At 41.2% G+C, this 107,910-nt stretch overlaps 2 protein-coding genes across 2 annotated transcripts; one reads left to right on the top strand and one right to left on the bottom strand.

Annotated features, from left to right (window-relative positions):
- Positions 1-3,798: 3,798 nt before the first annotated feature.
- LOC134494648 (leucine-rich repeat-containing protein 52-like) lies at positions 3,799-8,176 on the bottom strand. The gene is made up of 2 exons (XM_063299897.1): positions 7,362-8,176; positions 3,799-4,055 (listed from the first exon to the last, which is right to left on the bottom strand). Exons 1-2 carry the CDS (start codon positions 7,999-8,001, stop codon positions 3,799-3,801), a joined length of 897 nt encoding a protein of 298 aa, XP_063155967.1. The 5' UTR covers positions 8,002-8,176.
- Positions 8,177-11,031: 2,855 nt separating this feature from the next.
- On the top strand, positions 11,032-99,035 carry ADCY10 (adenylate cyclase 10). The gene is made up of 33 exons (XM_063299895.1): positions 11,032-11,179; positions 11,668-11,772; positions 22,024-22,134; positions 23,694-23,837; positions 24,259-24,464; positions 34,436-34,532; positions 35,221-35,309; positions 46,856-47,047; positions 47,379-47,500; positions 50,379-50,455; positions 51,957-52,146; positions 53,730-53,785; positions 55,495-55,648; positions 60,095-60,287; positions 60,601-60,687; positions 61,934-62,217; positions 63,377-63,513; positions 65,600-65,719; positions 74,795-75,070; positions 75,562-75,918; positions 77,387-77,457; positions 78,809-78,868; positions 81,339-81,614; positions 83,823-83,930; positions 84,667-84,842; positions 86,791-86,950; positions 88,896-89,100; positions 89,184-89,280; positions 92,687-92,802; positions 94,638-94,755; positions 95,497-95,692; positions 98,195-98,383; positions 98,795-99,035. The coding sequence occupies exons 1-33, from the start codon at positions 11,032-11,034 to the stop codon at positions 98,981-98,983; spliced, it is 5,106 nt and encodes a 1,701-aa protein (XP_063155965.1). The 3' UTR covers positions 98,984-99,035.
- The last annotated feature ends 8,875 nt before the right edge of the window (positions 99,036-107,910 follow it).

Below are 107,910 nucleotides of genomic sequence, written 5' to 3'. Positions count from 1 at the left end.
TTTGAAATGAAAGCTTATAACTTGAAAATTGTGAGAGTGATGTAGATCCCCCCTCCTCCAATTATGTACCTTGAAAAATATTTAGAAGTTACCCAGTATGGGAGGGAAAATCATGAATGAAAAATTTGAATGATTCTCTGAACACTGAGAGATTCTTTCAAGACAAAGTTGAAAGATTTCAGTTTTCAAGTGAACTTAAAGTAGAAAACGTATCTTTTTTTGTTTGTGTATAGATTAGACACTATGGAAGCCTTGATTTGAGATTTAAAAAATGGTGTATTCCTGGATAACTAGTAATACACCATAGCAAAAAGGGTTCATCAAGCAGACAAGCTTTCAGAACCTCAGCAGAAATGTTTTCAATTTTATTCTGGCATACAGACGCACATATACAGTATCTTCTCTACCTAGAACTGATCTTGCACATATATGAGTTTTACAAAAAACAAACAAACAAACCACAGCAATAAAACTCTGCTTGAGTTTTCTTTTTCTTTCCCCATCTATAATTTACTTCAATAAAAAGAACAAAGGCCCTCACTCACAAAACTTTATTTCTTGCTCTAGACACTGCACTCTTTTGTTTGTTTGTTTTACAAAACATTGCCCATTCGTTCTAGTGAACTTTACCTGCATTAAAATGGGCCTTTCGTCCATTTTATGCTGATTAGTTTTATGTTGTTCTGGAAATTTTGTGCATGTGCATAAAAAATGTAAGAGCACAATTCTGGGAGATGTTCTTATGTTCCTTTTATAAATGATCTAGCAGCTTAAAAAAAAGGTTGCAGTCCCCATGATATATGACTGGGATTTTTTACACCTCTCTAATCAGTACCACATTTGGATCTTTGGTGGCAACTGCTACCTACTTCACACAAAACAAATTTGACAGTACTGGAATGGAAAGTTTAAATTTTATTTTAAAAAAACTCTTAAGTGAAGGTTATATTGGTATGTTAAAATCCTTGTCAGCTTATAATACACAATCACTGCTATGTGGTATTTAACAGAAAGTGGTGATACCTGCATCTTATTCCTGAGAAGGCAAAACTGACAAGGTTACCTAAAAATCAAAGTCCTTTATTAAGACTCTGCCAAAACCATATTGACCACAGGGTTATTAAAATAATTGCTTGTTTCAGCTATTATTGGCAAGCCTCTGAAACAAATATGTGAGACTAACTGCCCGAACCACTGTGTTGGCCAGGGGTTTTGTCTGGGCTATGATAACAGATCTCCTATTGGGGGGATTTCCTTCCTTGCTTCTTTACCACCACCCCCTCCCCCAAGAAAGAAAGTGAAATTGCTTTCTCTTTGGTGGGCATGACTTTTGAGGAATGGTGAAAAAAAACCCCAACAACTGTTTTACAGTACTTCCTGTCACTTGGGCTAAAAGGGAAAGTTAGACAAGTACGTCTATCATTTCAACCAAGAGTAAAAAAAAAAAGACAGAAAAACAGTGTTCCGCTACTGAACTTATACAAAGCAAACAAAATACTAAGGCCCAGTGTTGGCTGGCAGGCAGGTAGCAAAGATAGTGAATGAATTATAGCTGTTTCATGTTGCACCAAATATGGTAGCAGTCTCAGAGGAAGCATGCTTGGAATACGGAGTAAGTTCTCATTCTAATTGTACTCCAAACTATCTGTAAGGAGTATTGGACAGGAATCTGCCTTTGTGCCAGATAGCTAAGATATCTACTCCAAAGTTAGACTTGGATACTGTAGGCCTATACTATAAGAATGAGGCTGCTGGTTCTCCTTAATGTCTTGATATTTATCTCCTTAATTTCTTGATATTTATCTTAGTAGAGAAAGATAAGTGAGCAGGAGCTATGTATCCCAGGTATTCTGGCACGGCCTTTGGGCCAGGCTCCAAAACACTGGTGCTGTCCCTGCAGATTCATCAGTGGCACAATGAATATTGGCATTCATCCTCCGCCAACACGGAAGCCTCTTTGGGACCCTCTCAGCTGACACTGAAGCCTCTCTGGCCAACTCGGGTGCCAAGCAGTGGGGGAGATACCCCCCAGCCGGCAGGCCCTGCGCTCCTTCAGAGTCAGGGCCTCGTGAGCAAGTGGTAAACCTCTGACTCTTCAAGCAAGCCCGGTACCTCCTTATGAGCAAGAAAAGCTTCAGTTGTGTGTACTCAGTAGAGAAAGGATTTTAACTGCATAGGGACGGCCTGTTGCTGCTAGAAGCAACTTCAGCATTCTGCTTCATGCTCCACATTTCTTGTTCCTGATTCCTGTGTTCTCAACTTCAGTGTGTTCCTGACCAGGTCTCTGGCTTTTCCCTAGGGCTTTCAAGACATTGTGTATTTTTGGATTACGGATTATGTGATGTGGCTTTACATCTCTTCCTCACCCACTAGTCAGCCTGTTGCGCACATGCACATTCCTGCTTCCTCCTCCAAACTCCACTCCTGTTTTTATGCCTCATCTGTGTTGGAGGTCCTGGCAAATCCAGCATGCCTCATTAGTATGTGCAGTATAGGTAAAGAACAGAAGAAACAAGGAACTTCATTTTCCATCAAAGATGGATGTAACTGGACCAAAGAATAAAGTCAGTAAGACTCCTTTTACTTTTACTTTGAACCTACTCTGTCTAAGCATGTGATTCTTAATGCTTGGGAGGGCTAAGCGTGTAAGATCACTAACCTGTATTTCTCTGACACGCTCATTGAAGCTATTTAAGATAGTACTCTTTTTCTGTGCACATTTTCCTCTGCTGTGTTAAGCTCTGATCCATTAGGTGGTCCTAGCTGGCCACTAAATGGCTTCAATCTGCTCTCACCTGCCTACTTTGCTTGCACCCCAGCATGTGCTTGATCCCTAGCACCTCCACAAGCCTTGTACACAATCGGACACACTGCATCTATAACTTGGCAGCCTGCTGCACAGGCATTTTCACCCCCCACCCCACTCCACCCCCTGCTGAGCCCAGGACACAGAATATTCTTTTGCTTCCCACATGAATGAGGAACCAAAATAGCCACTCCAGGATGACCAAAAGCAATGTAGATGGTCCAGAGCTGCTGCTCCAGAGCCACCCAAATTCTCCACAGGCTCTAGAAGGGAGCTGTGCTTTCAGTTGCAAAGAGACTGGGCCCTCTGACTCTGAGAGGCCTGTAGCATAGGAGCCCCTCTTACCTTGCTGTATGCTACTGTAGGTCAGTGCAGTTTGTTTCCATTACAGTAACTGCTTTTTGTCAATTGAAATTGACTCAAGGAATCTGTGATGAAACACAAAATGCTGGAAAAAGGGGTGGGTGGGGTCAACTGTTTTCAACTTACTACTCTTAGTGCCAGCACTGAAAGAATTTGATCCATCTGTTCCTTTCCATTCCGGAATTGTATTTTCATGGGCGAGGCCTGAGTGATTGCTTTCACTTATTCCCACCAAAGTCTCTGTTCAGAGGCAAACTTTTTATAACAAATCACAGAAAGAAGTGGAGGTTTTCTTGACTTGCCCTCTGTTCTGTTGACTTGTACATTTTCTCAGGACTATTTTCATGTTTGGAAGACATGTGCACACCCCAACACGCTGGAGTTGCTTTTTGATTCTCCAGCGCCATACTCTCCACTTGGCCATACCATACTCTCTTGATACCCCACTATCCCATTCCCTACCTCAGGGTGGCATTTTTGCATACTCTGTTAATAATGAAAGGAAATGAAACCTCTTCCTTGAACGGATTAAAACTTCAGCTAAATAATTTTGCAGTGAAACAAAGGGACTAAAATGCTGGTGCATCTACATTAGGGGTTGACACTTGGAAGAGCTCCAAAGCAGCAAGTTAAATCATTCTGTACTCTTCATTCTCTGGTTCATCATATGTCTTCATGACAGGATGGTAATATATCACTGTGCCAAACCCAACGAGCCACACCAGTAGAGTTCCTCCAATAAAGACGCAGAAGGTTAATAGACTCATGTGTACAAAGTCTTCCAGTTCTATGTGCAGAAGGCACAGATGGTGGAGCTTCGGTTCTATGCTGATGAGAGAAAGACCCTGCATTTTTTCTGGTTTGCTGCAGGTAGCATTCTCAATGTCTGCAGACAGAAAACATAAAGTGAGAGCAATTACAGTCTGCATTTTAAACAGTTGCTGGCATGCCTACAACTAGATTTCTGTTTAACAAGCCAAGGCAAGGAACACATGGGTGAATAATTCTGCAGAGAGGACTAAGGAGTCTCTATCTAATACTAAATCTGGCTCTTCTCTAATTTTGCCAGACATTCATGCTCCAGCATAGAGTCCAGAATGCACAAAGTATGATAAATTACCTATTTTGACTATCCATTTTTTTTTACTCCAAATGACAACGTATCCTTTACTGGTCTGACCAAATTCATGTTACAAGAAATTGGATTTGTTATGTCCAATGGATATTCTGTGGAGGCTGTTTCTAATGGAAACTACCTTCAGTCAGAATTTATGAAAGGCAAACTATATTTAGTTTCTTAAAATCATTATTTCCTGACCATGTCTTATAATTTAAGTTGGATCAAAAACTCAGTAATTACTCATCAGATGAGTGATCCAAAGAAGATTATTCCAGAACCATTGGCATGTTACTCGTTTCAGTTTCCATCAAAAATGGAGAAAGCTCTCTGATGTTCTGCCTACTTAGGGGTTAATGCCATTTTTAAAACCACAGTTGAATGTCCTATGGAATCCGCCCTAACTTCCTAGTAGAGTAAATCTAATTCTTAGTTTTCAGCAATTTTTGGTGACTGAAGCTTTTATAATGAGGAAATAACAGACTACATGCATTATTTAGAGTTTGATGCAAATTAAAAGAATAAGACTTGTAGAGGTGGTCGTAGCATGGTAGTATGCCAACTTACAACAGAGTAAGAACAGAAGTAACTGTTTTATAGGCTGTATTATTCACATTTCTTTCTTGAAATCAGATACTTTTTGACGGAATTTACACCCTATTCTAAGTTAAGACTTTTAAACTACAATTTGTTAAGCAAGTGGCTCACACATCATATTAAGCCAAACTTCTCAAACTACATTGTGATGTGTTCTGACATGCAAGCTCAGCTTCTGTGTTATAATTCTTTTTTGAGGTAGTATTTCCTACATATAATAGAAGAGCTTTTGATAAATAAACATATATATTAGGCAACAAAGGAAAGCTGCAACAAAATGCTCAGTGTGGAATGTACCTATTTTAATACTGCAGCTTTGGTGTTATTGTGTTCCATTTCAGCACCAAAGGTTTCCAGTTCTCAGGGGTTTGGAAAGGAAGGAAAACTTTGTCCAGAGTTATCCCTATTTCTGTAAAATTTGGATGAATTTGATAAAACTTCCCCCTTGCTTCCTAGGAGTTCCACTTTGGCTGTATAAACACCATGATTCAGCTTGCATTTTAGTTTCAAATGTTTATGAAAAAATGGGTGGTAGTAAATATTAAGATTTTGACTGAGGATTTTTTATATGCACATACACCCGAAATATTTTCTCTGAGCACTCAGAGAATATTAGCTTCATGTGGACAAAATAAAAGTACAAATTTATATAATCATAAAATCTGTTGTCACAATATGAAAAAACATTTTTCTATAAAATAATTCCCATCTATATTCTTACAGAATTAATCAGTTTAGTGATCTATGCCATTTCCATGTTTCATTGTTTCATCCCAAGTTAGGGAATTGTCTTCTTTTGAGTAATAGTTATACGATAAGCCTTCTAATATATGCTTAATAATTTCATCCTTCTTGTACACAAGATCCTTAATGTAACAGTAATAAATTGCTAATTCTCTTGGCAAGTCAAGCCTTTTCATGGCTTTTATTTCTTTTAAGACCACTATGCAGTATGTTCTAATTCTTGCAACAGACTACAGGTAGTCCTTGTTTAGCAACCACAATTGGGACCAGCAGCTCGTTTGTTAAGAAAAGCAGTTGCTAAGTGAAACCTCAACTTCAGCTTTCCTTTGCTTTACAGGCCTGTGAAGGTCATAAACACAAGGATTGGCCATAAAGTTACTTTTTCATCACCATCATAACTGCAAACTCTATGCAATTGTTGGATCTCAGGTCTGTCTATACTTCTGATCTCTGTTTTAAAAACTTTTTTTTCTTTCAATCTGCTGAGACTATTTCAATTCTTAACACACACACACACACACACACACACACACACAAATCCCAAGTTTTAAAATCCCTAGATAATTCATTTTACTGATTCAAACATCCTGCATTAATAGCCACAAACATACAGCTGTGATTAATAGAGTGTCATGCTCTATTAATCCAGGGTTACTTCAGCTTGGCCAGTAATTCAGCAAGCTCAAACTGATGCACAGAATACTTATTAAAAATTTGCCAATTGCAAACGCTCTCCTGAGAAACCCTTCAAGATTGGGGATAAAGTCTATCTCTCTACAAAATTCCTCCGCTCACCTCAACCATCCCAAAAATTTGGACCAAAATTTATAGGACCTTTTCCTGTCATGAAAATCATTAATCTTGCCACTGTTCGATTACAACTTCCACATAATTTAAAGAGACTTCACCCTGTTTTTCATTGTAGCCTACTATAGATTACTATAAACAAATAAAGATATCACTGTGGGTCCACAATGGTAAATTTCAGCTGGGTACAGGGATATGACAAAATGCAATTCCAAGTAGGACTAGGCCAAAGAGTTAATTGGCCAGAATATTTCAGTGATGTCTTTCAATGAAAGCTAAAGAGTAGAAATTGTTCCTTGACTTAATATACAGTATAGATAATTTTGAAATGTTCCGACTCCACACTTATTTTGAATTGATATTTCCCTCCAACTGAAGGAATGGGGCAAATTCAAATTGAAAGTGATTGTAGGGAAATATCTAAATTAACAATGTTAATTGTTGTTGGTTGTTTTTTCTTCAGTTGCTATATATGTTATTTATGTTTTTGTAATATTTTTTCTAACTTATTTTTAAAATATTATTAGCCACCCAGAGTGTCATGTATTTGAGATGTGTGGCCATATAAATGGAATATTTATATATATTTTATTTGTATTTATATATATTTATATATACTTTATTTATATAAAGTAACAACAAATATATATTTGTTGTTACTTTATCTGCTGCATTTATATATATAGTCTTTCTCCCCATGCTCAAAGGCAACTCATGCAGTAGCTTACAACTTAGTACACATTACAGTGGCAATTGATGAATCATCTGAGGAGCATGTATAAAACATTCATGCAAGTTTTCTGTGTAGGGACACGGAGGGACTCAAGGAAGTGTGATTAGGTCTGTGGATTTGGCGCCAGTTGAAGCATCCACATTCCAATGAACACTGGGAATAAAAGAGATATTCATCATGAAATCTGGTCTCACCTGGGGACTTAATACCACTCTTCTTTAGCCATTTGAGGAATAATACGAATCTGCAGTCACAAGTCCAGGGGTTACCCTTTAGTCCCAAAATAGGAAGTCTGTACAGATTATAAAACACTTCAGCACCGAGGTAACCCAAGCCACAGTCACTCACATCTATATATCTCAGGAGGGTGTTCTTTTCAAAGGCCCATTCCCTAACCTCCACCATTGTTGGATTACCAGAAAGATTCAGGAGCAGCAGCTTTTTCAGTTGTGAAAAAGTGAAGGGTGTTATGCGGGAGAGCCTGTTGAAGCTGAGATCCAAATATGTCAATTTGTTTAATGCTGGAAAACTGAAATCCAAGTCCATTGTTAACAGATTGTGGCTGCAGTCTAGGTGGATTAGTTCATTGAGATAACTCATGGTTAATAGTGGTAAATTGGTGAGATTGTTCTGAGCCAGAATTAATTTTCTGGAAGTCAGTGGAATTGTGGTTGGAATATTGTCTAAATTCTTTCCTGTGCAGTTCACTTCCCACTTGTTACAGGTACATTGGTTTGGACAACTCAGGACTTCTTCTATCCATTTTATTCCAAGCGCAAGAGTCATCCACAAGACTGTGGAACTATGAAAAGAGGGCAGAATGAAATACCCCATTCTGTCTATTTCTCTTCTTCAGCTTCATCAGAAGAGGACTTGCCTTTTTGAAACTTCAAATGTAGAAGAGAATGTTAGTTTACCAGTTCCTGTTAGAAGAGCTCCAGGTCATCTCAGCTGTTACTGTTACCTTTATGACATCACCTCTTTGGCCCATATGTCTGGAATTATGATGGTGATGTACAAGCAGACCTGCCTATGTCAGTTGTCTTAATAATTATTCATTTCTTTTTTTACTATTTATACATATTCCAATATTTTATACTCTTGTAACAATAATTATATTATTACATAGAACAGTAATATTTACACAAGATAGTTTTACTGCTTTGCATATGAAATGTATACACTAGATGATGCTTTAGCAGTCATATATGTGCATTTACATTTATGTCCATGTTGACCAAGATTCTCAAGACTATATTTTCTAGAAAACTAAGTTTTGTAGAAAACCTTCAAGGAGTAGCTGAGCCAGAACAATTCAAGATCTAGATGGAATCAGGAATAATTCCTAGTTGTTTACCTGTTTGTTTTCCTCCAGTTCAATGTATATCTTTCCAGGTGTCCTAGTTATAGCAATAATTGAATTTTTGGAAGAAGTCTAATACAGTATTGTAATACTAAGTTAATTGTTCATGTTTGATTATCTTGGTTGAAGATCATAACTGAAGAAAGAAAGCAGGTTATTGATATAACAACTAACATAAGAATTCTTATTTGAAATCCCATGGACTGACATAATCTTTTCTACTGGATATTCTAGTGTGCAACATGAAGTGTCAGGACTGTTGGAAGTTTTGGCAAATCCAGCATGCCTCATTAACATGTAAAGTAAGTTGCCCCACAATGCAACTCTGAGGAAGCTGTTTGTTGCTACTCCCACTTCCTCTTTCTCTCTTTCCCCCTTCTCCATCCAGGGGGAGGCAGCATGGATGCTGCTCTCTTCATCGGGGCCATGTGCTTGGGCCTTGATGAGGGATTCTGCCCCTTTCTTTCACACACCTCTTGGCAGCCGTAGGGCTGAGAGTTTAGGGCAAAACTAAGTATTTAGAAAGGAAAGAAGAACAAAGGAATTTCATCTTTTCCACCAAGATGGATGTAACAGAACAACAAAGAATAAAGTCAGTAAGATTCTGTTTTCTTGTTAACCTAATGTGTCTAAACATGTGATTCTTTATGCTTGGGAGGACTGAATGTGTAAGAGCAATAACCTGTGTTTCTCTGGGATGCTTACTGAAGCTATCTAAGATAATTTTCTTTTTCTGTGCCGGGTTCTAAGCTGTGTTATAAGCTCTGCTCCATTTCAGTGGTTCTAGCAGGCCGCTGAATTGGCTTCAAGGACATCTTTCCCCACTGAAGAACTTTGAATCCAAAGCCCTGCAGTTACAGATAATGTGTCAGTCTCTTCCTCCATCTCCAGATCGCTGCTCTCTTTGTGAATAGAGAAAGTTGGCTCTCCTTTCTGCAGCAAAGACATTGGCTATGAAGGAGAAACCATATTTCCTCCCCTCCCAATATCTCTGTATTTTTTCTGTGCCTAGTTACCACTTTTGGATTCCTGCATTTATGGAGCTCTCTGGAGCTGAAGAGAACAATGTAATTTCTCCTCCTTCATGACTTGCCTGTGGGTAGAGGACAAGCCCTCTCCTTCTGCGTGCAAGGGCAAATGGGATGTTCAGGCTAAAGAGGAGGAGGCCCTGACCCTTCCCTCTCCGTAACCAAATGCTCTGAGGAGGAGATTTCAAGGAAGAAATCCCCATGACTCCTTTTTCAAGTATGGGCTTCAGACATAAGTTCATTCTTCAAAATCCATATCCTATGGCAGGAAAATTAATGGGGAGAAAGTGCATAATATTTAATACATATACGGGGTAGTTACGTTATTACTAATATTATTCTATCCTTGCCTTTAAAAGGTCATTTGATGCACTATTAAAGATACAAGGCTATTTTTGGTTGCTTTGTATATTTAAATGAATTCTGTTATTTGCTTTGCTTGATTATAATCCATTCATATACCATACATTTATTGATTGAAAGATAATCTTGGGAATTGAAAATGGTGACTCCCCATAACCACTTTAGCATGGTGCAACTGATTTTGGTGTCGGTGAAGGTCCTACCTCCTAGTCCCATTGCACCAAGAGGAAAGGGAGCTGCTGCTGGTGCTCCAGAAGGAGGTCTCCCTGTGTAGAGAGTAAGGAAGATGACCTTGGCATAGATATGCAGGAACCGTTATCTAGGCAACAGGGGCTATAGCATTTACTGAGTGCAGAAAAATGAATGTATTCATTGGCTGGTCATATATGATTATTTAAAGCACGAATATCAATGATTTCAGCATGAAAAGTTGCATAAAAACCAGGTTAAATTGTTAGTACATTATATAAAATTCTGTCTAGACTAGAACTTTTTGAAATGTATATCAAAATGTCTTTAAAAGAAGTTTTTAGAGATAACATTTCCTTATATAAATTTTTATATAATTTTATTTATGCGTGGAGGCAAAGCAAATCTGGTATTTCACACTCCAGTAATTATATTTTGCTATACCTAACAATATACTGTATAAAATGTAAAGATCAATTGTCTGTTAATCTTGTTTATATTCTGAATTATAGAGTTACATAGATTTGTAGAACTCAAGAGGGTAAATAAGAAAGCAGTAAATCAGCTGGATATTGTTGTGTATAAGAGAAAAGTTTGCAGGGTGCTGTCCAAAGGATTCAGCTGTTTTCAAAGAGCATCAATTGGTAGTTAGATCCCATATCTGGAATCTGTAGCTAAGAGAATTCACTGGTGGAAAGGATATGCTTTAGCCTAGCAACAGTTGATAGGTGAACTATAACCCAGCTACTGTAATTGGAGGAGAAGCTGCTGTCAGTTCATTATGACACATAACCTGACAATGGAGATGTTATCTAAGTATACAGAAGAATCCTCGCAGTACTGGGGCACCACACCAGAAGATCTAGTGCCTCTATAGCAGCTGAGTGGGCCTCCAAGTTGTGCTACAAATCAGAAATAATAATGCCTAATGAGAAGAATCAGATTGAGATTTCAGTCCTTGGTAAATTAGCTGCTCATGTCCCTGATATCATTGTGTATGGAGATTTCTCTCAGGAAGTGCCTTTCATCGAAAGCTTTGATGGTGTTCTGCTCTTTGTGGACATATCAGGTAAGCAAGGGAGATCGGGGTGCCACTGAGGGAAGGGGACAGATTTCAGAAACATTTTTTTAAAAAAATAGAAACTTAAGATATTAAATGAGCAGAAATAGTGCAATACCTTTGCTGCTTATCCTGAAAATAAAGCAAGATTTTAAAAAATCCATATAAACACACAGTAAACCTCAAGGGAATTACTGATTTTTCAAAATGTACACCTATTTAGCTATTACTTTCCCTTTCCTGGGCAAAAAAAGCCTTACTTTGAGGATATAGTAATGCACAGTGCAGAAAACAATACAAGTCAATTGCCATCAAGGAAAGATTCTATGGAGATTTTCCTTTGTCCACTGAAACCTATAGCTGCTTGTTTCTCTTCTCCAAGCCAAGACTTCCTTACAAAAGTCTAATGAGTCAGCTCCTGCCTGTCTTTCCTTCTTTCAGCTCTAATCCACAGTCTCAAACTGTTATACTGACAGCAGTTGCTTATGATTTTCAAGGTTTCACAGCTCTGACAGAAAAGTTTAGCATGAATACCAGCTTGGATCATGGTGCTGATGAATTAACACAGACCCTTAATCACTACGTGGGTGACATTGTTGAGGGTGAGTTTAGAACTATGTATGATTTAACCTTGAAGAATATGTATCTTAGAGTCTAACAGAGTATTTTCAAACCATCATTGTTTGAAAACAGGTCTTTACTTTCTAGGAGAGAAAACAAAACTGTGCATAGAGAACATGGGTATGAAACAGGTGCACAGTTGTTACTTCTTTGCTGTAGATTTTCAGAGATGCCAAATTCTCCCACCAATCATATTGCAGGATCTTATTGTTGGAGGAATGTCTCAATTAGTTATGCCACTGAATATTTATTAGACACAGCTGTGTGTTTTACTATGTGGGCAGGAGATTCAGAGTTTCAAATGCAATGAATACACTAATGAAGTAAAAGCAAAAAGGATTAATTAAGCAAAGCACTGCAAAGCAATAACATAAGCTCCAAAGTATAATACAGACTGGGAATACCCACAGACAAGGCAGTGAAAACACACACGGCAACATTCAATGAAGAAATGTAAATAGTAGATAAAATCTCACATTCCTATGGTAGCTGGGATCCCCTTATCCTTGTCAAAGGCAGCTAAGAATATTCCAGCTAGCATAAGGCACCCTCCCTGGGCATGCCTCTTCTTACATCAGTTTCTGAAAACCTGTACAATACTCTATTGCAATTACTCATCCTTCTAATTGTGTACATTTATTGTTTAGATTTCTTGCCTAGTAATTGTTAAATGTTTACATGAGATAGTACCAGCTCATCTATCATGTCCTCATTACCTGGCTAGCCTTGGCAAAACACTTTTAAAAGACACAAGCCTCTTGAGTTCAACTATATGAGAAAATGACCAGTTAAAGTGTTGGGGTAGCAAAGAGCAGAGTCCTGTGAACTTTTGAGAAGGCTAAAGCCTCACCTGGCTATACTCTGCACAAGCATGCAGAAGAGAAGACATTTACACAGAAAAACACAGAGAAAAATGGCCTGCACCACTTAAACTTCCTCACATTTGCAGGGTTTTTTTTTTTACACATTTAGAGTTGGCTTCCACAATAGCATTAAGGATGACATTTCTGATATCCTGTTGCAACCCTTGTGCCTCTTCCCAAACTGAAAAGATGTGGCTTGCAAAAGATCGGAAACCAACCTGTGACTTCTGTGTACTTGTTTTAGGAAGAGCCAATTTCAGTTTGGCTGCAACTCCCTTTTGGCACACTGAATATTTTCTGGTAAGACTTGAAAATGAGTAGGGCAGAAGGAAAGTATCTCCAATTTATTATGCACGCAAAGGATATTTGTGATATTACTCTTTGCATTGGGAATAGCCAAAAATGGCAGGATCAACTGGATAAATCCCAACCAGAAACTTAGGGTAACCTGCTAAACCTAACCCGTAACCTGCTAAACCTAACCCAGAGTCTCCCATATTAGTGAAATGACAGCAGCTCCCCTTATCTATAGCCAGCACAGATGCCTGACAGCTTATTCCGGCCTGTGTCATCCTGGATTCCTTTGTGGCTCTTCCATCTTTTTTCAGACCTCAGAGGTCTGGCTTATTTCATAAAGGCTGAGCATAATATATCCCAACTACTCTTTTCAGTCTTTATGACAGATTGAGCATTTGATTTAAATCAGCTTTATCACATCATTGTAATGTAGCAGTATCTAAAAATTAATGGCAGTGCTGTACCTCCCTTTCACCTTTTTTAAACAGGGAAATATAGAATATTAATACCATAATACAAAAGTGTTTTTTGTGTTAAGAGTATTACTGTCCTTTATCATGGTACCATTAATTATGTGAACTTTTAGAAATGATGGATGGGGCTATTGTTTCCATCTTCATTCAGAAAGAAGTCCCTCTGAGTTCAATGGAATGAGCTCCATTGAATCATGGAATGGCAGCCTATAAACACCTCCCATGAGCTGAAAGGGGGCTTTGGGGTTTTTAAAAAATGTTTTTTAACGTTGTGGTTCTAAGGTAGCCCTTTCATTTTAGCCATAAAATAACCTAGTAATAATTAAATTTATAAAATAAACTGGATCATAAAATGGCACTGTGATGGAATGTGAGGGTGACCTTGGAGGACAGAGGGAGGAGATGCTGCTGGGGGAACGATCAGATAAAAGGAAAGGGAGTCTGAGAGAAGGTGGTGGTCTAAAGAAGAAAGTTGGGAAAGACCCGCCCTGACCACTCAAGTGATAAGTAGGGAGGGCGGGAGATTTGTGCTTTCAGACTTGCAAGATTGTTGTCAGCCCTTCCAGGTAAACCAGACAGGAAACGTGACTAGATGAACTAATTCTACTGTATTGTAAGGCTACCTTAACTGAATCTTTCAAGTCTGAAAGTACAAACCTCCCTCCCTCCCTATTTATCGCTTGAGTGGTCAGGGCAGTTCTTTCCTAAGTTTCCTCTTTAGACCGCCACTGTCATGAGTAAGGATGGCAAGCAGGGGGCTCCCATCCAGGCTGTAAAGCACATGCGTAGTACTGAGGAATTAAGCAGCCATTCAAAGAGACACAGATCAGGCCCGCCTTAGCCTTTGGGGTTTATATGTCTGGGTTTTTCCCACGCTTATTTAGTTTGTTAGGATTCTGTTTATGTAGCAGTAATAAACATTAGAGAACTACTCGTCTCAGCGTGTGTCTCACTGTTAGGACATCAATCCTAACAAACTCCTACTCCCATCGAAAGAGGGAGGAACAAAGAAATTAAAGGAGAGACATTTGGAAAATGTCTTCAGAAAACCAAGAAATTCGGCTCGCCATCCAACAATTGGCAGCAGCCCTGCAACAACACCAACAACAGGTAGATCTACAGGTCAACACATTACAAGCTGCCATGCTACAGCAGTTACAACAACCAGCTCTGATTAACCCACAACCAGTGCCAGCAGCAGCAGCTCTGCTAGTAGTCTTGAGATCCCAGGGCAGTCTACCAGAGAAGTTTGGAGGAGAAGCAGGACGGTTGAGAACCTTTCTCACACAGTGTACAATGTTTTTCGACAGCAGACCGGCAGAGTTCCCCACAGACAGAACCAGAGTCACCTTCATTCTAAGTCTGCTAAAGGGACCAGCAGCCAAATGGGCTATTCCCAAGGTGGAGAACAACGACCCGATTCTCAACGACTACCAGAACTTTTTGGCAGAGTTCCGAGCACACTTTGACGACCCAATCAGAGAGGTCACTGCCAGCCGGGAAATTCGGAAGCTCAAGCAAGGTAACAAGAGGGTGGGAATCTACATTGCTGATTTCAAGTTATTAGCAGGAGATCTGGACTGGAATGAGTGTGCATTAAAAGACCAATTCAAACGGGCTGGATGAAGAAATTAAGAGTGAATTAGTGCGCCAGGGAACACCAGCTACCCTAGAAGCTTTATATCAGTTGTCTGTGGTCATAGATGCCAGGCTAGAAGAGCTCAGACAGATGCAGCCGGGGAGAGGCAGGGGCCTCAGGACGCTTCCAGGATTTCCAGCTCTCTCCGTAGCATCTCCTCACTCAGGACCAGAGGAGCCAATGCAGATCAGGGCGAGCAGGAGGCTTATTTCCGAGGCTGAGAGGCAGGGAAGGAGAGAGAGAGCCCTCTGTTTCTACTGCGGAGCCCAGGGGCACATGGTGAGAGCTTGCCCAGTGAGAAGCCAAGCAAATTCCGTAAGAGCCCCAGGGCAAGCAGCAGAACCAAGAGCCACCTCCGCCTCTACTTCCAACCAGGGAAACTCCGTCGGTCTCCCTCCACAGAGCTCAGCAGGGAGACCATCAATCAATTAAGAAGGGCTCATTCCGAGGATTCCAGGCAATCCTTTTACTACTTACCAGTAATAATGCGCATCAACCCAGAGCACCAGGTGAAGCTAGAGGCCCTCGTGGATTCCGGAGCTTCAACCAATTTTATTGATGTGCAGACCGTACAAGACTTCAACATCCCGACCATAGAATTGCCATGTCCCATAGAAGTGGAGACCATTGACGGCCAGCCCCTCAAGGCAGGGCTGATTAGAAGGCTCACAGAACCGGTGCAACTGACAACGGGAGACCACGCTGAGTGGATCCAGCTTTATGTTACTGCATCGCTTAATGTGCCTGTAATCCTAGGCACACCTTGGCTGAGGATCCACAACCCGTTGCTGAACTGGACTATGGGAGCAATCTCCTTCCCAGCTAAGGAATGACAGCACCACAAGATTCAAGCCACTCTCCGCTCTCCAGCAACCAACGCAGTCATGGAAGCAGGGGGGGGGTCCAGTTGCCAGCCAAGTATGCAGATTTCGCAGACGTTTTCAGCGAACAAGAGGCCACAGCACTACCCCCCCATAGGGACTGTGATTGCACCATTGAGTTGATACCAGGAGCCAGGATTCCAGCAAGGAAACAATATCCCATGTCCCCCAAGGAACTAGCCACCTTAAAGGATTACTTGGATTCTAATCTCCAAAAGGGGTTCATCCGATCATCTACTTCCCCAGTGTCTGCTCCTACCTTCTTCGTACCAAAGAAGCCTGACCTGTTGGCACCTGCAAACCAGGAGACACCCATGAGAGTGGTCCACAATTTCAGTTTTTTAAATAAACTCACAATAAAAGAAAATTATCCCATGCTGTTAATATCTGACCTGCTGGATCGCTTACAGAAAGCATGCATTTTTACCAGGTTGGATCTCAGGAATGCGTACAATCTGATCCGGATGAAAGAGGGGCACGAATATCTGACTGCCTTCGACACCAGGTTTGGTAAATTTGAGTACCTTGTTTTGCCCTTTGGCTTGTCTAATGCAGGAGCCATATTTTCCAGATTTATGAATCAAATTTTCTCTGATTTACTAGATAAGTATCTGGTCATTTATCTAGATGACATATTAATTTTCTCTGAGGATGCTACAACTCATGTAACCCATGTACATAATGTCTTACAAAGACTGAGAGAGAACAAGCTATTTGCCAAGCTAGAGAAGTGTGCCTTCGATTTAACTGAAGTACATTTCCTGGGCTATAAAGTATCAACAGAAGGCATATCCATGGATCCTTCTAAGGTCCAGGCAATTCTCTCTTGGCAACCTCCCCGAAATGTTAAAGATGTACAAAGATTTCTAGGATTCTCCAATTTCTGTAGGCGGTTCATAAAGAATTTTAGTGACAGGGCTAGACCCCTCACACAGCTTTTGAAGAAAGGATCAAAATTCATTTGTGGAGAGAGAGAGCAAGCAGCCTTCCAAGAATTGAAGCAACTCTTTGCATCCCAGCCGCTGTTAAAATACCCTGATCCCACAAAGCAATTCATAATGCATTCAGATGCTTCCGATATTGCCATTGGGGCGGTGTTATTGCAATATACAAGCAAAACCAAGAATACATTGCTTCCGTGTGCCTTTTTTTCACGCATGCTCTCACCAGCAGAGAGAAACTATGATGTTTTTAACAAGGAGTTGCTGGCAATTAAAGCAGCATTCCAAGAGTGGAGGCACTGGCTAGAAGGTGCAGCCTTTCCTGTGAAAGTCTGCACCGATCACAAGAATTTACAGCTTCTACAAAACACCAGATCCCTCACCCCACGCCAAATCAGATGGAGCCAGTTTTTCTCCTGTTTCAATTTTGTTATTTCTTATGTGCCCGGGGCGCAAAACTGCTTGGCAGATGCCCTGTCTCGATCCTTTCAGGCAACCCCCGCCACTCACCAGGAGGTACAGGCTACTATATTACAACCTCACAACTTTGATCAGTGTATGAGGGGGAACCAGACAGAGATTTTAGCAGCAGGCAGACAAGCAGAGGACCTATTTACAAGAGTCAGAGCTCAGCAGCAACAGGACCCATATGCCAGGGCCAGGATGGATGACCTCCAGAGGGACCCGCAAGACACTGCCCCCCCATTCAATGTGGAGGCAGGAATCCTCTGGCATAGTGGGCGATTATATATTCCCCCTTCATTGAGGGAAGAAGTACTGAGACTTTGCCATGACCATCAAACGGCAGGCCACGGAGGTGTTTTCAAAACTCTCCATAGAGCTTTGAGAGACTACTGGTGGCCTAAGATGACTGCAGACATAAAGGGTTACGTTGCTTCTTGTCACACCTGCAGATGAGCCAAGCCTCTCCCAGGGAAGCCCACAGGACTCTTGCAACCCCTACCACCCCCAGTAGGCCTTGGGATACAATCTCCATGGATTTCATCACTGATTTACCCCCGGCCCAGGGGCTGACTTCCATACTAGTGGTAGTGGACCTTTTCACAAAAATGGCGCATTTTATTCCTTGCAAGGGCTTACCATCTGCACAAGCCACAGTGCAGTTGTTCATGGACCATGTTTTTAGGTATAGAGGCATGGTGAATCACTTGGTGAGTGACAGAGGTCCACAGTTCACTTCCAGGTTCTGGAGGGCCCTTTTCCAGTCATTAGGGGTCCAGATCTACCTGTCATCATCGCATCATCCTGCTAGTAACAGGCAAGCCGAGAAAATTAACCAATGGTTACAGCAGTATCTCAGGTGTTACACCACTTATCAGCAAGACAATTGGCCAGCCCTGCTCTCCATGGCAGAATTTACTTATAACAACTCTGTGCAATCCTCGACCAAGATGTCCCCTTTCCAGGCACTCTACGGGGTTAACCCTCGGGTGTTGCCCACCTCCTCCCAGCAGGGAGCTGTTCCAGCTGTGGCTGATTTTCTTAAAGAGCAACAAGCTGGACAGGAGTTGTTAAAGGAGCAGCTGAACAGGGCAAAGAGTGCTTACAAGAGAGCTGCAGATGCTCACAGACAAGAGGGGCCAGCGATTGCAGTAGGAGACAGAGTGTGGCTCTCTACCAGGTTTTTGAACTCTACCAGACCCTCCAAGAAATTGGACTCTAAGTTTGTGGGCCCTTTCACTGTGGTACAGCAGATAAATCCAGTGGCTTATCGCTTAAAGCTGCCAGCATCCATGAAAATCCATCCAGTCTTTCACAGAGTCTTGCTAGCCAAGGACCCTCCCCCAAGTGCCTTACGATCACAACTGTCCCCCCCACCTCCAGTAATTGTGGAGGGGGAGGAGGAATATGAAGTCGAGGAAATTCTGGACTCTAGGAGGAGGGGAAGGGGCATCCAATATTTCATACACTGGAAAGGGTATCCTGAGGAAGAGCGCACGTGGGAGAATGCCAGAGATGTACATGCTCCAGCACTGGTTCATTGATTCCATCAGCTTTTCCCTCACAAACCCAAGCCTCGCACTCTACCAGAGATTCCTCACTTGGATGAGCAGGCAGAGGAATTCGTAAGTTTGCACCTTCCACCCCCGCCTGAAGCCTTGACTCCAGTTACAGAGGAGGGGGGGGCCCACAGCCCTCCACCTCAGGTGTGCATTTCCCAGGGGAGAGGGGGGATGACTCTTCTAATTATCTAGCTATTTTCCAGCAGCGGCCACCTGGGCCAGAAGTGTTATCAGACCTGGAGAGCAGCACTGATTCGTCCTTGGAGGAGTTTTCCTTTGAAGACTTTCCATCGTTGCCCAGTTCCCATGGGAGCTTGGAAGGAGACGTAGACTCTTATCAAGTCTCTGGAAGGGAGGGGGCTGAAATGGAATGTGAATCTGGAGGGGAGGGTGATGTCATGAGTAAGGATGGCGAGCAGGGGGCTCCCATCCAGGCTGTAAAGTGCATGCGTAGTACTGAGGAATTAAGCAGCCATTCAAAGAGACACAGATCAGGCCCGCCTTAGCCTTTGGGGTTTATATGTCTGGGTTTTTCCCACGCTTATTCAGTTTGTTAGGATTCTGTTTATGTAGCAGTAATAAACATTAGAGAACTACTCCTCATCTCAGCGTGTGTCTCACTGTTAGGACAGCTACCCTCTCTTGGACTCCCTTTCTTTTTATCTAATCGTTCCCCAGGCAGCATCTCCTCCCTCTGTCCTCCAAGGTTGCCCTCACATTCCATCACAGGCACTCAGCTTGAGTGTCATAATGAATGCGTACTACATTTGAACTGTTTCTGCCCGCATTGGTAGTTTCATGCCCACTTGGGGATTAACATGGTAGGGATATGAAGCTGAGCACCTCTTGGTTGTGTGGCAATTCAATGGCCATTTTGCTTGTATGACAAAACAATGACTGGGTAATACCAGGACATTCTCTGGAAGCAGCTAATTAGAAGAACCATTCTTCTCATAGTTTTTTTCTTTGTCATGCAGTGCAAGATCTTTTCTAAATCTTCTTTTTCTTTTATGTGTAGAGGTACTGGTGTTTGGAGGCGATGTCTTGAAATTTGCAGGTATGAATTATGAAAAATAAAATTGGAGTGACTTTATTATCTTTACACATCGAACGACCAAATTATTATTTTTTCCTTTTATCGTGTTGGTATAAATCTTGATACATTATTTCAATACAATGGGCTAAATTACTTGATGTTGAAAACTCCATTATATTGGTACATACCTACAGTATGTATCTGTGTGTGGTATCTCTGTGTCTGTATACATGTTAACAGAAGGAAAAATAGATGAACAAAACAAGTTCAACAAATTTAAAACACTAAAAGTAAAAAAGAGAAAAGGCAAAAAAAAGAATAAAAAGTTGAAGTAAGAAAAAAACGATTTAAGTTTCTGACTTCCCCTTTTTATACATCTGCTAATTTGCAATATTTATAAGCATTTAGGCCCCCTTAAAAGCTAAACTGTTGGTGATTATATTTACCATGCTGCATGATATATTGTATGTATGGGAACCATTCTTGCTTAAATTTAGTTAAAATTCTATTGTGTGTTAGTTTTGCCATTGCTCTGTATTCTCCAGGTTTAAGTTCCCAATCAGTTATTGTCAGAATTGTGTCTTTCTTCTAATATTGAGTAAAATTTATTCTTGCTGGTATAAGTGTATTTCTCATTAAATTATGATGTTTCTTATTGATTTTTTTCTGAGATTATTCCTAGTAAGAAAAGTTGTGGTTTCATTTGAAATTTAAACCGCCCAGAGTCCCTCCTTGTGGGGGGAGATGGGCGGTGATAAAAATTTGATAAATAAATGAATAAATAAATAAATAAATTCCAAAATTTTCTGCTCTGTACTATGTATGTCTTTCCAGTATTTTGGGGTTTTTTTGGGTGTTTGGTGCTTTGTGAGTGTGTGTGTGTGTGTTTAATCTCTGTGTGCATATGTTTTGAATGAGGAGCTGATGTTTCCTTTTTTATTTCTTAGGTGAATTAAAAAGAATTTCCAAACAAAATTGCGTAGTTTGAGAAAATCAAGTATACTGTACCAAGTTTTAGATGAATAGAGCCATGCATAAGAGCACTCTTTTACCATTTGGATGTTTCCTCCCAAATTGGATGTGCTTACCCTCTTACGTATTTTTGTGGATAACTGTTATGAAAATTACGTATTGCAGACATTTCCCCCTTGCTTAAAAGAATTCTTAATATTTGAAAAGGCAGGTGCAAATGGTTTTATAAAAACAAAGTTCTGACATATTTGGAGTTATCCACTTTTTATCTCTTTTGTTCTTGTCTATTTGGGAGTTTGGTAGTTTGCTTTTGTAATTTATATCAAAATGGCCCAAATTTTAGAGATAAGATCTGCAAAATTTCAGGAAGGGTGCAGATGCTATGGACTTATGATAAATAATAAAAGTTAGTGTTCCTCATTTTCTGCTCAGTTGTTACTAAAGTAACAGACAGTGGGTAGGATGAGAGTGGGTGACAGATGGCATCTAGTAGAAATAGTTTAGTTTAGTTTAGTTTAGTTTAGTTTAGTTTAGTTTAGTTTAGTTTAGTTTAGTTTCCAAACAAATACTCAATCTACTGTTTTCCAAGTAGGGCAGCTGTTTATCAAGAACTCCCAATTATTTAACAGAGTTGCATACACATCCCTCAGCCCCTTTTGGAATGGAACTCTCAAAAGACCTTCTTGATCTTATTACAGGTAGTCCTTGGTTAACAACCACTCATTCAGGGACTGTTAGAGGATATGATGGTGCTGAATGAGTGGTACTTATGACCGGTCCTTGAAGTTCTAGCTGTCCCAGCACCCTCTCAGTCACATGATTGCAATCTGGGTGCTTGGCAACTGGATTGCACTTAGAATGGTTGCAGCATCCCGCGGTCATGTGATTGCTGTTTGTGAGCTTCCCTGCCAGCTTCCCACAAACAAAGTCAATGGGGAATCTAGCAAGGAAGGTTGCAAGTTGCTCAGGTAAGTCTCCCGCACCCTGCGGCAGCCACCCCAAGCCCTGCCATGCTTGCACCATGCAACCCCAGCCTCTTGCACACCCTGCAGCCCCACTGTGCTTGTGCCGTGCTGGCCTCTCACACACTCTCCTGCAACCTGCAGCAGCTACCCCAAGCCCCACCACTCTCATGCCTTGCTGTACCAGCCTCTCGTGCACCCTCATGCACCCTCATGCACCTGGCACCAGCCACTCATCTGCCTGGCAGCCTGCTTGTGAGCTGCCTGGGACTTGCAACTTCCTGCCAGCTTCCCCACTGACTTTGCTTGGAAGCTGGCAGGAAATTGCATGGAGGTCCTTGCTTAATGACCTGCAAGCCTCACTTAATGATGGCAATAGAGAGTGCTGGGATTGCCATCACTAAGCAATGTGGTCACGTGATGTTGTGCTTTATGACCTCATTGCTTAGCGATAGAAATTCCAGTCCCAATTGCCATTGTTAACCAAGAACTACCTGTAGTACTTTTGACATGTTGGTAAATGGTAATTTTGCCAAGTTGATTGTTGGAAATAGGAGGTAGGTTGGTGCCATATTGGTAAATATAGATTGAGGGAGCCATTGGGAATGCCCCCCTTGAATCAGTACAGACAGATCTTTTTCAACAAGTTGGATAGCATCTGGCTTAGTATGCTTCCATCTTTCTAAAGCTGGAGGATAGAAACTCTATGTTAGAGATATGGCCTGAATTGTCTAAGATAATATTGTATTTTCACTAAAAACAGTATTTTAAAAAATGCTTATGATATTGCTGCAATTGCAAATGTCATCTTCATAACTTGCAAGGGTCTCTGCATCTTTGCACTGCATTTCTCAGTCCAGAATTATCTTGGATTCCCAGCTAATTGGCACAGTGTATTTTCTGTGGCAATCCTGATCCAGCAGAAGGGTACCACTTTTTTAAATTAAAAAATGGTATATTATATTGGTGCTTCAAACAATGGCAATTATTTTATTAAATAACGACATTGGTTATTGATATAAATCAGTGTTTTTCAAACTTGGCAACTTTAAGATATGTGGACTTCAACTCCCAGAATTCCCTAGTCAGCATGCTGGCTGGGGAATTCTGGGAGCTGAAGTTCACACATCTTAAAGTTGCCAAGTTTGAAAAATGCTGATCAAAATTAACTTAAACAATCAGCTTTTCTAATTTAAATAACATATTGACAGATAAAAAGAATACGAACACAATCATGAAAGTTAAAATATGAAGTTTTAAAAAAATAAAACATTGAAATCACAATAATGTGAAGCAAAGCATTAGTAAAGCTTTACTAAGTTAAGCTCAGACACAATTCAGTAGTATATAACTTCCCAATGTGTAGGCAGAATCCAGTTAATAGTTTTTTAGCAGTGCCAGTGATGGTTCTACTTCCCCCCTCCCTATGATTTTTCCATGTGGGGAGGGAGATTTCCCAACTTGGTTGTACTACTGATATCCAGTCCTATGAAAGGTAGACTAGGAATCATCAATATTTAAATGTCTTTTAAAGTTAAATATTCAGAGACATCACAGTAGAACTTCAGCACATTATTATCCATGGCTTTCCCTCTTGCCTATTATATGATTTATCAGTTCAAAAATGGAAACTCACAGTGGATATTGGTGGTGTCAAAGAATAGCAATGAAGAATATACACCACAATATAGAAGATAATTGTGTTATTCCAGGAACAAGTAGTCATGCATGGATGCTCCTTTTTATAATCCTGCAAAACAGCTGAAATATAATCTTGAAAATACAAGCTCAATGACTTGTTCTCTTATTTCCAGGTGATGCACTGTTGGCACTCTGGAAGGTGGAGCGTTGCCATTTAAATGACATTATCACTCTGGCATTGAAGTGTAGCTTCAGCATCCAACAAGAATATGGTGTTCGTGATACTGAAGTGGGACTTGAGCTACGAGTAAAGATAGGTACCACCCCCTCACTCTAGAACAAAGTATGGAGCCTATTTCTTATAGAAAGGCTATAATATAACGTGGGTTAACTTCATCTCGTGCTGAGAGAAACAGAGGTAAAAGGAAAGCAAATGGTGGCTGTAGCCAATAAGTAATCTCTATTAAATTAATATTCCTCTTTGACAAAACTTAGGGTCAGAGGTAAAAAGTAATGGAACTATAATTTAAAAAATGAAGCAAAGTTCAGCCAAAGAACCCATTATCTTTTATCAGCAGAGATAAAAGTTCATTGGTAATTAAAGTATTTCTGGATACATATAGACTGGGAGTTTATTTCACCTCCAAGCAATTATCTCACTTGCAGCTCCCCCCCACCAATTTTATTTCAGGATGCTATGATTAGGTTCCCTGATAAAGAAGTTGCATCTTTTCTCAGGACTCTCTGCAGGTCACATCTCAAAAGTTATCATTGGTGACAACAGGCGACAGCACTTTGTGGTCATTGGCCGGGCAGTGGATGAAGTACGATTGGCCCAAAACTTAGCCAAAGCAAGTGAAATTATCCTGTCCCCCAACTGCTGGGAACTCTGTGACCGGAACTTAATTGAGGTAGAGAGAATTAAAAATGAACGAGCTGTCAAGGTTGGTACCTTCTTGTGTAAGAGTCGACTCTGCTTTCTGTGACATTGTTTTGTTTCTAAAGGAACGTGGTAGATTTTAAACACTGATAATGACATGATAGTCTTCACCTAAAGGGTTGGAGCAAGATCTGTTCATCTGCATCAGCACGTTTGTGTTATTTTTCAAGGGTTATTTTTCAAGAGACAGATAAATTTCTTTTCCCTCTCTCTTTTTAAGACCAAAACCCAAAGTGTGCCCTACTTTGAGTAACCTTGCACCCTTGTCTTTCTTTTCTAAACAAATGCTCAGCAGGAATGATGGTAACTTAGGACACTGTTGCAGGCTTTGTATGGTAAATAAAGGCTACTACATTCAAACCTGAATGCATTATAAAACTGAACTGCTTTTTCAAGGAACTGTGCTGGCCTGAACCAGGATCCGCACCCTTAAAGCTGTATATGCTATATGTATCTATGTGTATACAGGCAAAATTCACACTAAGCGCAATGTTTTTCTTTAACTATGGTTTATTGGAAAGGCACACACTGTAATTGCAAACTGGCCAGATTCACACTTTAAGCTGAACTAAAACCAAGATTATGATTTAGTGCACTGTGTGAACCAAGCCACTGATATATACAACTTGTCTTCTTGCATAAGAGAGCCAAATCATTTCTTATACAAAATGCAGTAAAGAAAAAAGCTGCAGTGTGTAAATTTAGTCAAGATAAAAATTCTTTTGTAATCAAGCTATACAGGTAGTCCTCGAGTTACAACCATTCGTTCAGCGCTGTTGTAACTTTGGGTTGCAGAGTCCCGTGGTCATGTGATCACCATTTGTGACCTTCCCTGCCAGCTCTCCACAAGCAAAGTCAATGGGGAAGCCGGCAGGGGAGGTCGCAAGTCGCTTGGGTAAGTCTCCTCCCCCTCCCTGGCCTTTCTGTGCTTGCACCATGCCCTCCTTCCCCCTTTACTTGCCTGCACCCCGTGTTCTCTTTCCCCATCTCCCTGTGCTCACACACATACTTGCACGCACTCCGCACCCTCTTTCTGCAGCCTCCCTGCACTCACATGCACAGCAACACCCCACTCCTCCAACTTATGCAGCCTGCACTGGGTCCCCCAGGGCCTTCCCCACCCCCCTGTGGCACCCCCATTCTCCTCACCAGGGACTCCCTCCGCTTCCCGCTTAATGACCTGTGCTTGTTGGGTTACAACAACAACCGGGACTTCCAGGATTGCCATCACTAACTGATGTGTTCCCAACTAATCCCAACTGATTGTTGTACGCTGTCCAGAGTCGCTTTTGGTGAGATCGCAGCTATATAAATTTGCTTAATAAATACGTACATAAATAAATAAACTGCAGTTGTAACTCGAGGACTACATACATGTAGTACATATTAATACACTATAAAATCCTTTCTTTAATAATTATTAGCAGAGAATGGACTGACCAGTGACTCTACCCAAACCACCCCAATTGAAGAGGATGTTAGCAGTGGGGTTAGGGGAGAATTCTGCTATCAGTAGCGGGGAGCTTTTACAATGGCTGTGTTAAGCTGATGCAAGGATGGATTCTGATGCCGATTATGGTTATTTTTGTTTTAAAGTGACTATTGATGGTTTTATACCTGTGTGTGTTTGTGTGTGTGTATATACCATCAATGATCACTTTAAAAATTACAAAAACCTTGCCAAGAAAACTGCAGGGACTAGTCCAGGCAGTCACCAGGAGTCAACATCGACTTGAAGGCACCTGCATTTTTCTTGGCAAGGTTTTTCAGAAGTGGTTTGCCCTTGCCTCCTTCCTAAGGCTGAGAGAGAGTGGCTGGCCCAAGGTCACCCGGATGGCTCCACGCCTAAGGCAGGACTAGGACTCACAATGTCCTGGTTTCTAGCTTGCTCAAACTAGCTCTCATGTTGGTTTTTAGCTTGTTTTTATTGCATTGTTGTTTTTTTATTTACTGTGAGCTGCCCAGAATCTCTCAGGTGAGATGGGCAGCCATACAAATCGAATAATAAATAAATAAATATCAGCATCATTGCCAGTATAAATAGATCCTGATTAGGATACTGACTTGTCCCTCCACACATACAGAAAACAATATACAGAGTTCTATGGATTTCATGTGTTACATACGCAAGCAAGCTGCTCCCAAGGTTCAGCTTATAATTAGGGACACACACAAATAACTTCCAACCAAACACTGAGGCACAACATGTTCTTTGAAATACATGGAGACCCAGTGAATTTCAAGTAACACCAAAACTTTACTGGTTACAAGGTACATTTGCTCTTTCTCACATGCACACACATACACGCTCATCCACACTTACCCGTGTCCTCCCAACTAGGCTGCCAGGCACTAGCTAGAGGGACGGAAGCCAAGCTGCCAAGTCTGGATCCAAAGACGACTCAAGGAGTGGGCGGGCTCTGGGACCCCTTTTATCCCCCAAAGTCCTTGCTTTGTTGATGGGATTGGGGTGGGGGTTTCCATTTGTTCAGGCCCTTTGATCTCCTTGGATGTCTTTGTACAGTTCAGGTGACATTTATTTTTTCCCTTTATGACTTGCCTCCTTCTTGTCTACCCCTGAAGGGATCATTTAGACAAGATTCCTCTCTGCTTACGTGCTTGCTTTGTTATGCAGTTTCAGCCTAATCTTTGAGATTAGGCTGAAACTGCATAACAGTTATTGGCAAAACTTATCTTTGAAGAATTCTTGAGAATGGTTCCCAGCTAGAAGAGTATATAACAACTTATATGCCCCAACATCTTAGAAGAGTTTTTCCTAGAGCTCGATTAGAACTAGATTCTGTGGTAAGATATAGGAGGTTTCATGGAGTTCCATCTGAAGAAAGACTGTGTATCTGTGGTGCGCCAGTGTTGAAGACACTGCACATATTCTTTTTGATTGCAAGCTGTATTCTGCAGAAAGGACTGCTCACTTAGATTCTTATTTAAAAACCAAAAAATACTGGGGCACCCAGGAGAAACTGTCTTACTTTTTGCAAGGAACAAACCTGCATATCACTAGTAAGACTGCACTCTTTATATCAAAGGCCATTTTTGAAGAGGACAGACTATATAGATCAGATTGGGGTTAACTGTAGGAGTGATGATTTATTATGAATTATTGTAAACTGCCTGGAGTCCCTCTTTTGGGGAGATGGGTGGTGATGAAATTTGATAAATAAACAGAAATAAATAAATATGTTCTATTGTTTTCTTTGTATTTACTTGCATACTTGTATTGGTTTCATACTTTTGATATGGTCAAATAACTAAATAAAGTTTCTGTTCTAATGAGAATGGTTGATGTACTGGATGATTGGAAGAGGCCTTCAAAAAGGAAACAGAACTATAGATTAATCATTCTGACATTAGTACCAGGGAATATTTTAGAGCAGTTCATAAAACTGTTTTGTCATATTAATTTGATTTTGTTTTTTGACTGAAGAGGTTCCTTAGTGGATTGTGGGCATAAAATAGCGACTTCAGTAAAGTAATTGACATTGCATCAAATGCCATGTGATATTCTGCTTAAGTACTGTACATGCATATATACCCAGCATGCTATTCCCTTTCACATGAGCAACACTACAGTATGCAAAATGAAGTTATTGCAAAGTTATGTAAGAGAAATTGGAGGCAGGAAACTAGAGAAAATAAAAAGAAATATAGCAAAATCTAGTGTATACCACCACATACCTCTTCAGACTGGTTTGTCCTTGCAAACCATCCTTGCTTCTACCTTATTCATTCTTTGGTGTTATTTTGTTCTTTAAACCTCTCAGATCTCCCTTTCTGAAGATCTCACCATTCACAACTTCCTTGGTTACCTCCCTTTAAATTCATCTACTCTTTCTTCATGTGTTTGTTTGTGATTCGATCCTCATTCATTCTCTCTATATGACCAAACCAATTTAATGTACTTCTTTTGTAGTAATCACTCACTTCTGTATTCAATCCACATTCCAGGACCCATTTGTTCTTGATCCTATGTACTCCTTGTACCACACACACTGCTTAAGTAACATATTCTCCTTGCCTTTACTTACTTACTTACTCCTAACATATGCAATTCCTTCCATATTTGACAAATATTTACTCTTCACAACAGACAATATAACGCCCACTACTTTTCTGCCAGCATTTGCAAATATTAAAATTTCTCTATTCATTTTTCCATTTTTAGTAATTTTTAACATACACAAATTAATCTATTCGCTCATTTTTTGTCTTTTATGTATAGTTTGCAATCATTCACTCTATTTTTCTGTCTAACACAACTACTTTGTACTTTAATATATCAAATGTATTAAATATACCTTGATTTATCATACAGCCTATCTAACTTTCACTGCAAATCATTTGGGCTCTAAGGAACAACATGGCATCATCTGCATAAAATAGTACAAGTATATTTATGTCCCCAACTCATTTCTAGTATCACCACTAGCATTCCTTTTTCATTTATCCATAAATATAGTAAATAACCAATTATATACATCTTGTCTTACTCCCTGTGATATTTAGTTCTTCCACAGTTAGAGCAGTACCATCTGATATTACTTCTAGCCATTACAAGAACAAGGGACAGATGGAAACTGGGCCTCCTGCCCAAAAGAGACACTGAACTGTCTGTTATGTAGGACAGCTTAGAGAAAGGTGCAAAAAGGCTATAAATAAACTTTGCTCCTCAAACAGTGTAGTCACTGGAATTCTTTTCTTATGACCTTTCTTTTTTATTGAACTGTCTTTAATAAAAACCACTTATCAAAGGTGTAGCGGGGAGCAGCTGGCCCTTCAAAGAACAAACCAGCCTTATGTACCCAGAGGGAGTCACCTGACCCCTGAGAAGCAATAAAGAAAAGAAGAGGTATGATGTAATGGTATGTGGGAATGACCTTGGGAGACAGGAGGAAGAGCCACAGCCTAGGCAACTGTCATGCAAAAGGTATCTCAGCCCACAGAAACAGAAGGGGTGTGGGAAGTGCCCCAGAAGGGACCCTCCCTGGTTTTCTGGAAAGTAAAAGTAAAGGAGGGGAGAAATATTTTGAAACTTGCAAAAGTGATGTCAGCCCTTCAAGGTAATCCAGACAAGAAGCACAAACCATGGGTTCTAACACTACAGTTATTGTGAGGTTACAATAACAGAATCTTGCAAGTCTGAAAGTAGAAAGAGAAACCGCAATCATATAGACCAATTTCCTTATTGATTGTATAAGTTTTTTACTGCTATATTAGCTTAGACTGAAGAAATGTGTTTCAGACATTATACACACTGACCAAACTGGTTTCACTTCAAAGGACAACTGTAGGTTTATAATCAATATAATAGAACGTATAAATAAAAAGAAGAAATCTGCACTAATCTTAGATGCAGAAAAAGCCTTTGATGATTTGCAGTGGCAATTCATGCTAGCAGAAGTGAATAAAATGAATCCCTTGAATTCTTGAAAAGAATTTCAAGCTTGCGTTAAAAGTATATACCAATGGGAAAAAACAAAGATTATGGCCAATGGAGCACTTTCTGGAGATTTTCAAATCAGTAAAGGAACAAGGCAAGGATGTCCACTCTCTCCTTTACTATTTTTCATTCTGTTAGCAATACTGGAATTAAAAATCCAAGGTGATAACAGGTCTCAAAATCTGTGGAGAGGAATATAAGCATAAGATTTAAGCAGATTATGTAGTATTAACTATTACAGAACCAAAAAAGTCAATTTGCATTTTTAATGCAAGAAGGAGTTAATTTTCTGCAAGAGGAATCTGGCTGTCACATAGCCCACTCAGTGAAATATCTTGGTTTGCACCTGACAAACAATCAAGAAACATATCAAAATAATTATACTAAATTATAGCAAGAGATTAAAAAAGATCTTGATATGTGGCAGAGCTAAAGCTATTTTGATTAGAATCATTTGCAATCATGAAAATGAATGTATTACCCAAGATAAATACAATCTTAAGCTGAATTATTTGTTATTAAAAATCTCTATCATACTGTTGCATAGTGTATATGAGTGTGTGTGTGCGTGTGTGTGTATGAATATGGATGTGTTTTTGTACCTGTTAATAAAAGAAAAATGAGCAAAACAGATTTAGCAATTTTGAAACACTAAAAAATTGATGTATGCTCTTCATTCATTTTTTCATTTCATTATATATTCATATATAATTTTGAAGAAACATCTAATAATTATAATGCTTGTAATATTAATATCCAAAACTATAATTAATATCTTCAGCAAAGGATCATTACCTTGTCGTGGTGCTGGAGCTTGAGCACCTCAATGATGCCATGAGCTAAACCGTGAAGGGCCACCCAAGACGGGAAGGTCATGACAGAGAGGTCAGACTAAATGCGATCCCTGGGGAAGGTAATGGCAACCCACCCCAGTATTCTTGCCATGAAAACTAAATGGATCAGTACAACCAGAGATATGTCGGTATACCATCGGAAGATGAGACCCCCAGGTCGGAAGATGGTCAAAATGCTACTGGGGAGGAACGGAGGATGAGTTCAACTAGCCCCAGACGTGATGACGCAGCTAGCTCAAAGCCGAAAGGACGGCTAGTGGCCGACGGTGCTGGTGGTGAACGGCGAATCCGATGTTCTAAGGATCAACACACCATTGGAACCTGGAATGTAAGATCTATGAGCCAGGGCAAATTGGATGTGGTTATTGGTGAGATGTCAAGATTAAAGATAGACATTTTGGGCGTCAGTGAACTGAAATGGACTGGAATGGGCCACTTCACATCAAATGACCACCAGATCTACTACTGAGGACAAGAGGACCACAGAAGAAATGGAGTAGCCTTCATAATTAATAGTAAAGTGGCTAAAGCAGTGCTTGGATACAATCCAAAAAATGACAGAATGATCTCAATTCGAATTCAGGGGAAGCCATCTAACATCACAGTGATCCAAATATATGCCCCAACCACAGATGCTGAAGAAGCTGAAGTAGAGTGGTTCTATGAGGATCTGCAGCACCTACTGGACAGCACGCCTAAAAGAGATGTTATTTTCATCACAGGAGACTGGAATGCTAAGGTGGGCAGTCAAATGACACCTGGAATTACAGGCAAGCATGGCCTGGGAGAACAAAACGAAGCAGGACATAGGCTGATAGAATTTTGCCAAGACAACTCGCTCTGCATAACAAACACTCTCTTTCAACAACCTAAGAGACGGCTTTATACGTGGACTTCACCAGATGGACGACACCGAAATCAGATTGACTACATCCTTTGCAGCCAAAGGTGGCGGACTTCTATACAGTCGGTAAAGACAAGACCTGGAGCTGACTGTAGTTCAGATCACGAACTTCTTCTAGCACAATTTAGGATCAGACTAAAGAGATTAGGGAAGACCCACAGATCAGCTAGATATGAGCTCACTAATATTCCTAAGGAATATGCAGTGGAGGTGAAGAATCGATTTAAGGGACTTAGTAGATAGGGTCCCGGAAGAACTCTGGACAGAAGTTCGCAACATTGTTCAGGAGGCGGCAACAAAATACATCCCAAAGAAAGAGAAAACCAAGAAGGCAAAATGGCTGTCTGCTGAGACACTAGAAGTAGCCCAAGAAAGAAGGAAAACAAAAGGCAACAGTGATAGGGGGAGATATGCCCAATTAAATGCAAAATTCCAGAGGTTAGCCAGAAGAGATAAGGAATTATTTTTAAACAAGCAATGCGCGGAAGTGGAAGAAGGCAATAGAATAGGAAGGACAAGAGACCTCTTCCAGAAAATTAGAAACATTGGAGGTAAATTCCAGGCCAAAATGGGTATGATCAAAAACAAAGATGGCAAGGACCTAACAGAAGAAGAAGAGATCAAGAAAAGGTGGCAAGAATATACAGAAGACCTGTATAGGAAGGATAACAATATCGGGGATAGCTTTGACGGTGTGGTCAGTGAGCTAGAGCCAGACATCCTGAAGATTGAGGTTGAGTGGGCCTTAAGAAGCATTGCTAATAAGAAGGCAGCAGAAGATGATGGCATCCCAGTTGAACTGTTCAAAATCTTACAAGATGATGCTGTCAAGGTAATGCATGCTATATGCCAGCAAATTTGGAAAACACAAGAATGGCCATCAGATTGGAAAAAATCAACTTATATCCCCATACCAAAAAAGGGAAACGCTAAAGAATGTTCAAACTATTGAAAAGTGGCACTCATTTCACATGCCAGTAAGGTAATGCTCAAGATCCCGCAAGGTAGACTTCAGCAGTTCATGGAGCGAGAATTGCCAGATGTACAAGCTGGGTTTAGAAAAGGCAAAGGAACTAGAGACCAAATTGCCAATATCCGCTGGATAATGGAAAAAGCCAGGGAGTTTCAGAAAAACATCTATTTCTGTTTTATTGACTATTCTAAAGCCTTTGACTGTGTGGACCATAACAAATTGTAGCAAGTTCTTAGTGGTATGGGGATACCAAGTCATCTTGTATGCCTCCTGAAGAATCTGTATAACGACCAAGTAGCAACAGTAAGAACAGACCATGGAACAACGGACTGGTTTAAGATTGGGAAAGGAGTACGGCAGGGCTGTATACTCTCACCCTACCTATTCAACTTGTATGCAGAACACATCATGCGACAAGCTGGGCTTGAGGAATCCAAGGCTGGAGTTAAAATCGCTGGAAGAAACATTAACAATCTCAGATATGCAGATGATACCACTTTGATGGCTGAAAGCGAAGAGGAACTGAGGAGCCTTATGATGAAGGTGAAAGAAGAAAGTGCAAAAGCTGGCTTGCAGCTAAACCTCAAAAAAACCAGGATTATGGCAACCAGCTTGATTGATAACTGGCAAATAGAGGGAGAAAATGTAGAAGCAGTGAAAGACTTTGTATTTCTAGGTGCAAAGATTACTGCAGATGCTGACTGCAGTCAGGAAATCAGAAGACGCTTAATCCTTGGGAGAAGAGCAATGACAAATCTTGATAAAATAGTTAAGAGCAGAGACATCACACTGACAACAAAGGCCCGCATAGTTAAAGCAATGGTGTTCCCCGTAGTAACATATGGCTGCGAGAGCTGGACCATAAGGAAGGCTGAGAGAAGGAATATCGATGCTTTTGAACTGTGGTGTTGGAGGAAAATTCTGAGAGTGCCTTGGACTGCAAGAAGATCAAACCAGTCCATCCTCCAGGAAATAAAGCCAGACTGCTCACTTGAGGGAACGATATTAAAGGCAAAACTGAAATACTTTGGCCACATCATGAGAAGACAGGACACCCTGGAGAAGATGCTGATGCTGGGGAGAGTGGAAGGCAAAAGGAAGAGGGGCCGACCAAGGGCAAGATGGATGGATGATATTCTAGAGGTGACGGACTCGTCCCTGGGGGAGCTGGGGGTGTTGATGACCGACAGGAAGCTCTGGCGTGGGCTGGTCCATGAAGTCACGAAGAGTCGGAAGCGACTAAACGAATAAACAACAACATAATATTGATAGAATATCCACTTTCCCCCCCCCTCTGATCTACATTTAATACTCTAAGGCACCTACATAATAGAATATTAAGAATCTATATTATATAAATATCATTGTGTTGAAATAACATATTGTACTCAAACTGAGAAGATGGAGCAATATATGGTTTATATGGCTAGATTTAATAATATGTTAAAGAATTGAGCTAGTTTTATATTAATATTTTATGGATATATTTTTAGTTTCCACAAATGTTACTCAGTTATTCATTATTCTATATATTATTTTCTGATTTTATTAGCACTGTTATATTTTTGGTTGTGTTTTATTATATCCTCTGGTTGTTACACTTACTAATATATATATATATATTAAAAAAATCATTCCTGTGTTTAAGCGGCTGATAAAGGAATTGGTACTATAATTTGCATCATACAACATATTCTTGCTTTTCTCATGTTGGAAAAATGATTGACAGTGGCTATAGATAGCAGACAAAACATTGTTGAATAGCTATAATTTTATATAACTCCAGGTTAGATACATCCGGAACGTCCCTGCCTGTAATTCCGATGAGTTCTTTGACAGATGTGCACAGTACCTGCGTCAAAATCACATTTGTGAGAATTTTGGTGAGTTCTTCAGGTATATTGAGATTTAGAGTGACTGCTCAGCTCAAGCATTACTATTACATTGACTTTGGCCTTATAACCTAACTGAAACAGCATCTCATTCTTCAGTAATCACAACGATGCAGGAAAATTTCATTCTAAACGTCATCAGAGATTTTAGATTTTAGATTGCCTTGCCCAAAAATAAAGTATAACAACATTTTCTTTATGTCAAGAAAGATTCTATCTGACTGTGAGAGTTGCATTTGGCAGTAGAATGCTGCTCCCATTTCCCAATCACAGCTATCCAACTATAAAAATAACCAGGAACTTGTTTTACTTGTTTTTGGAATACATGGAAGGGGAAGGGGAAAAAGAACCAGCTACCCACACTTCAGAACTGCCCTGGTTACTACCGCAAGGTTCGTATATTCAACTGAAAGCATGAGAAAATTCACAACTCCTTTCAGACCAGAAATGGTCAGTCAGCAAATGGTGGCTCTGCTGCCACTTACACACACACACACACACACACACACACACATGAATGCGCTATCCCAGAGTCACTTCCCTGCCCCTCTTTGTGCATTAGCAGAACAGCATAGAACATGCACAAATTCCACATAGGATTATAAATACACCAATATTTTGTGTTATCCAAGCAGACTTCACTCATTGTCTCATTTTTTTTATCATCCTTCCTTGCCAGAGATTTTGAGAGCAGCCTCTGTGTTGGCTCCAGATGAGGCACTTGAAAAACGCTTGCGGAAATATGTGATGAGGAATATCCTGAGGAAGGTACTTCAGCAAATGCTCAGTTACCAGCAGTTTCATATGAATGTTAATGCAACACTTTCCACAGAGGAAATGCTGCTGTAGGATCCTATTACCATTCTGCATGATTTTTGAAAAATACAAATTTAATGTTTCCTTGTTATGAGAAGTTGACCATTTTCACCAGATAGTCTGAAAAAGAAAATGGGGAAGGGAGATAAGGATTTCATGCTTACAGTTTCCTTGCAGACCTTCTTCATCAATATTCCTGGAAGTGTTAAAGCTGAGCCCATATCCCAGTCTTCCCAAAGTCATATTCTTTTTTTTTTCAGAATGTCCAAAAAGGCTTTTGCTAAATAGAATCTGGTTCAGAGATGTAGGAGGCTTCTAGTTTTAGTCTCATGGAACTCATAGTGGTTAAGGCAACGGGCTAGAAACCAGGAGACTGAGAGTTCTAGTCCTGCCATAGGCATGAAAGCCAGCTGGGTGACCTTGGGCCAGTCACTCTCCCTCAGCCTGACCCACCTCACAGGATTGCTGTTGTGGGGAAAATAAGGAGTATGAGGTATGTTTGCCGCCTTGAGTTATGTATAAAGGCAGAATAGAAAATAAAATAAAATTTAAAAAAATACCTACTGGATGGCCTTAGAAAAAGAGTAGATGCTGACTGCTGCCGCTCCAAGCCTCCCAGCTCTACTGAGTTTTGGGGCTTCCCTTGGGCTTGACTACCAGCCCCCCGCCCTACTATTGATAGGGCTGAGGCTGGGGAGAGTAGTTTTCTGGCCCTAATATCAGCAGTCTCCCAGCCTGATATTTAAATACCTTGGGCCGCTGTCCCTGGATGGAGCGGTGAGCTGTGGTGTGCCTCGGAAGGTCCCGGTGGGTCCGGCAGGTTCGGCGGTGGGTCCTGTGACTTGGTGGGCTGGAGCTGGGCTGGAGCCAGGCGGGGCGACAGGCTGGACAGGCTGGAGCTGGGTGACATGACAGTCCCGACGGTGTGGAGGTGTGGCCTGGGTGTCTCCCTGGTTCCTGGTTCCCGGTGGTTTGGAGGGGCTCGGTGGAGGCTCGGTGGATGCCAATACAGCGGAGGAGGCTTGGGGTTGCAGTGGCTTTGCGGCTTTGTGGCAAGGAGCGGCAGGCTGGTGCTTTCTCTGGGCCTTGGCCCCCAGCAGCGAGGCTGGGCCCTGGCAGCGAGGCAGTGAGTCTTCGGCTCCGGCAACAAGGCAGCGAGGCTGGTAGAGTGGTGGGCTGGCAGAGCAATGAGCCCTTGGTGAGGTGGCTAGGCCCTGGCAGAGCGGTGGATCCCAGAACAGCGGATCCCAGTGCAGCGGATCTCGGCATAGTGGAGGGACCGATTTTGACTGACTTTGGACTGAGTGGTACGGTTGACGACAGGGGGTGATGAGCTCCTTGGACCTTAGACCCCAGTGCCAGAACCTCCCTGGATGAAGATCTTGGTGGGGAGGCGACAGGTGGGAAGTAGTCCAGAGTGTGGGCGTGGGTCACCCCCCAACCTGCCCAGAGATTGCAGGCAGTTAAGAGGGTCCCTCCAGTGTGTGTGTGGTACTCCCCTCCAAGTGTGAGAGACGTGGGGGGAGTCCAGAGGTGTGTGGTTGTGTGTGGGAGTGCTTACCCCTGTGTGAGAGATGGAGGGGGGCAGGAATGGATGGGTACCTCCCCATCGACCAGTGAGAGAGGCTGAAGGGGGGCACAGGGAGAATGTGAGGAGCATTGGCTAGGCTGCCGCAGCGCCGAGAGCGTGAGCTGGTGTGCTGTGCAGCTGGCCACTGCCTGGCCATTGATTGAGTTTTGGGGATGTACGACTGGAGGAGGAGACCCTTATTTCCATCCAGGGTTTCTGGAGGTCTGGGAGTGTAGGCAATTGACGCTGTAATTTCACACTCGCTGAACATCTACTTTTAGGCATGTTGAAATCAGATTGCAGCTCTCATGTCACTCTACCACCTCGAACACACACACACCTGAGTTGGGGGGAAATTGAGAGAGAGAGGGAAAAAAGGCAAATTCTCACTCTTTTTTTCAGGCCTGGTCAGGGGAGAAGCCTTTGTTCCCACCTCTCTCTCTCTCTCTCTCTCTCTCTCTCTCACTCACAGACACACACACACACAGACACCTCCCTGAGTTGGGGAGCGAATAAGGGAAAAAAAAAAACCCAGGCAAATTCTCGCTTTCTTTGCTGGCTGGAACTCGCTGGCTTATCAGGAGGGTTGCCAATGACCAAAATATGACCCAAATATGACGTTTGTTACAAAATGAAGCAGAAATATGACTAACACCTTTAAAAAGTCAAAATATGACTTTTCAGGCAAAAGAAAAAGCATCTGTCATGCGCTGCCTACCTCTGAATAACATTCAGACACTGGTTCGCGGATCAGGCTCTGGTTTATTTGCAGGGCAGGTACAGCGTTGGTAGAAAAAAGCTGAGAGTGACAGGAGCGCGCCGGTGCGGGGTTTAAATACCCCGCGCCGGTCAGCGCCCCCTCGCTCACGGTCACGTCACCCCCCTTTGTCCAATACGTTGCCCTGCCGGTGGGTGAGGGTTTCCGGGATCGCCCATCATCAGGTTTCCCATTCCTCTGCTGATTGCTTTCAGCTGGGCGATCCCCATTGTATTGCCGCTGATGGCTTGGGTGTGCTCCGTGATCCGTTTAGCTATTGTTTGTTGGCCGTTAGTCGTTGTGGGTTGATGGCTACTTATCTTGTACCCCTTCACCTATTTCCTTGCCATTGTCATGTGTGCCATTGCGCTGATGACTTTAGCTCAACGGCACTCATGACATACTGCCCCCTTTTCGAATAGTGTTCCCCCCCGGTTTTCTGGGTTTTCCCCGTGGAGCTGTCAAAACGCCACATTTTTTTTTTTTTTCAAAGTTCCCGCCGGAGTAGTTGTCGCCCCTCCCTTTGCTCCTCCCTCTACCACGTGCCTTCCCAGGGTGTGTCCATGGTGCGCATGCTCGGGTCCTGACCTGGCGTGCGCATGCTCCAGCCACACCCTGTTTGTTTGGCTCAGTTCGGCGAGGAGAGAGGCGTGGCTGGTCGGGTGCTTCTCAGCTCCAGGTAGGGCCCTTCTTTTTTCTTATTTAAAGTGCGTCGCCTTTGTTGTGTCTCCTGGGCGTTGCCCCCAGGTTACCCTGTTGACTTGCTTGCCACTCCCCCACGGCCGGGGGGCGGGGGGAGGGTGCTGGCGAACGTTTGTCACCACCCCGTGGGCCCGGGGCGGGGGGAGTGAGTCCCGGGGGGGGGAGGTCCACCCATGTCGCGGGCTTGGGGGGGCCCTTTCCCTTGGGGCACGGGAGGCGGGGGGGGCCTGCGGGGGGGGGGTTTGGTTTTGCTGACCTTGGTTGCGGTTTGTCGGGGTATGCCCGGTGAAATGCTCTGGTCAGGTCAGGCGCGTTAACGTTGTGCGCCGCCACCCATTCCGGGTGGGGGAAGTGTTTCCACCTGACCAGATAGTGTAGAGTTCCTCGTTGCTTGCGGGAGTCGAGAATGTCCCTTATCTCGAAGTGGTGTTGCCCGTCGATCATCACCGGTGCGGGCTGTGGCGTGCTTGGGTGCCATCGGGAGGTGGTTGCCGGTTTCAGGAGGCTGGTGTGGAACACCGGGTGGAGTCTCCGGAGGTTGTGTGGCAGGTCCAAGCGTATTGCTACCGGGTTCACTATTTGCGTGACTCGGAACGGCCCGATGTACTTAGGCCCCAGTTTTTTCGAGGGTTGGGTTGACTTTAGGAACTTGGTGGATAGATAGGCCATATCCCCCGCCTGGAACGTCGGTTGTTGGCGCCGGTGCTTGTCGGCCTGCTCTTTGTAGGCTGCCTGTGCATCCTTCAGCGCCGCCGTGATTACTGGCCATGCTTCCGCGATCTTCCATCCCCAGTCGCTAGCGTCCACCTGGGGTTCCGGGGGTTGAGGTAGCTCCGGTATGGGGACGAAGTCGCGCCCCGAGACTACTTCGAACGGAGTTTTCCCCGTGCTCGTGTGGACGGCGTTGTTGTATGCGACTTCGGCGAACGGGAGCAGTTCAGCCCAGTCGTCTTGGTGGTAGTTAGTATATGATCGTATGAATTGCTCTAAGGTGGCATTAAGAACCTCAGTGGCTCCGTCCGTCTGAGGGTGCCAAGCCGTAGATAGGGCCTGTTGGGTCCCCGTCAGCTTCAGGAAGGCCCGCCAGAATTTGGAGGTGAACTGTGTGCCCCTGTCGGTCACCACACGTGCGGGACATCCGTGTAGCCTGTACACGTGGATGAGGAAGAGTTTGGCTAGCTGTTGTGAGGATGGGACCGATGTGCAGGGGATGAAGTGGGCCTGCTTTGAGAAGTAGTCCTTCACCACCCAAATGGCCGTTTTCTTCTGGCTGGGTGGGAGGTCCACTATAAAATCCATAGAGATTTCCTCCCATGGGCGGGAGGGTTCTGCCACCCGTTGCAATAGCCCCGCGGGTTTGCCTGGTGCCCGTTTGGCCCTAGCGCACGTTGGGCAGGACGCCACGTAGGTTTTTACGTCTCGCCTAAGCGCGGGCCACCAGAATTGACGCCGTGTTAGGTGTAGGGTCTTGAGGAACCCAAAGTGTCCCGCTTGCTTGGCGTCGTGTGACCTATGCAAGATCGCCTGGCGTTGCGAGTCCGGGACGTAGATTCTGCCTTCCCCCCATGCCAGGTCTTGTGCCATCGTTACCTTGTCGGGGTTTGCCAGGAACCAGGGGTCGGTTTTGAGGGCGGCGGCGAGGTCCGTGCGCATTCCCCCTGGTAGTTGCGGTTGGCTTCTTTCAGTCGCCGTTTGTCCCGCCGTCGGCTGCGCCGTAGAGTCGAGCTGCCTCCGTGCGCCGCTTCGGGTGGTCACGGCCATCCCCAGTTGCGAGGCGGATAGGACCGTCCCAATGGTGTCTGGGGCGGGCTCTTCGTCTTGGGGCAGTCGGGAGAGGGCGTCGGCCAGGAAGTTCTTTTTGCCCGGCATGAACTTCAGCTGGAAATTAAAGCGGCTGAAGAACTGGGCCCATCGGACCTGTTTTGGGCTAAGGCGTCTAGGCGTTCGTAGGGCCTCGAGGTTCCGGTGGTCAGTCCAGACCTCGAATGGTTGGGTGGCTCCCTCGAGTAGGTGTCGCCATGTCTCTAGTGCCGATTTCACCGCGAAGGCTTCTTTCTCCCAGACGTGCCATCGCCTCTCTGTCTCGGAGAACTTCCTTGACAGGTAGGCGCATGGTTTCAGGAGTCCCGTGGGGTCTTTCTGTAGCAGGATGGCTCCCAGGGAGAAGTCTGAGGCGTCGGCTTGGACCACGAACGGCCGTTCTGGGTCCGGGTGCGCGAGGATTGGCTCCGTAGTGAACAGCGCTTTCAGCTTGTTGAATGCGGTCTGGCACGCGGGAGTCCAATTCAGCACTGTGCCTGGGTTCTTGGCGCGTCGGGTGTCCCCCACCCCTTTGGTTTTGAGGAGGTCCGTTAAGGGGAGGGCTATCTCAGCGAACCCCCGGGCGAATGACCTGTAAAAATTCGCGAATCCGAGGAAGCTCTGTAGTTGCCGTCTGTTGCGGGGCCACTCCCAGTTTAGCACCGCTTCGACTTTTGCGGGGTCCATTTCGATGCCGTCCCCGGAGATTCGGTACCCCAGATAGTCTAGGCGCTCTTTGTGAAACTCGCACTTTGTAGGCTTGGCATAGAGCTGCGCCCTTCTGAGCTTGTCGAGGACTTGCCTGACTAGGGTTACATGTTCCTCGTGCGTTTTTGTGTAAATAAGGACGTCGTCGATGTAGACCAGGACCCCTTTGAACAGATGTTCATGCAGTACCTCATTGATGAGCTGCATGAACACCCCAGGGGCCCCCGCGAGTCCGAAGGGCAGTACTTTGTACTGGAAAGCGCCTAGGGGGCAGTTGAACGCCGTCTTCCATTCGTCCCCCTCCCTGATTCGGATGCGATAGTACGCCTCGCGAAGGTCCAATTTGGAAAAGACTTTGCCCGTGGACAGGTGGGCGAGCATGTCCTTCACCAGGGGTAAGGGGTATTTGTTGGACAGGGAAGCCGCGTTTAGGCCCCGGTAGTCGGTGCAGAGCCGTAGGGTCCCGTCTTTCTTCTCCCGGAATAAGACGGGGGCTCCGACCGGTGAGCATGCTGGCTCTATGAATCCCCTGTCTAGGTTTTTATCGATGAACTCCCGGAGGGTTGCCATCTCCTTCGGGGTCATCGAATAGATCTTTGGTCTAGGTAAGGGGACGTCGGGCAGTAGGTCGATCCGGCAATCCGTCTTGCGGTGGGGGGGTAGTTGGTCAGCTTCTGCCTCTCCGAAGACCTCGGAGAAGTCGGCGTATTGTTCTGGTAGGTCTGCTGTGGTAGCGGCGTTGTCTTGTGTGGTCGCCTCTGCTCGTCCTACCGTGGGGTTGGTTCTGCCCGCTGGAACTGGTGCTCGATACTCGCCGTCACCGAATGTGAAGGTGCGGGTCTCCCAATTGATCCGCGGGTTGTTTGTCGCGAGCCATGGCATCCCCAGGACTGCAATGGGCCGTCCGATGTGCGTGACTACGAACGATGTGCGCTCGGTGTGAGTGCCCATTTGCAGGGTGACCGGCTCGGTTTGTAGCGTGGCTGGTTTCCCTCCCGCTGTAGAGCCGTCCAGCTGGTGGAATGCCAGCGGCGTGGGGAGGGGGAAGCAGCGGAGGTCGAGTTTGGCGACTAGGTCGGGGTGGATGAGGTTTTTTGAGCACCCAGAGTCCACTAGTGCCGCGGCCGTGGTGGCTCCGTTGCCGGCAGAGAGTTTAATTGCTGCCAATATTACGGGGCTTTCGTCGTTTCGTTGAGGTGGTCTGCGTTGCTGTCCCACCGCCTGCCTCGCCACGCGTTTCAGGGCAAGCGGGGAGCATTTCCCGCCGGCTGGTCGGGGTCTGCATTGTCCTCTTCCCCCCAGTAAGCGTCCCAGCCCTCTTCTGGTGTCGCTGTGGCCACGGTCATTCGGCGGTGAGGGGGCGGCCCCGGGTTGGGTGGTTTGGGGCTAATTTTCGGAGTGGGTTTGGGCGCGCTGGTCGGCGGTCGGTTGGCGAAGCAATCCACCGTCTTGTGCCCTAATTTGCCACACCTCCCGCAGGGCTCCCGGTTGAACTTCTTTTTTGGGTATATGGGGCCGGCCATCCCCCCGTGTGGTGCGGGTACCTTTTTCCCGGCATAGTTTGTGTCTTCCGTGGTTGTCATGAGGAAGGTGCGGTGCGCATGTTCGGCTTTCCCCGCGAGGTGGATCCACCCGTGTAACGTTTCTGGGTTGTCGCGGTAGAGGGCCCATTGGAGAACGTCGCGGTTGAGCCCCCTTTTGAACATTTCCAGCAGGGTGGTCTCGGACCAGTCGCTGACCTTCCCCGCGAGGGCTTTGAACTCCAGGGCGTAGTCAGGGACCGTGCGTGTGCCCTGTTTAAGTCTTTGGAGTGCGCTTTTCGCCCTTACTTTGGCTAGGGGGTCTTCGAAGTAGTTTTTCATCTCATTGATGAAAGCAGGGAAGGTGGCGAGGGCGGGGGAGCTGGACTCATACAGTTGGATGTACCAGTCCGCCGCCCTGTCTTGGAGTTTGATCGCCACGGCGGCGATCTTGTCGGCCTCGGAGTCATAGGAGTGTCCGTGCCCCCCATGAACTCCCTAGCGTTGGTCACGAAAAACGAGAGTTTTGTGGGGGTCCCATCGAAGAAGATGGGGAAGTCCTTTGGGGCCCGGGCGTTTTGTGCGGCCCCGCCTCTCGCTTCCCGGGGTGTGGTGTCGGCCGCCTGTGCCGTCTGCTGACCCTCCGCTGGCCCGTGTGGGTTCGGTGCTTCGCTCGGGGTGTGGGCCTGTGCGGGGACGTCGTTGGGTGGCGCGGGGGGCATAAGCGACTGGAGCATGATCCGGAGTTCTGTCAGTTGAGCCCGCATGGCCGCGAGTTCAGCTCGTGCCTCCTCGTCCACAGCCCGCGCCGCCGCTGGGGCCGGTTCCGTTGGCGCGTCCTCGGGGGTGGGTTGCCGGCGGGGTTCATCGTCCCTCTGCCGCGGGTCCGCTTCCTCCGCCGTCTGCTGGGTGTCTCCGTCGTCCTCCTCCGTGTTGACCGCCGTTGGGCTGTCGCTCCACGCCCGTTGCTGGGGTGCGATGTGGGGCGCGGGGTCCTCCGCTGGTTTCGGAAGTCGTGCTGCTCCCTCCCGCGGTCGGGTTGCCTCCATCGCCATCTCCCCTTGGGGTTGGAGCTGAGGCTCGGGTCGGGTGGGGTGGGCGTCCATGGCTCCGGGAGTCCACGGTGCCTCTGGCCTTGGTCGGTCCTCCTCTGTCTCTTGCCGCGCGGCTCGCCCTCCTTGCCCGCGCCGCTCCAGCCTCATCTTGCTGGTCTTCTCGCCGTCTACTCCTCCCGCGGCTCGTTGTCGTCCGGTGGGGCTCGGCGAGGCTGAGTTTATGACTCTCAGCTTTATGTCATGCGCTGCCTACCTCTGAATAACATTCAGACACTGGTTCGCGGATCAGGCTCTGGTTTATTTGCAGGGCAGGTACAGCGTTGGTAGAAAAAAGCTGAGAGTGACAGGAGCGCGCCGGTGCGGGGTTTAAATACCCCGTGCCGGTCAGCGCCCCCTCGCTCACGGTCACGTCACCCCCCTTTGTCCAATACGTTGCCCTGCCGGTGGGTGAGGGTTTCCGGGATCGCCCATCATCAGGTTTCCCATTCCTCTGCTGATTGCTTTCAGCTGGGCGATCCCCGTTGTATTGCCGCTGATGGCTTGGGTGTGCTCCGTGATCCGTTTAGTTATTGTTTGTTGGCCGTTAGTCGTTGTGGGTTGATGGCTACTTATCTTGTACCCCTTCACCTATTTCCTTGCCATTGTCATGTGTGCCATTGCGCTGATGACTTTAGCTCAACGGCACTCATGACAGCATCTGATTCTTACCAGATTACTCTAAAACTGTCATGAGCACTGATGGTGAGCAGGAGGGGGCCCCTATCCAGGGGGGAAAACGCATGCGTGGTAGAGAGAGTTTGAGCTGTCATTCAAAGAGACACAGAACAGACCCGCCTTGACCTTTGGGGTTTATCTGTATGGGTTTTCTCACGCTTCTTCAGTTGGTTAGTATTTTCTATCTACTGTAGCGGTAACAAAACACTAGAGACCTATTCCTCGTCTCGGCGTGGTTCCTGCTTGTCAGGACAAAAACATGTTTTAACTCACTTATAAATTCAAATAAAGGATCCAGAAAAAATATGACATTTCATAGAAATCCTTGCCCTACTAATGACCATTCATATACTTATAGGCAGACATTGTAGCAATACAGTATTATGGCCAAGTAATTTAAGGGCCTCAGGAGGCATGGCGGTGATGTAGGACTTTTTTCAGCCTCTTTTTTTGGTGGGTGTATGTGCGTAGGTGTCATGTTTTGTTTTTCCTCTTCTAAAAATAAGTGCATTTGGTCTATCAAATATTTATTTCAGTGGTTCCATCTCTGGAGAGTTTGGGGGGCAGGTGGCATTGCCTGGAAGGCCTTGTTAATTCAATCTTATCTATACAATATGGGATTTTTAAACAATTTTCACTTAATAAAGCACAAAGGTACTTTTAAAGTACTTTTTAAAAGCCAAATATCATCTCAGGTGTCTCTTTCTTCTCAAGACTACTGTAGTTTTTGATATAGAATATGATTGTTTATATTTATTGTACGCCACCCAGTCATGATTTTATTATTTTATTATTTTACATCTGCATTTTACCACCAATTTTATTTAATGAAATGCTTAATAAATTAGTGTTTTAATACTTCATTAGACTGTCATTCAGCAACACAGCATTGTACTTAGTTAACAGTTTATCACTTATTCCAAATCCCGCTGCCTTAGATACTTTAAATAGGGTGTGGCGCTCCAACTCTTATCTGCTTTTCCTCCTCTCTTTTGTGTAAATTGCACACTTACCCACATCCCATTCCCCTTTCCCCTTGTAATATTGTTGCTGAATTGTATCTACTTCTGATCATTGACCATTACTACTACTACTACTACTACTATTATTATTATTATATTTATCTTATCCATCCTGTCTGTCTCTCTGCCTGCCTGCCTGCCTGCCTGCCTGCCTATCGATCGATCGATCGATCGATCGATCTATCTATCTATCTATCTATCTATCTATCTATCTATCTCAGGATGGTGAAGAAACCTAATATTCCTTCCTCCTTCTGTTTTCTCCACAACAAGCCTGTGAGGTGGGCTGGGCTGAGAGATAGTGACTGGCCCAAGGTCACCCAGTGGCTTTCATGCCTGTGGGGGGAGTAGAGTTCACAGGCTCCTGGTTTCTAGGTCAGCACCTTTACCACTATACCAAACTGGTGAGCAAGCGAGTGAGCGAGCCAGAAACAAACAAACAAACAAAGATTTGATTTTGATTTGAATCTGCTTTCCCCCTCCGTCTTCTTTTTGTATTTTTAAAAAACTAAAATAGGTGCATTAAGCCAATCAGAGACTTAAAACAGCTATCCTACTGCTTGTTTTAAAAAACAGTGGGAGATACCAGTCTAATTCAGTGCTGAATGATTGATGTCATCTTAGGAGGTGATGAGGACATTAAATAAAAGATTTAGGGCCACACATAGCTCCTGGGATTAAGGCTGTCCATCCCTAAAATGAATGAATGAATGAATGAATGAATGAATGAATGAATGAATGAATGAATGAATGAATAAGCAAGCAAGCAAGCAAGCAAGCAAGCAAGCAAGCAAGCCACATGAGGGAAATTTTTATGTATCTTTTAGTTCGAATAGTCCTCTTTGCAATGTAGCTAATTGTCTTATATTTTGTTTTAATTTATGTTTGTGACATTAATAACTTGTTTGCCTGCAGATCTGATTTAAAACACACATTCTTTAAACTAAAGCAATCATTATCCAAGCCATCTAGAACATTAGATGATGATACCCAATTTTCTACATTCAGGTATATCAACACTGTAAAATGCCAATAGAAGAATATTTATCAAATTTAAATTAAATAGAGCAAAGATCAATACAAATATTGAGTGCATATCTGTACTTAGATTTATGCCACTTGTTTTACAAAGTTATAGTACCAAATTGAAGTAGATTCCTGCTTGTTGGTTAAATACATAAAAATGTATTCATAGAACAAAATGGCTGCTCTTGTTAATCAATGGGATGTTCAATAATAAGCTCCACGGGAATAGCTGTTGTTGCAAAATCACAAGGAGTTTTGGTATCCCTAAAGACTAGTAGTATCCTAATCTAAAACCTAAAGCAAAAAAATCACATGGAAGCAGAGATAAATCAGAAAGTGGTACCTTACAGAAGTTCTTTTTTGCACTTTATGATAAGAAAAATTTTCCTTGCTCCATAAAATTATAACTTTTCTTTATTTTTTTCATTAACTAGTATAGAAAACAGTTGCAAGAAAAATTATGATAATCTGTGGTAAAATGTTCACTTTGAGGAAATCCAATTTTTAAAAGAACGTTTAAAAGAAAAAAAAAATCATAATATATATGAAAATAGCTAATTTTCAGCTCAGTCTTTCTCTCCTCAAGTTCCTGTAAAAAGTTAATGCCTCTTTCCTATTTTCCAGATTGATGATAACCAGCCACTAGATTATTTGTCAGAGCTACGTCCTGTTACCATTGTTTTTGTGAATATGCAGTTTGAAGAAAATGCCAATACGAACCATGTGTGTAAGACTATCCAAGATGCCAACACTATGATCGCTGGAACAATAGTACCCCGCAGTGGCAAGATTAATAAGGTCTTCATGTTTGACAAAGTGAGTCTCCTGTAGGGATGTTTCATGTTGTAGCAACAAAGCACAACAATGAATTTTCAATAAAACTAACTGATAATATGGAATTAGCATTTGACATAGTAATGCTCCATTTCATTAGGTGATTTTCTTGTTCAACCTTGTTTCTTTTATTATGTTTTGCAATACATGTATTAACAGTACTGTATTATAATTTTACCTTGACTATTTTAGGATACCTTGACCTGAAAAACAGCATGCAACACTAAATAAGTAAATATCTTTTTATGAATTGTATTTACCTGTTCTTTGAAACAGTCTTCTCTGATGTTTTATTTTCCCCTTCTCCATAAAGGGCTGCACTTTTCTTTGCATCTTTGGTCTTCCTGGAGATAAACAGGCCGATGAAAGCACAAATGCTCTCGAGAGTGCACATAAAATTCATACTTTTTGTTCCACAGCACTCATGAAAATAAAGTAAGTAAATGACAGTGGGATGTCACCCACATACATCTGGTCACATGTAGCGTTTATGCCCTAGCTTGCTATATCAAGGAGTGCCACATCTGCATCCCAATTCTAGTTCTGTATTCATAGCATCATGAAGAGATGCATCAGCTAAGACCTGGGTTTAAGCTTCAGGGAAAACTATTGGGACAACCAGCCAACTAAAGTTGTGTGAAAAGTGACAGGAGAGATGTTAGAATTGTACTGGTTTATCCTCAAATAAGATCAGGTCTGATTTTTAAAAAAACTTTGATACTTTCTTAATAGATACTCAGTACTACATATTTACTAAAAGCATTTTAATTCTACATAGGGCTCTTCCTTATGGAGGAGATAAAAGTGCTATCCACCATTCCTTGAGACAACAGCAAATTATATCAACACAGAATTTGCTGCTCTCATTGGGAGCCCTATCCTGCCACAGGTACTCACTAGGGTTCCTCTTTCTGCAAGAATCAATCCATGGTCAGTGAATTGTGTCGAATTGCACTCATATCCAAATTGCCATGGCTTGTTGGTTCTTGAAAAGAATGGAAAATAACTAATACTAGAAGAGCTACTATAAGGGTAGAATAGCTAAGAACTACTTAATTAATTTCTTGCAAGATGATGCTGTCAAGGTAATGCATGCTATATGCCAGCAAATTTGGAAAACACAGGAATGGCCATCAGATTGGAAAAAATCAACTTATATCCCCATACCAAAAAAGGGAAACACTAAAGAATGTTCAAACTATCGAACAGTGGCACTCATTTCACATGCCAGTAAGGTAATGCTCAAGATCCTGCAAGGTAGACTTCAGCAATTCATGGAGCGAGAATTGCCAGATGTACAAGCTGGGTTTAGAAAAGGCAGAGGAACTAGGGACCAAATTGCCAATATCCGCTGGATAATGGAAAAAGCCAGGGAGTTTCAGAAAGACGTCTATTTCTGTTTTATTGACTATTCTAAAGCCTTTGACTGTGTGGACCATAACAAATTGTGGCAAGTTCTTAGTGGTATGGGGATACCAAGTCATCTTGTATGCCCCCTGAAGAATCTGTATAACGACCAAGTAGCAACAGTAAGAACAGACCACGGAACAACGGACTGGTTTAAGATTGGGAAAGGAGTACGGCAGGGCTGTATACTCTCACCTTGTATACTATTCAACTTGTATGCAGAATACATCATGCGACATGCTGGACTTGAGGAATCCAAGGCTGGAGTTAAAATCGCTGGAGGAAACATTAACGATCTCAGATATGCAGATGATACCACTTTGATGGCTGAAAGCGAAGAGGAACGGAGGAGCCTTGTGATGAAGGTGAAAGAAGAAAGTGCAAAAGCTGGACTGCAGCTAAACCTCAAAAAAACCAAGATTATGGCAACCAGCTTGATTGGCAAATAGAGGGAGAAAATGTAGAAGCAGTGAAAGACTTTGTATTTCTAGGTGCAAAGATTACTGCAGATGCTGACTGCAGTCAGGAAATCAGAAGACGCTTAATCCTTGGGAGAAGAGCAATGACAAATCTCGATAAAATAGTTAAGAGCAGAGACATCACACTGACAACAAAGGTCCGCATAGTTAAAGCAATGGTGTTCCCTGTAGTAACATATGGCTGCGAGAGCTGGACCATAAGGAAGGCTGAGAGAAGGAAGATCGATGCTTTTGAACTGTGGTGTTGGAGGAAAATTCTGAGAGTGCCTTGGACTGCAAGAAGATCAAACCAGTCCATCCTCCAGGAAATAAAGCCAGACTGCTCACTTGAGGGACTGATATTAAAGGCAAAACTGAAATACTTTGGCCACATAATGAGAAGACAGGACACCCTGGAGAAGATGCTGATGCTAGGGAGAGTGGAAGGCAAAAGGAAGAGGGGCCGACCAAGGGCAAGATGGATGGATGATATTCTAGAGGTGACGGACTCGTCCCTGGGGGAGCTGGGGGTGTTGACGACCGACAGGAAGCTCTGGCGTGGGCTGGTCCATGAAGTCACGAAGAGTTGGAAGCAACTAAACGAATAAACAACAAAACTTAATTAATTGACCGCATCAGGTACGAGTTAAGGATGAAGGCAACTTCATAAGGACATGGTAGGAAAAATTTGTTGCGACTTGTTCATACTGTGGTTAGGTTCAAGTAGGGGCATGGCCTATATGTACCAAAAAAGAAGGCAACCCTTCATTTAAAATTATGTCCCATTTTAGGAAGATAAACAGACAATTTATCTATCTCCATTATCATATTTTCAGAGAATATGACCACCTTCCTGTATTAAAGGTATAGATTTAGGAGAGAGATGGTTTCATCATCTTTCAGATAAATAAGGTGGCATCTTACCCATTTATTTTTAAGAAACATCTATTATGTTTTCTGCATGACAAAATAAACGTATCTCTCCTACCTTTTCTTCTTCTGTGTTCAGAATGCAGACTGTAAGTGGCATTGCTTACGTAACTAAAACTGCATCACCTGGCACAAAAGGAAGGTGATAGCAATCTTTGCTGAGGCAACACAAGGTTTGTAAAGCTACACAAAATCTCATTAAAAACACACACGCACTCAGAGAAAATTGTAAAGCAGCTCAAGAATGGTTGAGCATGCTCAATGGATGCTGGATGTATGCAGGAGTTTGAAGAATGGAACAAGAAACTGAGGTATACTGTTGAGGATGGTATATAACGTAGTGGCTGGGATGTTAGGCAGAATTTTTTGTAGCTGCCACATTGGGTAGATAACTGCAGGTAAGTAATTGTCCCAGGAAATCTAGCGAAGCTTAGAGGTCCGGTACAGCCTATCATTTTCAAGATATATTCTTGTCCCCTTTCTGAATACAGTTACCTATGTTCCTCTTTGTATTGTAGGATTGTCTCTGTTGGGGTTACCGGTGGGCCGGTTTTCTGTGGAGTCGTTGGTCATCATGTGAGGCATGAATATACAGGTGCAGCTGTAATGAATCTCCTTACTTTTCCATGCCCAGGACCAGAAATTTGGTGCAACAGATAAAATATTAGCTCCCATCTCACTCTTAAAGATCTTGACAGGCAGTGCTTCCTCATCCATCCCACCAGAGCCTACATTTCTTAGTGCAACTTCTTTTAGCTATCTATTCATGTTTCTGCCTCAGATCCTTTGTCCTGTTCATCCTAGCTGTGTTGCGTGGGCCTCATTCTCTAATTTTAATGGGTTATTTTTTAGAATATCATGCCCTTCCATGGACCCAGATCACTTCTTGACATGTTTTTCTTTCTAATATGAAACTGTTAACCTGTACAGCTCTTTTCTGCCTCTATTTTTTTTTCCATTCAGTCGTGTCTGATCCTCAGCGACTGCCTGGACTAGTCCCTGCAGTTTTCTTAGCAAGATTTCAGAAATGGTTTGCCATTGCCTCCTTCCTAGGGCTGAGAGAGAGTGACTGGCCCAAGGTCACCCAGCTGGCTTTCATGCCTAAGGTGGGACTAGAACTCACGGTCTCCCGGTTTCTAGCCTGTTGCATTAACCACAAATCCAAACTGGCTCTCTATAGCTATTGTGTATTTAGGAGAGAGATGGTTTCATCATCTTTCAGATAAATAAGGTGGCATCTTACCCATTTATTTTTAAGAAACATCTATTATGTTTCTTAAAAATAATTTGTCCATTATTCTGAAATTTTTCATTTATAATTCACATGTTCAAACTAATTATCCAAAATAGCTAACATTAAAAGCAACCTAACAGTGACCTATAATGTTAACAGTCAAAGTATTGGAAGTAGATAGTAATAAAAATACTTAGTGTTATCATAAAACACCTTCTCAAAACAGAGCAAGTGCTACTTAGATCTCTGTGGATAGAAAATTCTACAACCAGGATAGAACTGTCTAGAAGGTTTAGTCCTGATGCTCATCAAAATATGAAGAGCCATTGGGCTCAGTATGATGACTTCCTAACTTCCTGATAATGCTGGTTTTGGTTTGGGAAGATAGATTCTGCCACTAATATCAAATAGAAGTCAGGTGTCAGATAGCATTTTTGGATTCCTTTGCTTTTGGTTATTCATGGATTATTGGTTCCTGCCAAGGCTTCTCCCTATAGAGACTCTTCTGTTGTGCCTTGTTAGGAATTTGTACCCTAGTGCTATGAAAACTAAATCAACAGGTTTTCTTTTTGAATCCAGATTCCCAGGTTTTGGGGAGTTTTGGGGAGGGAGGAATGTCACAGAGAACTGGGGGTTTCCTTTTCCAGGAATCCATAATAGTGAGTGACATTTCTACTGGTCTTTCTGAATGATAAAGGAAGTCTGTTCCATCTTCTGCTTTAGCAAAAGTACCATTTTATACAAAAGCTACTTTAGCAGTTGTTTTAAGTAGCTCATTCCTAGACCTCATCTTGTTTGCAATACTGCTTGAGGAGAAATGTACATGCAATTGAGGGCTTCTTTCTCTTTCTTTCCATGTCAGTGATTGGACGGAAAGTTAACCTTGCTGCACGGATAATGATGTTTTATCCAGGATTAGTAAGCTGTGATGCACTCACTTATTCCAAATCCAAACTGCCATCCTACTTCTTTGAAGAGCTCCCAGTAGTTGAGATGAAAGGTGTTGTGAATCCTGGGACAATCTATCAATTTCTTGGTATTACGGAGAAAACGTAAGTATTGACTTGTTGATAGTTGGACAAGGAAAAGAGTTTGCTCTGGCTGCCTAAAACTTTGAATGCAGAGTAGACCCAGGGATCTTCCCTTTAAGTAGATTCAGCTCTCAGCAAAGCAGGCAAATGGTTGATTGTTCTGCAAAGGCCTCTTCTGCTGGAGTATGATTTCTCACATCCTCTACAGGATATATTATCTCTACAGACAGGACATTTATCCTTTCTTATGTCCGCTTCAGCAGTTCCAGTGACTACGTGTTACACCAAAGAAATTGTGTTTTCACTGTTTCTTCTCTCAGATACAACAAATCTTTGCTAATGTCCAGTTAGATATATGTTAAACAAAAGATATGGTTTAGAACGGCATTACACATTATGAAGCAAATAATACACATTTTTTCTGTTGCAGTTACAGTATGTAGATCTGTGGAGAGGGACAATATAATGGAATGCTTCTTTGGAAGGGGGTGCAATTCATCATGAAGAAGGTGGTGGTGTGTCCCCTCCTCAAGAAGCCATCGCTCAACCTAGCAGTTTTAGGTAACTGCTAGCCTGTTTCCAGCCTTCCCATTTTGGAGAGGGGAGTATTAAGAGGATAGCAGGATTGTACTTGCAGAGAATTGAGGAGGAAATTGATTTTCTGTATTTTTTCAATCAGAGTTCAGGCCCAGGTACAGAACCAAATCCACCTGGATCATTCCTGTGGCAGGAATGGAATAGAAGAAGTGCAACCCTCATGTTGTGATTCATTGCTCAGTGGCTTTTGATATTGATCATTGTACCCATCTTGATCATCTACAAGGACTGGGAGTGGAGGGCAGAGTTCTGCAGGGGCTTTCCTTCCTAAGTGGGCAGTTCTAGGTGGTAGTAGGAAGTGAGAGATCTAGACCTAGGAATCTCCATTGTGGCCCCCACAGGGATTAACACTTCTCCACTCCTCATTTAACAACTACATGAAGCTGGGGGAGGTCAGCCGTTGGCATAGAATCAGGTATCATCAGTGTGAAGATGATACTCAGCTGTATATCTTAAATCTGGGCTGAAAAGGATGTGTGGCTGAGGTTCTATTTCAGTGCCTGGAGGCTGTGAGAGTCTGGATGGGGAAGAATAGCCTTAAATTTAATCCCAGGAAGATGGAATGGCTTTGGGTGTGGAACCAACTCTGAACAGGTGAAGTAGATGGTCCTTTGGGTACTTCCCTGTACAGTGCTGACTGATAATTTGGGCTCCTCTTAGACTCTCATCTAAAAGGGCTTGTGAACAGATCCATCTTGTGCACCAATTATAATCATTCCTGAATTGGGAATCTTTGCTCACAGTCACTTTTATGTTGGCCACCCCTTGTAGTCGTCTTGCCCTTGAAGCCAACCTGGAAGCTGCAACTGGTTTAGAATACAGTAGTTGTTGAACATTAAATTATTTAAGTCAAAGAGGCTCTTTCCTTAAGGAGATAAATGTTTGAAAGTGATTTTCCTAGAATTGATGTTACTATTAGTTCTTCTTCCAAGGCAGTTTGAGAAATGTTAGCACAGATTTCATTTTCTTATCTCTCCCCTGCCTCCCACCCCCATTTTTTTTAATAGAATGATTTACAAAGCATATTTAACCAAGGAGAGATCTGAACATTACCCTTTACTAGGTACGTGAACTGATCTACCATAACAATCAGTTATTGGGAAGCTAGAGCAAGCTTGCTATTGGTTTATCTGAAATCTTTTTGTGTAGCCTATCACACTTAATCTGCATAGCCCTGCATAGCATTGTGCTTTTGTGCCAGAATTTAAATGTTCCATCTATGCATATCTTCAGATATTCATTACTGTACAATTCTATAGATGTCTACTTAGAAATCAGAGCTGTTACATTCAGTGGATAGTGGGTATAACTATGTGGCAGTTTAAGAATTATTGTCAATAAGTTTCCAGTTGCATATAATAGTTTATTTAATTTTCATACACATTTATTTATTTATTTAACAAATTGATATAGCTACTCTTCTCACAAAATGTGACTCTGGGCAGTGTACAATACATAAAAACAATAAACATCATAAAACACTAAGTAAAAACAGAAAAACAAAAAAGGATAAAAACTCAAGATTTTTCAATTACACATATACTCATGGTGGTGAATGATAACAACAACAACAACAACCAATACAGTATAATAATATATTAAAACTAACAAACCATATAAGAAATTATTCTCACAAAACAAAAAATTACAGGCATACCAATTACAGATTTTAACCAAAGGTCCTTCTGAACAGCACTGTTTGAACAGCTTTTCTAAAGATGGGGAGTGATGGTGCCATCCATATTCATAGGGCAGGTGCCACCCCAAGAAGCTGTTTCATAGGGCAGGTGCCACCCCAAGAAGACATAGGCTTCTGCTCTTCCCCAAATCTCATGTGGGGGAGAAACTTTGGAATATGTGCACTAGATGGGCAGAATCCAGGTGAAGTAGATAGTCCTTTGGGTATTCAGGTGCCAAGCCAATTTCAGTTTCTGAGTGGTTTTTAAAGTAGTCTTCAAAGGCAGCCCAGTACATTGCAATAATCTAACACCATAATTATCTAGACAGGCTGCCTCTCTGGCTCCCAGCCACTCAAACCTACCCACCTGACATTTAGTCTACACTCTCACTTCACAGGACCCATTTTCATACCCACCTTTTCTCAATTCCTATCCCGAAGAACTTCTTGTTGGTCCCTCTCCAACCCAGTTCCCTCTCACTTTGGCTGCCAAGGTAGAAATCCTCACCCCTCTGTTCTCTCTAGAGAGACCTCTTTCTCCAGTCTCTCTTTTACTTAGAACTGCCTGACCTTGGATGGTGATTCCTCTGTGATGGTTTTCCCAATGATAATTTGGTCAGTGTCCTAGCCTCTGAAGCCACCCAAGTTTGCCAGCAGGACTTGTGGCAACATGGCCCACCTGATATAGACAGGAGACCCCTTTTCTTTGCTGCTCAACCTTCAACCATTGCTGATTCTGCATTTGACATTTATTGTGCAAAATCTGTAGAAGAAGGAAATTTCTGAAAGGAAGTTGCTGAAAAGTTTATCTAAAGACCCTTAGAAGAGGTTACAGCATTCTCTCATGTGGACTTGTGCTTCTTTTGCATGCATACACACAAAGAGAGATACATACAGAGACATAAACATATCTTTTCTGTTTAGTAACCATGATGAATGCTCCAGTATGCCACCAATAGGGCAGTAGTAATTTTTTGATAGAATTTCTCATTTAAAACTCATTGAATTCTCATTCAAACTCATTTTGTGAATATCTGGTTTAGTGTACAAAGTAATTGGTTCGTTCTTTGTTCTCCTTTACTATTTTCTTCCAGGTCGCAAGAAGGAGACCGACATCTTTGAAAACTTACTGGACAAATTTAAAGAATCTAAATTAAGCCATGTTATAATATATGAAGGTCTCATGGGATATGGAAAAAGCCAACTAATAGCTGAAATTGCCTTTTTGGGACAGGCTCCTGGCCAAAAGTTAGTGCTTTTTACCTCAGCTGATTACATATTTTCAGCAATTCACCCTCTTCTCTCCAATCTTTTCATTTTTCTCTGGTGCTGGCTCAGTTCTGAGCATTACAAGTATATTGTTATGTGTGTGCACCCCTGAGAAATGAAAAGTGTCAGTGGTATTCAGATTCATGGGCCTGAAAGGAAACCACTAGAGGTTGATGGCATTTCTGTGATAAATTGTTTATTCATGGGTTTATTCATTATTCCTCACAGCGATGGAAATATGCTTTTCCTCCTGTCTTGGTATCAGAAGGAAAATATGTTGATTTAAAATGTGCTGCCTCTCTTCCCATAGCCTGCCTTTACTGCATCTCAGCAAGGAAGCCAGTCAGCGTTGCTGCTCCCTGCGTGCCCCCACCCTTTTAATGCAGAGTAATTTCAGGGTAGCAAGTTATAGACTCCTGACTGTCCTTTGTCAACTTACCCAGTGTCATCAACAATGGGAAAACCAATAATTAGCTGCAGGTGTTGTCTGAGTTGTCATTTTTATTGTATGGTATTTAGCCTTACCTGTTCCCTGTGTGCTTATCAGATGGAAAAGCATAAATACTTTTTTTATCCTGCTTCAAAGTCCAACTTTTGCTTCCATAGAGTATCACAGGAAAAACCATTGCCTGCAGAATTCCAATCTTTGTAGATACAGACACATCATGGCATCTGAGTATCTTTTCTAAGTCTTTCATTGCTACCCTACCAAGTGCTAGCGTCTGTAGCGTATTTGACTACCCTTTACTGTTGGTAGTCCTCAAAAAAGGCAGAAGCTATCCTCCATTTCCATATCTTCATTGGCAATTCAAAGAGGGGTTGCTGTTCCTGTTATTAATTTGGTTTTCTTCATATTTAATCTTAGTCCCATTTTTTTCACACTGCTCCCTGAATTTCATTATGAACTTGCATATCATTTGCTTTTCATTTTGCTGAGTAGTGTCATCAGTAGGGTGAGGATTTCTATGACCTAAAAAAGTTAGAAATATGCAAGCGTTTATGACCTTAAAACCATTTAGATATGACCAATTAAACCAAAAATATGACTTTTCAAGCAAAAATATGACTTTACAATTTTTCTGGAATTAGCACCCAATTTTAAAAATCTGTGCTTACACACACACACACACACACACACACACACACAAAAACACAAATTAAAAGGTTTACTCTTCTTCACTTCTAGTGCAGAAGTGCTAGTGTTGAAGGAATCAAATGAACATTTTGAGAGTAAAATGGTCATCCCTGGATTAGTTTTCATTAACAGCAGAATTGCATTGGATGACCATGTGCATCTTGAGGTTATCAAACTCAAAACTCCTTCTGTTGTCCACCAGTATGTTCTTGTATCTGGAGAAACTCTGACATCACAAGAGGTTATAGGAACAAATTTGAAAAAAGCAAACTCATCTGGAGAAAATTCTGGCTGGAAGTCTTCAAATGTTGCTTTGAGTCCATTTAGAACATTACTTATTTTGCAAAGTGTTGAATAACCCAGATTAGATTGCAGCACTCTTTGCAGTTTATCACTAATTTTTTTCAGCCACTTTCCCCTTTGCTTGCTTTAAATCACTTTCTGTTTGTTTTACAATGTTCAGTGCATCACTAAGTCCCATTCCTACAGTTTCAAGGCGAGTGATTGCTCTTGATAATCCACTGAAGTTAGCTCCTATATATGCTAAGTTTCCAGCCAAGGTTTCAGAAAAGGAATCTTGCACAATCTTGATGGAGGAGGATTCACAACAGTCAAATTCTTTAACTATCTGCTGCAAGGAAGCATAATTCGTGAAATAATACATAGCTGCATCCAGCCAAGTCCCCCGGTGTATCACCACAGGTTGGGGAGGGAGAGGCAAAGTAGGAGCAATTTCTTTGAACTTTTGTACTCAGAGTGGAGCTTTAATGAGCACTTTTTTTCCCATTGAAATTGCCTTATCTACATCAGGATAGTTGCTTCAAATCTCTTCGGCCATTCTGTGTAACCCACATGCAAGGCATGTGATATGGATCATTTCTGGATAAAGAAATTTAAGTCCCTTGGCTGCTTTAGTCATGTATGGAGCGGCATCTGTTACAAAGAGAAGGATATTTCCCCTTTTTACACCATCCGGCCAGAGTAGTTTCATAAAATCGTCAAAGAGCATAGCAATAGTGGAATTGTTTACTTTTTGTAGAGTTTCACATGTTAGAAGAAATACTTTACCAAGCTTGTCACATTTCAGAGTGCCAATAATATCATTGGCTACATATCTTCTGTTTACATCACTTGTTCCATCTATTGAAACCCATATCTTCTTGTTGTCAACGCAGATCTTATCTTTCTAACACATCTTCATAGCAGGCAGAGATGTAATTTTTCCTTACAGTTGATTCATTTGGAATCGAGTGACTGGTGTACTTCTCCAAAAAATGCCTGGGGCTACCACTACCTAATTTCCTTAAGGGAATATTTGAAGTAACCATCATTGTACAGAGATCCTTACAAAATTCTGACTGGGTATTTGATGAAGCTGCAGTTGAAGAAGAAGCTCTCAAAAAGGAGATGTTGCCTGTTCTCAGTGAAGGTAAATCTTGCTAAACAACTCTTGTGTTTCGCAGTGTCACAATGTTGTTGAATATTAAAACACTTTTGGGCTGATACCTTAGCTTCACACAATTTACAAAACAAAACATCACCATCGCTACTGAAAATCTGCTCCTCAAATTATTGAACAAGATGCTGTAATTTCACACTCGCTGAACATCTACTTTTAGGCATGTTGAAATCAGATTGCAGCTCTCATGTCACTCTACCACCTCGAACACACACACACCTGAGTTGGGGGGAAATTGAGAGAGAGAGGGAAAAAAGGCAAATTCTCACTCTTTTTTTCAGGCCTGGTCAGGGGAGAAGCCTTTGTTCCCACCTCTCTCTCTCTCTCTCTCTCTCTCTCTCACAGACACACACACACACAGACACCTCCCTGAGTTGGGGAGCGAATAAGGGGAAAAAAAACAACAGGCAAATTCTCACTTTCTTTGCTGGCTGGAACTCGCTGGCTTATCAGGAGGGTTGCCAATGACCAAAATATGACCCAAATATGACGTTTGTTACAAAATGAAGCAGAAATATGACTAACACCTTTAAAAAGTCAAAATATGACTTTTCAGGCAAAAGAAAAAGCATCTGATTCTTACCAGATTACTCTAAAACTGTCATGAGCACTGATGGTGAGCAGGAGGGGGCCCCTATCCAGGGGGGAAAACGCATGCGTGGTAGAGAGAGTTTGAGCTGTCATTCAAAGAGACACAGAACAGACCCGCCTTGACCTTTGGGGTTTATCTGTATGGGTTTTCTCACGCTTCTTCAGTTGGTTAGTATTTTCTATCTACTGTAGCGGTAACAAAACACTAGAGACCTATTCCTCGTCTCGGCGTGGTTCCTGCTTGTCAGGACAAAAACATGTTTTAACTCACTTATAAATTCAAATAAAGGATCCAGAAAAAATATGACATTTCATAGAAATCCTTGCCCTACTAATGACCATTCATATACTTATAGGCAGACATTGTAGCAATACAGTATTATGGCCAAGTAATTTAAGGGCCTCAGGAGGCATGGCGGTGATGTAGGACTTTTTTCAGCCTCTTTTTTTGGTGGGTGTATGTGCGTAGGTGTCATGTTTTGTTTTTCCTCTTCTAAAAATAAGTGCATTTGGTCTATCAAATATTTATTTCAGTGGTTCCGTCTCTGGAGAGTTTGGGGGGCAGGTGGCATTGCCTGGAAGGCCTTGTTAATTCAATCTTATCTATACAATATGGGATTTTTAAACAATTTTCACTTAATAAAGCACAAAGGTACTTTTAAAGTACTTTTTAAAAGCCAAATATCATCCCAGGTGTCTCTTTCTTCTCAAGACTACTGTAGTTTTTGATATAGAATATGATTGTTTATATTTATTGTACGCCACCCAGTCATGATTTTATTATTTTATTATTTTACATCTGCATTTTACCACCAATTTTATTTAATGAAATGCTTAATAAATTAGTGTTTTAATACTTCATTAGACTGTCATTCAGCAACACAGCATTGTACTTAGTTAACAGTTTAGCACTTATTCCAAATCCCGCTGCCTTAGATACTTTAAATAGGGTGTGGTACTCCAACTCTTATCTGCTTTTCCTCCTTTCTCCTCTCTTTTGTGTAAATTGCACACTTACCTGCATCCCATTCCCCTTTCCCCTTGTAATATTGTTGCTGAATTGTATCTACCTCTGATCATTGACCATTACTACTACTACTACTACTACTACTATTATTATATTTATCTTATCCATCCTGCCTGCCTGCCTGCCTGCCTATCTATCTATCTGCCTGCCTGCCTATCGATCTATCTATCTATTTTCAAGTCAAGATTTTCACTTGTTCTTGTAATTGAGCAGGGTTGTGGCAATGGAGCTGACAAAGATGAATGTGTGGCAGCACTTCTTTGCTGTCCGGACACTGATGGCTATGTTCTTGGGGGTTGATGTCTGTAAAACCTACGATGCAAGACAGTACACCCTTCTGAGCAGATTGCGTGGAGTTATAGAAGAACAATATCTGTGCCTTTTCAACAACCTTTTTCATGTTAAGGTAAAGATGTAAGAAGATCTTTGTCTGTTGTGAATTGTTTGTATTGAAAAGCAGGTGTAGATACAGTACCAGAGAAAGGCAATATGGAGATACAGATCATTTGATAATGCTGCACAGATTACTTTTGAGTATTTGTCCAGAATGTCTAACTTTGAAACCATTTACAAAGTGAACATTCATTTTATGGCGATTGAATGAATGTAATAAATCTGTTTAAATGACTTCAGGGTTATCTAATTAGAATAAGTAAGTGTTACTGGCAGGAATGTTACTCATCAAATAATTATGAGATTTGTTCCTTTTTTCTGGTCAGTTTTCTACATCAGAAGTGGTTTCCCAGATGGACAATGACAGAAAGAATAAGGAGATTGAAATAATGCTTTTAAAAATTCTAGTTAATGTAAGTAATGTTTTTCCTTCAGCATAACATGGTTACAAATGGTATGGGAAGGATTTGTTTCTTAATACAGTCCTCAGTTAACAACCACAATTGGGACCAGCAATGTCATTGCTAAGCAATGCAGTCTTGAAGTGAGCGTCACGTGACCACCCTGCTTAGCAATGGCAGTTCTGGCAGTCACTGTTGCAGTCATTAAGTGAATCCAATGTGGTCATTAGGTGAGGACCTACCTTGATCCAAGCCATTTCTAGCTTGATCCCTCCCAGCCCTAAGCCTTGATTCTTCCAAGGTAATGGACTGCCTCCTCTTCAACTCCCCCCATCTCTGCCCTTTTGGCCACCCTGCACAGTGGCACTCCTTGGTGGTGGTAGCAGCAGTGGGGCTGAAGTAGAGACCTGGGGCCTTCAGCAGTTTTGGCCCACCACTTCTGAGCCTCTAGTTTAGCACCACTACCACCACTGAGGAGTGCCACCTTAAGCCCCACGCTGATGCAAGCTGCCCTGTTACTGATGCAAAGCCCTGTTGCCATGCTGTGGTGTGGCCAGATGCCCCAGCGCCATGATGCAAAGCCCTGTTGCCATGCCATGAAGCCCTGTTGCCACAGTGTGGCAAGAAGCCCCAGCACCACAGCACGGCAAGAACATAATGATCATGCTGAGGAGGTAGACAAGGAGAAAGGTCAGCTGGGGGCGGTGGCGGCAGGGGGTGGTGGTTGTAAATGTGGGCGGGTCCAAATTTTTATCTTGTGACCACTATGCCGGTTGTAAGTTTGAGGACCAGTCATAAGTCCATTTTTTCAGCACTGTCATAACTTTGGACAGTCACTGAATGAGTGAAAGTTAAGTGAGGACTAATTTCTGATAAACATAGTGAGCTTATCCATTTCATAACAATCTCAGAAGGGTTACAGTTATCATCTTCATTAGTTTGCACCAGCATGATTTTATGTAGAAGACTTCACTGTATGCAAGTCAATGTATACTGCAGATCAGTTCCAGGGAAACACTAGTGGTCAGTTGGGATCTATAGTAGAGATCCAATCTTTTCTCTGGCAATATCAGTTTTAGTTAAGGCATGGAAATAACATTGGTCATAGACTTCTAAGAACAAATAACCGCAAGTTCTTTCAGCATAGTTCAGCATTAGTAGAAGCATATAATAGCAGTAAGTAAAAGCTCTAGAAGCTGTTATGACAAGAATTCTGATATAGCATCATCTTATTGTATATGCGTTATTGTTGTCTTAGGCAGCAGAAAAGGAAGCCCTCATTTTTGCAATTGATGAAGCTCAGTTTATTGATAAAGCCTCTTGGGATTTCCTGGATAATTTGCTTAAGCAGGTTCCAGTCTTTGTTGTCTTGGCTTTGTCTCCTATCAACCGCAAGGGACGACTGCTTTGTTCCAGTGCAAACCAAATCCTGAACAGTCCAAACACAACTTTTTTTCAGCTAAGGGAGTTAGCTCCTTCAGTAATTATTCAGAAAGCCTGCCAAGACCTTGGAGTGGTCAGTATCGCCAGGGAGCTTGAAACGTAAGTAAGAAGTACCTGCCCAGGCAATCGTTTAGCTGTTCCTATTAAGTTGAAGGCAAAGACAATCACCAGGAAGGGCAAAGGACTAATGTTATCATTTAAATCAACAAGTCTGAAGCTTTTATTTCAAGCAAAACTACCTGACTTTTTCTATGTTGGTACAAACAGACTTCCTTGCTCAGCTGGCAAATTTCCTCTGTTCTTCTCTCCTGTGGCAAAAGCCTGTATTTTTTTCTGACAGCAGGTTATCAGTTACACACCCACTAGGGGAAAGTTCAGCCAGACGATTACCACCTTCCATAATTATTAGCTTTGCTGTTAGCTGCATGCCATAATGACTCAACCTAGCAGCTTTTAATCTTAGGAAACGTAGAATTTTGGTAAGTGTAGGGATTGTGCATAGAGATATTATGTCAGAATGTGAGCTTCCTCAATTATTTGTATCAGTTGAGGAATTGTTCCGCTATTATGGAACAGTTAGCAGATTACAACCAACAACCACAAGTGACTACAGGCGTAGCAGCAGTTCTGATAACAATGAGATTCTCTTCTTGAGCAATCAGTATCTGTAAGCTGCCTACCCAACTTTATAAAGTGTAATAAAATTTTAAAATATTAAATATTTTATTAAAATATTAAGTATTTTATTAAATATTAAATATTTAACAAGGCCACCTATAAAATAGTTCAGAAAGAGTAGGCAGGCTACACCAGGAAACCACAGCTATTTTTGGGTCACATATAATGCAAAGACCTTAAGTGGCTTCTTTCATCTTGGAATTTAGAGAGATGTGCAAACCATGCCATTGTGACTTGTTTAAGAAGTCCTGGTGCTGTGCCAACTAATAAGAGCAATCTCTACAGTGCCTGTTCTCATCTCTGGGGTTCTTAGCAGTGAACATGTGATTTGGAGAGTTACAGCAGTAATAACCAGCTCTAGGTAGCCACATGCACAACCACTGAAGTTTCAGAAGCCCAGGGATACTTGGAGTTTATTATGTTTACAACTTGCCTGTCTGCTGAAACAGAAGTTGGAAGTACCTTTGTAATGTAGCAGTTCATGAACTATACTGTAAACCTGACATTTATCTGTGATCATTTTTCTCCTTCTGTCTGTTTGCCTGCCTGCCCGCCCCTGCCCCCTCCACCTTACTTACAGATTTTTAATACAAAGAAGTCATGGAAACCCATTATACTGTGAAGAACTTCTCCGAAACCTCCACTTAAACCGTGTACTTCAGTTCCACGTGCTGGAGGAGGATGAAGAGAAAGAGGATGAGTGGGACAGCCTTTTCAGTAAGCTACTGATCATTAGCTATCAATATGGTATAGCTTCATGGCAACTTTCAGTGCATGAATGATGTACTATTCAGGGCACATCAGAACATTTGATGGTAGTGGTGACACAGACCTGCAATGTTCAGCAGGAGAGGAGCTAGTCATGCAATAAATCATAACTATCACTCATGGGATTACACAGACAAATACTAGAGAACTAATAGTCACTGAGATACCAGAAGGCATGTTACTACGTCTTGCTTCCTGATTGGCCAGTTATGAGTGGGCAAAACAAGATAAGCTCTAGAGCAGGGAAGATCAAAGGACTTTTATCAACGAGTCTCATAGTTCAGATCCTTCCTTCCTTCTTTCCCCAGCAACTGCAACATACATGCAGTCACACCATTGAGAAAGGTGTAATCAAAATGTTCAGTCTGGGTTTTCAGTTTTCCAGGGTGGGAGGCTTCACGTAACACAAATAGGTGCATTAAGCTTAATAAACCTGTTTAACCATGTCACCCCATCGTGTTTCTATAAATCAGGAATCTACATGTAACTTTCCATAGTGCAGTCTTAGAAGTTCTGGGAGCTGCATCCTATGGGCTCTTGGTTGCTTAACCCTGCCCAAGATTCACACACAAGTATGATACTAGGTAAACTTCAGTTTCTGCAGAATGACATGGATTCATCTTGATGAAGTGATTCAGTCATGAAGGCATAATAATTCACTTCAATGGAATGAAAAGATTACCCAATTTATCCTGACAGAGCAATTCGAGTAGCTTGATCCACTTAAGGCAGCACTTTGGGAGGAGGCTGCATGCCAAAGAAGGATTCTATGAGTTCTAGCTCTCCAGAAGCAGCTGGGAGAGGCTGCGAAGCATAGTGATGCAAAAGAACATGATAACTGTTAGAAATGAGAGGACATTGCTTTGCATCCTCCGAAGCTTCACACAACCCTTCTAAGCTCCCTTGAATTTCTCCCTCCCTCTCTCCTTCATTGCTGATGAAGACACATCTCACTCCTCAGTCTGTCTGCCCATATCCTGAACATCATCAGACAATGGCCCTGTTTATAATTAGCTGTTTCATTCACCATCCATGATCAAGGCATTCTCGAGGCCCTGGAAAAATTAACCCTCTATATCCATCTCTGGAGCCATTTGGTTTTCACCCCTCATGATGATGGGGGTGATGAAAAAGGGGCAAAATGGGTGGGGTAGGTATACTCCCAACCCTGTATATGGTGGCACTGACACCTATTGTGCTATCGTGGTTGTTTTTATTATTATTTTCACTTCAGCAGGGGAGAGGAGGACTCAGGAAGGGGAACTCTCAAATTCCTTTAAAGTGGCTTGAACTGGGACTATTAATATGACTGATGGATATTTGATTGTCATCTGGCTGGCTGTGGAAGGGGCTGATTTGATCAGCTATATTGTGTGAACACATTAATGAACCTCACACTTTCAGAGGTAATAGCATCTGAAGGGAACTTTTTTTGTAAGGGCCATGGAAAGACTAGTTTTAAGGATCTAGGATCATCATTAATTCCTGAGGAGTTTATTATAGGTAGTCAAGTAAATGAAGTGGGATGAGATGTGAGTCTAAGCCTTTAATCCTAAAACCACATGCAGAAAGTCAGAAAAAGGAACCAGTCTAAGTAGAAACAAGGTAAGAAATTAGGTAAAGCAAGGGACATTTACACCCCTGCTTGTACAGTGTATGATAAGAATTTCAGTTTGTCTTGTTGATATAAACTGGGGTGTGTGGAACTTTGCAGAAATCCCCTGCGATGCTTGAATATCTGAACAAACACATTCAAAATAGGCAAACTTTTTACAGTTTAAAAACTGAGGCTTGGTTTTTGGTCAGGAGCATAATGTGTGTCTCCATGCTGGCATATATATCTCAGTAGCCAATAGGAATCTAGCTCCTGCTATTACTAGGAGTTCTGTCACCTATTTAAAATATAATGTTAAATTATTAAAACAGTGATTTTAACTGTTCCAACTTTTTTTTAATAATAGCCATCTGAAGTGTTTTCTGGGAGGAAAATAATATTAATGCTAATACTAAAACATTTATGATTCTCCTCTGTAAGCCACTACTGTTCTCAAGACTCAGACATCCAAAAACTTTGAGGAAGAGACTGAATCGTACATTTGCACAGTCAGGCAAAATGTGAAGCTTACCGCCATCATGCTCCCCCCAACGTTAAAAGGTATGGAATGAGACCAAGGCCTGTGATCTCCAGACAAAGTGACAATGCTGCTGCTCTAAGAGCACATGTAAAGTGTTGCAAAACCTAGGACATTTTGCCCACAGACTTGATAAGCACTATATTACCAAAGGCCAGTCATATAAGTGCATGGTGAGTTTCCAACACTTTAAAGTCTTATTTTATTTTATTTTATTTATTTCAGTGTAGATGAATTCCAAACTGACTCTAAGTGACTCACAATATAATAAAAAATAAAAACACAATACAGAACAAAACAAGTTGGAATCTGGTTGCTCTATACAAGAACAGAGACAAAAACACATCCCAAAAGGGACTTCAGCCATCTTAACCCAAGGCCTGGGAGAACAATCAGGTGTTCAAGGCCTTAAGGAATGCCAATAGAATGGGAGCCAGGCAGATTTCAGGGCATATCTCATTCCAGAGGGCAGGTGCCATGACAGGGAAAGCATGCTTTCTCACTGCTGATGGATGGCACTGTGTGAAGGAACATGGAGTGCACCAACTCTGCCAGCATGTACCAGCAGGCACAAGCCATGGGAAATAGGCGATCACCCAAATAATCTGGCCCTATGCATATAGGGTTAGGGTTATAGTTGATAAACAACACCTTAAATCTCACCCGGAAGCATTGCAGTAGTCAAGTCATGATATGACTAGGCATGACTGAAGGGCCTCCCAATCCAGGAAGAGCATAATTGGCACATCAAATGGAGCTGTGCAAAGGCCCCCTTGGCCAGGGCTGCCACCTCTTCTTCAGGCAGGAGCTATGGGAAGTGCTACGCAATCCAAGACAAAAGATAGAAAATTCCCAGGTCTAGGAGATCCTAATATCCACAGCCAACTATCCTCTCCATCTGGATCCACACAGACTCCAGGCATTGGGACAGGACCTCAACAGCCTTACTTGGCTGGCTTAGGGTTAAAAGATATAATTTGGCTACATCAGCATAATGATACTGAACCCCAAGCTGAAGATGTCCTCACTCGGGCTTCATATAGATGTTAAAGAGTGGGGGAGAGAATGTCAAACCCTGTGACACCCCACATAAGAGGAACCTAGGGGACAACTTCTACCCCCCCCCCCCCACACCAATGGGAACTGGCCAGGAAGGAATGAAGAGAACCGTAAAACAGTACCCCTAATTCCCACCTCCACAGCTGTTCCAGAAGGATACTGAGGTTGATGGTATTGATGGCTGCTGAGAGATCAAGAAGCACAAAGATGGATGAACCACCCCCATCCCAGCTCTGCCACAGGGCATCAACAAGTGTGACCAAAGCTGTCTCAGTATTGGATCCAGGCCTGAATCATAACTGAAATTGGGGCCTTCTGGTGGGAACAAGGCGGTCTGAACAGCTGTGCTCGCGGGCTCTGCAAGCAGAATTGACAATGCAGCATTTTTTGGGCTCAGGCAGGTTTTTCCTGAATCCCAGGAGCTTTTTTCTAGAGAAAGGAAAACAGTTGGAATTACCCCATCTGGCCTTGGGAAGGCTGCTTGCAGCTAGAAAATCTGTTTGCAATTGACTGGTAAAAGCAGCCAGGAGACTGGGGCATCATCATTTCCAAGCCATGCTGTAGTCTTAAAGGGACATTAAGACTGACCACCTAATTTCTAAATCACCCAATTTATTTTTCTTTTAAGTTTATGTAGTCTAAGAGATGCTTTCTATAGCAAGGAGAAACACTTTCTCTTGGTGCTTATCGTTATTTTTGTGATTAATTTCTTTAATTTTTTTTTTAAGTTTTGGACTTTGCTTCCCATCCAAATATTAAGGAAGGTTGAGAGTACATAATCTCCCTGCTATTATTTTTGTACTAAATTTGAAGATTTTAGCATTTTCCTACATGTTGAATCTGCTGTTTTGAACTTTCAGCTTTCTGTTGCTACTTTCCCTGGGGAACTGCCTGTTATCATACTTTCACTTGTGTAAATATGTTTTGGAATTTTTCTATTATCTCCCACTTTTACTGGTTAAGTACCTAGGGGGCGCCATAATCTACTGAGTGAGACATGGAGAATTTCAAGCAGACTTTCTCGGATTTTCATCGAGACTTTAAACAGATCCTTTTTGGTTCCTGTCAAGTTTTTATGCAAGGCATTCAGGACATTGTGGAAAATATGAGGTTTAAAATGCGTCATCTGGCTGGGGATGTTGTGGAAGAAATTGAAGAGTTTAACAACGATAGATGTTTCTTCTAATAGCGAGATCGGGGCTTCTGTTGAAATGCTGGATGAAGATTGGATAGTCGAGCTGAAAAAATTAAAGGGACAGATTGAATTGCAAGCCATAAGTGAAATTGAATTTCTGATGGAATGTTATGGAAAAGAAGGGGTTATTATGTATGAGAGGCTTTCTGTTGAGAAGTCAGAGTTCTTAAGGGGTGCAGTTGGGCTGTCTGATTTCTTTATGAAAAAAGCTCCGTGTGTATTGTGGGGATATGTAAATGCTCTGGTTTATTTTGAAGTGGGGTAAGGGTTTAAGAATATTTATCTGGATTGCTTCTAGGGCTGGTTTGACTCCATTCATCTTTAATGATTTGGATTAAGATTAATAAAATATAAATGCTTGGTTTTAGGCTTAATATGATTACGATTATTATAATTGTTGTATTATTAATTATAATGGCAAGCTTATATGCTTTTTAGTTTGATTTTTAGACAGAAATGTATGGAATAGTAGGGAGGAAATAATTAAATAAATGTTATCTTTGGGGGGGAGTTGATTAGGAGGTATATACTGTGTTTGTGTATGTATGTATGTGTGTGTGTTTATATATGTGTGTGTGTGTGTATAAGAGGTTGGAAGTCATCTCTTCTTGTAATTTTAAAAAAATTCTCTTGTGTTTTCACTCTTTTTTAGTTTTTTCTTTTTTTCTTTTTGTAGTTTTTTTTCTTTTTTGTAGTTTTTACCTTTGTCTTAAATCTAATAAAATTCTTATAAGGATAACTGAAATCAGGCTAGATAATCCACTTCTGCCAGGGTTCTCTGCAACTGCAGGCTGACCACTTTCTCAACTACCCTCTAAAAGGGGAAGGTTGGAGACAGGATGGTAGTTGTTTAAAATAGTTCGGTCTAAGGATGGTCTCTTGAGGAGGTGGAGTACTACATCCTCCTTAAAAGCTGAAGATGCTACCACCTCTCTCAAGGCCAACACCACAGCAGGGACCCAACTACAAGTCACCTGTGACCACATTAACAACTCAGGAGTGAGCTAGCTGCAATAAACAGATGGCCAAGCTAACAGTGCAGAGAGCCCTGTCCACTTCCTCAGCTGTCACTGACTCAAACTCATCCCAGGTCACACCACAAGACTGAGCTCCAGGCACCTCAGCCAAACCTAACCAGTTAGAGTCCAGTTTGGAGTAGATCTGAGTGCCTTTATCCACCAAACCGCCCTGCAGATGATCTGGTGGGTCACCCTAAAAAGGGCCACTGGGTCCTTTTGCAGGTGCAATAAGGGTGGAGAAATATTGACATTTTGCCACTCGTTTTGCCATGAGGTAATCCAGATTATGGGCTTTTATCCATCTTTAGTCAGACTCACTTCAGGTTTTCTTCCAATGGTGCTCCAGCTGTCACTTCTGGCACTTCATCTCCCAGAGCTACTGAGTTAAACCAAAGTGAACCCTCGGATTGGTACATAGGGAGAAGCCACATAGGGATGATACTATGAATGGTTGGCCCCAGCCAACCATTCATTCCAGCAGCAACTACAGCCTCGACTGAGCCACCTGTAGAGAATAAGGAAGATGACCTTGATGGAGATATGCAGGAACCTAAGCAAAAGGGGCTGAAACATTTTCAAGTTCAGAACAATGAGATAACAGTCACAAGTGGCTCAGGCAGATGCCCCCCTAATTTACTGGGGTATAAGAAGGAGAGAAGGGACAGCACAATCAGACTTGGAAGATTCTGTTATTACAGTCTATCTCAATAAAAGTACTTTTGGTCTTTGTGTGGAGTTGATTTCCTAGTCTCATCTACCTAGTGGGGCTGACAACATCAGATCCTCAGGGAAAACCTCAAACTCCCTCTGGAATCCCACTGGGTCCATCAGTCATCTGGGGCAGGCCTGCAGGAGACAATGACCCCAGTGGGCTGGAAGGCAAATCAGACAGTGATTTGCCCAGGGCAATTGATTAATGTGGGATTAAGTGGAGGTTAATGTCCTCCACTTTCAGATCACATCAGAACTGCCCCAAACAAAAAACAGATACAGTATGTGGCCACTGGTATGCATTGGGAATAAATGACCTACAACAGGTCCGTACTGTAGTTCCCATACAGGCCATGAACTCCTTTTTTTTTAAAATAAGAATTTTATTGTATTATATCTCAAAGTATAGTTAGAAATACAAAAACAAAGAGTACAGTAAAGATAGAAGATAGAACTAGAAGAAAAAGAACAAAAACTATAAAAGTGAAAATAGATAGAAAATAGAATCAGAAGGTGGCTTCCGACTACTTCCAATGCAGATATAAGTACAATTAAAAAGGATATTCTCTTACCATTAATTAATCAATTTTAACATTATTTCTATCGAATCAAACCAACTAATCATCAAAACCTGCAATCAAAACTTCATTTTTTCCCGACACAAGCAAGTAGTCCAAAAGTGGTTACCAAGCTGATATAAATGCAGAAACAGAATGATCTCTTATTAAAGCTGTTAACTTCGCCATTTGAGCCAAGTCCCTTCATTTAATAATCCATCCTTCCACTGTAGGTATTTGTGGATCTTTCCATCGTTGTGCATATAATAATCTTGCAGCCGTGATCATACACAAAAGCAAAGCCCCACGTTGTTTCTCCAATTCTTTCTCCATCAAACCCAATAAGAACAATTTCAGGTTTTTTTGTATATTCACTTTAAGGATCTTTTGAATAATAATACATATTTGATCCCAATTTTTTTTAGCCTTTTCACAGGTCCACCAAAGATGATAAAAGGTTCCTTCACCCTGCAAACATTTCCAACAAACATTTGTTATACCATTAAACATTTTTGACAACTTATCAGGAGTTAGGTGCCAGCGATGCACCATTTTATAAAAATTTTCCTTTAAGTTATAATTCAGTGTAAATCTCAAACCTTTAGTCCACATATTTTCCCATTGCTCCAACATAATATTGTATCCAAAATTCTTAGCCCATTTAGTCATTCAGTTCTTGACCCACCAAGGACCGGACCACAAAGTTACATTAGGAGACAATCTTACCCACTAAGGACCTGAATTCCTTCAGTTTCTTCATCAGATGTTCAACAGAATCCAAAGGGTCCTGAATAACAAAACTAAGTCATCAGCAAAAGCCCTCAGTTTAAAAACCTCTTGTTTGATCTTTATACCTTTTATTTGTTCATCTCTTCTAATGTCTCTATTAAAAACTTCCAACACCAAAATAAAAAGAGGTGATAAAGGGCATCCTTGTCTTGTTCCTTTTTGTATATGACATGGTTCAGTTAACTCTTCATTCACAATAATATTTGCCTTTTGAGGCATATAAATTGACTTAATTCCTTGTATAAAATGTTCTCCGAAGTCCATACTCCCAAAACTTTAAACATAAACATCCAATTCAATTATCAAAGGCTTTCTCTGCATCCAAAAAGATAAGAGCCATCTGACATTCATTATGATATTGTAAATATTCTATAATTTGCTTCAGCATTGGCAGAAAGGATAAAGAACATTTTACAGGAATTTATTCATCATGATCAGTGTGGATTTTTGCCCAAAAGACAGTTAAAAGATAATGTAAGAGTTGTGCTGGACATTAAAGAATATTTACAGGCCATGAACTCCTGAACCACCCCAGACTCAGTGCCACCCAGTGAGAGATTGAAATCCCTAAGCATGAATAGCCCATTGCTAGCCCTGTGATAGAATCCAGCAGCTTAGGCAGGGATGATGCTGGGCAGTAGCAGCAACCCAACTGTTCCCTAAGAACCCAACTTCAACCAGAGCACCTCACACTCAAGAGAAAAGTGTCTGAGAGCTTTTAAAATCTCTCAGATGACAACAGCCACCCCACCTTTCCCTCCCCTGGGCATCTTGGCTGATGCCAAATCTGAAACCTGGAACTTTGAGAGTTCCGACCTTACGTTTCTCACCACTGAACAGCATTTTGTTAGGTAGGGCCCAATGTTCAAGTCTATCAAGATCTTTTTTGTAAAGAGTAAGGAAGATGATTTTGATAAAGAGATGTGAGCTCCATCACCAAGGCAATTGGGGGGGGAGAGAAACTTAAGTCCACAACAGGTAGAAAATGTGCAGAAGAGGCTCAGATAGACACATCCCTAATTTACTGAAGTAGTGGTTAAGGCACCAGGCTAGAAGCCAGGAGACTGTGAGTTCTAGTCCTGCCTTAGGCACTAAGCCAGCTGGGTGACCTTGGGCCAGTCCCCCTCTCTCAGCCCTAGGAAGGAGGCAATGGCAAACCACTTCTGAAAAACCTTGCCAAGAAAACTGCAGGGACCTGTCCAGGCAGTCACCAGGAGTCAACATTGACAAGAGAAGAGAAGAGAAGATACAGCAAGATTTTGTTGTTAGAACCAATCTCAGTAAAGACAGTTTTAGCCTTCCTGTGGAGTTGATTTATTTTTCTGGTCTATCTAGTGGGGCTGATACTTTTGAATCTTGAGCTTATCTTCTGAGATGCTAGCAATCCCACCAGGTTCGTGTCATCTGCAAATCTGATAAGCATCCCTTCAGTCCCTTTGCCTAAGTCATTTATAAATTCAAACCTGAAATGTTCAAACTTTAAAATGATTGTTTTGACTGTTCCAAATATTGTCAGAGGTTTGGCCCCAGAAGTCATAAAACCCTCTTCTGGGCCTTTTCCTCTGTCATGGGTTGTAAAGGAGGGAGTGGGGAGACTTGATTGCTGTGAGTGAGAGCTGGAAACATCACAGAGCCAGCAAGAGTTAGAAACTTCACAGACTCAGCAAGTTGACACCAGAATGTTGTGGCTAAAGTGTTATCTGCCAACGGGCAGTGAAGAATGTTGCTGAAGCCCAGGTTGTAAAACCAAAGGCAGTTGTAAATATTCAATTTCAAACGAAGGCGGGGACTTGGATCTGATAAAAGAAGAGGACAAGGGGAAATGCAATTACTTGAGTCTTTAGATGCAGAGGGCGATGGTATCTTTCAATAAACGAAATACTTTACTGAGACCTAACTGGTTCCAGAGAGATTTCTTACTATTGGGATATCTGAACCCACGTTCCTCACAGATATAAAGCTATAAACATTGTTTGTTCCACGTGCTAAATAAAACTAGGTTAGATGAATAATTTTCAGATGCACAATTTTCAGTGATCCAACTGTTAGTACTGTACTTGCACTGTTGATTTGGGACTTATGAGTTGGCTGGCGGGCGGGGGGATTTTCACACCTTTTCTATCCTCCTCAGCACAGCAGGAAAGACTAGTTCATATGGGTGAATTGGGGATTCTGTGAATTTGCACTATACACAAGTTTTACTAATGCTTCAGAGGTTATAGAAAGACTACTAGTACAATGTTACTTTATTGACATGTGTATCCTATACATGTTCTCATGTTTTATTGTAATGTTAATGTTATTCATGCAGTTAAGAAGCCATCGCAGGTTGTTTGCAGCCACGTCTCTATTCAAGCAAAAACTTCAGGAAAAAATAATACAGTTGCTTTTGTAGAGCTTGTATCTGATGGGGAGGCTGCTCATACACACTCAGCACACACACTAGAGCTACCAGATCTGGGATGCAGGCATCCAGACAACTGCTAAATTATGGAAAAGAGATGTGGAAAACTCTGCTGCCATTTAATATTCTTCAGGTTTTTGTAGCCTAGATCCATTAGCCTTAAAATACACATACACTGATTTTTAAAAAATTCATAGAGAAGATGTATTAATTGAAAGGAATGTCTGTTTGTTATGTAATATATTCAGTGAATCACATTCTATGGGATTTAAAGAACCTGAAAAATTGTGTTAGTTCAACTGGTGGCATATGTTTTTAATAACAGACGCTAACGTAAACAGATTTTTAGTTAGCAACAGCAGAACTGTGTCCCCATTTTTCCTATGGGGATTTCAAGAATGTATTGAAAATTATGCCTTTGGCTATTTTTTTCTGCAATATGGGTGATAGGTAGCATTCAACATGGAATATCACTCCACTTATTTTTGTAGTCCTGGGAGAAGAGCAAGAAAGCAACAGCTGGTCTGTTAACATCATTTCTAATGGCAGTAATACTTGAAATCTTTTGATGGAATACTGTACACTCAAATCAATTGGAGTTTTTAGAGAAAACATTTCAGCAGAATATTTTGAGTGAAATTTGTTTTTTTCCCCAAGCTTTTTTCAGAACTTTCTTTTGTTCACATTCCTAATGTTGACATACTTGCTAATTCAATTATTCAGTCATAACAGCTTCCAAATAACTCAGCTGAAGCAAACTTTCTGAATAATAATATCACTATAAGATAGTTCTCTTGGAGTCTGAAAAAATGAGTTTTTTAATGCTATGTGTCTGTTGTACCTATTGTATAAGGAGATATTGTCAGTGCCTAATAAGTATTCCATGTTCTGACCCAACAGAATATTTCTGGGGTAGGGGCATCTTTGGGGGAGGTGGGGTGCAGAGAGTGTACAAAAAGTAAAGATGGCAATTGTGACCCCATCCTTTGTATGGTCATGTGACATCAACACATGTAAGAAGGGGCAGATCTTTCATCACATAGTCATGCCTGCTATGGATGGATGGATGGACGGACAGACAGATATTTTTAGACTACCCCTCCCCCCAGACATCCCTGTTCTGGGAATTTTATTTCTAGTAACTTTTCAACAATTTCCTTGTACAGAGGGTAGAGTCTGCTCTATCTTTTTAATAAAATTCTCTCTCTTCCAGTTCCAAATGGTGTGTCTCTGCAACTGTCTATATACTCTTACTATTCCTAGATGTTGTTTTTAAAGATTTAGATACAAAATGTGGAAACTGTGGCCAATTAAGACAATGTACCACTTCTTTCACAACTTGCTTTGATTTCCTTTTTGATTAGGAATTGCTCTGGCTGAGTTGGACAATATGAATCCTTCAGAGCAGATGGTGGTGAAATGTGCAGCTGTCATTGGTGTAACATTCACTACAGACATGCTGCTTTATATCCTCCCGGAATGGACAAAAAGGAAGATGTACCAGACTCTGGCAGCACTGGTGGAATCCCATATCTTTAAGTGTTCTAGTGAAAGAAAAGAAATGTATGTTACCCAGAAAACATTATCCAAAGAGCTCAGCAACAGCAATACTGCATTGAAAGCAGTGGGGCAAGAAGCAGGTAGGCAGGTTCCTGGAAAACTAGAAACCTCTCAAACATTCCAGTTTAGTCAGAGGGCATGGAAATGATTGAACAATATTCTTGCCTTCTATATATGAATTTCATGTTAAATTGCTGCTGAAATCTTAAATGCATAGTCAAATCTATACTGATACTCCTCTTCCCCAGTTTGTACTTAACATAGTCTTTTATAGGAATGAAGGAAACATTCAGTAATCAAAATCAATTAATATTTTATGAGATGTCTGTTTTCATATAAATCCTTGACAGGTAAAACATATTAGTACCCAGTCACCATGTATTTATGATCAGACTATGTTTGCTAGCACAATACGAATAAGTATCATGAGAAAATTAGCTGCTGTAGTCATGTTCTTAAATCTGCCCAGAAATAGAGCTTTAACTATTCCTACATAGCAGTAGATTTATGCAGGAGGATTCCATTCTTTGATAGTGCAAATACTAAGAGCAGGACTCACCTCATTTTTCAGATCTTGGATCAGTTATTTCCAATAGGCTCAAGCAAGAGGAGAATGTGATGAATTGCCAAATCATGGAGTTCTGCACACCGCTGTTGCAAGAAGCAGCCTATGAGCTATGGCTTAAGAACCAGAAAAAAGCCTTGCATCACAAATGTGCCGGTTACCTGAACTGGCTAGCTCACCGATGCAAGTGTTGTGGGGAAGGAGATTTCATTCCTTATCACCGGTATGCAGTAGATGGCATGCTTCAAACATTAGATACACAGGAAAATAATGTTAAGAACATCAAGGAGAATGCATTGAATGAGGCTGCCATGATCCTTGTTTCTGAAACACTGAAAAAATTGGAAGCATCCTACCAGGAAGGTAAGTATTAGATGATGCTGGTACAGCAATCACATTCCCCAATACTATCCTTGAAAACTGCCCAAGTAGACTCTCACAGGTTTTCACAGGACTATACATGAGTATAGTCACTTTTGCAGAAAGCTCAAATATCAGGACAAGAACAAATAAACAAGATGTAGAAAAAAGTAAATAACAAATGAATCCAGAAGTGGATTTGCAGAATCACAAAGCTGAAAAGAAACCATTCATAGTAGTCTGGTTCAATCTTCTCTGCTCAGTGTGTTCCATGCAGCAGTTATATTTTCCTTTATTTGGATAGGGTAGACATCATTGCTTGTTTACAATGGAGAACCCAGTCACACACTGCCATGCCTTTTCAACATGTGACTATTTTATAGCATTTAACTGCAGAGGTATTTTCCATTTGTATGTATGTGTGTGTGCACGCACCCATGTATTAGGAATAAACAATTCTCAGTCATCAGTGCTGTGCTCTAAGGCATGCTGTCCATACATGCTACTTTGTAATAAAGAAACCGTCTTAGCAATTATACTATTTATTCTTATAGTGATAAATTAGGAATCTCTCTCTATATATAATTTTTATAATTTAGAATTTTTTAAAAGAATAAAAACAATACACATTTTGAAAGAAAAAAGTAAGGAAAGTAAAGTAATAAGTAAGTGAAAAAAAGTGCAAAGAAAGAAATAGAGAAAGGAAAGGGAAAGGGAAGGAAAGGAAAGATTATAAAGAAGCGGCTTCCAATCTTCTTAACAGCAGTTACAAGTACATTTATATTTTACCCTCTCTCTCTAAGGTTACAACATAATTTCCTTCTTTCCATAGTCTACCATTTCTAATCATCAAACCCATAAATCACAAGTTCATTTTTTTTCTTTTTTTAGCAAAAAGTTCATAAGGGGTGATAAATTAGGAATATCTTTGGAACCTTGCCGCTTAAGTGTCAAAACTCATACCAGGTAGTCTTCAGATCTCTCTATTTGGCAGGTGCCGAAAATCAAGAGAAGAAAAATGTATTGTCTTCATCATCGTATAAAACAGGATTTTTCCAAAAGGAAGGTAAAAATAAAATTATCCTTTTGAAAGAAATCTATATTGTAGCCTTAATAATGCATTCAGGCCAAGTTCAAAGGGAATACCACTGTTATTAGTAGGCACAATTCACAGGGCAAGGCATTATTTATTTTCTAAGTTACGCTTCAAGCAAGGGCTAGATTTAGACAAAGCCAGCTAGAGTGTGATTAAAAGTGAAGTATATAGACCATACACCAAGCTGAACTATCATGGAGATTTGTTAGACTGCTCTTAAGTGGAACCTAAAAAAAAGGTAGCTTTAACCTCACTTGAGCAGAGCTAATACTGATCAGTCCTGATTTCAAGCACCAGCTTGCTCTGCCCGTGCCACATGCTTCTTTGTGTGACTGAGCGCTACTCTGCCTCCTTGCTTTCTGACTCTGCATCCAGAGCAGGTGGTATTCCTGTGGGCTGGGTCGACGAGCTTCAGTTCAGAATTTGAATCAGAAGAAGCAGAAGTAGTAAGTCCTGATAAAATTTGCCATTGTAGCTAGGACCAGGATTTTCTGTCTGTGTCTCTATGGTTGTCTTGTCCTGGTCTTCCACCTTATCTGAGGATGGCACTTCTGCCAGGGACATGGCATAACTTTCTTCACATTTTGCCCCCTCTTTTGCTGTGAGGGAGCTGATTTAGTTGAACAGTGATCTTTTCAGGAGCATGGATGGCTCCTGAATCTTACCAGGACCCATTTGCTGGCCCATAGCCTTTTCAAATCATGGATCCCTGCACCTATCTGCAATTAGTCTGGGAATCCATGATTTATGAGAAGCCAATATTTGTGCTGTATCCAATATTTGTATTCTTTCTGACTGTGTACTAGCATAGAGGGTGAATGGGAGGGAGCTGTATAATCAGAAGAATACATAGCAAAAGGGATTAATAGAATGCTGAATGGATCTGGAATGAGGAAGAGAGTTGCAGTAGCTATTCTTGTTCATGTCTGTGCATGTTAAAAGCAGGAGTTTGTTTGGGATTGGTTTCTATACTCCTAGTAAGAGGAAAATGATGAACTATTATAACTGAAAAAGGCACAGTTGTTGATCAGTGGCTTTTGGCATAGTTCTTTTTATGTGCTGTTAGCTGAAGATAGTTTAATATTTGATTTTCAGGGATAGGGGATCCAGAATTGATTTTCTAGGGACTTATTCTAGAATTGTATTTGTTTCCTTTACAGAAAAAGCAGATAACTCTTTTTTCTTCAATGCTAGACATCCTAGTCTTGCTGCTCTGATGGAATCAAGTGGTGGTAAAGTGATCATATTTATACTTCTTCTTGTACAAGAACACAGTTATTCCCTTTCTGAATGACAGAATTAGATCAAAACAATTAAGATACCTTTCCATGTGTTATTTTTTTCTTCAGACACAATTGCAGAATGGACGGGTTCTAGAATTAAAACATGTCAACTTACTAGAGGTAAAGATCTTTTGAACATGACAAATAATATTAAAAATAGTGGAGGTGGCAGATAGTTGTTGTTGAAATGAGGCACCCACTTAAAAATCCAGAATGGGGGAAAGATCTGTCCTCTCTCTGATATAATATTCCAGGTGATACCTCTATCCCCAATCTCCTCACCTAAAATATTTCTGTTCGGAAGAGGGGAATCCTTTTTGGAAAGAAAAAAATGTTTGTGTAATATGTTAATAGAGATGATGGGAGATATTTTCACTGTTACAGACAAAGCTGAACTGACACAGACCTAGGTACACAGTAACTGAATTGACACAGTAACCTAGGTCTACTGATTTTGAGAGATGATGGAATTGGGCCACAGTGGTCAGTCAGGGTTCCTTTCTTTTGCGTCCAGGTGGACATTTACTGGAAAGCTCATGATTTTGCCATTTCAGATCTCAAGAGGGCCTTTAGGGTAAGGGATACTGCACTTGTCATCTGCTTCCAGTTTAAAATTGGTGCTGTTCTACCAGCCCATTTGGGTTGCAAATTAATTTTTAGATATTTCAGAGAAAGAAGCAGTACTGTAGAAAAATTCATGGAACTGATGAGAGCTTGCAATAAACATTTACCTGCTAATAAAATTGGGGGGTTGGGGAACATTTTGGATAGGAGAACATATTCATAGAACACCATCTACTATATCCCAGTTCCTTTGGGCACAGCCCAAAGAACTACTTTGGGCACAGCCCAAAGAAGTGAAGAATGTTTTTTCCCATGTATCATCTTATTTTGCCAGTTCTCGGTAGACCCTTTCACACAGAGAGAACCATATCCTTATGTGATGATATCTGACACAGCAGCATGTGAATAATGTATGAAGGGATTGATGATGTGATTTTTTTTAACAAAGGCTCATGTCAGCTCTATTCAGGTTATAGCGTCATTACCATGGATCACATAGCCATGTGGAGTTGCATGGGAAAGCAGCTCATAGTTAAACAAGACTATATGAATAGTGCTGACTGATGTATCAATTTGTACTAGGATAGTTAAGTATTTGAAAGTACACTTTTGAGATACCTACCATATTTGGGAGTTTGAATGTTATAGACATGGAAGAGTTAAGTTCTGCATATGAAAAAGCCTACAAAGCAGGTACAAAGATAATATCTTAATTTATTTTAGTTTCTGTCCAATAAGCATTAATGCAATACAATCCCCATTCAACATTCAACCCAATTCCCCAAGTCCTCTATTTGAATCTATGAATTGTATGTACTTTCTTACTTCAGAAGAAACCACAGCATATATTGCAATGTTCTAGGATGAGGCATTTACCTTTCTTCAACTTTGTTCTCACATAGGAGACACTCTGCAGACGACCTGCTTCCTGCAAGCCTCCTTTAGGTGTGAAGAGAATAACTTTTTATGTTCCTGTCTGGCATCGTTGGGGGCAAGGCTATGTGGCACTTTGTTAAATCTCCAAGGAACTGTTTTATAAGGAATGGAAGTAACAGTTCTCTAGTATCAAAAACTCTCACTAGTTTCACAGCCAATTATTTAAGGATAGTTTTCCAAGAAATTTAGTTTTACATTGTACACATTATTCTTTCTCCAAAGAGCTAAAGGAGAATAAAGCAGAATCAGATGTATTGAAAACAAAGGCGTGTGCCCCAAAATGACAGTTCCATGTTGGTTTATCATTCCTTTTTTATAGAGTTGAATGAAACTCACCGTGTGATGTCCCAGGAGAATACTCTGTTTTTTTCCTATCTGTAATTATGATGAGGAAAATTTGATAAACTCATAATTGTTCTTCCCACAATATATTTCACCCATCTAGCCAGATCTTCTTGTTAGTAGACAACATACAGGTCATTTCCCTACTAGTGACTTACAGAATCTTCATAGCATTATCCAGCCATCAGTGAAATGAAATAATTAAAATGACATAAAGCTTTTCTGCATTACTGTTATTTTAGCACAACAATGGTTGGATGACTCTAGAAGGTACCATAGGTCACTAGTGGGGAATGACCACAATCACACTAATTAAATCAAAACTCATTAACCTGGCAGCACAGAGCATTTCTCCTAAGCACTGGCTGCTTGCAGCAACCAAGCCATGCCTACTGCTGAGAGACAGAATCTATGGATCATCTGAGGGCTAGAGAGCTGCAATTCCTGGTCTGCAGGGTAAATGGAAACTTCCTGGTAAAGCAGAAGAGGTGGAAGACCCCTACTCTACAGTTCAGATTCTGAAAGGTGGTCAAACTCCTGGGTCTACTCATCTGTCAAACCTTGCTTCCTCACTCAACCACAACCTCAGCTGATGTTAGATAGAGTGTTTAGTGCTTGTTTTACCTTCCAGGCAGGTAGGAGTGGGGACACTAGTGGGAGAGAAGCCACAACCACCAATCACTGCTGGCCCATATTCAAGTTCCCTAGGAAACCATTGATTTTCCTTTATAATGAGGCAGAACTGAGGTTGGCTATGGGGACAGACCAAATTTATGCTGACATACATTGTGCCACTTCATGAACTGATGCCCTTAAATCTTTTTCAGCTGTCCCCCCCCTTTTTTTTGAGGGGGGGCATCTGAGAAACAAACTATCTTTACTTATGCATAAGTTTTGTTCTAAAAGAAAAAAAAATACTATTTTCCTTTAGATTTTAGATTTTAATGTGACAGACAACTAACAAGGTTGCCTCCTATCACATGAATTAGCTTTCAAATTGTGTTTGGGTCCAGATGACCTACCAACCTTCATTGCTAAGTAGGGGTTTCATTTTGGCTTTTACTGATCTGAGTCCATTGTTTTTATTCTTACACCTGACTTGGTATCACCTAGTAATCATAAAAAGACTAAAGATTGCTAGGCTCGGGCATCTTTCTGTTTCTGTAAGGGTGCGATGTAGTAAGAGATTAAGGTTGCTGTAGGAGTTTTTGGAAATTCTTTCTTCTTCCCTTTTTGCTAGAGCTGAAGATACAGAACTGGGATTTCTAAAAAGAATGGATGAGATGATTTTGCTTACTGCAATGGGCAAGAAAAGGATCAAGACCCTGGGCTCACAGGACTGTAAATGCAAAGAGATTGTGGAGTCTGTCATGGTGCCTTTATCTCAGCACTACCTGGCTCTGGGGGATTACACTCGAGCTTTTTATTGCCTGTTGGAATCTGCATCTGCTTATGTAAACCTCTCCAACAACTACATAGTAAGTAGGATTCACCCATTCTTTCCCCTTCCAACCTGCTCCTTCATTACTCCTACAGCAAAGGACATTCTAGATTCATATATCTTAAAGGTGTCTGCATTTCTGTGAAGGCATTTCTAGATGCCGCTACCCAGCAGAAGGCTAGGAGTCTCAAATTTCCTCTCTGTGTTTTCACACCCTGGTCCCATCTCCTGCCTTGGGGCAGTAGCTTGATAGTACCTACTGTTGGCACCTATCTTCTAGGTAACACTCACCTGGGATCCACTGTGTGTTAGAGGGATAATTTATGCTGTCCTTCCAGCAATAAAAAGGCCAAAGAGCAGAAAGTGAAACAATGTTGATAGTGATACCTCCTGGCCATTTTCTGTAACACTACTTCCTGACCATAGAGTACTGGGGCAAATGACTAGAGGATTCAGCCCTTGTCCTTTTGACAGAAGACTAATTTCACAACATGTGAGCCAGTTTGGTGTAGTGGTTAAGGTCCCAGGCTAGCAACTGGGAAACCATGAATTCTAGTCCCGCTTTAGGCACAAGGCCAGCTGAGTGACCTTGGGCCAGTCACTCTCTCTTAGCCCTAGGAAGGAGGCAATGGCAAATCACTTCTGAAAAGCCTTGCAAGGAACTAGTCCAGGGACTAGTCCAGGCAGTCTCCAAGAATTGAACACAATTGAATGGATAAAAAAAAAATCCACAACAGATAAGCAAAATCACTTAATTAAAAAAAAAATTAAAAGATAAATATCCTTGTGTGTGTGTGTATGCCTTCAAATCAATGTTGAGTCCTGGCAACTGCCTGGACAAGTCCCTGAATTTTTCTTGGTAAGGTTTTTCAGAAGTGGCTTGCCACTGCCTGCTTCCTAGGACTGAGAGAATGGGACTGGCCCAAAGACACCCAGCTGGCTTCATGCCCAAGGCGGGACTAGAACTCACGGTCTCCTGGTTTCTAGCCTGGTGCCTTAACTACTATGCCAAACTTGCTAAATATAAATATAAGTATGAATATAAATATCCTGTTTATAGATTAAAATCACCTTTTCCATGTAGGTGAAAAACAATTACAGCACTGTTCAAGTCTGAAGAGCAATTTAAAAGAAAAATTACAAGGGAAAATGAAATGTTCCAGGTTCATTCTCCTTTGTTAAAGGATCTTTAACAAAGAATCTTCTTTAACAAAGAATCTTTGTTAAAAAATATTGGAGAGGAGAATGTTAAAAAAAAAATTATGACAGATTACAAAAGAATAAAAATAATATTTATCATGTCCAGCCTAAAAAATGGAAAGGCCAGGAATATGCAGAGTTTCCTACATTGTGGCAAGAACATTGTGGTAAGAGACGGAAGTTCAGCATAGAGAAACAAAGATCAAAATCCTAAGGTAAACTCCTCACTAGTCTCTGTCTATAATTCTACTTCTCTTTCTACAGAAGTAGAATCCTCTGGAAAGGGACGTTTCCTGCTTCAGTCACCTGGGCTTTCCACTTCTTGGAAATTCAAAACTGTAATCAAAAGCTGCTGGGGAGATGGGAATTTCATAGCTTCTGCCTTTGCTTTCAAGGGACTCTAGCAGAGGGAGCGCCTTGGGGAATCTGCCTGGCTCTCCATGCAGCATCCTTCCCTCATGGGGTCTATGTCTGAGTTGATCTAGTATGCAGACTGACAGCTGGGGAATGCCTGAGCCTGGAGTTTGTACATTCACACAGCAAGGGATAAAGATATGTCAAACTTTGTTATATATAATGCTTAATTTTAGTGCTGGGAGGAATCACACCACTAGTGTTTGCAAATCAGCATGGTATTTTAGTTTACCTCAAGTCACCTTTTTATTTGAAGTGAGCTTGTTCTCTCTTTCTCTGTCCATTATATGCTGAGTAGGTTAGGAAGCTTGCTGACCAAAAAATGCCTAAACCTTACAAGTTGTTTGGTTTTGTGCCTTGCCAAAAAAACAAAACACACAAAACAAAACAAAACAAAGCCCCAACCACTTCTTCCTCCATAAAAAACTGGTTTGCCAGATTATCTTTTTCCTTTTAAGTTCTATATCTGTGGTGAATAGATGCTACATCTGAACCCTGGGTTTACCTCCTCCAAGATACCTGAATATTTGTCCTTGAGAATTTGAAACCTATGGTGAGGGAGTTGTTGGTGGTTGGGGATTAACAGATATACAGAAAATGAATCCTTCCTGTTGTGTTATTCTTATTTGAGGCCTTTACATATCTGAATACAGCAGAGAGCCTCTTCAGATCTTTGGAATACAAGCATAAAGTCATTAGTCAATTTGAGGAGTCCATTTTGTACAGCCTGAAGGGAGAGGTAAGATGACTGTGTCTGGCTGTAGCCATTTGCATACTCACCACTTCTCTGAGTACTGTAAAGCCCACTGCAATATCACATTCTCTCCATTGCTCAGTCAGAAGTACAGTGCTACTTCTTCAGTTGTCATTTTATGTTATGGTGTGCTTTCATGCTTCAGTGCTTGACCTACTGGAACAGAAATTCCTCCACTGTTGCTTCTAATCATGGGTAAGCCTCTCCCTCATTTACATTCATTACAGAAGTGGCCTCAGAAGTTTTTCACAATTAGTTTGTTGATTTGTCAGGTATGACACAATTCTTGATCGTATTGGATTTTTACAAGGCTGTATTGTAAAACACAATGCAACCCCAACCTTCCTGATACAATCCTGCCATATCCTTTATCTCCCTTCCTGTCCTCCTTTCCCCATTTCTGGGGTACCCATGAAAATAGAGGAGATTGGCAAGATGCAGGTGGAAGACCCCACATTTGCTGTGTCTTCTACTTCAATAGTACATGTAAGGATATAAAGACAATTTCATGGAAATGCTTAGTACAGAAGACGCCTCATTAATTTTTCTTAGCTGATTTAAGTATATAATCTTGGGTTTTAACTATATTTAGCCAAGCTGCAAGATCATGATTTTATGAGGAGAGGCCTTCACACATTTTTATTCATCATATATGGCACTGGAGGGATACAAAAAATCTCACCAATTTCTTTTATCATTGTCTACCCACGTGTCTCGGTAGGTCTGTTACAATATGGGTCAAATTACTTCAGCAAAAAAACTGATGAAGAAGGCTTTGAGCTTACTGAAGAAAAGCTTCCCAATAACTGTTGTAGGAGCCTTTTTTATGTCTATGGTGGAAACCTCCAAACATTTGTCTCATCAGAAAAAACCAACTTTATGGCAAATACCCAGCGGGTAGGATATTGGCAAACTATTTATTTATATTTCAAATTTTGTCATCGCCCATCTCCCTCAAAAGAGGGACTCTGGACAGTTTACGATAAAACTAAAACTGAATACAGATTAAAATACAATAAAAAGAGTACCTCTTCAATATAAAATATAAAATGCAGGATGGCGATATTAAAAATTCTTAATTTACTTCATAAATACATGGGGGCCTCTTTAGGGCACTAACCACCCCCAAGGTTGATTACCTCCCCTCGTGCCCCAAGTGAGATGGCAGAGCCAGGTCTTTACATTTTTCCAGAAGGCCAGGAGAGAGGGGGCCTGCCTCACCTCTGGGGGAAGAGTGTTCCGTAGGGCGGGGGCCACAGCAGAGAAGGCCCACTTCCTGGACCCCACCAATTGAAAGTCTCTCATGGATGGGGTCTGTAATGCCTGACCGGGTGGGATGGGTCAATGTAATGGGGGTGAGACGGTCCCTCAGGCAGCCTGGCCCCATGCCATGTAGGGATTTAAAGGTGATAACCAACACCTTGAATTGGACTGGAAGCAAGCTGGCACCATTGGAGCTCCCACAGCAAAGGTGCTACATGTGCCATCCTTGGGGCACCTAAGACTGCTCGTGTGGCCACATTCTGAAGGCTTATAAAGGCTGGGTGTGCGTGGGCTGCAGTTTTTTAGTCCAAGGGTCCCATGAGCATACAAGAATGATTTTTGCCACATTCATTCATAGATAGTGGGATGGCTCAATCTAAAAGCAGTGACTAAGCTGACCAAGAGCTGGACAAAAGATCAGGGCTGCTTTATGCCTTTCAAAGCCATTCCACTAATTTTCTAACCCAGCTCACATTAACTTAAGTCTCAGACCCATGCAAGGAAACATTCTAGGAAAGGTCTGGCAATCTTACTTTTTCAAACAGTAACTTGCGATAGAATTTTCAGATGCTATAGAGTTATACAAGTTTGCTAATCAATACCACTATGTGAGTTCTAGAGTCAATGTAATATGTATATATATAATATATGCACACGTACATGTATGCACACACACACACACACAAACTTTATATCATTATATGTAGGGGAATGCCTTACAAAGAAAAATATTACTGAATAAAGCACACATACACATAGCTAGCTGGGAGACCTTGGACCAGTCCCTCTCTCTTAGCCCTAGCAAGGAGGCAGTGGCAAACCACTTCTGAAATCTTGCCAAGAAAACTGCAGCAACTACTGCAGGCAGTTGCCAGGAGCCAAGACTGACTTGAAGGCACAACAACAAAAAACAAAACAAAACAAAACCAGACCAATCAGATGCATAGGGAATATGCTTATGAAAATGTATTTTAGAAGAACTGTGCACGAAAATACATATCTTTGTTCAGCATAAGTGGTCAGGGAGGAACATTTGCAAATTAATGCAAAGATACATCAAAATAAACTGAAGGCTATAAAAATGGGGAATTGATTCAAATTCACCAGATTCAACCATCTCTGTTCCTGATCATTCTTACAACCAGTCATTTTAAGACTCAGGGATGCCTTTGCTTTCGAAATCAAGCCATGTGCAATCATTCTGCCCTTAGTCTGCGTAAGGTGAGTATAACTTCATATAAAAAGTAAACCGACAACACTATGTGGAACACCTCAGGAAATCAATAACCCCCCCAATTCTTGTTGTCAAATTTACTTGGTGCATTACCCTGCTTATGTATCAAATTTTGCCATAGGAAAAGCAAGAGAAAAGTCATGCTATCCCATTCTTCTACTATAGGCATTACAGAGGAATGTAACGAAGGACTTGACCCATACTCATTTTTCCCAAGACAGCTGTCACTCTGACTTGCTGCAGGAGGATATTGGGTTCCTTAGATTTTCCCTCAGCCAGTAAGTTGATGGTCCTTGGATAGACCTGATATTCTTCAAGCCCTCTGAATTTCTATTCCTTCTTTTACAGCAGGGAGAAGAGACTAGCAGTTCTGTTCCAGCAAGGTCATTGCCTTTCCCTGCTGTGGCAGATCTTCAACCTGGATGTTGCCAGAAGCAGCAAGAAGTTCTCCCGTCTGGCAGCCCTCATGCAGGTGAACTGTGCAGAGGAGTCTCAAGATGAATCTCAGGTATACTTAGATAGCTTTCTTTCCTGCACTTGTAGACTATCCCCATCCTTGTCTTGTTTCTTCTCTGCACTAGAGAGAAAACAGGCACTGAATGATGCCTGAGAATTCATGCTATAGATAGTTTTGTTTGGATTAGTACTCTCATGGTTTGGTCAGTTCTTCTTTGGATATTCTGTCCTGTCCAGATGATGTATTCACAGTGAGGATAATTAAAAATCATACCTTTTAATTCAGAGGTCAAGTGCAAGGATTCTTGTGCTCATTAATGACTGTACTACAGAAACAGCACTTGGGTACTATCTTGACTACTGTAAGTAATGGAAATAGATATGTAGTACCCACACTGGTTTGTTGATGATGAAGCTACTGCATTATTAGTTGATGCTTGATCTTCCCATGATCTTACATTCTAACATCAATCTACTGCAATATATTTATTACATATTTTAAAAAGTCTTACCTTATTTTTCTACAAAGCATGTTAAATAAAAAGAAACATAGTATAAAGAAAAATAATAAAAATAATAAAAGCAGCCACAGTGGAATTAAACTCTCACTTCACAACTTTAGAAAAAAGACAGTAATGTTGATATCCAAATGTACAGTATATTGGAAGGAGGTGCCACAGTTATTTCCCTAAAGTTTCGATGCTTTGTTGGCTCTGTCATCTGAATCTATTACACAGGAAGAAAGACATTGAGACCATTGACACACTCTCACTTTGTAAGTGGGTTCTTGTAGGGATAGTGGGGTTTTTAAGTGTAATGACAGTACCCAATGCTGGTTCTGGAAGCATTGGGTTTCACCTGGTAGGCCTTACCTGGTGGGCTGCCACGAAACAAATGGTATATGTACAAAAGGGCGCTGTCCACCAGCTGAAGTTTCCAAATCATCCTTACTAAGAATCTTGCTGATGATTTAGTCTGAAAGGAAAGAATCTTGGGTCATTCCTCTAACTGTAGATTAAAAAGGCATTTTTAGGAATAAGTTTTCCAAAAGTAAGTACACAGTCCCCATTTACCACAGATAGGTTTTGCCCATTTAAAGCCTAGGCCTTTTGTTTCCTATACTGTATCGCCTTTATCCTGCAGGCATTCTTGCTCAATCAGCTTTTCCTTGTTCACCTGGCCAGCACCTTCAGACACGGACTGTCACGAGTAAGGATGGCGAGCAGGGGGCTCCCATCCAGGCTGTAAAGCGCATGCGTAGCACTGAGGAATTAGGTAGCCATTCCAAGAGACACAGATCGGGCCCGCCTTAGCCTTGGGGTTTATATGTCTGGGTTTTTCCCACGCTTCTTCAGTTTGTTAGGATTTTCTGTTATGTAGCAGTAATAAAACACTAGAGACCTATGCCTTGTCTCAGCGTGGTTCCTGGCTGTTAGGACACCGACTTGGAACTCTTCTGGATCCTAAATTAACATTATTTAAGTCTGAGGTTCATCTTCATTTGGAAAGCAATAACCCGAAAATTACAGATTGTCAATGTTTCATGTAAATAGAGAAAAAAACTATTGATTGCCCTGATCTTTCTGAAAACTCACAGTAATTCCTAGAGAATAGGCTGGTCTTTTACATTATCATGCTCTCAAATCTGTCAGATAGAAAAGAGTGACACTACTGCAATGCAGTGCTTTTCTTGAAATTTCAGCCATTTGTTTGAGGCAACTTAACTAGATACCAGAATTCACAGAAACAAAAATCACTGAGAAGTCCAGCAAATCCATGTGTATGTTACTCTCCTGTTTAATATCAAAGTTCATCTTCCAGAACTACTACTATAGTTTTGGTCTTAGTCTTTAGGGCAGGTGCCAGATTGAAAAAGTTCAAGGAAAGATCAAGATAGGTTTTGCAAGTTTCTGACTCAACCAATAGTAGATTGTTTCCATTAAAATGTTCTTAATAGGCACCAACGTTCACTTGTGTCCTTGTTTGCAATATCACAGATAATCTCCTCCTACATGGATTTCTCCCTCTGCTGTCAAATGATGGGTTGCCAACATGAATGGATGAAATATGAGTTAATGGCCATCGAACGTAGTTCTCATCTTCAAATTGTTGGAGAAGGGTTACTGACAATTGCTAAGCTGGCATTATCATTGGCTTACATGAAGCTTTGCTTGGGTAACATGCCCTTAGCCATCCAGCTGGGTAAGTCAGCCTGAAAGCTTCCAATGCAGCAACTCTTGGGCTCAAAAGATAGGCAGTTATTTTTTCTGGCTGCTTTATTTTAGGTTATCGGGCACATGAGCTATGTGAGCAGCTGAAGAAACCTAACCTTGACAGTACTGTTCTCTATGACCTTTATAAAGCTCTTTTTCTCAGCACCAGGTACTTGGTTGTATCTTTCTTTTTTACAAAAAAATGGCTTTCAAAATATTTACTTTCAGTGAATCCATTCCACATTAACATAACCACCACCAAATTTCTTTATGTGTGCCATGGAACCCTCTCTATTTTAGAAAGTTCTGTAGCATGTTCAAAGATGCCTAGTTATAGGAACATTAGCAAGACCTCTTTAATATAGAGTAAAGGAATGATTATGGAAAATTGGTTGTATATCCTTGCTGTTAAAATCACCTCTTCTTGTAATTTAAACATTTATAACAATCTCATGTGGTTTTGTATATTAGGCTGGTAGTGATAGTCAAGCAAATGTTCAAGAACACTTGTCCACTTTATTTATTTATTTATTTATTTATTTATTTAGTTTCTCAAATTTATACAACTGCCCATCTGCCCCCAAAGAGGGACTCTGAGAAGTTTACAATAAATTAGTCAGTTAAAAATCAAAAACAGTAATCATAATAAAGCATAATATAATATAATATAATATAATATAATATAATATAATATAATATAATATAATATAATATAATATAATATAATATAATATAATATAATATAATATAATATAATATAATATAATACAATATAATACAATACAATACAATACAATACAATACAATACAATATAAAAATGAAAACAGAAGATAAAAAAACAGATGGCTACAAAAGATTGTAAATACAGGGGGAGCACTCTAAGGTGCCAGCCATCCCCAAGAATGACTCCCTCCTCCCCACTCCAAGCACGGCGGCAGAGCCAGGTCTTCAGGGACTTCCGGAAGATCAAAAGGGATGGGGCTAGCCCGGTGGCAGGATGTTCCAAAGGGCGGGTGCCACTGCAGAGGAGCCCCGCTTACTTAAATTTGGATGCCACCTTTCCTCCAAAGAGCTAAAAGTAGCTTCCATGACTCTTCATCCCCATCTATCATCCCCCCAGCAATTTAGTAAGATAAATTAGTGGAGGACAATTATTAGCTCAAAGTTACTGAGTGAGCTCCCTGAGTGAGTGAAGGTTTCTCTTTAGAGCCTCAAATATGAAGACAGAGAAGTGGTGGACTCCCTTCCTTGGATATTGATAAGCAGAGGTTAGATAGCCATTTAATTGGGGAAGCTTTAATTTAGTTTCCTTCTCTGAATTGGAGTGGGACTTAATGGCCTAAATGTCCCCTTCCAATGCTATTATTCTATGGTAAAATATCCTCCTGCCTCAACATACAACTAAGCATTCCTTAGTCCTCTGATGTGTGGAAATTAAGTATTCAGCTGGCAGGTGGAGCTGGAAATAGACAGACAGATTTTGCAGTAGGAAAGAAAAGCAAACTCTTTGCAGTGCTTGCTGCTTCTTAAGCCAAAGGATATGGCCACTGTAGCTTTTTGACAAAAATTTCAACTTCTCAGATTGTGTTCATATGACACATTTACTGATTAACTGTTTTAGTGATACATGGAAACTGAAACTAACCATACAGACTGAGTTCACATAAGATGCTAAATTTAAATACAGTTTGCTAGTTTGTAGTTCAATGTGTTCTGAGGATCAACCTTAGTATCCTTTGTCTAACTCCGGGGCAGGCAGGACCTGGTTAGATGACCATATGTGCTCCCCTCTTTTTTCTCCTGCCTCACAATTCTTGCTGCAAACCCAAAATTGAGAATTTTTGGTGGGGGAAAGCATTTAAAAGGTGCATAAGTGTAGAATGTGTAGAAAAATTCACCATTGTCCAAACACCCGAATGTAATGAGAAATCAAGGTCAAATCCATGTGTCACAGCATCATTGCTCCATCCCAATTTAAACACACACACACACACACACACCACACACACACTTCTGATGTGGCCTTGAAATGTTGTCTACCCTGGTCCCAGTAATGCAGCATTTCACCCATCTTCCACTGATAATTTCCCAAGAAATGCTAGGTTCTCTGCAAACCTCTTGACAAACAACAGGATATAGTTTTTACTTGATTAGCACAATAGAAATTGCAGCATATTTAGCGAGATAACAAACAAGAATGCCTAAACAAAAGTTATATGGAAAGCAGAAGCCCTAGAAAACTAATTAAATTACTAAAAAGCGTTTCCTGTTTCAGATGGGGTGGTAAAAGTTGATCCTACAAAGTAACTCCTCTTTCTTTAGATAATTACAGTTATAAACTGGCTGATGTATTATTTCTTTCTTTCTATAATATTGAAATTCAGCTATAAGGGCTAGTATTTCTATTTTGCAGGATAAGAGAATAAAAATCCAGAAAAAAGAAAAGAAAAACAATTTGCAGTCTCAAAGCTGAACAGAAATCTGAATGATAGTCCTCAGAGTGCAAGTTCAGCAGAGTGCCCAGTAGACTCACATACATGCTTCCTTAATTACACTTTCTTAATTATGATGACATCACCCTGTATAGCACATCAGTTCCAGCTTCTGCTTTTTCAATCCCTGTTCCTCAGTTCCATCCCTCTTCTAGCGGCCACAACCACAACTCCTCCTCTTCTCCTTCTCCTTCCTTTTCCCTAGCTTCAAAAACTAGAAAAAGAATAACGGCTGTCACGAGATAAGGGAAAGCAAGGCTTTACATCTTAACTGATGTCAAAGTGGATTAACTGCCAAGTGGAAGTGTATGAGAGAGCCTCCACTGGGGAGGAAATGGCTTCTGCAACCTTTCTTCAAACATTTTCCCCACTCTGCAGTGAAACTTTAAAATAGTTTTCACTGATAACAGTGGAAGGTGTTTTAAAGCTTCATTATAGCGAAAGGGTGTTTTTTTTTAGGGGTAGTCACTGCTGGAAGAGTTACCACTTTGTTGTGTGTTTTCAGTATGATTGCAGGCATGTACAAACAATGCACACACTACATGGATGCACTTTGCCCACTTTGGGCTTTAACTCCATCCCCTCCTGGTATGTAACACCAACATATTTGTCCAAGCTAAGCCAGTCCTCAAGATGAAGTAGAGTTCTTATGTTGCTGTAAATGGTGGATAACGTACATAAAATATTTAAACACACATGTAAGTAAGTGTGTAATGTGAACTACCTAAGTGTTACATACATTAGAGAATGTTTTTACATACATACATATGGAGAGAAAGAAAAATAAGCCCTTTGTATGTGAACGAACAATCTGGCTAATATATTTTATTTATTTATTTATTTATTTATTTATTTGGCAAATTTGTATAGCCACCCATCTTATGTGTTTTGTTTTGATTCTCAGCACAAACCACTTTAGCAACAACAACTAACAATATATGATTAGAAGGTCCATGTTTATATATAATACTTACGCTGCTGTCATCCTCAGGCACACACACAGTTATCAAGTTTTCACAACATACTTTTGGGAACCAACTTCTTGCAACTGCCTAGACATATTTCCCCCTGCTTCTTCTTAGATATCAGGATTCTGTGCAAGTGTTGAGTTGGCTAGAAGAACTCACCATTCGAGATGACAACGTCATTGGGCAGGCCCTCTTCATTTCGGCCTGTCTGAACATTATACTTTATGCTGGTAAGTCCAGAATTCATTACACAGCATCGAAAATTACTTCAAATGCTTGCAGTAAGGAAAACAAATTAAAAACAATTATATCCACCTTTCAACAAAATGTTGTCAATGTAGTGTGCCTGTATAATAATTAAAAGGAAAACAATAAAATAAAAATGATAAAAACAAAAGAATATCATCATGTAGTACAATGAATTGAAGAAATGGAACTTGAGTGGTTGTAATAAAAGGGCATTTTTTAAACTGAAAAATTATCTGTGGAAAGACCAATTAAATTAAATCATATCTTATAGAATGAGGGCTACAGATATCTACTCAGAATTAAACACTACTGATTTCAGTGGACTTACTCAAAGGAAAAATGCAGAATTGAGGCTGTGTCTCAAAGCAGATTGCTCCAGGAATCAGAACTGAGGAGATTCCATGAAGGGGGCTGCTTCATGGGACCCTAATAACCTTTGAGCTCTATAAATCTGTCCTAATCTCTGTACTTTCTTGCTCCAGAGTTCTGAAAAATTTAAAGTCTACACACCCTCTTATACCATCATTAAATTTACATTAAATGTAATTTATGTTATTAAGTAACCCACTTATTTAGTTACATTCGATACATACCTTAGAAGGTAAATCACTATCAATATTAACATTAACATATAATCAGAGAAAAAAAGTCTGTTATGGAAATGAGCTGCCTTTTCTGGATCTGAACTGTAATTTGTTATCCTTGATAACCACCTGGTAACGTAACATAAACCAGTTCCACATAGCCAGTAATGTGACCAAGGCCTAGTCATGTTCATATTGTCACCAGGAGTTGAGAATGACTTGAAGAAAGCTTTATTTCTTAGACATAGGATAAGTTTGGCAAATATACAGTAATTTCAGGTGAAATACCACATAAATGTTTATTAGTAAAGTTGCATATTATTTCAATATCAAGGACTTTGTGTAAATATAGAAAGGGCAAAAAAAAAGTTCACCCTGAGATTAACAAAATCATTGCCTCTATTGATCAGAATATTTTGAAAATAAAAGGACATCAGCATGAGATACCTTCTGGTCATCCCAGGAGAACCTCTGTCTTTTGACAGGCGTGGCAACTTAGGGTCTCTCACAGTATTTCCTTGCTAGTCATGGCTTGAGCCAGGAGCAGGAAGGAGGGCAAAAAGGCCCAAGTGCCAGAGAAGAAAAGCTTTATTAATCAGACCCAACATACTTTTGACAGACTCATTTTTCAAGGACAAACCTTGAAAACCTTGTCAGGCCTCATTAATAAAGATTTTCTTCAGTGGAACTTGGGGTTTTAGCCCTTCCTCTTTTGTGCTCTTTGGCTTTTAGTGCCTGGCCTCCCTTTGTTGTTTTACTAGGGGCAGGCCAAGTAATAGTTTCATTAGGGGCAACTTCAACCTGATCAGGGTTAAAGATGCTTAACTTAGCAAAAGCGTATAACACAAGGAATGAAGCAAGATAATTTTTCAGCCATGCTTAGGCTCCAACGGTGCAGCATTATATATTTAATTATTGTTAAAACCTTTCTGGCCTATTATCAGGGTCCTGATCCTAAACATACTTCTTCCTCTGTGTGCTCAGAGTTTTGGCATACTGCCTAATGGGCATTGTGGACCTGCTGATATTTGCTATGCATACAGTATTCTTAGATTCCATGGACAGCAATCAGTGAGTTCCATTGAGTCTTTCTTCAAATGAGACAACACTTAACAATGTTGACATATGACATACGTTATCTACTATGAGCTACTGAACATCTGGAGATCTCAGACTGTGACTGTAATAATAGCCAGAGATGCCTACTTAATGATACTTTATTTTTTTTGCAGGATTTTCTTTTAAGCCATTTAAGTACTGCCATGATTTTATCCTCGCTAATGAAACAAACAGCATCCTTGTGTCTCAAAACAACATTATGTTGGGCCTGTATTCTTCTCTGGCAATTTGGTAACTTCAATTTTCTGTAGTGCTATTATGTGGCATAATAGTTTTCCCTTTTATTGTTGTAAGATATGAAATATGTAGGTTGATCCATGGCTTACTGGAACTCAGTCTTGCTGTTAGAGGCTGCAATGGATGTGTGTATCTGAGTCTTCCTCTGACCTGAGCAATGATTAGTGAAACAGATTTTACGACTATTAACAGAAGCAGGGTTTTCTGTCGAAGAGTGCTAAGGGCAGAGAGAGGAAATGGTTAACTCTGCCTACACCCTACTGCCCTCTTGTGGTCTATAAGTCATGAAGTGCTAAAGAATCAGATGTGCACTTCCAACCTACTAGCTGCAGTTGCACGTATCTTGTCATATTAACTTGTGTAATTGAATTTGATTAAATGCATGATTGGGCCAGCTGGAACTTTTTATACTGAATGGCCAAAAAAATGAAAGAACTGTAATGGATTTCCAGGGACTAGTGTTACCAATGTATAGTGTAGTTCTAACTCTCAATCTTATAAACCACATTCCTATCAACGTCCAACCTCCATTTCTCTTTTTTCAACATTAGTTTGTTTTTTGAGAAAATAAGTATATTTCTAAACTGCCTTAAAATATGAAAGAAAGAGTGTACAATATAAAAATACTATACACTTTTGGCCTTAATCTCTTTTCATGCTGAAAACTCAGTTTCTATATATCTAGCTAGGGAGGGGCTGAGTCTCTTCTACCTAACATGTGAGTTTATCATTTAGGTTTGCCAGACTTCAACACTGGGATAAATTCATTGTACCATTTGAAAAAGCAAGGCGGTTGGTGAGGAGAACATCCGCTTCACTCTGTGCTAACCATGGATTCTGTAAGTTGGTGGAGTGTGAGGCTCTGTTGTTAAGAAAATATATTGAACAGAGGCCTGACAAAGTCCGTGAGATGCATAACAGGATAATAAAGGTGAGGGACTCAGAGATGGGTATTCAGAAATTTATTTACTTATTTAACAATTTCTTGCAAGCACAAACAGTGGACTGTCAAATCAGCCCTCTGGATGCTTTCATAATCAGTTTCTAATCAACAGTGAATGTCCATGTGACTGCTGACTAAGATTTCACCCAGAACCTCCTTTTTGTTTAACAGCTATTAAATAATAATACCCTAAGCATTATTACTTTAACAACAGCTTTAGCTTCAGATGACTAAAAAGGTATTTCCAATTTCCAATGCTGCTTCTAAAACCAAGAAAACTGGATTTTAAGATACACATATTATAATCCTTATCATGTAAGCTATAAATTTTTTTTTAGCCTTTACTGCTACAGTGGTTCTACATTATAAGGAAGGCATTGGGATGGACTGTGATCCTGCTGACTTGTTTAGTTAGTTCTCCTATTTCTTTAGTGCTAGAATCCAAAGATAATATGTAGAATATTCATCAGGGATATCTCAATCGAAAGATTGGGAAAGCTCTTACTATTGAATATCTGCTGGAATAACACTTTCTAGCTCAAAGGTAGCTCAACAGACTAAGTGAACTAGGTACAAGGATCTTGACTTGTTTTCTGAATGGCTACTGTAATAAACTTCTCATTGCTGTCTATACTTTCTATATTTCATTTCTTTCTGACTTACAGTAGTTATCCAGAATTTTTCTATAACTGAAGTATAATTTCTTACTGTAATTCTTAGCCATCATTATCTACAGTACTGTTGCTGTGATTTATTCAGTAAATTACAATCAACCAAACAACAGTTTAAGGTGTTTCCAATGCATGGTCTTCCAGATATTCTGAATTCCAGCCCCCAGCAGCCTCAGTCACCATGGCCAATGGTGAAGAATGCTGGATAATTTATTTATTTATTTATTTTCTATCCCACCTTTATTATTTTTATAAATAACTCAAGGCGGCGAACATACCTCATACTCCTTCCTCCTCCTATTTTCCCCACAACAACAACCCTGTGAGAAGAGTTGGGCTGAGAGAGAGTGACTGGCCCAAGGTCACCCAGCTGGCTTTCATGCCCAAGGCAGGACTAGAACTCACTATCTCCTGGATTCTAGCCCGTTGCCTTAACAAATCTCTGGAGAACCTTAGAAAGTGCCTCCCGGTCCAGGAAAGGGCGCATTTGGTGTGCAAGATGAATCTGTGCTGGTGATACTGCACCCCATGCCATCAAATGACCTTGCCCAGTGGCTTTATGTAGATGTTAAAGAGGAGATGGGACAGACCTGATCCCTGAGCCACCCCACATTAGGCTTGACCACTTCCCCCCAATCAACACTAACTGAAACCAGCCACAGAGAAAGGGGGAGAATCACCACAAAACTGTGCCTCCCACTCCCAATCCCCAAAGCTTGTCCAGAAGGATAGCATGGTCAATAGTATTGAAAGCTGCTGAGAGAGCCAGGAGAGCCAGGACAGTTGCACCACCCCCATCCCAAGCCCTCCAAAGCTCATCAGCAAGCATGACCAATGCCATCTCAGTGCTGTACCCCAGCCTGAACAGACTAAAAAGGGTCCAGATAATCTGCTTCATCCAGGGGCCTCTGAAACTGGCGCCAACCACCCTTCCCCCCAAAAGGGAAGGTTGGAAACTTGATGAAAGTTGTCTAGCATGACCGGGTCCAAGGATGGCCTTTTGAGAAGGGGGCACACCACTGCCTCCTTCAAGACAGGTGGTACCACCCCCTCCCACAAAGAGGCATTAACCATTAACATCTAGCCACACGCCATCTCCAGCAGACCTTAACCAACCAGGAGGGCCATGGGTCCAGAACACAGGTGGCTAAGCTCACAGCCATGAGGACTCTGTCCACTTGGTTAGGATCTACCAGCTCAAACTCCTCCCAGATAACAGGGCTCAGACATGTCTCAGTCACTTCCAAAGGATCTGCCCAGCCAGAGTCCAACTCCAGGTGAAGTTGAGCAACTTTATCTGAAAGATGCTGAGGATATTCCTCACAGTGGCCCTGCAAGAGCTCCCCTGGCTCTTCTTTACCTAGGAGGAACCAGGTCACCCGAAACAGGGCCACTGGGTGGCTATCGGCAGATGCAATAAGAGCAGAGAAGTAAGTATGCTTCACCGCCCTTATTGCCACAAGGTAAGTCCTAATATATGCTCTTACCTGTGCTCGGTCGACTTCATTGTCTGCTTCAGACTGCAGCAGGCATAATTGCCTCCATTTTGGCTTGGGCTGCAGGAGGGACTGGGCGCCTAACTTCTGCAGGAACATGTGCTTGAGTAATGCCGAATTTACATGGGTTTAATTCTTTTGAAAGGGCTCTAGGCCTGTTGTAACCTCAGGAACTGACATTCTACAGACAAAGGTAGAGAAGGAAGGAGTAACGTTTTCTATTTATATTGATCCTCCTCGTGACTTTTTCTTCAGAAGTTACTTTCTTGCCTCTGGTTATACACCTGACTCTGCTTGACATGACTATTCATTGTTTTTAATAGAATTTGGATCAGATAATGACTCGGTGTTCCACAAGCCCTGTGTACTATTCCAGGGTTTACCACCTGAAGGCCTATGTCCAGCTGATGCTTGGAAATGATGAACTCAGCCAAAGCTTTCTTGAGAAGGCATTCCAAAGTAGTGATATATATGGGAATCATTTGGAGAAATCCTGGCTAGAGATTAGCAAGGTACTGCTTTAAAACTGGTTGCAAATCAGAGGTCAATAGAACTCAGCAATTGGACATTTTTATATAAACGTATCATTATTTACAGTCTTTCAAATGGTAAATTTAAGGTTTCCAGTCCTATTTTTTAATGTTAGAGTTACGACTGTTGTGTGTATATTTGTGTGTGTGAATAGATCGACAGATAGATTCTTTTTTTTAAAGAGGAAATTAGCAATGTTTAAAACAACTGATTGGCAATCAGATTATATGTTCAATTATGTACAGCAACCTAGATATTCTTCTCCCCAAATGGAACACTGCTGTACCACAAAACCTTCCATACTTTTGTCTATATAACAATATAGAAAAATATAGTTACTTGCTCCCCTCTAGTCATCTTCTGATCCATTGTCCTTTTTTCATGTTTCCTAGGAGTGGTGGTTCACTGGAAGAAACCCCATGGAAGATTTTTGGTTAAAGACAGTTCCACATTTCCCTGTATGGAAAGTAGACATGACAGCCCAAGAGATGGAAGCTTTCCATAAAAACAGGTATCTGCTGAAGTTGCCTGAACTGGATATAAACAATCCATTCCCAGAAAGTACCATAGAAAAACAATAGTGAACTGTCCAATTGCCAGGAAATCTCTGAAATAAATTTTGGTGCATTTGTTCTCTTGTGCAAATTCCACCTTTTTGTGTTAAATCCAGATTCTAGCATTTGGTTTGTCTGTTCTACTTTTTAAATTTCATATAGAGAGAAGTCCTTTTATCCTTCAGGACTTTATTATTCTTTATTAGAATTATATCCCACATTGCAGGTTAAACATTCTTCCAAAGCAACTCACAAGTAACTTCAATAACAATTCTCTCGAGACTTTTCAGTGATACTGTATGTTGAAATGTTTAGACAGTAGTTACATATGAGCTAATGATTTGCATTCCACAAAAACTCACCAGTTCATACTTGTTGGTCCTTAAATGAAACAATTGAAAAAAAGAGGCTCAGATAGATATAAGCAACAACTGCAAACTTTTAAAGCAAAGTATAAACATCTAAGTAGTAGTTAGTAGTTGGGGAAATGAAGAGGTAGCGTGCACTATTGAATGCTATTTTTTATAATTATTTTTTATTACATTAAATTTTCTTGCATCTCTATTTTTATATCCCATGTAGAGCGCATTGCAGTAGTCTATATGGGAGATAACAAGGGCATGAGTGACCATTTGAAGGGCTTCCTGATCCAGGAAAGGTCATAACTGGTGCACAACACAAAGTTGCGCAAACACCCTCCTGGCCACGGCTGCCACCTGCTCTTTAAGCAGGAGCTGTGAGTCTAGGAGGACCCCCAGATTATGCTCCAGGTCTGTCTGAGGCAGTGCAACCCCATCCAGAACCAAAGATGACAATGTCCCAGATATGGAAAAGCCATTAACCCACAGCCACTCCACCTTACCAGGGTTCAGCTGAATCCTGTTGTACCCCATCCAGGCCCCTACAGCCCCCAGGCACCAAGAGAGGGTGGTCACAGCATCACTACCTCACCTGGGATGGACATATACAATTGAGTATCATCAGCATATTGATGATAACTCATCCCATGTGGCGGATGATCTTACCCAGTGGTTTCATGTAGATGTTGAAAAAGAGTAGAGAGAGAACTGAACCCTGCAGCACCCCACAAAGAGGGGTCGAGGGTCGGATCTCTCGCTCCCTATCATGACTGATTGGGACCGGCCCTGGAGGAAGGAGGTGAACCAGTGCAAAACCATGCCGCCCACCCCCAACTCCCTGAGCTGCCCCAAAAGGATACCATGGTTGATGGTATTGAAAGCCGCTGAGAGGTCAAGAAGAGCAAGAATGGATGCACTGCCCCCATTCCGCTCCTGCCAGAGATCATCCATAAGTGCGACCAGTGCAGTTTCTGTCCCATATCTGGACCTGAAACCTGACTGAAAGGGGTCTAGATAATCCATTTCATCCAGAACCCTCTGGAGCTGCAACGCCACTACTTTCTCAACCACTTTCCCCAAAATTATACCCGTGCTATTCAACACATGTATAGATGGCATGAATGAGGGTTTATAAAATATGATTATCAGATACGCAGATGATACAAAGATGAGGGAATAACAAGCACTTTATTTATTAATTTATTCAAATTTATATAGCTGCCCATCTCATATATTACTCTGGGTGGCTTACAAACAATTAAAACAAATATAAAAACAAAAAAGGAGAATACAATTTAAAAAAGAAAAAACAATATAAAAACATATAAAACATCATAAAAATTAACAATCTTCATAGCCACATCTAACAATAACACTCACTACAACCACTCTGCTGGCTCTGCCACATTCTGTAGTCCCCATGCTCATTGGCAAACCATATTTTCAGGGCCTTTCAAAAGGCCAGCAGGATTGGGGCCAATCTAACCTCCCCGGGGATGATGTTCCACAGGGTGGGCATTATGGCAGAAAAGGCTCTCCTCCTAGGCCCCATCAAATGACACTCCTTAGCTGACAGAACCCAAAACATGCCTCTCCTGCCAGACCTGATGGGACAGGTAGATGTAATTGGGGAGAGTAATCTGGCCCCATGCCATGTAGGGCTTTATGGGGCATTACCCTTAAGGCTCAATTTAGAGGACAATATCAAGATTCAGGAGGATATTTATTGTAAAAAAACTTTATTATTTTCAAGATATAGTTAAGATACAAACAAGAGAATATAGAACAGATAGAAAAAAGAACTAAAGAAAAAAGAGCAAACTATAAAAGTGTCAGTAGAGAGAAAAACAGAAAAGGAAAGTGACTTCCAACTTTCTCCAATACAGATATACAATAGATAAATTTACAAATCTAATCTCTTACAATTAATTAACCTATCTTAACATTATTTCTATTAAAGCAAACCAATTAATCTCTAAAACCCAAGATCGAAACATAATTTTTTTCTATTACAAGCAAGTAGTCCAAAAGTGGTTACCAAGCTGATATAAATGCAGAAACAGAATGATCTCTTATTAAAGCTGTTAACTTCGCCATTTGAGCCAAGTCCCTTCATTTAATAATCCATCCTTCCACTGTAGGTATTTGTGGATCTTTCCATCGTTGTGCATATAATAATCTCACAGCAGTGACCATACACAAAAAAAAGCCCCACGTTGTTTCTCCATCAAACCCAATAAGAACAATTTCAGGTTTTTTTGTATATTCGCTTTAAGGATCTTTTGAATAATAATACATATTTGATCCCAATTTTTTTTTAGCCTTTTCACAGGTCCACCAAAGATGATAAAAGGTTCCTTCACCCTGCAAACATTTCCAACAAACATTTGTTATACCATTAAACATTTTTGACAACTTATCAGGAGTTAGGTGCCAGCGATACACCATTTTATAAAAATTTTCCTTTAAGTTATAATTCAATGTAAATCTCAAACCTTTAGTCCACATATTTTCCCATTGCTCCAACATAATATTGTATCCAAAATTCTTAGCCCATTTAGTCATTCAGTCCTTGACTTGTTCATCTTCCATATTCATCTGTAACAACATCTTATTCATCTTAGTAATAACATGATCATTTATACAAAGGTCCATTTCAAACTGAGTTATTTCATTAACAAATTTATAGTTCTTTTTGTCCAATTTAAAACATTCTGCCAGTTGCATATAGGTGAACCAATAACATGTAAATTCATCCAATTCTAACATTTCTCTTGTTTTAATTTTTGGTTCACCATCCTCAAACTTGAACAAATCTTTATATTTTAACCAACTTAGAGCTCCCACATTTTCTCTTCTAACAAATGCTTCCGGAGGTGATAATCATAAAGGTACATTTGGAGATAACCTTACCTTATATTTATTCCAGATTCTCAGTATGGCATTCCTGATAAAATGATTTTTAAAATCCTTATTAACTTTAACTTTGTTATAATAATATATTATAATATAATATTATAATAATAAATTCCGACTCTGGGCAGGGTGATTATCTCCAAGGTCCCTTCCAACTCCCTATATTTTATGATTCTGTGGTACACAATTCATTTACTCCCCAATTAGTTCCACAATCATGTTATTACTCTTTCTTGTATAATAAATAATTTAATCATCAGCCATCCTGCTCAAAGGTGAAAAGCATCAGTAATGACCACAGCTTTGGCAAAACTCACCTGAAGCTGTTCAGCTGAGTTCCTTTCATAGACCTGGATCCCTAAAGCAAGAAAGTTCAGTCAAGTGGGAACTGTTTGGGCTTCATATTTACCTGGTTTTATTGGTGGCAAGAATGAACATGGAAAGCTAACAGAAAGTGAATGGCCAGAAGGAAGGGAATTACCAAGATTGCTCACTACTTGCTGCTGATATTTCTTGAAAATATGGTGCTACTGAACTTTGAAATTAAGTTTTTTAGGGAGGACTGATTTATTTAACAGTGTTTAATAAATAAACAGTATTTAATAGTGTATTTTCTGCCTTAACATGGTGGGAAAGCATGCCATGTTAAGGCAGAAAACAGTGTATTTTCTGCCTTAACATGGTGGGAAAGCATGCCATCATTTTTCAGCAGATGTAAGTCTGAGAAGCTCCAGGGATTGCAAAAAGATGATAGGGGAATACACATGAGTGTGTTTGCTACTGTTGCTGTAATCTTTACAGGGAAAATCAAGAAACTAAATATGATGCAACTTTGTTTTGGTATTAAACAACTGTAATAAATCTTGAAGTTGTAGCTAAAAGCTTTTTTTATTTATTGGATTTACACATCACAGACTCATGGTTTAAAAAAATACTATTTGTCAAATTCCATGGATATATAAGTATTAGCATATAATATTCAAATATGAATATTTAAATACAAATATAACTGTGGAGTCCCTGTTGGTCTCTACGCTTGGTTGTTTGCTTGCAGATGTTTCACTGCCCAACTAGGTAACGTCATGAGTGCATCATCAGTGTACTGATGAGATTACCTAGTTGGGCAGTGAAACGTCTGCAAGCAAACAACCAAGCGCAGAGACCAACAGGGACTCACTCCACAGTTCAACCCTGTGCTATAGATATTCTCTTCTACTGGATACAAATATACTGTATGTATAATTTATTTATAATGTGTAATATATCTAATTTAAATGGATATAATATACATTCAAAACTGATACATTCTATCATAAGTTATATATTTATAATTTATTCAATATAATATATTGAAAGAACACATATATATAGGTGTGAGATGTTAAAACTTACACATAGAAGGGAAAAGATGTCTAATATTTATTAAAATAACATTGTATATCGATTCAATAATAAAATAATAAAAGTAGTCCATGTATAATTCTTTTAGAGGTTTATATTCTATATATTCTATATTGTCTTCCTTTGTACAAGTATGCTAGAAAATACAAAGTTGGTGTGAAAACCCAAAACATTGGAGTAAAAACAGTTCTCCTATGGAAACATAAGGAAACACTGGAGTAAAAACAGCTCTTCTAAGGAAACATAAATGCATCAGGCAAAGTAAATATAAAGAAAAATTAATCTCGCTACAACTTGGGAGGTTCTAGGCCACCTTCAGCCATGGAAACTCACTGGGTGATTCTGAGTCAGCTCCTTTCTCTCAGCCTAACCTATCTTACAGGGCTGTGGGGAGGATAAAATGAAAGGAGGTTCCAGTGTAAGCTGCTTTGAGCTCTTTGTAAAAAAAGGAAGGAGGGAGGGAGGGAGCCATCACATTCTGCAGACAATTGAACCCTGAATTTAGACTGTAAGTCTGAACAAGCCCTTGATCATTGCTGCAATTTGAGAAATTTTAAATGGGTATTGTGGGCCTACTTCATCCACAGCCTTACTTCTAACAGCAGTGTCAACAATGTTAACTATACAGGACTTTCATATACCTTCAGACCAACCCCCTTCCTTTGCATAAATAGGGGAACCGTAGGCTATACTGATATTACCAATCGAAGCGAATATTTGTAGCTCAGGGTTGAACTGTGGAGCCCTTGGTGCTCTCTGAGCCATGTTGTTTTCTTGCAGATGTTTCATTGCGAGACTAGGCAACGTCTTCAGTGCGAAGAGGGAGTGGGCCTTGCTCTCAGTTTATATACTGTGGCCACTGTATATAAACTGAGAGCAAGGCCCACTCCCTCTTCGCACTGAAGACGTTGCCTAGTCTCGCAATGAAACGTCTGCAAGAAAACAACAAGGCTCAGAGAGCACCAAGGGCTCCATTGATGATATTTTAAGTGCACAAAAACTGAAACAGAAGAACACTTTTTTCATGTTAAAAAAAGCTAGGTGAAAAATAATGGAAACTAAATAAAAATCAGAAATATATGAAAACGTGAATTTCTTACAAAATCCTTAAGATTAATCTACAGCAGACTTATGACTGTAAGTCCATTTGGTATGCTTGTTAGGAAGAGTGAACAGGATATTTATAAATCATAATGCACAGTTTCCAAGCCAATGCTATTTTTATTCCTTTTTCTTTCCAGGTTCCATACCTTAATGTTTTTGTAGCAGGAAAACTTTAAAACAAAATTTAAGTTAAATTAAAATTGTCAGTTTTTTGCTTCATTTTGGGGTGAATCATACTGAACATTACTTTTACTGGTAGATGTCTCTGACTTCCTATCTCATAGAAAGAAAAAAAATTAAGGGCTCATCCTGCCAACTGCAGCATGAAGATCTCTTGCTAATTTTTTATAAGATGTAGCCTCATAATGAAGCAGTGATGAGCTTTCAGGCTGAATGGCTCTGATCTAGTTGTATTTTGTTCTGCCATTTCGCCAGCAGCTGTGGCTGGCATCTTCAGAGGCAGAGTGAGCTACTTTGTGGTGTACCTCTTGGCAGCTCACAGGCAACTGAAATGGGCCAACTGGGCTCTTTGGGTGATTGAATGATGTTTTGAATCTTCTTTATTGGCTTGTAAATTGTTTTCCATTGTGTTTCTCTAATAGTTTACCAATAGAGTCTGTGACTTTCTCAATATAGGAGAGAAAGAGCTTTCCTACTATAGGTGGTTTGTCTTTGAATGTATCTTTATTTTTGTTGAATTGCACTGCTCTCCTGATCTCACCAATAGAGTACCCATTAGCTTGTAAGGAAGTATCAAGATGTCTCAACTCATCTGAAAATTTTTTGGGGCTCACAAATTTATCTGACCTGGTCACTGAGAGTTTTGATTATGTTTCTCTTCTGGCGGGGATGAAAGTTATGCCACTGTATACATCCTTGAGAAGCTACGTCGTTAATGGTAAAGCCAGTGACTCAAACACAGCTGACGTGGCTACAAGAAGCCCAACATTAAAAAAAAAAGTTTGTGTGCTGCAACTGTATGAATTTAAGACTGAATATATTCAAGAGAAAACAAACACAATGGTGGATGCATTGTCCACATGTCCCTTTGAAGAAGACAGTGAACCACAAGGGACTGTGGAGGAAGGTAAATCTAGTATCTACATCACATGTATGTATGTTCTATTTGTAGGTTCTGTATACAATGTGTTAAGAGTCAAATCTCAGCATTTGTCTTTCTCGCAGGCATTCATGGAAGTTATGGGGTGGTCTCAACCCACCACTGACCCTCTAGTCTCTTTTTAAAAGGACAGAAGAGTTATGAATATCAATCTGCATTCACAATACTGCAGACCGTCAGCCTTATGCCAGAAAATCAGTCAATCAATTAATAAATAAAAATTCACTCAAAATGCAGCGTATCTTGGGATCATGGCAGATAACATGAGCAACTCCTCTCTTTGCTCGTAAAAGGACATTTTAGCATCCTTTTAAATAAAAGCAGAACTGGAGAAGGGAACAGAAGCAGCAGCTGGGAACTAGAGCTGGGAGAAGTGTTGGACTAAGATAATTGCAAACAACCTCCAATTAAAATTTGGACTTGCCAGGAATTTGGGGAATGTTAAGGTAATTGAGACAAATAGAACAACTGTTTCATGGAATTTTAATACTGTTATTTTACTAAAAGTCTAGCCATGAACCTATGTGACATTCTTGGATGTTCAAGATTCTAATTTCTCTTTATAATATATGAAACTGGGCACCCTAACCCTCGCCTGAATTCCTACTTCAGGCTGTTCCAAAATTCTTTTCTCTGTGGAAATCTATCTGTAGTATTGATTTGAAACTATCCATCGTTACAGAGACTCTAAGGGCAGAGTTCTCTATTTGTAGCAGACCAGCAACATCTTGTGGTTTCTTCCAGCTTTACATTTACTTTTGCATTTCAGTTATTTAAAGGTTAAGAGGGTTTTATCCAGCTGATCTTGCTTTTCTTTCCTAATAAACTGTGGTTTTATTAATCTCTGAAGAGATTGGCCCATCCCCCAAGGAGGGAAAGATAGGCTGAAAGCTCTGGCGATGTGCCTGTATGCTACGAGACAAAGGGGCTAATATTATTACAATTATATTCATTTTTATTTATCCCTTTTTAATCTCCACAAGGTGACGCAAGTTGTGAGAGCCCTAACTCTTTGACACCGCAGGATTAAGTGGAAGACACTAGCAGTGGTAGATTAACTGGTGTGACTAGGAACTACTAAGCTGCTAACACAAAGCAGGAAGCAGCACCGCCGCATGAAAGCACAGAGGATTCTGGGAGGGGCAATTGGAGACCTCCAGCTCTCCGTCTTCGGAGCTCAGCAATTGCTTACAGGAAGTTACTATGCCAATTTTTCTTGCTCTATATAGGATATTAATTGGATGGGGTGGAGGTCATCTACGCCAGCCTTGCTCCGCAGTTCCAGAAAAGCAGTCGATATATATTATGAAAAGGAAGAGCAGACGGCAAAGTTTTCCTCTACTCCCTCCACATTTCCCGACAATACAAGCTCTCTTATCTTTTAAGACCAACAAAATGGGCGAAAGCCAAGACAAAAACTACTACGCTTCCCACTAGCCTTTTCGCCGTGACGCAATGCTACGTGCCGGAGGGGGTGGAGCTTCCGCCAAATTCGAACGGCTCTCTGCGTTGTCCGCGGCGGCCACGGAGAGAGCGTTGAAAGATTCCTCGCTCGACTGGACCGTCTTCTGCGTTTTTGCGAGCGCAGCTACCTGCGGGGAAGGAAGAGAGGCCGCCGCGGCGTAAGAGTAGCTCCGACGGGGCTGTGCTTTCGTGCTCTGAGGAAGGGGGCGGAGAACAGCCTTCGCTCTCCAAATGGGCGTCCATGCCCAGAGGAGGATGGCTGGGCGTGGCATCGCCTTCCTGAACTTGCTTGGGAGCACCCGGCTGGGGAGTGGGGGATTAGAGGAGATTCTTGAATTTTTGGGGTGGAGTTGCGGTTGGCATTGGGGCAGGCAATAGTGCTTCTGAGAGGTGTTAGGATGGGGTCATCTGGTAGATAATGGGAAGGTTAAGTAGGTGTTTTATAAAAATTCAAAGTATGCATTTTCTTTCGACAACCCTAACTTGTCATTATTACTGGGTTTTTCCCCCGACTTTTAATATATAACTCAAGGGGACGAACATACTTAATACTTCTGCTTCCTCTTTTCCCCACAACAACAACCCTGTGA

This window comes from Candoia aspera, chromosome 3 (genome assembly GCF_035149785.1).
Source record: "Candoia aspera isolate rCanAsp1 chromosome 3, rCanAsp1.hap2, whole genome shotgun sequence".
NCBI lineage: Eukaryota > Metazoa > Chordata > Lepidosauria > Squamata > Boidae > Candoia > Candoia aspera.
The sequence above is the reverse complement of the archived record's forward strand: the minus strand, read 5'-3'. Positions and strand labels throughout refer to the sequence as shown.

Coding starts and splice junctions, on each gene's coding strand:
- LOC134494648 (XM_063299897.1), bottom strand. CDS start 8,001: ATGGGGTATTTCATTCTGCCCTCTTTTCATAGTTCCACAGTCTTGTGG. Junction 4,056..7,361: donor GAGTGGTATTAAGTCCCCAG/GTGAGACCAGAT, acceptor TTCTGTCTGCAG/ACATTGAGAATGCTACCTGC.
- ADCY10 (XM_063299895.1), top strand. CDS start 11,032: ATGCCTAATGAGAAGAATCAGATTGAGATTTCAGTCCTTGGTAAATTA. Junction 75,071..75,561: donor AGCAGTGGGGCAAGAAGCAG/GTAGGCAGGTTC, acceptor CTCATTTTTCAG/ATCTTGGATCAGTTATTTCC. Junction 89,101..89,183: donor GCCCTTAGCCATCCAGCTGG/GTAAGTCAGCCT, acceptor GCTTTATTTTAG/GTTATCGGGCACATGAGCTA.